This window comes from Brachycentrus maculatus, unplaced genomic scaffold (assembly GCF_059751285.1).
Source record: "Brachycentrus maculatus isolate JH-2025_06_01 unplaced genomic scaffold, ASM5975128v1 h1tg000039l, whole genome shotgun sequence".
NCBI classification, from domain to species: Eukaryota; Metazoa; Arthropoda; class Insecta; order Trichoptera; family Brachycentridae; genus Brachycentrus; species Brachycentrus maculatus.
The window spans coordinates 49,712-188,296 of record NW_028280793.1 but is presented as its reverse complement, the minus strand read 5'-3'; the positions used below and the strand labels follow the sequence as shown (position 1 = coordinate 188,296).

Below are 138,585 nucleotides of genomic sequence, written 5' to 3'. Positions count from 1 at the left end.
AAAAAAGTATAAGAATATTTTTTCAATTTAACATATATTCTAAAAATAAAAATTACAGTCGTAAACACGTCAGGTCCCTAGCGCAGCCGGTTGCTTTCTGATTTCGTACGTTCAACATCTCAGGCAGTTTAGCTTCCGCTGATAGGTTTTTATTTGCTATAACTGATTTCAGTGCACCGTTCACTTTGTTCCCAGCATTCACTCTCCTTTCTATATCTTTATCAATCTTTCCATCCCTAGAAAATATACTACCCAAATACACGAAAAACATGGCACGATCAGGTATGCCAAATACATGAAAGTGATCAGGTTAGGAGTCGTAACAATCGGCGGGTATGTATAAGGAGATGCATGAACGTGGAAGAGGCGAAGAATGTTTGCAAGGACAGAGTGGTGTGGCGCTCTATTCTCTCTGCCTACCCCTGCGGGGAAGCGGCGTGATGGTTAGTTAGTTTTAGTTAACATCTCAGCCTTAAATTGTGATTTAAAATATGTAAATATAATATATGAAATGAAATTTGTTTCCACGTGTCTCGCTGGCCAGGAAGTTCAATAGTTCTGAACCTAGAAATGGTCCCAAAATATGCTGATGCCGGCCGAGTCCGGATTTAGTATGAAAATAATTCCGTCCACCTGCGCCCCCCGCCCCCGCCCCCTGCAGCTGGAGACTCCAGCCCCTCGCGGGGGCGAAGAGTGTTCCGATTGCTGCCAAGATTGCAAAAACAAAGTCTTTTTATGATGTATCAAGCTATAAAGCAAATTTGATATTATTTTGGGCAATTTACCCGGAGAAATGGGAAACGTAAATATGGTAATTTTGCGGAAAATATTTATCGATAAACGAGTTCGTTTGGAAGCGATTATATAATCGAACATTTCCACATAATTAAGTTAAACTACTACTAATAATAATAATAATAAAACCCTTATCCGCACCCCAATGGTGCATAGGGCACTGTGTCATATAAACGCAGTGTTATCTTGATCGTGAAGGAAGGGTGATCAGCCCTCCGCTTCAGGTACCAGACCATGGTAATATTGAATAAATATTACAGTGAAAAAATCACTTATATTTATTTAACCCCCCTTGGGAATCGAACCCGGGACCTCCAGAACGGTAGCCGAGCGTGCTGACCATTACACTACGGAGGCGGACATACTACTACTACTACTCTTACCAATATCACGTCGTTTCCCGTAGGGTAAGCAGAGAGGATGAAACACCACACTCGTCTCGAAAGTCCTGACATACACTCCTAGTTTCCTTCACATCCATACATGCCCTCCAATTACGCAGACTTTTGACATCACCAGATTTTAGGTTCTGATTGATCTGATCGTGCAAAGTGTAAAAACTAAGTAAACTATCATCAAACCATCACGCTGGTTTACCGCAGGGGTAGGCAGAGAAAATAGAGCCAATCTGTCTTTGCAAACAACCTTCGCCTTTTCCACATTCATGCAAAATGAAATCCTCAAACATGCTTACCGATTATTCCACAAGGGTAAATATCAACATTTTATGTTAAGTAATTGCGAAACATATTTTATATATAAATATCAAAAAAATAAAAATGTAATTTATCTGGAATCTCAGAGTAACAACAGTGACGAAACACAAAAAATGATAATTTAAAATTAAGCAGTACGTCTTTAACTTTATAATAAAAGAATTAACCAATGTTTTACATGATAAAAATATTTAAATTTTGCATTGAAAACGCTAGGTTAATAGTAGAAGTTACCGCAGTCCTAAAAATAGAATGTTACAGTACAGATACTGCATTGTTATTTGAACACGAATGATGGAAAATTCAATATTGAATATAATGACACAAAAAAATAAAATAAAACATTTTTTTATTGGTTATACTTAATATTAATAATAATAATGATTATTTAAATATAAATAATAATAATGATAATTAAAATGGATAATTTATAATCCTCCATTTCCGTAATATACTACCTCAAAGGCCCTTTACTAAATTACTTTATTGAATTGGGGAAAACGATTTAGCAATCAAATGTGCGTTTAGTTTTTTTCTACAGTTTATATAACTCTCATTGTTTGTAACTACTGATGGAAGAGCATTGTACGCCATCGGTTTCGCAACACCAAAGGCACGCTCGCCAAATTTAGTGCGCTGCGCTGGTAGCGAGCTGGTATGATCACCTTACCCAAAGCAGTTATTGTATCCGATCGAAGCGTGAGACGTCTATCAACTAATTTATGTGCAATACAAAGCTCTTTTAGATTATGTGGAGTCATATTATGTATTGATTTATACATGAGTAGACAGAGTTTATTCTTAACCTTTTCGGGAAAGCGTAACCAGCGCAGTTGTTGAAGGAGTAGTGATGTGGCTGAATTTAGAAATTCCAAAAATCAGTCTCTCTGCTGCGTTTAACACTGATTACAGTCAAGTCATTTTATTGTTTGGTAGACCCATGTATATACCGTTACAATAATCGACTCTAGATACTACAAACGTATTTATGTATTGATGGGCAGCATCAACTGGCAGATTCTTGCGAATGCTCTTAATTTGCCTTAGCTAATTATAAAATTAGTTGTCACATTTATCCTTGTGAAGGCAGTACACTATTATATGACATATACATATACATAACACACCTGAGTATGTCTTGGTTATTTTACGTTTCCACTTACTTTATTTGTTAATATTTTATTTATTTTTTACTATTATTCTATCTATTTTTTTATTTTATTATTATTCTATCTGTTATACTTTGTTCCAATTTTGCTTCTGTTTTACTATTCGATACTGCTTCTATTTCCAACTACATTCGCCTCATATATTTATTTTACCGTTCTTTCCTTACTCATGTTACTTTCGTTAGACATGTTCAAATCATTTCAACACACCTCTCTTAATTTTATTTATACTTACGATAATACTTATCTCAGTCTACCATTCATTCCTTACTTCTAACATTCGAACGTCTATCATTCATCGTCCCAGAAGAAAATATAATAAAACGTATCCTGCAATACGATGATCTAACAACAAGAATACTAGACAGTAGAATAGAAAGAGGAGATGTAAAAGGAACAAAAGGAAGTTGGGAGACCGGTTAAAAGAGAACACAGAAGTCCCGTCGATTAGAGAAAATCAGTTAAAGAAAGATAAAAGTTTAGCTTTGAGATTAACGACGGAAAAGTGAAAAAAATGGTCCAGTTACAAAATGCTTAAAACATAAAATACTTAAATGAAGCACCTTATAACCTGTTTTACACTAATAAAACACCTCCATAAAAATAATTAAATAAAGTCTGCTAAATAGTAAATACTTAAATAAAGCACCTTATAACCTGTTTCGTACTAATAAAACACCCCCATAAATATAATTAGGTAAAGTCCTCTAAATTGTTAAATACTTAAATAAAGTACCTTATAACCATTTTTCGTACTTTTAAAACCGTCCATTAAATTCTTAAAAAAAGTCCACTTCATCGTAGTAAATACTTAATAAATGCACCTTGTAATCTGTTTCACACTAATTCTTCTTCTTCTCCGTCTTATTCCTCATTGCTGAGGGTTGTGACCCTTGCAGAAGCAATGACTCTTCTCCAGTTATCCCTTGACTGCGCTGCACGTAGCGCTCCAACCACTGAGGTGCCTGCTGCTGCCTTAATTTGATCGGTCCATCGTGTGGGGATCTTCCTCTCCCTCTCTTTCCCTCCAGGCTACCGATCACAACTAGTCGTTCCAGGCTATCCTCATTGCCACGCGCAACGTGTCCAAAGAACTGGAGAATCCGTCGGGTACAGATATTGGCCAGAGTCAAGCCATCCAAGCGTAGTTCACACTAATAAAATGCATTAATAAAAATGATTGAGTATAGTCCGCTAAATAGTAAATAGTTGAATAAAGCACCTTGTAGCCTGTTTCGCACTAATAAAACACGTCCATAAAGATTACCTTGAATAAAACATTGTCATATTGTACTTTAGTTCGTTGAGTAAGTTGTCGAAGTTTATCCCGTATTATCATTGCCGAGCAAAACAAGGACGACTTCCAAAAGAAACCGAAACTTGTAAACTTCGTAATCCTTCTGAATAAACTCACAGTAAATTTTCCATCTTTCTCGCGACGTTTTTTTTCTCCTTTCAAACAAAGAAAAATATCAAGCTGTGTCCCGCGTTTAGAATATTAATAGGGACTCATCCCTCATGCCTCACCCCTTGGCCCGACTTCAGTCAACTTAAGTAAATATATATTTATTCAGTGATCAAAAGGTCCTTAAATGTTTTACTGGAACTGTCAAGAGGCACTCATGATACGGAATTCTATATTTGCTCTTCTGATTAAGGATTCCCCGCGAATTTAATTTTTCCCCTTCTGAAAGTTTCGCCATTTTTAATAACTTTGTACCCGCGATAGATGTCAGCAGATGTCTTATTTTAAAAATATACCTTAATCCGAGCACATAACTAATCATTGTGATTTTTTTGTAAACGAAACTAGCTTTTGCATTCGCAAAAAAAATTAATAGTATTAAATACGAGTATTATATACAAGAATTAGTTTGTACTCAATTCAAGATTTTTGTAACTTTATTATTTGTGTTCCTGTCTTGTTAACCTAAATTCCATGTCCCAAAATGAGAAATAGAAATTACTTATCGGGAATATTATATATGTACATATACATTTTATAAATTTTATTAAATCAATAAATTTATTTAATTGTGATAACGTATGTATTTTATTTTTTACATTTATATAAAATATGTCTGTGATATTACTATGCTCCTGATCCCGATTCTCATTATTTTTGTTGTCACCTTTTCATATTCTAATAAAACAGAAATAAGATAACTTTAGAGAATTTTCCAACATCAGTTTAAAACCTCTATTATTAATAAATAAAAATGTGGAAAACGTCAGTCACAGTTTTCTTTGAAATGCGAGAAGCTTTTCAGATGAAAGAGTTTAAACAATCTCGTTATCCTTTTTAGTAACCAACTAAGGCTTTATCTCTGGGGGTTATTATGGGCGTGAAGAAAACGGTAGAAAATGTGTCATATCACACCAAATATAATTAAAAATTTAATTTGATATTTAGATAATGCATAACTGTAATCATATTTCAATTATTCAGATAATTGGTGGATAATAAAATTCTTATTTTTTCCTAATAATAAATTTGTCTTCAATACTTCGTATAACGAACACCTCGCATAACGAACATACAGTACCATTGAATAAAAGAATTAGAGAGATTTTCAATGAAAAAACGGAGAAATACGACTAAATTTTAAACACGTATATTTTTGTTACGTCTTCTAACCCATATCCGCACCCAATGGTGCATAGGGCACTGCATCGTAATTATGCAGTGTTTTCTTGATCTTTATTTGCATGTAGGCAAGGTTCGCAAGCAACTCCTGCGCTTCAGGGACCAGTTCAGGGTAATATGAAATAAATATTAGAATGTAATCAGCAATATTTATTTTCACCCCCTCCCCCTTACTTTATATTATTTATATGTATATACATATATGTATATAAGTATACAATATTTATATTGAGTATATTTTCAAACATCCTTTATTGCTGAAATTGGCATACATACATACATACATAGTACGTAGAAACTAGGCAATGAAGTGTGTCCTTTGTTCTATATACTATTATTAGTAAACACAGTCATTGTTGAGAACATACTTATTGGGAAGATTGCGTGTTCACTTACCAAATCTTACAATGCTTTGTTTAAATGTAATTAGCATTATTCAAGGTAATCGGGTACAATGCTCCAGACCAGTAAACGGGAGTAAACAGTGTCCCGGAGATAATCGGGAACTGGTGTCTGGTAGAGATACACACCACATACTCGTACTACACCAGTGGTCGGCAGACTCGTTACTCCAAATAGTAAAATATCAGTAAAACAATTATCTTCTGCTTGGTGTAGGCCTTGTTGCCTGTTTTTTACATGGAAACTTGTGTGCGTCCCATCATGACAAATGGGATCGAAAGCGGAGCGGATAGTGACATAAAGGATGCAAGATCCCTTGACCTCATAAAAAAAGCTGAACTAGAGATAATTGAAATTATTAAAAAATGTAGGTGCTATGGACTTATGGAGCGAATAGATAACAAGAGAATGACTAAGAAAATAAAATGACAAATGTGAATAGGAGAACAGAACGAGGATGGCCAAAAAAGACACCCTCAGATGAGATCAATCAGATCCTAATATTTGGTCGCGTCAAAAGTCTACGTATGTATGACTACATGTATGGATGTTGGAAGCTAGGAGTGTCGAGAGAGCACCTTGCGAAGATTGGTGTCTTTGACTCCCCCATTTGCGAGAAGAAGAAGACCTTAACCATATATTCTTTGTTTGCCCAATGAATGACCAAATGCCAACATGTTTTAAAACTCTGGACCTGCTTATTACTGCTTACCCTCCCTACAGATATCCATCTCATCCTGGAGAGCAGGAACCCAATTATCTACAAACTTTCAGTTTTTTTTTCTTTTTAATTGGACGGAATTAATTTATAGGTTAATAATAAGTCTAACATATTTTATAATTAAGTAATATCATTAAATTAAGTTGACATTGCCAAAAGCAATATATTTCATATGCAACGCCATTATATATTTTTTTTAAAGCTAGGAGTTTATAAGGCGTTCCATCCTCTCTACCTACTCTAGAAGTAGTAGTATCCAACAACCTCCGCTTGGCTCGCGAGCCGTAGATCGCGACCCATGCAGCACACACACACACGGGAAGGGGGGGACGAGTGATTTGTGATTGTTCTGCTAGTTATTCTACCTGACAGCTTTATTCCTTTGAGGACGATTCTCAGAAACTATTCAATTCCTAATGGATACATTTGCATATCTAAACACGCCGCCATATATTTCGGCATAATTGGAGTAATCATAATATACAAATTACGATTTACGCAAACGAGGATATTCGCGGAGTGGAACTATTAAGATAATTTTAGAAGTCATATGGCTGAATTCGCAAATCCTGTTTTTTTTGTTGATAAATAACCCGCAAAGCTTGTACTTTTTGAGACTTGTCTAAAAGAAAAATATTAAGAGTAGGGAAGGTAGACATATCGTTCGCTCCTTTCAACGACATATTATATTTCGAAAATCGTCAATTTTCAGTTGTGCAAATTTTCGGAATGCCCAAAAAATGTACTATATCCCAGCAAAAGAGGCATATTTTTAATTTGATATTTACCCGCTACAAGGCAGAAAGAGTTGTTTTTGCAATTTGAAGAAAAGGTATTGTTTCATTATTTTTTTAAGTATACTTAATATTTTTCAAATAGAGAAAAAACCTTCAAGTTTCAGCTAAAAAGATCTGTTGCACAGTAAGTTCAATAATTGGCTTGATATTTATTTTTAATACATTTCATTATATTCTTAAACATTAAAAACGATCTCCAGAAAAATCAAGTTGAATTTTTATATATGACGTTGTTGAAAGAAGTGAGCGATATGTTTATATTATATGTAGATAGAAACATATAACACAAACTTGGGTGTTTAAAATTGGTCTCAGGTCCAATTGGAAATAAATCTATCTTGAATTTACTTTGCAATGGCGGGAAACGAACCCGCGATGAAAATTACAGTAGGTTATTCAACTTTTTGCGAATCATAATTTTTTAGTAATTTACCATCGTTCTATGCCACGTGACTTAAACATTCATATATCGCTTATTTGTGCAACAATGGCGTTATTACACTTTTTTGAAATATTACAGGAGATGCCATTCAGACGTTGTAGCAACAGAAATGGCGCCATTTTACTCAATTCTACAATGACACTCGCGCCATCTCGCAGTATTTCATCACAAAATCAGTTCTGTCGATGTTAAATAGTCTTTCCGCACATTTTGATATATTTTACCCTTATTTTTTTAACGTAATTACATTACGTCATTGTTGCACCAAATTAGCGATATTGTAAACTCAACAACTTTCGTTACAATCAACTAAATTCATAATAACAATATAAAATAAGTACGTACATATAAAATTGGGATAAGTGTTTTTTTTTCCTTTTCTTCAAAAAACGTCAAAAATTTACAATTGTTTTTTGTTGTTGTTATTAGTTCCATTAATTTAACTTTATACGAATCCTGACCCTGATTAGATGAAAAGTATAATTTATTCTTAGAAAATGTGTACACGCGACACCTATGCTAAATTGTAAATAATGTACCATAGAAATAAAACAGCAAGTCACGAGCGAATTGAAGGCACGAGAAATCATTTTGTATTAAATATATTTTTGTAAATTTCTCATATATTATTCACACTTAATTTCTTTTCCCTTCAACTTTTGAAAACCCTCCATAACCACCCAAAGTTCCTCGGGAATGGAAGGGGAAAATTTTATGAAGAAATTTTATTAAGAAAATGCACTCGGTGCATCGATAAACTTTCGATGAACTTGCATACGTACCAAGGGATGGTACCTACCCAGACAGTGGCAAGTGGCGAGTGTGTGTGTATGTGTGTGTGCGTGTGTGTGTGTGTGTGGAAGGTATTTCTGCTACCAAGTCCACAGCTCCTAGTAGATGAAGTGGTCTAAGTTTTTTTTCCAATTTCTTTTATCGCTCCAGCAGGAAAGGTCTTGCTTGTTTTGTAGAGAGAACAGCGCGATATTCTTTTAATAAAACCCTTATCTTTTTACGTCTGCCCATACTTATATATATCTACATAAAGATATTTTTATTTATTTAAAATATGAGTCCAGTAAACTGTACATTGAAAATGGGCAGTACAATGAATTGGAAATAATAATAATAATAAAATAAAATAATATCTAATAAAATCTTTAAACATATACGTAGAATAAATTTCTTCGCCGTAACAAGTCTTTTATATAAAGAAAAAATATTAATATGTCTGATAATTAATATAATTAATATATAATAATTAATATACGAGTGTAAATATATTGCATAAGTATGACAGTTTCCTTCGTAATATTGCAGAACTGTTTTCTTTCTTTCATCGATACAGCACCATGTTCTATGGACCAGTCTTAACTCATTCATAAATACAGTGATGCCTCGTATCACGAACGTCTCGCATAACGAACGCTGCGCACAGCGAACAGAAAGTTCGTTGTGAACTTTTTATTTGTTGCGCGCAAAATAAAAGCTCAATTTAAAATTTTTAACGTATAGCATCTTTTTCATCGTTTTTTTTAAACACGTGAATTTCTTCATCAAAATATCGTTTCACTTTGAATGATTCCCATATCTATTGAGGATAACAATTATCACACGGGAAGGATGTTCGCGTACTAAGAAAAAATTTGAAAAAAAAGGTAACAATTGTAAATATTTATTGTTATGAATCTCAATATGTCTTTTGGTTGCAAAACTGTAGTATAATTTTAATTAGAACAAAAAATACGTTTATATATATATATATATATATATATATATATATATATATATATATATATATATATATATATATATATATATATAAATATATATATATATATATATATATATATATATATATATATATATATATATATATATATATATATATATATATATATATAACGTGGTAATATTTTCCTTCGTAAATTGGGTGTAAATAATATGTAAAGTGGGTGTATAATAATAAAATAAACAATGTGTTGCTTTGTAATTAAAGTTTATAATTAAAGTTTATTCTTAATTTATCTTTATAATATTTTTCTATCTATCTATCTGATTCTAACAGTTCAGAATACTATATTTTTTCTATCTGATGTCTTTTGTTTTATTCAGCGCGACGCATGCGACATCTGGTGGTAGATTTATACTATATGAAGGTACTCAATAAAATGTATGGGTAGGTACCTATTTTTTTTTTATTACACATATATATATATATATATTTATATATACATATATATATATATATATATATATATATATATATATATATATATATATATATATATATATATATATGTATATATGTATATATATATATATATATATATATATATATATATATATATAATATATATACATATATATATATATATATATATATATATATATATATATATATATATATATATATATATATATATATATATATATATATATATATATATATATATATATATATATATATATATATATATATATATATATATATATATATATATATATATATATAATATAATTGCCTAATTTTGCAACAAAAACGCCTTTTGCTCCCATTGCCGCACGTTTGGAATTGAGAATTAAGAAGTTTTCATATACGGGTTGTATAATGGGAGCTATATTTCTTATTTCAGCTCTCTTACAAATAAGATTTACTTTTATGTAGGTAATTATTATAATAAAATGCTAAACATTGCGGAAAATTAAGGTATAATACGTCTTAGCTAAGAATGGAACAGTGAGAATGTTATGCTCGTTTGTAATAGTACAGATGTTTGGATCTTCTGACACAATTAAACCTAAAATAAAACACTTTTTGTGTTTTTGTAAGACCACTTTTTGAGTTTATTAAATCACGACTTATAATATAATATCACGACTTATATCGAGAACTAGGGATATTCTCATGAACAGCTGAAAATACTGATTTCATTAATAAACTCAAAAAGTGGTATTCTTATCATAAATTACATTGACACGATGACGATATCATGAGATATTCCATAAAACTGATGCCAAATCCATAAATAATACCTTTTGAGAACATAAATGAAGAAGAAAATGGAAGTCTGCGTATTTACAGGGCGTCCAACCTGTCATGGACTGGTTTAAGTGATTATTTTATGCACCTGTAACATTCACCATTCTACCCATGATTGACAACCACATTACATTTTTTTAAATTTAACTATTTACAAGTGATTTAATGTGTGAGTTTGCGACCGTATATGAATATGGTTGATTGTAAGCTTTTTATTTAGCAGAAACACTTTAATTTTTTTAAATGCATACAACTTTCTTCCCGAATTATTTTATATACTGGGAGATGCCTGAAAACATGATTTGAATTTTTTGAAGCTTATAATTTGACCAGTAATTTTACTCCCATTGCGGGTGTGCAAATTTTTGTTCACAAATCTGGGAAGAATCCAAAATCTTAAATTGAAAAAAAAAGAAATTGTCCAAATACACCCAAAACGTTGTCAGTAAATACAACAGTAAAATCTTCATAAAAAATGTATGATTTTAAGAAAAAATTTCTGTCGTTTTAAAATCCAGGTATTCCCTTATCTAACGATTCACAATCGCTTCTGCTTTGTTGAACAGTCTATTTTATAAGCAATTATTTTGACTAAATTTCGTGACTCAGATACAATTCTTCCTCCATGCTATGTACTCAATTTGGAGGACAAAAAAGTTACTTCTAGGGATTACAAGCAATTTTATAACATCTTAAGTTTATTAGGAATGTACTAGACGTCCTAGCAGCCTTTGAAGTCGTTTTTTCGATTTCTTCTGAGTAATCTGAAACGATTGAAGTCTCGTATAAAGATATGTGACGTCTTTATACGGGTCATGAGAGTCAAGGTTCCCATTATAGAAAATTACACCATTTTGAATGTAATCAAAACGTTGCTCATTTTTAGAATCGACATTTACTACATAGAAATCTGTAATTTGTTATAATTTTTATTCGAAGTTAGATTCTGATATTAAAAAAAAAACTGTACTAATGAATGAACAATAAAATTATGAGGCAAATGTAGTTGGAAATAAAAGAAGCGGAAAACCGAGGAACATTTGGCATGTTTAAGTATTTTAAATACTTGAAGATGGTAGGAATAATCGGTGGGTGATGAATGAGAAGATGAATGAATATGGGAATATGGGAAGGCGAAGATTGTTTGCAAAAACAGATTGGTTTGGCGTTCTATTCTCTCTGCCTACCCCTATGGAGAAGTGGCGTGATGGTTAGTTAGTTGATTAGTTTTGTGAATTAACAAAGGAAATATTCAACAAATTACAGCTTAAGACAGTCAAACAACTATAGGCTAAAACAACCCTTACTTATGCATTTAAGAATTACTCTCAATAACCCAAGAATGCACCTCTCAACAATCTGAAATAGATCGCATCATTCAACCATGTCGTATTGATTGCACAAAATAAATAATTTTTTTTAATAAATAAATATTGTAAAATTTGCCCTCGGCACGGAAAATCTCAGTGAGAGCTTATTATTTTAATTTGTATTTTGTAGAAACTGTAAGATTAAATAAAAATAAAATAAAATAAACTTGAAGTGAAATACGAACAAACTAAACTGGTTGAAAATATATAATTTAAAAAAAATCATATGTGATGACCGGAGGGCAGGAGTGATTCCCGAGTGACAACCCAACAACCAAGAGAGAGAGAGAGGGTTGCAATTCAAAAAAAGCAGTTAGATGGAAAGACACCCCGGGGCTGTCTGCTACATATGACTTAAACATAAAAATATGTTTTGAGTAAAATTCAATTTTAAAATTTATAATAATCCACATCATAAATATGTGGCGATAAATAATCATAAATCCCGAGAGATTTATAATAAACCTTTTAACATCTCGACATAGATGAAGAAGGTATTTATTGTTTCAGCATTCACTTTGTGGTACATGATTTTTTTAAACCCTTATATGCACCTGATGGTGCATAGGGCACTGTATCATACAAACGCAGTGTTACCTTGATCATTAACACATGAAGGAAAGGTGATCAGCCCTCCTCTTTAAGTACCAGTTCAAGGTAATATTAGAGTGAAAAATCACTTCGGTATATTTATTTCAACCCCCCTTGGAATCAAACCCAGAACCTTCAGTACGTTAGCCGAGCGTGCTGACCATTACACTATGCGGATATTATAAATAAAACACTTGTTTTTTTACCATTTTAATATTATATTGCCACGAGTTTCGGAAGCTACAGATGCTTCCTATCAATTAATTATTGGGATCCATTAATTCCGTCTCGTAAATAGGATAGTAAAAAAAACGTATTTCAACATCTCTCTGAATCCAAATTACTTAAGCAACCGGCTTGGCAGAGCCGATGCGAACTCATATCAGCACATCACTAGATATTCATTCATACATTTTTCATTTAATATTTGGGTGAAAGTGAAATTATGAATATGGAGCTGCACGAATAGAAAGATGGACGAATAGCGAAATTGTGCTGTATTTCTGAGCGCTCTGATTACTTTTTCCCAATGAAATCACGTAACAATTAATAATGAACGTACAAAGAAGATGCAACACATAGTTGGCAGTCAGGTCACGTCCCGGAGACGCGCGGAGGCTGGCCGAGGTCGGTGGCCAGTTGAGCTAATGAAGCTCGCCGAAGTCGCCGCAACAATCGGCTAAGAGCCCGCAAATTTATAGGTTTGTGTTTACCTCATAAAAGTTGCTTCAGCTTCTTTTTATTTTGCTCGTATCGACGCCGACGTGTGCGCTTACTTATTTATCGATCGGGCACCTTTCGACAGGATTATGGCACCAATAAGGGGGAATATTAGATTTTATCGCCGAACGAATGATGAAACTGTAACCGAAATAATCCGAGGATAAGTTTCTTCGGAAAATTCGTAAGGACCGATCAAACAGAGAGCATTGCGCTATAAACTTACGATGTTTTATTAAAAAATGTACGCATCGATACTTTCCTTTTGTTGAGGTGTTTTCTCGACACTTAAAGAAATACACTTCGCCGAGTGTTTGCTTTGGAGGCTACTTGTTTTATTATTAACCCGACTGTATTCAATAAGAAAACATGTAATCGACATACAGTTTCGCTTTTTCTAATGATCTCATAAATTTTACGTGAATATCTTATTAATTTATACTATTAGTAAGTTCTTTCTTTCACCAAACTGGAAGAGTGTAAGTCTGTCGAATTTGATACCTAAGAATATTTCAACATCTTAAAACCTTCATCATATTACCCTTATCTGCACCCAGTGGTGCATAGGGTATTGCGTGAAGACAAAGTACATTAACGCAGTAAAAAAATAAACATTGCAGATAATTTTGTGGCTCAGTGGTCCATAGTATCAAGCCGTGTTTTCTAATATCAAAAAATCTCGAAATAAAAAAATATATAAAAATAAAATATCATATATACATACATATCGTAGTCGTACAGGAAAAAGTGACCAACTAACAAAACGTAAAATGTTCAGAAGGGCCATTTAAGTCACTTTTGCTTGGCAAGAAAATAAACATCAATCCAGTTGGTCATTTTTAACAAGTCAATATATTATACTTCTTCAGGGCATTTTTATGTATTTTTATTTTAAAGGGTATTTTTTTCAGGGCAATATTAATCTAGTAAGATATCAAATAGTCACTTATCAGGTTTTTGTAAAAATAAATGCACTTGGTCACTTTCTCCTGTACGACAACGATATATACATATAACGATATACATTTCCCGAACTGATTCATTGTTTTAGGAAAATTGTTATGTACATATTTGTCATAAGTCGATTAGGTATATAACGAAGGTCAAAGCAATTAATGAAATCAATATTTTCTATTGGTAAAAGGAAACAAGCCCGAAGATAGAATTTTGGGAAAGGCATCCGATAATTACTTAGGAAAATAAACTACAATACTTATATAAGTTAAAACAAGTTATGTATTTATTATTTTCCAGATAGATGTAATTATTGGGTCTTTTTTCTATTTGGCGTACCTTACAGTCATCGACTACGGACATTAAAAAATGCACCATTTTTTGTGGTACCTACCTATTTATTTGAAATGTCAGCAAAAAATACTAATAAACATGTCGACAGTAAATAAATAAATAAATCTCTCCTGACATTTTAACTGCTTGATAAACTTATAATCGTAAATACCCGAGCATGTTAACAGCTCATTAACTCACTAGCCTTATATTTTATAATAGGTACCCCATATTTAAGGCCTACCTAGAATGATTTGTCACAGCCCTCACTTAAATATATGTAATTTGGAGACCTTAAATCACCAGTTTATTAATTGTAATTAATATTTGTAAGGAATATCGAATGGAAACCTTTATTCGCCACTGGATATATGTATGTATATTAAAAACATTCAATAGCAATATCGCTCACTCCTTTCAAGAACGTCATAAATCAAAAAAACAGGAGAATGGTTTTAAAGTTTAAAAATATAATACAATGTATTAAAAATAAATATCAAGCCACTTACTGAAATTTTTACTGTGCAACAGATCTTTTTAGGTAAAACCTGATGGTTTTTTTCTCCATTTGTAAAATATTTAGTTTATTTAAAAACATTATTAAACTGTAGTGGGTAAATATTAAGTTAAAAATATGCCGCTTTTGCTGGGATATAGTACATTTTCTAGGCATTCCAAAAACATGCACAACTGAAAATTGACGATTTTTTATTTATTCTTTATCGATTCTTGAAAGGAGTGAGCGATATGTTTTGCTTCGATTATAAAGTTTAACTGTTACCACTCTGTAGGCCAGACATTCTAGCCCGTATGATTCTAGTAGGCAGCTCCGTGGGCCACAATGTCTGGCCCACAGCAGGTATAACTTTAATCACTGATTTCTTTCGATCATCCAAGTATATTCTGCCATAAAATATTTCAGATAAATAGAGTGAATCTTAATTAACATGGTCATACGAATTGCCAGACAGAATGTCCCAAAATTAAGGAACCAAAATATTTATTTTAATGGTAGAAAAACGTCACATTTTTTTTCTGAGTAGCTGATCAGTTATGAGAAAAAATGGTCAGAGTGGAAAGGGTTAAAAAATATTTTTAATTTATGTTTTACTTGGTAAATACCACAAGGAATACTGTTAAGATCATTTTACCTATTGCAGTTGTAGCCGATCGAAGCATGAGACATCTTTCAACCAATTTGTTTGGAATTTACAACTTATTAGATATTCTGCCAGGTCTTGTAACTTTTAAAAGAACCAATCTCTTACTTTTTTTATTAAGTGCATTCTTACTCTTATTTTGGTCGAGAGTGAGTACCATGTAGGGTTCCGGACGTCAGTATGACCTGTATAGATCTATCGTGAAGTGTACTTTAGTAATTTATGAACTTAATATATTCAACACTCTCCTTATTCATCCTTCACATTGTGTAACACCACTTTAAAAAAAACTAATTCGTGACCGGTTTCGGAATAATCATTCTATCATCAGGTCATTAAAATTTAAAGAAAGAAAAAAGACAAATGAATCACAATGGGAATATTTTTAGAAGTGGACTTGAAATTTTAAAATATCTCCATTGAGATTCATTTGTCTTCTTTCTTTCTTTCTAAATTTTATTTTTACATAAATGTCAGACCGTAACAATTTCATTTTAATGACCTAATGATGAAATGATTATTCCAAAACCAGTAGTCACAAATTAGTTTTTTTAGGTGGTATTACACAAAATGAATGATGAGTGATAAGGAGAGTGTTATATTACCATACCACAAAGTTAAAAACACTTTAATTTGAAAAATACATTAATACATTCACTGATAAATAAACTTCTTAATTTAAATCTTGTGCAACATTTTTCAGTTTTTCATTTTTTTTCCTTTACATTTTTTCTTTTTTTCTATGGTAGAAGACATGGTACTTTTATGGTATGGTTGGTACAAATACACAAACGATCTGTAGATAAATGAATGGTAGACAATCCAATGGCAGAAATGTCCTATTTCTGTAAGTATAGGAAGTTTAATCATTATTTGTATCCATAAGTGATGATGCAATGTCATAGTGTAAATTCTGGCAATCACAATAACTAAACTAAATGTTAGTTTAGTTATTGTGATGCTATTACACCGGCACCAGACATCCTACAAAGTGCCCGGAATCGATACGAAGCTTGCATTAATTTAGAGGTGATCATTTGCTGGATATAATTTTTCATACCTGACCAAGAGGAATTGCAATGATGCCTGAAAGATGTCAATCATAGTTACCGAGATATTCAACGAACAAATCATTCACCGCTTACTGGCTCACCTATAGAAGGTTAATCGCTGAATATTAAAGATAATGCAGATGAAATGCCATAACCTGTTTGAAGAGCAAGAAAGGAAATACAAACAAGATAATTTTTTGAATAAAATATTTATTCGTTACTTTTAATATTACAAAAAGTTAACCATTTTTACATAACTCCACTGAACAAACAAATGCGTCGTTAAATTAACGTTTAAAGTGTATATAACAATAATAAAAAAATAAACAAGAATAATTAATATCAAAATAATTAATAAAATATGTATATTTATTTTAATGATTATATATAAATAATCAACAGAGTACTTAATAAAAAAATAAGGCATCCTATTAAATGCTACCAATTATTGCCAGAATCATCATGAACACGGTGAATCTACGTGCTAAGTGCTCACACTAACTGCCATCCGAGCGTGCGAACTACATTTTAGATAGTCAATCCTGGCACACGGCCATCGCCTCCTCCTTCTCCTCCAGGAGCTCCTTGCCGGTGGCCTCGATCATCTTCTTGGCGAAGTCGTTCAAGGACCAGTCCTTGATGATGCTCCAAGACTTGTTGGAGATGTGCACCGGGAAGGAGAACACCACGTCCTTGGGCGCGCCGTACGAGCCGTCCGAGATGACCCCCATGGACACCACGGTCCCGGCGGGCGTGCCGCTCCACCAGCTGCGCATGTGGTCGCTGGCGGCCTTGGCGGCCGACATGGCGGAGGACATCTTACGCGCCGCGATCACGGCCGCGCCGCGCTTCTGCACCGTGCTCACGAAGGTGGTCTTTAGGAACTCCTCGTCATTGAGCACCTTTGGCAGCGGCTGCTCGCCCTGCGCGGTGGTGACGAAAGCGTTGCTGGCGTCAGGGAACTGGGTGGAGGAGTGGTTCCCCCAGATGGCGACGTTGCGCACGTGCGCCACGGGCACGCCGAGCTTGGCGGCCAGCTGCGCCTGGGCGCGGTTCTGGTCCAGCCGGGTCATGGCCGTGAAGTTCTCCTTGGGAATGGAGGGAGCGTATTTGGAGCACACTAGGGCGTTAGTGTTGGCGGGGTTTCCTACAACCAGAACCTGGAATATAAACAATAAAACTATACTGTAAAATTGAATCATACTAGTATGTTACAGAAAGGCAATACAGTATCTACTCAATGAATTAGGGCCACCCATTATTTTTTTGAATACTCTGAAATCTTTTGGATTATTATATTTATTTTACATAAATACTTTAAGTTTTCTATTGACATCTAATATCATGTATATTACCTTCAATAATATGTAAAATATACCTGGATTATTTAAGCCTTTACAAAACTTCAAACCCTTTTTCTGAGAAAGGTCCCTAATTAGCACAGGTAGACAGATAGTTGAAAGTTCAAAAAAAAAGTCCTATCTCATTTATTAGTGAAGTTTCTTGAGTTCTGGTTGTTGTTTTGTTCAGAGAGGTTATATAGTTATCGTGTCTTGTGAAAAAAACTTAATTTTTAATTTTAGTTCATAAAGTATAAAAAAAAATTGTAAACACAAGTGTTTTTTTTGAAAAGGACAAAATGGGAAAAAGTAAAGACATTTCTGAGAAAAAAAAAGTCTAGTGTTTTGTGCTACTGAAATTAGGAATACTATCTAATAGAGAAATTTCAAAAAAAAAAAAGCGTTTCTCGTCAAACAGTGAACAGAATTTCAAAATCAATAAAAATCAGTCACCCGCCACCAGCAATCGGCGAAAGAACTGTCGTAGGATTAGAAAAACAACACCGTGGACTGATCGAAAAATCGTTCAAAGTGCCTTAGAAAACCGTAGTGCATCAGCAAAAACATTAAAAATAAAATTGGAAGAAGAGGGTATAAATATATCGGTATCAACACTGAGGCGACGTCTTTACGAAGTAAATCTGAAATGCAGGCGCCCTGTAAAAGTACCAAAATTGACACCACGAATGAAAGCGGATCGATTAAAATGGGCCAGGCTACATCGAAATTACTCGGTAGATGATTGGAAAAAGGTATTTATTAAAATTTAATTTTCAACATATCATTTTAGTACATAAACTTATATATTTGAATTAAACTTAAATTTTCATTATTTTTCAGGTCATCTTTAGTGATGAGTGCCGGTTAGAAGCCGTGACAGAGAGCCGTCGATTCGTCAGGAGAACACCAATGGAACGTTACAATGAGGCCTGTGTGGTAATAGTTATCAAACACCCCCCTGCAACAATGATATGGTCATGTATTATTAACAATTTACCTGGGCCGTTGTTTTTCGTGGAAGGAACAATGAACCAAAATTCCTATAAGCAGGTCCTCGAACGAATTTTATTGCCCTTCTACCATACACTCGACCCAACAGAAGGTCCATACACCTTCATGCAGGATGGGGCACATTGCCACCGGGCTAAATCAATAGTAAAATTTTTGTCTAACAAAAATCTGCCTTTGCTCCCCTGGCCTGGAAATTCTCCGGACCTTAATCCTATAGAAAACGTATGGAGCATGTTAAAAAATAAGGTTTACTCATTTCCAAATCCGACAGTAGACTATTAAAAAAAAAATATTCAAAAAATTTGGTCAGAAGACGAAGAAATAAAAAACATGATAAAACAGTGCATTTTAAGTATGCCAAAAAGAATTGAGGCAGTTATTTCTGCCAAAGGTGGAAATACTAAATACTAACTATATTTATATGAAAATATATGCATAATTTAAGCGTAATAAAGTGTTCATGTGTAAATAAAATTCAATGTTGTTTTATTCAAGGTTTTCTCTGAGTTATTCCTGTTTGAATTGAGAAATTGCTTGAAATTCTGCGTGGCCCTAATTCATTGAGTAGATACTGTACATGCAATTTCACATTTTTTTGTAAGTTTGCTTAAGATGAGGTATTTGCGCAGGAGAGGAATATGGGAGTTTATGTAGTCTATGTATAAAATATTTTTTTAAATTTTTTCTAGTGGAAATCCAAAACATCGATATCGAAAAACAACATTGGCTCAGTTGGCAAAATATTTCAAAGTTAATGCGTGATATATTTGCTATGTTGTTTACTTGTGTTCACGCCATATGCATTATCTGATCATATTGACCGATTTTAATGCGGGTCTAACAATAAAAACTAGAAAACTCCCAATAAATTTAAAATCCAAATTAAATTGAGTAGATGAAATCATTTTATGGAAACATATTTTAATCTCAGGCAGTGAGGGGCACGTTTCCAGCGGTCATAAAATCAAATAAAAATAATACTGATAATGTTTATTATTTAATAATATTTACATTATGCAGTAATGACAACCAAAATAATGATAAGATAAAGTTGTTCAATACTGATAAACCTCCGCAAATAGCCGTGATTACACACAGTATATTATTTCAGTACACAACTGTAGTACTATTAGAAACAAAGCGCTTTATTATTTATTTAACCTCTCTGTTAAATACATAATTAAAAACAATTTATTACACTGGTTAATATATTATACGAATGTTACTTTGAAATGGAGTAACTCTTTCTTATGTGGTGCACGGTGGACAGTTAAAATGCGGATGGGAGATAATGAAAAAATTACCAAAAATATTTTACTGCTTTAAAAAAAAAAAAATCATGAATTGAGAACTACTTAAATGTATGTAAATATGGATATCCTCAATTCAGTGTCGTTATCTCCCTTCCGCATCCTCTCTATGCTACTTGGAAACTAGCCCGTAAAATGAAGGCTCAGTGGGTTATTGGAAGTATTCTATGATGTAACGGGAATGTCACCTGTCTTTGATCTGTCATTGTACTATCGATTTTCTATGATTGTGCAATTGATGTTTTCATGGCATAAAATTGTGTTTTTTCATTAATACTGGTCAAGAATGAGTAAAAAGTTAACTTGTTAACCGGGCGGGACGCATAAATACGTCAAACGTAAACAATATCGGGTACGGGTAGGACATATGAATACGTCCTTGAAATATATGTTGCGCCCTGGAATGAGCGAGACATATATTTTTGGAACAACAAAGGTATTAGTCATCCATACATGTCTCGACATGAATTTAAGACACGGAGTGAATCAGTATTCGCGCCCGTTACAAGTTGCGTGATTGGACAGCGGACCGCCCGGTTAACAGGTTAAATAAATAGTATCTATTTGTACAAAGGAGCAAAATCGAATGTCAAAGATACATTTTTTAAACCAACAAAAGTATAGAGAGTAAGTAAAAAATTCCAGTTTCACCAAATTTTTACTTAATGAAGGAATGGCGGTACAAGAAAACTTATTTTAACTGAATGAAGTCAGAATACAGGGGGTGTCCATCAGCCAAAACTCTTATTTTTTATGGACATCTCGTAACAAAGTTCATCTTTGAGATATAAACATGACTTAACTTTATCAAAATGCAATACCAAACAATTCCAACAGAATTTTATAATATAATTTAATATTAGGGAACCAAGTACTTCAACAACCTTCCTACAGACATAAAAAATATTGAAGACTTTAAAATGCTAGAAAAAAAAAAAAAATAAAATTCATATATATTAATCTAAGAAAGAAAAAAAACACAAAAAAACTAAATTAATTTCAATAAAAATAAACTGTATTACCAACAAACATAACTAACAATTGTAAGTCTGTCTCCAAGCACAAGAGCTGTCTCTTTATTGGAGAGAACTGCGTTTTGAATTTTTTAATTGTAACTAGAAATGTTTAGAAGATGAATTAAAATTATAAAAAAACTTTTGTAACCATATTAAAAAGTTAAAAAAGGGTCAAATATTAGCAAATACGCCTATATTTCTTTTAACCAGTTCCCAGTTTAGCTGGAATGTGACTCGGGCGAGGAGTTTGTATCGCATTAATGAGTCCGAGTGCCGCTCGGGCAAATCGTCTTCCAACTTGTCGGTATTGATTCGCCCGAGCCAAATATATTTATATATTTGTTTGACTAACCCGAGCAGTGTTCGGGCAGTCTTGTTTCGACTTGTTGGTGACGATAAGTTACAGACAAGACAGTTAAGTGGTATACGGGTGGTCCGGCACTTGGGGGGGGGGGGTTAAAATACCTTGACATCCTTCTTGGCGAACTTGTCGAGCGCTTCGCCCTGCACCTTGAAGATGCGCACGTTGGCGGAGAGCAGGTCCTTGCGCTCCATGCCCTCGCGGCGCGGCATGGCGCCCAGCAGGAAAGCGGCGGCCACGTCGCGGAAGCCCTCGGCCGGGTCGGCCGTGGCCAGCACGCCGCGCAGCAGCGGCAGGGCGCAGTCCGCCAGCTCCATCACCACGCCCTCCAGCACGCCCATCATGGGCGCGATGTCCAGCAGGTGCAGCACCAGCGGCTGCTCGCGCCCGAACACCTCCCCCGACGCGATCTGGTACAGCAGCGAGTACGCAATCTGACCCGCCGCGCCCGTCACCACTACCTTTATCGGTTCCGCCTGAGGAAAACACATTTACATCAACAATACACTCTGCATGCCTATCTTAGCTAAACATACCCTATCTTCTGACCCTTATCCGCACCCCAATGGTGCATAGGGCACTGCATCGTATAGAAGGAGTGTTATCTTGAAGGAAAGATGATTAGCCTTCCGCTTCAGGTACCAGTCCATGGTCATATTAAATAAATATTAGACTGAAAAATCACTAATATTTATTTTGGACCTACAGCATGGTAGCCTAGCACGCTAACCACTACACTATGGAGGCGGACAAACATATCCCATAGCTATCCAAAATATATTAGGACTGTTGGCCCGAAATTAGACTAGAAGCTTGAAGCAGCCAGATATTGGTAGATGGGCATTCTGGAGTTTTGATTCTGGAATCTTATCTAGTACACTAACTTTTTGAGTACACTCGAGTTGTAACTGGTTGAAATAGTATTTTCCATAAAGTTGTTAGGGTGATGGCTATAATTGTAATTTACTCAATGAGAGACTTTCGTTAACAGTTCAGTGAATTTCACTACTATAGCAGTCAACATGTAAAGTAGAAGATCAAATAAATTGTTAATTATTTACATAAATTTAAGATTAGTTGTTAGTATCGTAAAAATATAGTTTCATAAAGATTTCATCAATTTTCATCTCAATACATTACTTACAAATTTTTTAACTTAAGCTAAAAAAAAAAATTTTTATTTTATATGTTACTTTCAAATTAAAATTATGGATCTAAGAATTATTAAGTGAAAGATTTTCATATTAAATATACTTATTGTAATAAAAATAACAACCAATTTATATAGTGCCATTTTCACCTCAAGAGCGCTTTACAATTTAGATTAAATATTTAACATTTTTACAATTAGATATTTACGAAATCCAATCAATGTCTAAGGGTAAAATTAAAAATTAAAATTTATATTTAATCTAGTTACTATAGACAAGAGATCCGGAAAAGGTGGTCTTGAGTTTAGATCGAAAGTAGCAGAATTCTGGATAGATTTGAGGGTAAGTTGTTCCATGCCACGGGACCTTCTTCATCGAAAGGCACGGTTTTCTGTTGATTGCCACAAAGCTCTGAGATATACACTGGTACCATTTTAAGAATTGCCCTAAACACTGCCCCGCAAAACTTCAATCAACTTGATCATTTCAATTTGATCTTAACACATTATTTGCGGGAAAGTCTTTCATCTCTCTTTTATCTAAAAGGAAATCTCTCTACTACCCCCCCCCCCCACACACACGATGTACCGATCAAATTAAGGCAGCAGCAGGCACCTCAGTGGTTGGAGCGCTACGTGCAGCAAGGGATAACTGGAGAAGAGTCATTGCTTCTGCAAGGGTCACAACCCTCAGCAATGAGGAATAAGACGGAGAAGAGTCTCTACTAATAACGCTTATAAGCGTTCTATTTGCTTACTTTTGGTATAGAGCAAAAGACGCCAAAAAACATTGTAGAGATTGGAATTGGGTTTGAAATTACTTGAAATTAGTACACAACCCTAATTAGTATACTAATTACGGTCGGGGTTGATGAAAAAACTGTCCGATGACATTGTGTTAAGTGTTCTGAGATGTGTGAATTCGGTGTCCAGATTATATATTTTCAACTACAGCATGATAGCATTGAAACCGCCAATATGATTCCAAGACGCACATTATGTTCAATTGACTATTATTTTAATAGAGATGCAATTTGTACACCTCTACATTGTAGTTGAGGGGACACTAAAACAGCATGTTATTTATTTTGGTGGCAGCTGTTTCACCATGCGTGGGCATTACCAAACTGTGCCGGACACAACCAGATATGCGTATTTGAGTATAATTTTTATTAAACACGCAATAAAGCGAACTAACTAACCATCACGCCACTTCGATGCAGGGATAGGCAGAGATAATAGAATGCCAGATACATTTTTCGCCTCATTCACATTTACGTATCTCTTCATACTCACCCATCCATCATTCCAACTTCTGACATGACCACTTTCAAAAATTTTGAATACTTGATCATGCCAAGTATTCCTTGGTCTTTCTCCGCTTCTGTTTCTAATTACATTTGCCTCATACATTTGTTTTACTATTTGCATGATCGAGCATTTTTAATACTTGGGCGTGGTCAGAGCAGGAGTCGAATAATCGGCGGGTATTTATGAGGAGATGCATGAATGTGGAAGAAGCCATGATTGTTTGCAAAGACAGATTGGTGCGGCATTCTGTTTTCTCTGCCTACCCTTGCGGAGAAGAGGGGTGATGCTTAGTTAGTGAGTAAATATTGATTTTTGACTAAAGGAATACATCAGAACAATATAATTTGTTTTAGAATATTTAAAATATGCTAGTTATTAGCCCGCTAATATGCTAGTTATTAGACAGGCGCCGTGGCGTAGTTGGGTAGACGCTCGAATATGAAACTGGCATCGCGAGTTCAATTCCCGCCAATTGCAAAATGAATTCAAGAAAGATTTATTTTCAATTGGTCTGGGTGTTTGTGATGTGTTTTTCACATTAACTTTCCCTATCCTTACTATCCTACCTGGAGACAAGCATCTTAAATAGATGCTTTGGTTATTCCTTTTTTATTTAAAAAAAATATATATTTTGGAATATGAAATACCTACTAGAATATAAACATGATCATTTGGCTACATATGCCAAAAAAAACCTGTTTTTAACATTGATCAGTTTAAAGATTAAAATGGAGAGGTTAAAAGTTCTAATATTTTATATTAATTTAAATTTGAAATCAGTAAGGGCAACAGCATCCCAGTTTACTCATTGGGTTTTATAAAATATTTTCATTCTATTTTTGTATAAAGTAAATAGCTTAAAGCACTTGAATGTAACATTGTACTTTACTTTCTCTTTTTGCCTACTTATTCAACAGAATCTAATGTATCAAATTGCCAATCGCTATAAACAAAAAATATAAATTGAATACGATGTAATAGCTGAAAAACAACTGTTTCCTAATCGCCCATACTAACCAGAAACCAGTAATGAAGGAGTTTTATTCTCTATTTTTATATACATATAAAAACCCTACATATAAAAACTCTTTTTAGCATGGGAAAATTATTATCTGTTTTTACGATATAATATAATTCTTTTATTATTCAACTTCCTGACATCTTTTTTAATAAATTCAAAATTTGGAGGAATGATATTGATACGCATGCGCAAATCCAAGTACGTTTACCGAATAATTGTTCGGTATTTCAATTAAAAGTTGGTAATAATTCTCGTAAAAGCAGCATACGACAACATTATTAAAATATTTGAATACATAACAACATAACTTATCATATTTTGGCTCGACTTTAGAGGTCAAAGCAATGACAAGTTTTACATAACACGTAAACGGTAAGATTACCGATTGATCTTTACCTAAAACACTAATATTATATTTTTGTTAAATATTATTAACTTACCATTTGAAATGAAAATGAAAAATAATTTATCACTTATTAGCCTTAACACTGAGCTAGTGATTTTCCCCGATTGAGGATTTTACAAATGGCAACGGGAAGGCAGATATGAAATAATCCTCAAATCCGCAAATTCTCAAAATTCCACTGACAGTTTAAAAATCAACGTCACTGGAATCGGAAAGCACAAAGTGATGAAGGCTAGAATAAGTTACATTACGTAGCGAAAGCAAAACTAATAAACGTTGCTATGTAAATTAGACAACGTATGGGCGTATTTTGCTTATCATATTTATTCGACGCAAAAAAGTATTATTGCCATTTAAAAAAAATCAATGTCAGATAGACAGTTTCCCTTTTTGGGAATTCCGAGTACCTACACATATAATCTGACATACACCCTAGAATCACATACAAAAATTATAATTTCCACTCTTAAAAAAACGGCCATGTAGTCATTGCGTAAATTTAAAAAATAATTGTGCATCCGGAATTCCAACTACAGGAAAATCCGAGCCAGCCGAAAACACCCGTTTTGGGGAAACTAAGGCAACCAGCACACACAAGGTTTCCGTTGGCATTTCCCACTTTTGGAATTCTGAATCCACGAGTTCTATACAAAAATAACTTACCAAATACAGTGGAACCTCTCATAACGAGTAATTCGTAACAGAGAATTCGTATTCATAGTAACAGAGGAAGGGCAAGTCCCTTTTTCACAACATTCACTTGTGAACCGAGACTTTCGCCACTTGAGAAGGATTTACCAAGAGCACTCTCACTTCTGCTTGGAAAAAAACTTTGGCCAGAGAGTGTTGTCAAATATGATTTTGAAACAGTAACTGAGGAGTCTACAGTCAATGAGATTGTGTCATTAGCTAATATCATGGGACTAGAGGTGGATAGCAAGGATATTGAAAAGCATGTGAAAGAGTACAGCCAAGAGCTGACCACCGAAGAGCTTATGGAGTTGCATCGTGTTTCACAGCAATACATTATAAAGAAGAGTTTGTTAATGGAAGAGAAGGAAGTAGCATAGCAACAATCTTCTGGCACAATAAACGAATAATAATAATAAATTAGATAGCGCCAAATTCCTAAAATACTGCCACAAGCACCATTCACTACGAAATCATCTACCTGTTCCGAAATCTCCCCATTTACCAATATTTCACACTACATACACGGTGATCTTGGATTTGCTAACATTCATCAATAAATCACTTTTCTTGCACACATTATACACTTTTGTCACCAATGTTTGCAGGTCTTCTCTGCTATCGGCAAGAAGAACAGTGTCGTCAGCATATAAAAGGCAACAAACGGTCAAATTGTTCATTCTAGCTCCAACATTTAAACCTTTCAGCTCTTTCATGCAGTTATCCATCTATAGATTAAACAGCCAAGGCGACATTACACATCCCTGTTTGACACCTTTAGAGATGTCAAACCAGGATGAAAGTGAGCCATTTGCCCTAATGCATGCAGTGCTATCCTCGTACAAGGATGCAATGCCTTGGATGAGTTTACTGCTTACTCCATACTCAGATAACACCTTCCATAACTTCATTCTATCAACTCGGTCCTATGCTTTTTGCAAATCCACAAATGCGCAGAAAAGCTTTTGGTTCTTTCCCAAAAACTTTTCTGTTATATCGCACAAGGCAAAAATTTGATCCGTACATCCTCTCCCATTCATAAATCCACTCTGAACATCCCACACTTTATCCTTAGTTAGGTTCTTACCCTTTCTATGAGGATTCGTCCATACATTTTACCAACAGCACTCGATAGACTGATTGCTCTATAGTTCCCACATTCCACCCTGGATCCCTTTACCTTGTAGAGGCATTATAACTGCCGTTCTCCAATCGACGGGAGTATAACTCTTCTCTAGACACCGGTTAAAGAGCCTATGTAACCAAGTGAGAACTATTTTGCCACCATTCTTGATGTATTCTGCTGCAAAATTATCGATTCCTACAGCTTTTCCATTTTTTAAGGACTTTGTGGCACTCATAATTTCTTCCATACCTATCTCTCTTGAATCATCATTCACACATATTCGAGGAAGTCTGTTGATAAGTCTTCCACTAAAACAGGATGTATAAAAGAACATGGGGATATGGGTGAAATAAACAGTGTTCTTGTTATTGAGATTTTTATTACTTCATTTACACTCTATTAGGATATAATTTTTATCTTAATTAGCTAATTAATACACAGGATCCATTTCTTAGTAATTATACATATATTTGGAACTCTAAAACCATCTTTTTGTATCAAATACTCTAATGGTTAGGGAAATGCACATGTTGAGTGACCCAACCTTTACAGTGTGCATATTTTGTTAATTTCAACAACTACTTATAATATATAAATATCTCATAAATTGAGGAAAAATTTATACTATGCAGAAGCCCTCACAAACGATGTGTCATTTCAAGATAAGAATATATATATATTATATTTTCCTTGTACTTATATTATCTTTTCTTTAAAAAAAAACATTATTTTTAATTTCAAAATAAATTGCACACAAATTTCAAACGAAAAATCACAAATAATACAAAATAAATCAGATAATGATATCAGAAATATTTCAGACCTTAAAAAGAAAGAAAATGTAAAATGACAAATTTGTTTTATTGTATGTATAGTGAGTATATAAGCCGTATTCGATTCAGATTGTGCGAGTGAAAGTTTGTATGTTATGGGGAGTTAAAGAATGGAGCGATGAGCACAAAATAAGGTTTCTAAAGTAAGGTAGTACATTATTAACTCGAGTGATGAATTATATTAGGTAGCTGTGTTGAGTGACAAACCTGCTACATTAATCCTGTCTAAAAATAGATTGAACAAAATAAGTCATCTATGTATCAGTTCTCCTATTTTTACTGAATTTGGAATAAAAAAATATATTACTTTCCACGGATCTATTTCATTTTGGACAAAAGGACTAGCGGTCAGTTCTCAGCTTGGACTAACAATACTGAAGGATTATATATTGTAAAGTATCAAACATTCAATTTTACTCTAATAGTTATTTCTGTTAAAATGTTAAAACAAAAACATTACAATAAGTATATAATTGTTCCTTACGAATAAAAAATTTCTATCACAAGTCATTGGTGATTTAATAACCCCACTGGATACGCAACAACTTTTAGCTTAAAACTACAATCGGTAAATCACTTAAGTATATTTTTGTGTGTAATTTTGAGAAATCAAAAAATTACCCAATTTCGAGAATGGGAAAAATTAACAAGTTATCTGGAAAGCGATAATTTGGTCACATATTGACGTAGAAATTAAATCAGAGTTAATATACCATGGATATGGTAAACAAAGAAGAAAAAGAAAGCTTTACTTAAATTACAGGAATCAAAAATTGAAATGAGAATATTGCTTAAGAATCATATAACACAGGTCTCCCCATGCTACTAATGAACTTGCGATCTTGCCAAATGTCGGCAACACTACTAATTAATTCAATTCAAATCCATAGATCACTACGACGGAGCGAGTGCTCCGTGTAATAAATGTTTACTATCAAAATTTATAATTGGCGGTCGCCTTTGTCAAAAGATTGAAAAATAATTACAACAAACTGGAAATAAAAACTTGGCCTTTCAACGCGAAATTCAAAGCCGTAAAGCTTAGATAGAGACTCGGACGAGTGTAATTAGCGGAGGTGATATGTCACCGACTGGCGGCGGCGTTTAGTTGAGGTGAAAGCCTTTCTCGTTAGTGGCATCCAGCAGTCGCTGGCGAAGGATCTCCTTGGACGAGTACTCGGGTAACTTGAGGTAGTGGACGCACGTGTTCACCGACGGGTAGGAGCCCTCTCCCGCATCCACCTGAACAGAAGGGGCGGATTAGTAACCAAGGTGAGGAAGGATGACCTCCGGAGAGGCGGTAGCAGGATGGAGAACATGCGACGCTCACCTTCCTGACGACGGTGAGGCGAGGGTGCAGGTTGGCAAGCCCTCCCGGCGGCAGGCTGGAGCACCCGGTGGCGAACTGAAGGAAGGCCTTTCTCTCGTCCGCGTCCATCTCCACCAACACGTCCACGAGGCGGAGGAACCCGGCACTGAAACACGACAACACTTCTAAGTATGTTTTGCCCCAAACAATATTACATCCGGCGCTTATTCCGTTACTAAGAATATGCCGGGATAGCATTCTGGAATCCTTTATTAATTATTTTTATTTCATATTATAAAAAAAGTTAACTAAACAATTCAATATTAATTTTGATTTGAGGTAATAATGTCAATTAATGTCTCGATTGAGAGGAAGGTGATACCTCTCCTTGGTGTAGCCGAGCTTGGGCTCCGTGTAGTTGAGCAGGTCGTCCCGGGTCCAGGCGGGCGCCTGCTGGCCGCACAGCATGAGGCGCAGCTCCTCGGGGCTGAAGGCCCGCAGGCGGCGCGGCGGGAACACGGCCGCAAAGCCCGCCTGAAAGGCCTCCAGCTGGCGAGCCACCCCGCCGCTCAGCATCCACTCGCGCGTCAGCGTCACGTACTCGCGCAGATTCGACAGGGTCACCTACGCAAACAATAATACCTCATTTACTCTTTAACTTTCTTCTTCTTCTTCATCTTCTTGCTCAATGCTGAGCGTCGTGGTCTTCTGGAATGTCAGGCACTTGGTGCACAAGTCCTCTCCATTCTTCCCGGTCCTGGGCCAACTTGATGGCAGCGTTTAGCGAGGATCCGGTTAATTCCTTTATTTGGTCTGTCCATCTTGTTGGAGACCGTCCTCTTGCCCGCTTGCCTTCAACTGTACCTGTTACTACCAGTTTTTCAAGACTCTTCTCGTTCTTTCTGGCGATATGCCCAAAGTAGGACAGAATCCTTTTCCTGCAAGTCGTGGAGAGTCTTTCTGTCACTGACAGTTCGCGGAGAATGGAGACGTTTGTGCGTCTTGCAGTCCAAGGAATGCGCAGCATCCTCCTCCAGCACCACATTTCAAACACATCCAGCATATGTCTTTCCTTTTTCCTCAGTGTCCATGTTTCCACTCCATACAGCGCAATGGAGAATACAAGAGATTTCACTAGACGGGTTTTCGTTCTCCTCAGTACGGACCGATTTTTCCATATCTTCGCCAGACTAGACATTGCTGATTTTGCCATTCCAATTCTTCTCCGGATTTCTGCTTCACAGCCTCCGTCTTTAGAAATGAGTGCACCTAAATAGATAAAGTCGTCGACTTCTTCATAATCCCTTAAAGAATTGTTCCTTATCAGGGTGCCGAATCGGTCGATGACAAGAACCTTTGTTTTACTTTTGTTTATTTGAAGTCCTAAATGCTGGCTTTCTATTTCGACTCTATGGAGGAGTTCAGCCATTTCGTCCTCATTGTTGGCTATTAGCGTTGTGTCGTCTGCAAACCTTATATTGGAGATCTTTTTGCCCCCTACTGATACGCCACCTTCCCACCCGTCTAGTACTTTCCTCATTATATATTCTCCATATATATTAAAGAGATCAGGAGACAGTATACACCCTTGTCTCACGCCTTTTTGTACTTGAAATGACTCTGAGAGGAAATTATCAACTCTTACCGATGCCAAATTTTGTACGTATAAGTTGTGAATAAGAACTATCAACTGTCTCGGTACACCCATTGCTTCCAAAACCTTCCACAGGCAATTCCAATTCACGCAGTCAAAAGCCTTTGTATAATCAATAAAGCAAAGTACGACCGGAACCTTGAACTCCCGACTTTTCTCGATTATTTGTCTTATGTTCAAGATTTGCTCACGTGTACCCTTGCCTTTGACGAATCCAGCTTGCTCAATTGAAATTTGCCAGTCGAGGTAGTGTTTTAGCCTTGCTTTTAATATGTGTAGCAATATTTTGCTGGCGTGAGAGATGAGTGAGACAGTTCGATAGTTTTCACACTTTAGCGTAGAACCCTTCTTGTGTATTGGAATAAATACAGATTCCACCCAGTCCGTTGGCCATATTCCTGATTCCCATACCGAATTACATATATCGTGCATCCTCTTAATGCCGTCATCGGTCATATTCTTTAGGAACTCAGCTTGGATTCCGTCCTTTCCAGGCGATTTGTAGGATTTGAGTTTTTTAATGGCATTCTCTACTTCCTGGAGGATTATATGGGGTTCATCTGGATTTAAATCATTGAATTCTGCCTGGGGTTGCATACTATCATCTTTGTATAGGTCCGCACAATACTCTCTCCACCTTCTGATGACTTTGTCAATTTCACAGATGGTATTTCCCTGCCTGTCCTCAATGGTCCATGTTCGAGGCTTGAACTTCTTGGCGAGTGTTTTCACTTTTTGGAACAAGTCGCGAGTGTGATTAGTGTTAGCGTGACTTTCAATATCCTCGCAAATCGAATTGATGTAGCGCTCTTTATCCGCTCTGCAACTTCTTTGCACTCTTCGGTTCAGTTCGGAGTATTGGACTCTTACTTCCTGGGTAGATGTGCTCAATTTCTTAAGCCGTTTCCTCTCTTCAATTAATTTCCAGGATTCTTCGGATATCCATTGACCTCGTGTTTCCATATTTGTCCTCGGGGCTTGAGACTCTTTGATGCTTGACGCTATGATATTCTTTAGCTGTGACCATTTGTCTTCAGGATTATTAGAATTATCTTGAGAACTCTGGATCATGGATGCGAAATTTACTTGGAATTTCTTTAACTTTAAGCCACCCTTAAAGGAAACGCGGAAGGAAATGCCCACTAGTCATACAAGATCGGTGATTGTGACGGATTTCACTATTGGATTACACTGATTTATGACAATAGTATTCAAAATGTGAATATTAGCTTATGTAAATAATGTCTTTGAGGTACCGATCCATCATTTTATTTTTGGTTCCGATAAATATTTTAGTCATGATGCGTAATTACCACAAGTATGCTAAAACATTACCTAATGTTTATATGTTGCTGACTGTATCAATATGGGAAAATGCCAAACATCTCTAGAGATAGTTATGACATTTCAATTTTAATTTCTTTTAAGTGCGCCAGGCACTGCCATATTATGTAACACTATGGACACATACAACGATTTCATTTAAAAAATGTATATAATCAAAATGACGTACAAACAGGGATGTTATTTTTGGGTCTTTTCGGAATGACATAAAGGCAAGGTGATCAGTCCGGCAGGTACCAGTCCAGGTAACATTAAATAGATAAAAACTGCAAATATTATTTTGATCCCCTCTAGGATACTGCGACCTCTGTTGCAGCAGTAGTTAGAATGTCCCACCTCAATCTGGTCGCCTTCCGGGCAGAGCGGGTGGGTGGTGTAGCCGTGCACGGCGGAGGCGGGGCTGTAGGTCATGCTGAGTGCCAGGTCCTCCACGGGCACCCCCTGGACCCGGAGCGCCTCCAGCAGTTCCGCCTTCTGCTCCGGCGCCAGCGCCGGGTCTTCCTGCAGCGCCTCGCTCTCCGCGCATACTTCCTCTAGCTCAAGCAGGAACCTGCAGTGTCAAATGTCAAATGGATAATGTAATGAGAAAATTATTACTTATGTAAATTCTTACTGCACATGTTAAAACTATTACCTAAGTACCTAGAATTGTATAGCTATATAAGGACCATCAGTCCATTTAATCTTCACATTCATTTGAAAATGCCATAACTAGGCGAAATAATTGTCACAAAATAAATTTTTATGTGTTTTTTAACAGTAAAATACAACTTAGTAGACTCGAAAAATCAGTGTTTGATTTAACATTTAATACATAAATGTAATATGACGTCATAAAACAATCTGTCGACATCGCAGGATCCCTCTTCAAAATAAACCACAAGGGCTACACCAAGCAGAAGAGGAAGAAACGAGTGGATTGGTAGATTAGGAGAGCGGCATTACTTGTGTCGGATGGGGTCTATGTCTTCCAGGTCGGCGGTGTGGAGCGCGTGGCGGTGCGCAGGGGCACGGGAACCGTGCGGGGGGGGACGAGGCGCACAAGCACACCCGCCCGCCCCCACCGACTCCGTGCCCCCGCCGCACATCACCTTCAGGAAGGGCCGCGACAGGGGCAGGTCCACCAGTCGGCCGTCTTGCAGTACCTGGAATGTAACAATTTATTACTATCAATTACACAAACATATGACGTTTACTACGGGCCCAATCGTTAACATACTAAGAGCGCTAGTACACTACACGGAATTTTACTGTCCGGCAGTCAGGTTAGCATGAAAAAAAGGATGATTGGCTTGTGCTTTTGTCCATCTTTCTTTGGATAGGTGCGCTCGATAGGTGCGCGATCACGGTGCGGGTGAACTCTTCCGTGTAGTGCACAAGCGCCCTAAGGACTAAGGACAGGAAAGGTATTTCTACCCATTCGGACGATTGATGCTTAAGGACGGGAAGGGTATTTTTACATTTTTATATCAACTTAGCCTAATTTTACTATGAAAAGATACTTTTATTCAGAATTTACGCAGATGTTAAAAGCGGGAAGAAATAATTGTGTTTAGTGTCAAAAGTAGTTATAAAAAGTGTCAAAAATCATCGCAATATGAAGTCAATTGAGGTTTGAACCGCGCCATACAAACTGTGTGCCAAACGCACAGTGGGCATTATTAAAGATGTCACAGACTATGTGCCAACTGTGGCTTGAGAGTAAAGGGAGGATAAAGGAAGGAAGAAAAGCCTCAGAATAATAATTACCTTGGCCACGAAGACTCCGAGGAACCAGAAATATTTGCAGACTTCGTCGCAGATGGGTAGATCCTGGGGTATGGGAGCCGGGAACAGACCGTTCGGTCGCACCACATAATAGCCGGGAGGTTTTAGTCCTGACAGAGAAAATGTAATAATAAATAATTTAGACTATTACTAAACGGTAAGTCCTCTACTTACGTCATTAATTCATTCCAAAGGTTTTCGTATAAGTCCAATTTTGCTATTGTTGATATATGGTATGTAATAAAATGCGCTACTTTAAAATGATATAGAACATATCGCTCACTCCTTTCAACAATGTCTTATATCAACAAACTTGATTTTTCAGGAGATCGTTTTTAAAGTTTAAAAATATAATACAATGTACTGAAAATAAATATCAAGCCACTTATTGAACTGTGCAACAGATCTTTTTAGGTAAAACCTGAATGTTTTTTCTCCATTTGAAAAATATTTAGTATTTTTTTAAAAAATAATTAAACAATACCCTTTCTTCAAAATGCAAAAACAACACTTTTTGCCCTGTAGCGGGTTAATGTTGAGTTAAAAATATGCCGCTTTTTTTATTTCGAAAACATGCATATCTGAAAATTGATGATTTTTGATATTTGACGTCGTTGAAAGGAGTGAGCTATATGTGAAAAAAGAATAGTTATAAATAGAATGTATATTTAATAATACATGATTATTTTTAGATATATTTATGTGTAAATACATATACGTAGTTACATTTTAAAACAAACCACTAATTAATTATTTATATTCCTTTATTTTTGGTAATTATCGTAGATTGAATTGGTACTGATTTGTGACATAATCCATAATTCAACATTCTATTTAATAATTGTTCTAATTGTTGAATGAGATGTTTTATGAGCATGTGCGATGTCAGCCATCTTTTAAGTTGGTCATATTTTTTTTATAATTTTGACTTTGGTTTCCATTATTATGGCATGTCTTCTTTTATTATCAATTCAGTAATCAAAGCATTTGTTTGAAATTTTAGGGGTTGAAAAAAAAACATGTAAGTAGAATTCAATTTCTCCGCCTCCATAGTGTAATGGTCAGCACGCTCGGCTACCATTCTGGATGTCCCGGGTTCGATTCCTTGGGGGGGTCAAATAAATATAAGTGATTTTTTCACTCTAAAATTTACTTAATATCACCCTGGACTGGTACCTGAAGCGGAGGGCTGATCACCTTTCCTTCATGTGTTAACGATCAAGATAACACTGCGTTTATATGCAGTGCCCTATGCAACACTGGGGTGCGGATAAGGGTTTGAAGAAGTAGAATTCAAGTAAGTCGAAAGCATGTAAGTAGAAGACCATTTTTTATTATTGTCCGATTGCGGTAAAGCGTTAGTTACCCTCTCCGAGGTCCACGGCTCGGTGCTGCTCGGCGTCGCCGGGCTCGTCCTGGCACAGCCACATGGCGAGGTCGCGGCGCTGCAGCTCGCCGCCCACCAGCGCGTAGAACTCCAGCGTGGGCCCCAGCCCCGTGCCCTCCTCGCCCGCAAACTCCACCTCCAGCACCGACTTGCGCCCGCTGTGCACCTTCATCACCTGACATCAAACGCACACTTTAATCCCCAACATCCTCTACCTAAACCTACCTATCATTCCACTAGGACCACTCAAACCCCCGAATGATAGTGCAAGATGGTGGTTTCGCTAAAACTTTAAATTAAATACATTTTTACACAAATTTAAAAAATATTTATGTATTATGCTTTTCATAATATTTTTTGACATCTCATGAAAGATAAAGAAGAATATGGAAGTCTGGGCATTTACGGGGCTGACGACCATCATAGGCTGGTTTAAGTGATCACTTTACACATTCACTAATTCTACCCATTATTGAAAACCGCACTGCTCAAATTTTTGGAAGTTCTAAATATATATGAACCAATTTCGAAATGTTGTTCTTGAATCACTTGAACTTCACTAGAGACATCTATTGGTAAGACGAAAAGAAGCTTTTTACTAAGCAGAAACTCTTTTATTAGTATGTGAGGTCCAAATCCTGGATTATAATCACATACATGAGAAACGCCAGAAAATGACATTTTCATTTTTATTATTTTAGCTTATAATTTAACCAGTTCATTTATTTACATTTTGAGTGTGTCCAAATACTTTTCCCAAATCTGGATTATCTACAATTACAGGAGTTATTTTTCAAAAATAACTCCTATAATTGGAGATAATCCAGATTTGTAAATGAGTATTTGGACACGCGCCCTTGAGGTATTTTTTTACGAAAATGGCGCTATATAAGTTATCCAATTTTATTATTATTACACTCATAATATTATATTATGCTTTTGATCAACAAACAACAAAAGTAAAAGATGGAAATGTAATTTTATTTTTTCGTTATGTACAAAACAAATAAAAATTACTACTGCTTTTGGAAAATGGCCATAAATTTTAAAACGAAAAATTGAGAGCTTTTTTTTATAACCCAAAGTATTTAAACGATATGTAGTTTTGGAGGTTTCAAACTGTGTTCAGGCCAACATGTCATTTTTTCCTGGTAATGGCATCTGTGGGCAAAAAAGTAATATTGCTCTGACCGATCTAATTTACATTTAAAGTATGACACTCACAAAGACTAGTAAACAAGTCATCCGTAACTAATATTATCATTTAAGGCAACCGCCAACAGGCCAAAAGCCCTGTAAACACCCAAAAAATACTTATCTCTGTGATCTTAAACTATGAAACGAGTAGAAGCTACAAGAGTATAGCAAGATAAAATGAGCTCAAGTTAGTGAGCCATATGAGTGGTCAGTTTGGCCACCATGATTCAGGAGTGGTGAGAAGATAATTACTTGAATGGCCCACTGGAGCAGGTTGGGCCCCCGGGGCACTCGAACTCTCTCGTGCTTCAGTCGTCCCACTCGGAACTCTTGCGCTTCCAAGTCAGCTCGCCTAGGAGATAGGGCAGAAGGACCTCTACAATACCAAAATGCATCAGTTACATCATTGTCACTCCATATTACAATCAAAAGGCAGAGTGGGGATTAGACAGGAGATGCAAACTAACGGTTAAACACAAAACAGGTTTCAGATATTTAACACTCTCCTTATCATTCATCATTCACTTTGTGTAATACAACTTGAAAACATTACTTAATGACTACCGGTTTTGGAATAATCATTTCATCATCAGGTCAAATGTAGATTGAAGTGAAATCGTTACCATTTCCTATTTATATAAAACTATAATTATTATTACATATCGTAGTCGTACAGGAGAAAGTGACCAACTACAAAAAGTAAGATGTTCAGGAGGGCCATTTAAGACACTTTTACTTGGCAAGAAAATAAACATCAATGCAGTTAGTCATTTTTAACAAGTCAATATATTATACTTCCAAGTTTAAAATCATTTGGGAATTTATTCAGGGCAATATTAAGCTAGTAAGATATCAAATTGTCAATGATCACGTTTTGTAAAAAATGCACTTGATCACTTTCTCCTGTATAACTACGATAATACTATTATTTGAAAGGTAGAAAGAAGATGAAGGAATTACAATAAAAATATTTTGAAAAGTGCACTTGAAGTTGAATTGAATTAGTTATTTATTATGGAATTGTTATTATTGTCACAAATATAACATTTGAGTCTTGTTAGATGAGCAAGTTTATACCTTTGCCTATCGACAGCTTGGTCCCTTTGCGCTTGGAGCCACACAATAGTTCTGGATACTCCAAAAGCCGTGCAACCGAAGAACAGCTGTCGAGTTTCAAACGGGAACAGGAATGGACACCAATCCATCAGTTGGGAGCACCTACAAACATTCAATCCATGAATTATACTGTGAATAATAATAATCTATGAATAATACCAGAAATATAAAAAAATATTGTAAATAAGAATATGGCAGATTTGACATATTTAAACTGATTTGTATTTTCTGTTGATAAAAAAAAAAATGCTTGATTGCAAAACTGGTATCTCAGGTTCGATTCCCGTCAAAGTGTAAAATAAATTCAAGAAAGATTTATTTTCAATTGGTCTGGGTGCTTGTGATGTATTTTTTAAATTGACCTTCCCTTTCCTCATTATCCTACCTGCAGACGAGCTTCTAAAAGTAGAGGCTTTGCGGGTTATTCCTTTGAAAAAAAAAGTTTTGTTGACTGCCTCCATAGTGTAGTGGTTAGCGAGCTAAGGCTACCATGCTGGAGGTCCCGGGTTCGATTCACAAGAAGGTCAAAATAAATATAGTGATTTTTCAGTCTAATATTTATTTAATATGACCCTGGACTGGTTGGTACTTGAAGCGGAAGGCTGATCACCTTTCCTTCGTGTATTTAACGATCAAGATAACACTGCTTCTATACCATGCAGTGCCCTATGCACCATTGGGGTGCGGATAAGGGTTAGAAGAAATAAACACAAATTTTCACAGAAATTAGATATCCTTTGGCAGTATTGCTATTAAAAGAAAAATAAATTATTCCCACTTTTATCCGCAACATGGTGAATTATTTTATATTATTGTTAATTTTAACAACGATAATTCAAATTTCATGATTTAAAAATTGTTTTGAAATTTTGGGTCCCTCCAGTGATTTTGACTTACGAAACATTTGATAACTAAAAAAGGTTCTAAATACTAGTTCACATATCTGGGTTTCTCCACTAAAGGACTTATTTTTACATTTTGACATCTCAACATAGATGAAGAAGAATATGGAAGTCTGAGTATTTACAGGGTTAACAACCTGTCACAGGCTGGTTAAGTGATCAAGCTGACAATTTCATTCGCAGCCCTTATTATTTTGCCAACATAAAATACAAATCGGTTTGAATTATGATTCAGAAACATAACTCAAGTTTCACTCTTTACAATTTGGAATTGACAACTGCATTTGTATACTTCATGTCAGATAAACCTTCTTCTTTAGCTTTTTGTCCTCCACTGTTCGATAAAGGCCTCTTTTTGTATCCTTCTATTTTTTTGGTCTGTTGCTGCTTGTAGCCATTTTCAACCACCCAGTGACTATGTCGTCGGACCATCTTTTATAAGGTCTTCTAACTAACTAACTAACTAACCATCACGCCGCTTCCCCGCAGGGGTAGGCAGAGAGAATAGAGCGCCACACCACTCTGTCCTTGCAAACATTCTTCGCCTCTTCCACGTTCATGCATCTCCTCATACATACCCGCCGATTGTATATACATACCACTTTCAAGTATTTGGCATACTTGATCGTGCCAAGTTTTTCTCGGTCTTCCTCTGCTCCTTTTTCCAATTACATTCGCCTCATAAATTTGTTTTACCGTTCTTTCCTCACTCATTCGTTCTACATGTTCAAACCATCTCAACACACCTTTCTTAATTTTATCGATAATGCTTGTCTCAGCTTTGAATTCCTTCCTTATTTCACTATTCAAACATCTATCATACGTCGTTTTGTCGCACATTCTTCTGAGAGATCGTATTAAGGTCAAGGTCTATATCTCAAAATTTTCGGGGTCCATCTTCCAGATGAACCTAATTGTAAGGAATGAACATAATAGAGCTGTATATGGTCTCACCAGGAGGGTTCGGCGTGGGCGGCCAGCGTAAGGGCGTCCTGCAGCTGCTGGTGCAGCTTGCCGGTGAGCTTCTTGCTGAGCAACGCGTCGGCGGGCAGAAGCGGCGCGGGCGCGGCGCAGCGCAGCGCACGCACCACGCTCACCGCCTCCCACACGGCGCACTCCCATCCACCCCCGCACGACACGCCTGCACAATCAACAAACAATCATATATGGCATTATAACTAATGAGACCAAAGAGAGCAAATTGAGCATATATAAACACGGATGTGTGTTATTTTATGCCTGCGGACAGCTGGCAACAGGATTTGAAAATTGCGTACATGTAGTTTAGACCTTAACCAAGAGATTGGTTACATAATATTCTTATAAAAACGTCAAATAATTCCTTCTTTTCTGACTTTGAAATCAGGCCGGCGCTGGAGGTAAAAATACACTTCCCGTCCTTAATCGACTGAATGGGTACTAATACTCTCCCATCCTTAGTCTGTTAACGAAAGGGATGAGAAAAAAAGAAAGGGATTATTGAGTTATTAGGAATCGAAGGATAAATTAATACAGTAAAACCTCGATATAATGGACTAATATGATATACGATACGATAGACTTAAGTGGCAATGGGCGGGACATGTTGCAAAACAAGAGCACATAAGATGGGCACTTGAAATTTTAAGATTTTGGGAGAATAAAAGAGGCATCGGAAGACCTAAAAAAAGATGGTCCGACGACATAGCCACTGTGGGGGGTAAAAAAACTGTCTGCAAGCAGCAATAGACAAGTCAATATTCATACAAATAAGTCAATTATTGAAAAATTTTAATACATGGCAATGACTAACACTAATAACAAAAATCAACTCAATCAACATAAAATCATATTTTACCTGACAGAATTTCTGTCGACTCAGTTAGTGTGTTTGGTTCATCATCATCTTCAGTTGAAGGTTGTGGAACTGTTTCCGTGCATGCCGAAGTTCCTTCTGTACCATCTGCTTCCTTGTATATTAAACTGAAATATCCACAAAATTCAATATAAGTTAACATAATTCTTTCATTAATTGATTTAGCAGTCACTTTGTGATAGTATATATGTATCCATTTTTAATTTAAGTTTTCCTTGGTGAATATGTAGTAGTATTTACCGAGTAAAACTTGAATTAAATATAATAGAATTTTTCATGCACCAGAAAAAATAGACACTGATTGTGCTTGATGTAATTGATACGGATGGGACATAAAAAATGTGACATTAAATTAATATGTAAAATAAATTATTCATTCTGATGACTTGGCACAATCAGATCAATCAGAACAAAAATCTGGTGGTGTCAAAAGTCTGCGTAATCGGAGGGAATGTATGACTAGATGTATGGATGTGAAGGGAGCGAGGAGTGTATGCAAGGACAGAAGAGAGTGATGATAGTAGTAGTAGTAGTATTTTCTTCATGCAGTATTTGAAGCACTATTACAAGTATGTATAAGAGTGTGAATAATATAATAAGGATCCTAACCAGAACCTTGACAGGACATATGCTAAAAAATTGGACTGTATGATTCCCCAGTCTATAGATTTTGTATGGAGAATAGCAAAACACCCATCCACATTCTCTATAATTGTGACGCACTCGCCCACAATCGAAATCACATCCTTAGAGGGCCACTACTGAACTACAATAAGGTGAAGCTCATAGAATATCACCAAGACAGGTTGTGAGTTACATGACTCATGTAGGTCTTGACACAGAGGGAGGTCACAGTAGACCTAATGTGGTCGCAGTGACATAAGGGATGCAAGATCCCTTGACCTCTTGTGGTGAATGTCCCGCGCAATTACGAACATAGCAGTGTGACGTCACCAAGCCCTTATAAGCGAGAGCGAGCCGAGTACATAATCTTTTTCGTCACCGAAACTGCAATTGAACTGTCGCTACATCCTACACCTGTGTCTCATTGTGACAAAAATTTGTAACATTTTAATATTTTTGTGAATATCAGTTAAGAATAAAAACCTGTAAATTTTAAGTTAATTGTAAACCAAAATCTTTTGTGCAAATAAATGCGGATTTTCAAGTAAGTTCGATTATGTATTCTTTTCATGTTTTCATTTAATATAAGTTGCAACCTCTGCGGAGATAGTGGACGTGGGTGCCCATGATCTGTGCCATCGGGCAAACCACGCTCCCATACTCTTATAAAAAATAAGTGTGCGAATAATATTATGTCAGAGGTGTGGATGTCACTTCCACGCTGGTGTGATGGTTGTCCTGATGAGAGTCTTGGCAGACTGATGATGAGAGTGAGAGTGACGGCAGTTGCGGAGCACTCACGTGTAGATGTTGTCAAACAGCCTCTTGTGCCTGTCCTGCTTGGAGAGGGTGGCGCCGGCGGTGGCGGCGGCCTGCAGCTGCTGCGCGGCGCGGAACACGGTCCACTCGGGGCGCGCCCACAGCGGCAGCGGGGCCGCGCCCGGCGCGCTCAGCCACAGCCGCAGCCCGCGCGCCCCCGCCTCTCCGCCCGCGCCCGCACCGCCTCCCGCCGCCTCCGTGCCCGGCGGGGGTACCTCCAGATCTGCAAAGATAGAGATGTTTCGTTAACTATTCCTTTCCTAGGATGTGTAACTAGTACACATTGCTTGTAATAAATTCAATATCTTGATAAATGTAATAAAATAATAACTTTTTTATGTATTCCTCCAAAATACGAGTACATTTACACATTAAATGAAAATGAAAAAAAAATTGTTACAATTACACTTATCAGGCACATTATAGAGATATTTTGGGAGAATTTGGAAAAAAAATGTACAATATGATTAAATATGTGCCAATTAGTGACAAAGGAATGATCAAGAGTTATTTTATGAAAATTGTAAAATAATTGTTATTTTTAAAAAAATCTTATTGTTTTGTGTGTAAATTAGATTAAAATTTATAAAAACAATAAAAAAACGTATTTAAAAAGAACTCCACCATCAAGACACACAAGGTGGCTAGGTGGGTCTCTACAAAACAATATTTTAAATATGATTATAATATTTTTTAAATAAATGTATACAGTTTATGTAATGAAAAGGTATATTTATGCAAAAAAAATAACTCTATATGACGCTATTCACATCTCATTCTTACTTTGTTTGGTTATATAGGAACGTGAGATGTGTGAAATTGAAAATTGAAATTGAAAAAAAAAATCTCAGTTTTTAGTTGTGGTTCTAGTAAAGAAACGAATCGAGACTTGCGTGCGCTACGCGTGTGTGTAGCATGCGCTGCGGTCAGGTTGGTCGCATGAATACGTAGAGTCGAAGAGCCTTCCTGCGGATATTTGTGCCGGAGCCACACTTAAAAGGACACAGAGCCACACTTTGCAAACCTATGGTCTAGATTAGTATAGATATGAATTTGTTAGAAATACAAACCGGTAGTCTGGTTGACGTTGGTCCTTCCGGGGCGCGGGTCGAAGGCGGGGATGAGGGCGGAGAACTGGCGCTTGAGCACGAAGTCGTCGTCCCAGGAGCGCCGCTTGGTCCCCGCGCCTGCGGCCCCGCCCGCCACGCCTGCGCCCACCCGCGCCGCCTCCAGCGCCTCCTCCTCCATCAGCGACAGCAGGTTGCGCGACACCATGGCCTGCACACACACGAACACAGCTCATTATAGCGCACATGGCTCAATCCACCCAGAGCCTACTAGCCTACTATGTACTCAGAGAAGCAGATATAATTGATCGTAATGTTGGTATACAGAACAAACCAGAAAAAACAGAAAAAAGTTAACAATTTGGACCAATAATAATTTAACAAAAACAATTACTTGTAATGAAAAGTACATATAAAAAGATTTAAGTTTTATATGTACTGACATTTCTTGGTGGAACTGCATTTTATATAATAAAATAACAACTATATTGCAGTTTTTTCCATATAAACCACCAGTCTGTTATGATGAAACCCGGTCGCTGGTAAAATAAAATTTATGTGGAAAAAAATATTTACATAGTTCTTGTTTATTCTATATAAAAAGGGTTTAGGCCGATTCTCACTCCCAGTCCTACCCTTATTCATTTTAAAGTATTGTTTATCTAGTAAATGACTATCACTCTGCATCCCACGCGCTTAAAATGAATGTAAAGGGAGCCCAGCGTCATTAAGCTGAATGAAATTTCCAACGACAATAAGTTGATATTTGTAATATTTCTTGTACATTCTTTATGTTTTTATTTATTAAAAAAAATAATTGAGGGCAAACAATTAATATTTATGAACTTTTCGATACCAATATTAGATGAAAATATATCATTTTACTCTTAAAAATATCAAACCGTGATATTTCCGCTAAAAATTACAAAATTGAAGGTATGATGATAGATCGAAGACGAATGTCATAGGATTGCATTTTTCATATTTTTTATTGTGTTAAATAATTAGTCATTCTTTTATTAATTGATTCGGCAGTCACTTTGTGGTAAAATCTATCTATTTTTAATTAAAGTTTTGCTAATACACTAAATATGTACCACTATTGTAAAAATAAAAATAAAATGTTATTCCGCTAAATTAAAAATAAATTGTGCTAGAAACGTGTTCCCTAAAATGGTCATTCATGGTCTGCATGTGTTCCTCATTTTACAACTCTGTTGCATCGAAATAGTTATCTTACCATAACCAAGTACTCACCCTACTGTAACCGAGCACTTCTAATTGGAGTGACGAGATCTCCGGTATTGCTATATAGATACGGCCATACAACTCATCTAGACTAGACAAACATCTGTTACACATCATAACCAACTTACGCTAGACAGCTCAGTACAGTAAAGTAGTAGAGCAGAGTTGGTTCACAAAGTAATAAGGATAAATAGAAATATTCAAACCAATGGATGGACCTCTTGATAATGTGGATCATCTTCATTATTGTCATCCATTCCGTCATCTCCTTCGTCGTCGTCATCCAGCTCGGCGAGCAGCGCCGGCGCGCGACACGACTCCAGGAAGTCTTCCAGTGAAACCTTAACAAAATGCAGCGTTTTAACAAAAAAAAAATTTAAATTAACACAATTTGAATTTACGGGGACAGAAATTTGACAAATTTAAACTGATTTGTATTTTCTGTTGATAAAATAATAAAAAAACGCTTGATTGCAAAACTGGCATTGCAGATTCGATTCCCGCCGAAGTGTAAAATAAATTCAAGAAAGATTTATTTTCAATTGGTCTGGGTGTTTATGATCCATTTTGGTGAAAAATCACTTATATTTATTTGACTCCCCCACTGGGAATCGAACCAGTACGGTAGCCGAGCGTGCAGACCATTACACCACGCAGGCGGACATAATAATAATAATAGGATACAAATCATGTAAGTGGAGGCAGGAGACAAGGAGTGGTACCTGCTCGCTGTCACTGCTGGTGGAGGTGAGGCTCATGGTGAGCGCCTGGCCGAGGCAGCCGGGGGGCCCGGGGGCGCCGCTGGACAGTGAGGGGTAGCTCTGCGCCGCCGACAGTAGCCCGCCCGGGAAGTTGGACGACAGCGCCAGGCGCACCAGGCTAGACACGCAGTTGGGGCCCCTGATTTGTGACACAATCATTCTTAACACATTGTTTGCGGGAAACGTTCAAAAGCGTTTTTTACATACTGTTGGTAACGAGCGGGAGACGCTTATAAGAGTTCTATTTGCTTATTTTTAGTAGAGTGCGAGAGACTCTAAAAAGATTGCACACATAAGAATTGGGTTTGCGGTTACTTGTGATTAGTATACTGGGGGTCAGGCAACAGACAGAGTATAATTAGGGTCAGGGATGATGAAAAAAAACTGCCCGACAACAATGTGTTGATATCATTGCCAAGTTATTATACAGTGTGTAATACATCATTACAATCTTTATAAGCATAAAGTTTAAAGTAACAGTAAGGGCGTTTGTGCACTACACGGAATTTTACCGTCCAGCACTTCAGCACGATAAACGAATGATTGGCTTGGATTGGTTAGTGCTTTTGTATATCTTTCTTCAGATCGGTGCGCTCGATCGGTGCGTGATCACGGTGCATATAAATTCAATCATGCTAACTGTCATAGTCACTTTTATTTTTCAAAACTGGACTGCCGGACGGTAAAACTCCGTGTAGTGCACAAGTACTCTAAGTCTTCTACTTACGTGATTAATTCATTATGAAAGTTTTCGTGTAAGTCGAAAAAAATATTTGTGATTTTTTTTATACATATAAATTATGTATAATATGAACTAGTTTCAATGGATATGGTACATATGTATGTGAAAACAGAATAGATCTACATGCATATGAAAATGAAAACGTGGAAAGAATCTTGATCGCAACACACATGTAACTAACAAGGAAGAAATCGAAATTATGACTTAGTCGTTAACCACATCCTGTGGACAGTAAAGGTGGAGGGAAAGGGTGCAAGGCATGAGCCAGTGCCGTTTCTCTCTTTTTCTCTCTCACTTTCATGCTATTTTTAAAATCGTGTGTGTACGAATCCACATAAGTCGAAATCGCGTATGTAGAGGACTCACTGTATAGTATATGTTTATAAACTAGACTAGATGATCTCAGTGTGGCGACTCACCTGGGGAAGAGATGCGAGGCGGCGTTGTTGGCGTTGTTCTGCTGGGGCGGCTGCTGCGGCGAGCGGAAGCGCGCCATGGCGGCGAAGGTCTCCAGCAGGCCGTGGGGCTCGGTGCCGGGCGCGGCGGCGCCCCCTGTGCCAGCGCCGGCCCCTGCGCCTGCGCCCGCGCTGCCCCCGCCGCCCGTCAGGTTGGGCTCGCTGGCGCTCATGGTGCCGCCGCTGGAGGAGCGCGGGGACTCCTTCTTGTCGCAGCACTCCGAGCCCATTTGGCTGTCGCACTGCAGAGGGGTCACGCAAATAATAAGAATAGGAACACAATTCTTTAAAAAAAAAACCTTATCCGCATCCAATGATGCACAGGGCACTGTATTGTAACGATGCAGTGTTATCTTGATACACCCAACGGTGTATAGGCCACTGCGGTAATGCTTTAACTGCTTAGTTATCTCTTACTGTAAATCCAAGGGTGATATTAACCTATCCCTTACGGTGCTAAAAAAATGTAATTTAAAAACGGGAAAAATGTGAATATTCCTGAATATTCCTAAATTTTATTGATTTTAGTTGAAGTTGAAATGTTATAATTTTGTAATGTTAGCTCTGGTAAGTATCTGAAATGAGAAAAAATACATCGCAAGCAGCCGTAAAAGCTAGCGTAGCAACACGACCACTGCGTGTGACGATCTGCGCACTACTGGCGCAACTAAATATGCTACGACATGCACATATACGCAAAGAACGGCACGCACGCACACATTGAAAAACGTTTTTATGTATTGGTGATTTTATCCCAGATTTTTTCATAAATTATTTATTTTCGTTGCTGTAAATGAATAACTTTTTTTAAAACGTAATACATAATTATATTACTGAAAAATACAAATATTCTGAGCCCGTATCTATTATATTTAATATTAATATTCTCATTTTTAAAGTCGAGTTGTGGTAAATACATATCACCGGAATGGGAAGGTGAAATAAATATTAGAGTGAATAATTACTTGTTACTAAACTAAGGAGGGGTGGGAGGATAGCTACTTTTTCTAGAAATGTAACCTCTGCAAATCCTGGGGGACCACTGTAGAATAAAGTAACTCGGACACATTTAATTTGTCATGTATTGACATCCAGCTGTGAGAGGTTGTGAACGGTGGAGGATGAATGATATAGAGTAAGTCATGCTATTACCGAGATGTGCAACTGCGGACTGGGTCTCAGGTTAACGAGCAACGATCCCGACAATTCGCTGGAGAGCAGACTATTGGTATTGTTGCGGACTGCCTCTCCGGAAGACGCTTTGTCGGCTTTCTATAAATATGGTTCAGCTCAATGAGATTTGTTAGCACACACGGCATGCGGATATTTCATTCATCTCAACACCAAATCTGCATTAAGCAACGCAATTATGGTGAAATCTCTTTTTAAAAAAATTTAGGGACTAAAAACATATGCAATATACTCTAAATACATTTTTCATTTCAAGAGAATGGCAAAAATCTGAGGAAGAATGAATAAATGAAAAATGTATAAATTTATATGTTATGAAGTTTGTATGTTATGAACTGGTATAATAAAAATAAATGCTACAATGTATAAAAGGTTGAATATGGGATATTCAGTGATGTGAGATATTTACACTTTTAAAATTTTATTTTAAGTGACGTCATTACTTTTTGTCACAGAATTTTTACTAAACTTGAGTTATATTAACAAAACTTAACTCTATTCAGCAAAATAATTTAAAATAAAATATAACGTATTAATTAAAAATTTAAAATACCATATACATATTGCAAATTGGATTACACAATCAAAAAAAAAATTGGAGTGAAAATTTATATTGGCGTAAATTGTGAGATAGATATATGCAAATGTACAAAGATGAAATGGAAATTGTATTTATTGGTGCAATAAGTGGGAAAATGTAAAGAGGTTTTACTGTATTTAAATATGTTCTTATTAAATTAAAGGCAGATTGTGTTCTACTGATATGTGGAAGATTGAAAGACAAAAACCTCAATACAAAATTTAAAGTGAAATTACGGAGGTTTGCATGTTTTTTTGAATTTCTACCAAAACACCAAACAAAACGATGCTGTAGTCAAATCACACTTTTATTACAATATTTTGCTGCAGTTCGAGCAACTCATGATTGTTATGATCATGGAATTTGTGATGATGAAAGAAGAATAGAGAATACGTACGGAGAAGGCTCGGCTCACGTCGATGTTGATGGAGGTGTGGGGGTCCTTGGCGGGGTACGGCTTGGTGATGTCCGTGATGGAGGTGGGGGGCAAGGGGCAGGGGGCCAGCGGGGCCGCGGGAGAGCGCGCCCCCTCCAGCGCCTCGCCCAGTGTGAGGGACTCCACGATGGTCGCCAGGTCTGCTTCAATTACAGCGTTGGTTTTATTACTCGACAACCAAATGAGGAATTGCCAGTTAAATTAGGTGACGCTTAATGATAATTGTATCATCTCATTAATTGCCTCGGTAATCACTTTGTGGTAAAATTTATACATTTTAAATAAAGTTTTACTTAGTAAATACCACTATTTTTTAAAAATCTATTATGATACGTGTTTCGATGCATTCCACATAATTTTTGGTGTTTAAAAATGATCATTAAATGAATATGAAAATGAACATTTTACGGTGTTCGAAAATGATGCGGAATTCGTGTATTGTGACACGTATCGAAATACGTGTCACAATACATTTTAAGAAACTTAGTAAAACTTTGATGGAAAAACTGTCCAACAACAATGAATTCATACTTCATTATTTTTAGAATAAAAAAATTGTATGAAAACATTCTTTTTCTTCATATAAAAATACCATCGTCAGAATTGAAAAAAGATGCTTAAATATTCTATACATATAAAACGCTATACCCGGGACCCTTTTGTGGATATATACCTGTATTAATGTGGTGAGTGGAGTTGTTGATGGTGGAGAGGTCTACGGTGTGCGGAGGGGGGTGCGGGAGGGACACGTCCGCGATGGCCTCAGCCGCCTGCTTGGCGGACAGGTTGTCCGCCGAGGCCGCCTGCTCCGTGGACGCCACGGACACCTGCAACTGACCAAATTTCTATTAATTGAAGATTCAAACTGAAATTAATAGAATTTGGGGGGTGGGAAATGCGATGACTGAACATTTTCTGCAAATGTATTGGCTCTGTTCCGTGTCTGTCAGCTGTGTCAGGGTCAAAAATAAAAATTGCTTTATAAGAGAGGGAGTTGTCAGAAAGCCTAGATGCTTCTGTATCAGATCCAGGAATGCGGTGGGACAACTTTCAATGCGCTTTGGAAGGCTCCAGGTAACTAAATAGGTTCTAATGTCGCAGTCTGTTTTAAACAAAGGCTCATCAGCATTCATTATAGGGAATGATAAATGTTAGCCCAGAAGACTAAACCTGGCAGATGATGGCCAGCAGTCTTCCTCTTGGTGTACTGTACCTGAGTATCGGTGGCATCGGGCAGGCTGGGTGTGGAGAGAGATTTGCGCGAGTTGAGCGGGCGCTGGTGCGGGGGGCGCTGCGGGCCAGGGGCCGCCACGGGGGCTGCCGCGCTCGCGGGGCTCCCCGCTCCCTCCCGCTCCGCAGCCAGCTTCAGGTCGTACTTTCCCTCCGCCCCCATACGGTACGAGTTGCGACCGCCATGATCCCATCTGCGCAGACAATGACCAATTCTTAAATTGCTTTTTAAATTAAATTCTTAAATAAAATCCTCTGGCGTTTGTTCCCTCAACCGTTCCATTTACAGTGGAACATCTTAAAACGACCACCTCTTATAACGAGTAATTCAAATATGGAGCAGAGAAAGAGCAAGTCCCTTTTTCACTTATGAGCTGGGACTTCCGCGCCAGTCAAAACAAAAAATGTTTCCCATAACGAGTGTTTCGCTTCATAAATAAGATTCTGAAACGAATTATTCTCGTTTTGAGAGGTTCCACTGTATTATTAGGATATGTATGTACATGTTCATATATATTCAATCAATAAATAAAAACTGACTTAATGTCTATTATTATTACTATCTGGAATAAAAGATAATAAATAGGCATTACAGTTACTGTTAGAGTGCAGCAGTACCTGACGTCGATCCAGCCGTTGTGCACGTCCCCGCACACGGTGCCCTCGGAGGGCGGCGGCCCGTCTTGCTCGCGCCACTTCCAGTCAGGCCCCCGCGCCACGCGCGCACCCGCGCCCATGAGCCGGAACTGCCCGCGCAGCAGGCGCCGCTCCTTGCGCAGCCGCACCTCCGCCTCCTTGCTGCCCGCGCCTCCCGCCGCGCCGCCCGCCGCCTCCTTGCACGTGATGTTGCTCGGCGCCGCCACGCTGCTCTTCAGCTCCTCGCAGATACCCGTCACCTGATAATAATCATAATCGTACCTCGTTTATTCATTTATTTCAACTTCATTAAAATTCATATCGCTCACTCCTTTCAAGAACATCATAAATCAAAAATTGACAAAACATTTTGAAGAAAAGGTATTGTTTTATTATTATTTTAAATAAACTAAATATTTTTCAAATGGAGAAAAAACCTTCAGGTTTTACCTAAAAAGATCTGTTGCACAGTAAAAAGCTCAATAAGTGTCTTTATATTTATTTTTAATACATCGTATTATATTTTGAAACTTTAAAAACGTTCTCATAAAAAATCATGTTTTTTGCTTTATGACGTTCTTGAAAGGAGTGAGCGATATATGTGGGTTTTCGATCCCCGTGTTTGAGCTAGGTCTGATAATATTGTGATCGAATGTGCCAACTCGCCTGTCCGTAGATCTCGAAGCCGCTGAGGGAGAGGTAGTGGGTCTGCGCGCTGGCGTTCTTCCCGTTCTGCTGCAGGCGCACGTGGCGGAAGGGCCCCTCGCCGGCGGGCGGCTCCGGCACCGCCCAGGTGGCCGTGCCCCCCGGCTCCGACAGCCCGCGCTCCTCGCAGTGCTGCACCAGAGTCACCCAGTTCACGCCGTCGCGAGACATCTGCGATCGCAATGGGGCAATGAAATGCTATGCAAAATTTAAGTGTGACAAGATAATATTGGGTTTACTTAGTATAAAAAAAAACATGAAAATAAAATTTCGTGGCAATCATATCAGTAGTTTGATAATGCCCTAACAAAGCGAAACAATCTTCACAATTTTTTATTTTTTATTGTTGTGATTAATATACACAAGTTAGTAGACCCTAAAAATCAGTCCGCCTCAATAATATAGTGGTTAACGCGCTACGCTATCATGCTGGAGGTCCCGGGTTCGATTCCCAAGAGGTTGAAAATAAATATAAGTGATTTTTCAGTCTTATATTTATTCAATATGAACCTGGACTGGTACCTGAAACAGAATGCTGATCACATTTCCTTCGTGTATTTAACAATCAAGATAGCACTGCTTACGATGCAGTGCCCTATGCACCATTGGGTTAAAGAAGAAGAAAAATCAGTGTTTGATTTTAATTTATATATTAAATATATAAACAATTAAAATCCAACACTGATTTTTAAAGTCTACTAAATTGTATTTAATTGTTGAAAACATAAAAATAAAATTTATGACAATCATTTCGCCTTGTTATGGCATTTTCAAACTAATGTGAAGATCAAATGGACTGATGGTATATAATTATATAGCTAAATATATATAATTCTAGGTACTTAAGTAATAGTTTTAACATGTTAACATTTAAAATATAAATTACAGAGTTCTACAAATTCAACAGGCGCTGTGGAGTAGTTGGGTAGACGCTCGACTGCGAAATTGACATCGCGGATTTGATTCCCGCCAATCGCAAAATGAATTCAAGATATACTCATTTTCCATTGTTTTTTATGTATTTTTCACATTTACCCTCCCTATCTTACCTGCAGATAAGCCTCTAAAATAGAAGCTCTGCGGGTTATTCCTTTTTAAAAAAATAATGTTAAATGTATTTTATGTTTTTTCGTAAAACTGGTTGCGATACAAGGTTACAATGTAGATGAAATGTTGTTATTCTTATATTATTTATTGATTCGGCATTAACTTTGTGGAATGACATGTTTATTATTTTTGATGACATGTAGATGAAAACGTCTGTTGGTTTTCAAAACTAGTCGTGTGTAATGAACCCACTAAGTGGTTATACAAGTATTTTCAATATTATTAATATTTAAAGCATATACTCTGTGGTAAGTCATTTTTATTTTATATTTTTTTACAAAAATGTTAGTAATATTAGTATATAACTACTCACTATGAGTGGTTGTATGCTAACATTTTGGGTTAAACAAGTGTTTAATTATTTATATTATCCACTGACACTTCGTGATGGAATTGCATTTTTAATTTATTATTAGATTAAAACCAATATTTTTAGCTTTTCCACTTTTTTATTTGACCAGCGACCGGGTTTCGTCGTTACCGACATCATCAGACTGGTGAGTGTCGTGCTTTCAATACAAAAAAACCTTTATAAAAAATATTTTAAATATCATACAATACTTAAATTCACTCAAATTAAATTAATTTCTCATAAAATTAAATCAAATCATGGTTATCAACTCCTGCCTTCTTTTATATATAACATAACAATTTGTATAGCCTCTCACCAGTCTGATGATGTCGGTAACGACGAAACCCGGTCGCTGGTCAAATAAAAAAGTGGAAAAGCTAAAAATATTGGTTTTAATCTAATAATAAATTAAGTGTTTAATTTGTTATTGTTGTTATATGTTATCGGGAGGGCAGTATGGAGGAGAAGTGTGACCTGGAAGAGCCAGTTGCGCAGGGCGGAGCGGCCGTAGCCACGGGCGTGGCGCAGCGTGTAGGCAGAGGGCAGCAGCCACAGGCCGAGGTCCACGCTGAACCAGGCGCGCTTGTCGTCGCCCGAGTGGCAGTTGAGCGGCTGCGCGTCCCGGGACAGCATGTCCTCGGGCCGCCCGTACGGCAGCCCGCGCCCGTCCGAGCACGACACGCCCACCAGACCGTGCGCACCCGGGTTCACCCACTCGCAGGTGCCCCCGTTTGACCCGATGTAGTAGATTATCCCGTTCTCGTCAAAGTCATGCTGGAATAATTATGCAATATTATAATTCATTCATTAAAATTATATATGTATACATATTTGATAATCCCATTGTTGTTCTTTTTTTTTTAAATCCTGCAAATTTTTTTATTATTTTTATTTATTGGCAAAGCACCCAAAATCGAGTGATACATAAATCCTCCATATTGTTACTCCTCCATTTTGCTATAATTACTACTTTTTTGTGATTGAAAAATCAAATTAAGAAATTTAATTTACATTCATAAATTGAATTAAATTTACATTAAATCAAGAGTCCCTATAATCCAATGCAGTCCTGATTATTGAATTGCCAAATTATTGAGTTCAAATGTTAGTAACGTGAACTGGCTAGAGGAATTTGAGATGAGACTGCACTGAAGAATGCTTCGGATACCCTGGACGGATAGGGTCAGCAACGCAAAAGTTCTCTAAAGAGCCAAAAGAATAGGGAAGAAATATTCAAAATTAAAACTTGGAAAGTGTCCTATTCGGGACATGTACTCAGAGGAGAAAAGTACAATATACGGAACTGATCATCAAGAACAAGATTGAGGGTCAAAGAGGTGTCAGAAGAAGGCGAATTGCCCAGCTCCATAATATACACGAGTGTACAGGAATACAGAACGTCGAGGAGCTGTTTCAGACTGCCCAAGGTAGGGACAAGTGATAATCCACGATGGGGGGACCACGTTGATGATATTGATGAATATTACTGTCATGCGCTACCTTGTGGGTGAAGGCGATGGGCGCGCTCTTCTCGATGGCCTTGAGGAAGTGGAAGGTGGAGCGTTCGAGGTCGTACCACTGGCGCGCGACGGCGCGCAGCAGGAAGCGCTCGAGCTGGCGCACGCTGACCAGCGGCTCGGTGCGCAGCGTGCGGCCCGAGCGGTCCAGCAGGCCGGCCTCACCCGCGCCGCGCTCCAGGCGCAGGCGCAGGCGGCGTGTGAGGATCTGCAGGCCGGGCGCGGCGGGCGGCGCGTCGTACGCCAGCACGGGCAGGCGCTCCACGCTCTCCAGCACGCCTACCAGGTGGCGAGCCAGCAGCGCCGCGCCCCCGCCCTCCGCCCAGCGCCGCACCACCCCCGCGCGCTCCCCGCACATGCGCTCCGCTTCCGCCATCTCCTTCTCCTCTGGAAACATCATCATCACTAGCTTCACCAACCTCAAAACTATCAGGTCGGAAACAATGCAAAGCGAGTTTTATAAAATTCTATTCTATTTATTATATTCAATTAAAATAATTTCCTATGGCATCCATGACTTTCTGCCAACAACTGGGCAAATCACATATCCTTTTCTTGAAGAAAAGTGTTCATCTTTGAGTAAACAATTTAAAGTCCTCTATGACATTGTTTCAGTTATATATTTTCTCTCTTATATTTTCAGTCTTAATCATTTAGTCATTTATTTTCGTCCGCCTCCGTAGTGTAATGGTCAGCACGCTTGGCTACCGTTCCGGAGGTCCCGGGTTCGATTCTCAAGGGGGGTAAAATAAATATAAGTGATTTTTTCACTGCCATATTTATTCAATATTACCCTGGACTGGTATCTGAAGCGGAGGGCTGATCACCTTTCCTTCATGTGTAAACGATCAAGATAACACTGCGTTTATATGACGCAGTGCCCTATAGGGGTGCGGATAAGGGTATTATTATTATTCAGTCTTAAAAATAGCTCATAATTGCAAAATAGGTAATAAACTGTAGGTGAAATATCCAGGAATAATGGAGAATGCAGTAAAATATATCATATTGTAAAGAAGCTAATTTATCAACGGTTTGTATAGCTTTATGGGGTTGTCCATTATCGTATATGGGTTAATTTACCTGCTGAATGCGGGTAGAGGATCATACGAAGAGCGGGGGCGAGACCCGAGGAGTGCAACTCGTACGCCGACAGTAGTCCATCATCTCTCAGGAGTTTCTCTAGCTCTTGCAGGGCGGTGAGCAGAACAGAACGCCAATCGCCTAGGAATCATATTGCTAATTTAATGACACAACATTGGTACAGTAAAAGTTTGCCAATTAAAACAATTCAGAGAAAATTAGTGTTCATATTATGTATACATTATTTAAATTTCATATTATTTTTGTAGGCCTAAGTGAAAAATATATATATATGGCAAAGGGGTCAAATTTTTCATTATCTAAGTTTGTTCTGAAAAATGTCTAAAATAGTGTATTCCATAATCTGGCAAAAGGATATAGCTGTAGTAAAAAGCAATCAGGATATTACCATTGTTCTTGAGTTGCATGGGAACCACGTTCTTGAGGAAGTAGACGAGCGTGCTGAGCACGGAGACGGCGGCGCGGGGCTCGCCCTGCGCACGCGTGAAGTGCGCCTCGTGCAGCGCGCGCGCCCGCCCCGCCACCTGCGCCTTGAGCGCCTCGGGGGAGCTGCGCGCGCGCCCGCTGCGAGCCGCTCCGGCCCCGCCGCGCGTGCCCCGCGCTGTCGCCGCTCCCGACCACCCGCTGCCCATGTCCGATCCTGGAAAGTGCAAGTGTGAGAAATAGTAAGGATTACAACATTTTGAGTGAGTCTCTCCTTAACAAGAAAGGTATTTCTACCCGTTTGATCGATTGATGCTTAATGACGGGAAGGGTATTTTTACCTCCTGCACCGGTCTAATTTCAAAGTCAGTAAAGAAGTAATTTTTTAATATTTTGTTTGAATATTATATATCTTTGTTAAGGTCTAAACTATATGTACACAATTATCGAATCTTGTCGCGAGAGGTCCACAGGCATAAAAAAAACCCGTCCGAAATATGTTAATAAAAGTTTTCCTCATTCCAACATAGATGGCTGTTGTGAACTCGCATGTACTGGGTCACGAGATTGATCAATTTATCAAGGAGTTCTAAATTTTTTAGTGTGGTTGTCAAACATGGGTAGAATTGGTGAATGTTAATAATAAATAATTAAACCCTTATCCGCACCCCAATGGTGCATAGGGCACTGTGTCTTATAAACACAGTGTTATCATGATCGTTTTACACATGAAGGAAAGGTGATCAGCCCTCCGCTTCAGGTACCAGTCCATGGTAATATTGAATAAATATTACAGTGAAAAAATTACTTATATTTATTTTTACCCCCCTTGGGAATCGAACCCGGGACCTCGAGAATGGTAGCCGAGCGTGCTGACCATTACACTACGGAGGCGGACAAAATGAATGAATGTTACACATGTGTAAAGTGATCACTTAACCAGGCCATGATTAGGGTTTAAAAAAAATTATAGTTGCGAGTTTGTTTATTATCTTTAAGCAAAATCTGACCGGAGTATGATTAACCAGTTCCCAGTTTATCTCGAGCGTGACTTGGGCGAGGAGTTTGTATCGCATTAATGAATCTGAGTGCCACTCGGCAAATCGTATTTCAACTTGTCTGTATTGATTTTCTTGAGCCAAATTATATATTATTAATTAAGAAAGGTGTGTTGAGATTGTTTGGACATGTAGAACGAATGAGTGAGGAAAGAACTGTAAAACAAATTTATGAGGCGAATGCAATTGGAAAAATGAGCAGAGGAAGACCGAGAAAAACATGTCATGATCAGGTATGCCAAATACTTGAAAGTGGTCAGGTAAGGAGTTGTAACAATCGGCGGGTTTGTATGAGGAGATGCATGAATGTGGAAGAGGCGAAGAATGTTTGCAAAGACAGAGTGGTGTGGCGTTCTATTCTCTCTGCCTACCCCTGCGTGAAGCGGCGTGATGGTTAGTTAGATGGTTAGTCAGTTTTTATTGACTAACTCGAGCAGTGTTTGGGCAGTCTTGTTTCGACTTGTCGGTGATGATTTCCCGCACCCAAAACTGTTAAGTAGTTAAAAGGGTAATCATTTCTGAGTGAGACAAACTTACCGAGAGTTGTTTCCGCTGTAAACGAATGTTTGGTTCCGCGGTTGGACTCAAATATGAATCCCGGGAGATCCTCACGAAGCAATGTGGCTTGTTGCTGGCCGTCCGAATTGTGAATTTGGAGTTCTTTTTCCCTAGTGAAAAAATAATATTTAAAAAAAGTTGCAGGAAGTTACAAAAATATTGTTCATAAATTGAGATACTTCGCTCACTCCTTTCAAGAACGTCATAAATCAAAAAACTTGATTTAATAGTTTAAAAATATAACACAATGTATTAAAAATAATATCAAGCCACTTATTGAACTTTTTACTGAGCAACACATATTTTTAGGTAAAAGCTGAAGGTTTTTCTCTCCATTTGAAAAATATTTAAAAAAAATAATTAAACAATACCTTTTCTTTAAAATGCAAAAACAACACTTTCTGCCCTGTAGCGGGTAAATATCAAGTTTAAATACGCCTATTTTGCCGGGATATAGTAAATTTTCCGGGCATTCCAAAAACATGCACAACTGAAAATTGACAATTTTTGATTTATGACGTTCTTGAAAGGAGTGAGCGACTTGTGTACATAAACAACAAACTGTAAAGGCATTCCTTTATCGGCATGTTTCTCATTTTTCTGCTCTAAATTTGCTGATTTCAGATTGATTTTTTTCAAAAGTATTGTGGTCCTATCAATTTAACAAGCTTTTACTGTAAAGGTAATTTAAATTGCAATATGTAATTCAGAAATACAAACCTCTTAGATGTAAGCGTCCAATTTCCGACTATGAGTTTGGTAGCACCGGGGTTAGATAATATTGGCTGAGGACATGCAGATTTTGCACCTGTGCGAGCTCTCTGCAACTTCTCTATAAACTCTCCACGATTTTCTGTTAAAAGTCATCAAACGTATTTAAAGCAAAGACAATACAAGCAAATATAATTCTAGTAACAAATGCAACACTGTCTAACAGTTCAATATCATCTGCAGAGAAGAACAGAGTACATATTGCACTAAAAGAGAATAGAATGCAGTCTGTCTGATGTTAGGTGGTGTAGCACGCTGACAGAAAATACGGTACACGTGTGTAAAAAATAAATGGGTATCTACAAATCTGACTTAGTTAAAAAATAAACAAATTACTGGGGCTATCTTTAATATTGAACATTTCACTAAATTATCTTAAACATATGATCGTAATAAAGGTTTACAAATTTATCAACATTATAATAAAAAAAATACATGAGTTTCGGAGCGCAAGATATTTAAATGAAGTATGTATTAGCACCTTAATAAATTCAAATATACACACATTAAAGCGTTATACACCAAAAACTAATAGTTTGTAAATCAATTTACATATTTACACAATGAAATATTAAGAAAAATTTTGTATGTATAAAAAAACTACAAATTTAGAAATTTGCGGGGTATTTGTATAAAGGTAATTATTACTAACGTACGGAAAATGAACCCATTACAAAAAAAAAATTCTAATCAAGTAGTGCTCGTTTAAATATGGAGGATGGATTACCTTCGCTGGTAAGGGGTTCTGAATTTCTTCCTTTTCCTATATTCGGAGAAAAATAAAACAGGGCAGGTTAAACACAATGAAATGAAAAGTCAAGCGAATGAAGCAAAAAAATAGGGGTTTACAAATCATATCATCTTAAGTACCTCTTCGTGTCACTCTCAGACTCCCGGTCTAATGAAGGATTACATAAATTAATTTATTTAAATATTCATTCTTTTATAAACGAAAGAGGAATTAAATCATTCCAATGGGGGGATATGAAAAATTTATTTACTTGACTAAAATTAAGAAGATATTTTATTAATCAAAGACTTTATATATTTAAAAGAAAATTATATATTTCAACCATTAATTAATGAATGCGAAAACTATGAGTCAATGTTTTTGTGACATAGATAAAGCAGTAAGTAAATGTAAAACGATAAAATTAATTACATTTTTTTTCGGAGGGTATAATCCTTATACTGACTTATATAGTGCACCTTCTTAACTTTGTCAAGAAAAGAATTATGTTTATTTAACCATTAAAACCATTACAATGAAGTGAAATATGTTCAAAATTGAAATGAATATTGGGAAATGCAAAAGAATGATAAATTAGCGTGCAAACTATGCATAACTGAAAAAGAAAAGATTTTATCAATATAACTAACTAACTAACTAACCATCACGCCGCTTCCCCGCAGGGGTAGGCAGAGAGAATAGAGCGCCACACCACTCTGTCCTTGCAAACATTCTTCGCCTCTTCCACGTTCATGCATCTCCTCATACATACCCGCCGATTGTTACGACTCCTAACCTGACCACTTTCAAGTATTCGGCATACCTGATTGTGCCATGTTTTTCTCGGTCTTCCTCTGCTTCTTTTCCCGCTAACATTCGCCTCGTAAATTTGTTTTACCGTTCTTTCCTCACTCATTCGTTCTACATGTCCAAACCATCTCAACACACCTTTCTTAATTTTATCGCTTATCTCAGCTTTGCATTCCTTCCTTATTTCACTATTCGTACATCTATCATACATCGTCTTGTCGCACATTCTTCCGAGAGATCGCATTTCGACTGCATTCAGTCTACTTTCATCCTTCTTTTGCCAACTCCATGTTTCACTTCCATACATTAGAGTTGGAACCAGGACTCGGTTGTGCACTGCCAGTTTAGCTTCCGCTGATAGGTTTTTATTTGCTATAACTGATTTCAGTGCACCATTCACTTTGTTCCCAGCATTGTTCATATCAATATTATTTTTATAATGTTTTTACTGTACATATTCCATGCCAATATCTCTCGATGATAAAAGATGTGGTAAAGTTATAGAATAAATTGAAAATCAGAATATCACGAACTCTCTATGAACCAAAGATATTATTAAAAGGACATATCGCTCACTCCTTTCAAGAACGTCATAAATCAAAAATCGTCAATTTTCAGTTGTGCGTGTTTTCGGAATGCCCAGAAAATGAACTATATCCCAGCAAAAGCAGCATATTTTTAACTAAATATTTACCCGCTACATGGCAGAAAATGTTGTTTTTGCATTTTGAAGAAAAGGTATTGTTTAATTATTTTGATAAATATACTAAATATTTTTCAAATTGAGAAAAAACCTTCAGGTTTTACCTAAAAAGATCTGTTGCACAGTAAAAAGTTAAATAAGTGGCTTGATATTTATTTTTGATACATTGTATTATATTTTTAAACTTTAAAAACGTTCTCCTGAAAAATTAAGTTTTTTGATTTATGACGTTCTTGAAAGGAGTGAGCGATATGACAGTGAGCATAAAATATAGAATTTTTGTGCTATCAAAAGCAGTTATAATATAACTATGAATTGGTTGGAATACACATAGATGCGGGAGATATCCTTTACTATGAGATGCATTCACGAGGCAGTAAGAAATAAATACATCAGTCAACATGTTCATTACATGCAGACAGGTACATATGCATACAGAGCGGTGCATCTAGAGGAGAAGGGGTTCAATGTAAACAAAACTCTTATTTTCTTCACTTAATCGTGTTGTAAATCTATCGTTTGTGATGTTGCATCGCAATATTGAATGATTAATTTTGTAGGAGTCCAAAACAAAGTAGATTTATTTTTATTATTAAAATAAATAAAAAGTCAGTGTTTTTATTTGTTTGAATACAGTTCCACCAAGAAATGTAAGTAGACAAAATCAATTACATTTTGTCAGTATGTTTTTAATATTGTCCGCCTACGTAATGTAATGGTCAGCACGCTCGGCTACCGTTCTGGAGGTCCCGGGTTCGATTCCCAGGGGGGGTCAAATAAATATTAGTGATATTTTTCACTCTAATATTTATTCAATATTATCCTGGACTGGTGCTTGAAGCGGAAGGCTGATAACTTTTCCTTCGTGTGTTAATGATGAAGATAACACTGTGCATAATATTATACAATAATGCAGTGCCCTATTCATCATTGGGGTGCGGATAAGGGTTTGAATTGAATTGAATTTCAATATTAAAGAAATAATTGTGCTCATAGAACATAAATGAATGTTTCATTTGGCACTTTCAGGTAAACCTAACCTACTTGTGTTTGAAAATAGGAACAAAATCATTTAAGAGCAGGGGGTCGAAACCAGGAACTTTGGCTCAAAGCCCGCAACACTAAACAATGGAACTTTAACCTGACTCTCATCTCAAATTGGTAAAAAAGATATTTGTATTTTTTTACACTAATTAAGATGGTTATTCTGGAAAAAGCGTGTATTACAATATTACCAATAATATACAAATCAAACTTGATGCAAAATTCGACCAGAAATCTTTACATAATGATTGCAGACACGCAACATCCTTTGTCGACCTTTGAAAAGTGAAAAAATCATCATCAGATTCAATGCGCCGATTCATTATGTTATCTAGATATGTATAAGACTATTCTATCTAGTGTGATAAAAAACAATCAGTTATTTTAAATTTGGATTTGAATCAAAACAACAAAGCAAAGAAAAAGATCCTATGTACTGGATATTAACCTAACCTTAGCTAACTGCGCATTAACAAAGCGTTCGGGCACGCCATGGATGGCTTCATATCGTCCAACTTTGGATCCACAGCAATTTGATGCCCAATTAAGCCAAAGAGATGTCAAAATGAACTAGTATGACTAAATGAAGATTAAATTGACGCACGAGACTTCATGATCATTTATTTACATGTCTATTTATACATATATTGACAAACGGAAGGCAGGAAAATATCGGTGTTGAAAAGCAAACAGAGTTTTTTTTTTTAGTTTAAAATACCCAATTTCTAATAAAATGAATGGTACTTGATACAATATCTGACATAAATACTGTTTAGGCCCCTTCTGCTTGACTACACTAAGAGATTTGTCACATGTGACCCCGCACTAGCATTATAAACATTGATATTGACAAGCATTACCTTGGTAAACTTTACTGTTATTTTAGAGAGAAAAATACCTTTTTTTTAAAATTGATAATGTAAACTTGTCGTAAACACAAGTTGACAACTAGTTTCAAAATTTCATGAATTGATTTGGCAGTCATTTTGCGGTAAAACTTATCCATTTTTAATTTAAGTTTCTCAATCATTTTCAAACACCGTACGGTGTTTGAAAATTATACGTAATGCATTGAAACACATATCACAGAATATTTTAAGAAATATGTAGTGGTATTTACTAATGTAATCCATTTTAATGTAAGTAAAACTTAAATTAAAAATGTATAGTTTCAAAATGTCTAAACTGTAAAATGAAACATTCAGAGGCTAGTAGGGAGGCGGAGTTTTGGGATTGGGGCCTAACCCAGAAGCTCCGACACTTATCACGGGAGCGCGATATGGAGCGGCGATAGAATGGGTGTAGGGCAAGTAACCTGTGTTGTCGGTCTGGTGCTCCGGGCTGCCGCTGGAGTACATGGTGGCGAGCTTGCCGTCCAGGATGAAGCGGAACCAGCCGTTGCTGCCGTTGGACAGCTCCAGCGCGGCCGAGTCGCTCCACAGGTACAGGCAGTCGCGTCCGCGGCACAGCGACCAGTCCCGCCAGCAGTACGCGCCGCCGAGACTCAGCTCCAGAGCGTCCTCCGCATCTACACACGCACACTCTCAATATAGGAGTTATATCAACACGCCAACAAATAAACTGAATTATTCATCTCAAGATAGATGAAGAAGAATATGGAAGTCTGGGCATTTACAGGGCTTACGACTGTCATAGGCTGATTAAAGTGATCGCTTTACACATGTGTAACATTCACCGATTCTGTCCATGATTGACAACACACTACCCAATTTTCGGAACCCCTAGATATCTTGATCAAACTCGTGACAATTCATTTGAGTTCACTACCGACATCTATGTTGGAATAAAGAAAACTTTTACTAAGCAAAGACTCTCATGGGTAAAATTGGTGAATGTTACACGTGTGCAAAGTGATCACTCAAACCAGCCTATGACAGTCGTAAGCCCTGTAAATGCCGAGATTTTCATATAATTCATCATCTTTCTTGAGATATCAAAAAATGTATAAAATAACTCCTAAGCGTAGATAATTCAGATTTGTGAACAAGTATTTGGACACACTCAAAATGTTGTCAATTTATTTTATCATTGAACCTTTTTTAATTATCAAATGTTTCTCAAGTCAAAATTACTGGAGCGGCCCATATTTTTTAAATTATGAAATTTGAATTATCATTGTTATAATTATTAATAATATACCATTGGACTGTGACGCCTGCTCCTCGGGCGACTGGTCGGCAGTGGGCGTGGAGGCGTCGGAGGCGGTGGCTGCCAGCTGCTGCACCTTGGAGATTACTCCGAGTCGGGCAAACTGCTCCAGGTACACCTCGCTGGCCTTCTGCATCAGCTCCTCCGCTATCGCCAGCGCCGCCAGCTGACCGTCCTCGTCCTCCTACAGGCATCGACTCAATTACCGACTGCTGTACGCGATACTATCCCCATTCAGGCAAAAGTCCCTAACCGTGCAATTTAAAGCTCTTTCTCTTATTCACTAACTCGCTTGATACAAGTCTAAACTGAAAAACATGTTGCACTAGTGACCTGACGGAAATGCGGCATTTACACCAGGACAATTACGATGCCACTCTAATGAGCTATCAAACAAAGGCGTTCAAATCACAAATATTCATTACGAGATGCCACATTCACACATAAGTCAGTAGTGTTGGCAGTTTGAATATATGTTAAAACATTTTCATATTGGCAATATACATGACATAAAATATTGTATTCACGGCCATTGAGTTGCTTTTTAAATTGTCAGAAATATAAATAAGGAAAAAAAATAAAGCAAAAAGTTTTTTTTGCCTTTTAAACTTTAAGAAATAAAAGCATTAACTCTTCCCCGTATTGTATAAATTGACATCTGTATTTAGTGAAAAGACTATTTCATTTTGTAATTTCGCCTTTATCTATCATGCTCTGTCACGCAATATTTTCTACTTTCATTACTGACTTGGGCTGAAATAATAGCTTCTTAATTTTAACAATGATAATTGTGTCTTTTGCCTGAACAGGAACTTCCTTTCACTAAATATATATTTTTTTAAATCACTTTCATTGGAGTACAAATAGAAATGTTAAAATTTAAAACAATAAATTGTATTATTACATATGTACTACAGCCTACATTCCAAAAGTTATATCTATTTAGTACTAAAGAAAACATTATTTCCACAAAAGTATTAATCACATGGACACGAGGATATTAGAAACAAATGAATAATTCCCGAGGCATTCATTTTGAGCCATATTGAAAAAACACATATATGTAAAACCGAAACATCAAATATGAGAACTAGGATACAGTAGTAAATCATCGTAATATAGAAAGGAATTGCATGAAAATTTTTGGTATTTACAATATGTAAAATAGCTCGAAAACAATTCGGTTTGAAGATTTGTATTTGCTACTAATACTCTCCCTTTTTTTACGTGTAGGTAAGGTTTATTATGGTTTAAATATGCAATAAAAAGTAGCAAAGTCAGCCATGACTTGGTTAGAGAAAATATAGTGAATCAGAACTATCACCGATCTGACAAAGGTGCGCCTGATTAAAGCATAGGTGTTCCCGATCTGCATTTACGGAGCAGAAACTTGGACCCTAAGAACGTCAAAAACTGGAGGCATTTGACATGTAGTGCTAGAGGAAAATGTTGGCAATCCCATGGACAGCAAAGGGAACAAACGCATTGATCTTGCAGTAGATAAGGATCACGGATCGTCTTTCGACTCTTTGCCGAAGGAGAGTTCTCCAGTTCTTCGGCCAAATTGCTCGTAGACCACCAGACACAACCTGGAGAGGCTCGTCATAACCGGAGGCCTAGAAGTTTAAAAAGCTAGTAGTAGATCTCCAACCCGATGGACCAACTGTTGCGGGAGCTCTAAAGGCTGAACTATGCAGGGACCAATGGCGAAGTGTTGTCCGAGGTTCCAGAGGAAGCCAGCAGGTGGGTCACAATCCTCAGCAATGAGGGAAGTGACCGGAGAAGAAGAATATGCAATTTTGAAGTATGGCGCATATCGGCAGTGAAAGAAATGATTATGCAGTATGCGACTTGGTAAAATGTATCAGTGAATGTCTCTTTCCTATTCATTTGTCATTCCTAGGCATTCGTGATCGGAAAAACCGGGAAGTACAGCGCATCTAAGATGATTATTAACACGAGCCGCCGCACGCCGGATGTTAGTGGAGTGCTGGCGGAGGACGAGATGAGTACCAAGCTAGGAGGCGGTGCACACACGGAGTGGGGGGGCTGCCGTTACCGTGGGGGGAGACCTAATGTAGAGGTGAGCGGGGCGGCGGGGGGTACGCGGAGGAGCACTGCCCACCCACCAGCTACACACCGACTCCTGCAATACGGTACACACACAACTAGACTGCCCGTCACTATCCGCTAGCCGCCTAATGCACAAAGTAAGCTCCCGCTCCCAAACACAAGTAACGCTAACACAAGACAATATTAAGGCAATGCAACGTATGACATGACAATTTCACATTATATTAACATATTATATCAACGCTGAAATGCAAAGAGTTATTAGATTCATTAAGAGTCATTTAAGATTCGGTACAAAAACTTCTTTAATGGGTTTTTTAATTATAAAATAAATAAACAGCACTACTGTAAAATCATCCAGGGCCAGTTGTAGCAATATCTCTTTTCACTTCCCACATTGATATAACTTGTTATTCCCATTTAACATGTCATAATCATACATTTTAATATAAATATTTGGATCTAGAAATATTTATGCCTATATTTGAATCCCAAATGCATTATGTAATTTATCTTTATGTTTTGTGGTGATAGTTTTCAAGATAAATCATATAATTTATCTTGAAAACTATCAAAAATGAAATTTATCACAAAAAATAGACTAAATAAGTACAATATTGATTAGCATCATTGTAAGCCTAACTCTATTTTATTTTTAATAATTTTGGCATTACAAAATTGACTATGGATTATTTTAAGAAGTTTTATTGTATTAATTGTAATTGTATTTATAGAAGTTATATTGTATTAATTGTAAAAAAAACTAACTAACTAACCATCACGCCGCTTCCCCGCAGGGGTAGGCAGAGAGAATAGAGCGCCACACCACTCTGTCCTTGCAAACATTCTTCGCCTCTTCCACGTTCATGCATCTCCTCATACATACCCGCCGATTGTTACGACTCCTAACCTGACCACTTTCAAGTATTTGGCATACCTGATCGTGCCATGTTTTTCTCGGTCTTCCTCTACTAATTGTAATTTAATTGTAATCGTATTAAAAGAAGTTAACAGTGTCACGAGCACCAACTCAGCGTACTGCACCAGCTGTCAGTGAAGGTGGTGATTTGATTTGATAATTTACATATACCAAAACTATTCACTATGATTTTCACATCAAAATAATTTGTTGTAATTTTATATAAAATATTTCTTTAGATTTTTATTTAACACTGATAGAATTACAAGAATTTGGTAATATTTTTCCTTTCGCTGTAGTGTTCCCGATACTATAATTCCAGCCCTCGAACACTCGCATTTTAGAATAATTAATTTGTCATAAGCCATGCGTGTTCTCCGTGGATGGGCGGATGGCGAGTGCGCTCACCTCTATGTCCAGAACGGAGGCGATGAGCTGCGTGAGGGCGGAGGCGGCGGGCGTGTCGGCCAGCGGCGAGGCCAGCAGCAGGGCCGAGGGGCAGTAGTGCACCATCTTCCTCACCAGGCTCAGGCAGGCGCGCTTCACGCCCGACACCACGGAGCCCAGGTAGCGCGCGCAGAACACGGGCAGCATACGCCTGATAACCCACACACAATGTGACACATTGTAGAAAAAAAATTTATGGGACGGAAATATCAAACCTATAACCTTCAATCGAAACTTAAAGTATAAATTATTTTTTCTATGAGTTTTTTTACCAACTTTTTTATCATTCTTAGCAGTCAACCATTGTGGTTAGTATACAAATACTAAGTTTAAAATATATCGGCAAGTTATTTGCATAAAGGGTTGTGGAGGATCTACCCTGAGACCCGAGACCACTATCACCCGCGAAAATCGTAATCGAGTAAGTAGATTGATCTACAGGGTCGAATTTATACATTAAATTTCAAATAAAAAACCAAAATGTTTAAATCAACACTAAAACTAAATAATTTGTCATATAAGAATGACGATTAGATGCTTAGTCGCAAATGTAATTTATACATATATTTGAAGTATAGCATACATAAGTACTTACGAGAGGTATATAGGGGCCATTTCCTTGTCTCCGAGAGTCTGAGCCGTGGGGGCTTCGGTCTCCGGATCCGTGGCCCCCAAGATCAGCCACTCTCCGGGACACTGCAATATGGCAGCTACTTCCCTGTGCCCTGTGGTGATAACAAAATGGTAAAAAAAAAAACAGTTCCAAGCCAGTTATATCGAGCGGTAGTAGGGATGTTATTAAAAATTGAAAGAATCACCTTGGTCGTGTCTCTCTCTCGCTTTGTCTAATGGTGTTTTACCATCTTCATCTCTGAGGTCGGCGTTAGCTCCGTGTCGAAGGAGGACCTTGGCTACAGCCGGGCGGCCGAAGCAAGCGGCATAGTGCAGGGAGGAACTGCGCTGACCTTTATTTACATCAGCACCTGCCCAAACATAATAAACAATATAATCACCATGCACTTTCATTTAGAAAACGACAAATTAGATTTCGACAATGAGATTTGGCTGGCGCACCACATCCCAGGATTAAAGTGTTCTTGGCAACACCCACTACATCTTCCCTTCTTGCCCATATTCTCTCGGTATGTCACCTTTCTCCCTCCCATCCTGATGCATGTGGGTAAAGGGATTCCAGCGCTTCGGTATCCTCCTTCTGCTCTTATTCCCCTCCACTTTTTCAAATACCAATCAAATACAAGCATTTGTAGATTGACATCTTCGATGTGGCGAACGGCATGTTAAAAATACTGAACAACTTGCCAGAGACAAAATAGTGGGAATCTAACTTTTATATCTGAGTCTTCCAGGATGAATACATTTGTCTCTCAGTCCTTGGGATTTGCAACAAGCGTCGCCAGAGCCACATTTCAAACGCAACATCCATATACCGATGGCCCAAATTGATTTTAAAGGAAAAACGTTTTAAGGAATTAACTATCTTATGCGAAACCGACAGTTTAACATTTCCCACAGGATTAGTGTAATACTACAGATAGTAACGAGAAAAACATGAAATAGGAATGAATGATTTACCTCTTTCACAAAGGAACTCGACCATCTCATGCGTGCCGAAGGCCGCGGCCCAGTTGAGCAGGGTCTGGCCGACATCGTCCATGAAGTTGACGTCCACGTTGCCCGACTGAACGGCCTCCATGAGCGCGTCCGTGTCCTTGCTTCGGATGCAGTCGATGAGCTGGCGGTGCGACTTGTCGCTGCTGCACGCTTCGCTGCGCTTCAGGGTGCCCGACGCGCCCAGGGTCCCTCCTCCACTGGCCCTGGAACGCAAATCCACATCATTTCATTTAACAATAAAATGAATCAATTTTACAATTGAAATATTATTTATATAATATTTTAATTGTTAAGTTAATAAAACATGTTTATTCAGAGAAAATGTTTTATTTGATTATCTCAAAGCACCAAGTAACATATCACTAATGGTCGGAAGGCTTTAAGTATCACTCGAACTGTGACCATTCAATACCCAAATTTGGACAGTTTGTACTCCATCCATATTCTTGCCTTACCACTTCCTAGAGGCTTTAAATCTCTTTTTAAAATCATCGATTTGGGGGTAAATAGAAAAAATATAAAAATTGCGACACAATATCCAAGATGGACCCCTAAAATTTTGAGATGGAGACCTTGGAAGAATAAAAGAGGTGTCGGAAGACCTCAAAAAAAGATGGTCCGACGACATAGCCACTGTGGGGGGTAAAAAAACTGTCTGCAAGCAGCAAGCTGTAGGGGTTAAAACTGGCGGCAAACAGTAACAGACCGAAAAAAAATGAAAGGATACGGAGAAGGCCTATATCCATCGGTGGAGAACAGAAAGCGAAAGAAAAAAGAAGAGAAAAATACAAGTGTTTTGCTGCCAGGCATTTAGCAGCCGTCCTGGCCATTATGTGGAGGATGAGACATTGATCTAGTAGAGAGATGAATGTTAATTGTACCTCTGTATGGCGTGCCTTCCTTCACACAGCAGCACGAGCAACAGGTCCACCAGGCGCATGCACTCGAGGCACCAGCGCTCGTCCACTGCCACGGCTCGCTCCAGCGCCGCACACAGATCCAGCCTCACCAGACTCTGCGACACAAACACAACTCATCACTCGCAACATAGTTCTTCTACTTCATTGCACTTGCACCGGTGAAAGTGAAATTAAACCATTCACTTGAAAGTAAATGGGAAAGATCAGTCTGTCCCTATCCACAAAAGTCAAAAAATGCAAAAATATAAACTTAAATGTCAGAAGTTATATCGCCCAGAATTCCATTTCATTGCATTTTTTTTCATATTTAGTAGAGTACTTTAGAAAAAACCGAATGGATGTATTTGAAACTGATGTCTATTATTAACACATTGTTAACTATCTTTGACATACTGTTGCGGAAAACTACTTGGTAGAGAGCAGGACACGTTCTATTTGCTTAATTTAGATAGAGCGCGAGACTCCAAAAAATATTGTACATATTGGAATTAGTTTGCGGTTACATTGATTAGTATACAATCGTAATTAGTATACTTTTAGGGTCGGGGTTGATGAAAAAACTGCCCGACAACAATGTGGTAACATGATCCAGAGTGCGGTTTAATATAATATTGTATTATTTAAAAAAAATTAAAAATTATATCACATAATTTCATTAACATCTAAACAATATCGAAAAATGACAATGACAAATATCAAAAATCACCAAATATTAAGGGTGCCGTAGAACGGGGCTACTTGAACTTTGATGTGTTACTTGAGCCCAGTACAAAAAAAAAATATCTGTATTTGGTCTACAATAATGAACGTATAAGTGTCACCTGTCAGGGAAACAATGATTCATGTCGATACGTTCATTATTGTAGACCGAATACACATCTAAACATTTTCTGGGCTCAAGTAACACATCAAATTTCAAGAGTTTTAAGATTATTGAATTTTATATCTCACGTGTGTGATCTGCGCAGACCCCCGGCAGAGTGTGGACAGGAGGCTCACGGTGGTGGACACGGACGTGTGGCCGCCCGCCGCGGAGCTCTCTTCGCTGCTCTCCGCTGCGCCGCAAGCGCCCAGGCGCCGCACCAGCTCCTCCACCAGACCTGACCAACACACTCGCACTCAGCACCGATATACATACACAAACACACATACGGGGATATCAACACTGGATATTCAGTCTCAACCCTATTAAAAAAGTATTCTTCTTCTTCCAACCCTTATCTGCACTCCAATGGTGCATAGGGCACTTCATCATACAAACGCAGTGTTATTTTTATCGTTAACACATGAAGGAAAGGCGATTAGCCCTAAGCTTCAGGTACCAGTCCAGGGTAATATTAAATGAATAAATCACTTATATTTATTTAACCCTCCCCCCCTGGGAATCCAACCCGGGACCTCCAGAACAATAGCCGAGTAAGCTGACCGTTACACTACGGAGGCGGACAGAGTACTTCCAAAGTACTTTAAAAAAGTACTTACTTAATACAATATGCCGAAAATAAGTTCTATACATATTTGAATTTCAAATGTATTTAAAATAAAGCATCCTCAGTTTGATGTCTCTTATTGGTTGCTAATTTATTAGTATTTGTGTTTTGTGATTAGTTGACACTGGTGATCTCTGATTGGTCAAGACAGTTTAAATTTGGCGAGAAAATTCGTCGGTACAGAAAATAATCAACAAGTCGAAACAAGACAGCGCGAACACTGCTCAGGTAAGTCAATAAAAACAAATACATAAATATATTTAGCTCGGGCTAATCAATACCGACAATTTGGAATAAAATTTACCCGAGCAGCACTCAGACTCATTGATACAATACAAACGTCACAAAAGTCACACTTGGGCTAAATTGGGAATTGATTATTCAGGAATCCTTTTGAAATTAGAAAGTAATATTGAACCATTGCCAGTATTGATGACAAAAAACATCGTTCATTCCTTTCAACAACGTCGTGTATCAAAAGTCGTGAATTTTCAGTTGTGCATGTTTTCGGAATGCCCAGAAAATGTACTAAATTCCAGCAAAAGCGGCATATTTTTAACTTAATATTTACCCGCTACAGGGCAGAAAGTGTTGTTTTTGCATTTTGAAGAAAAGGTATTATTCAATTATTTTTTTTAATATACTAAATATTTTTGAAATAGAGAAAAAACATTCAGGTTTTACCTAAAAAAGATCTGTTGCACAGTTAAATGTTTAATAAGTGGCTTGATATTTATTTTTTAATACATTTCAATATATTTTTAAACATTAAAAACGATATCCTGAAAAATCAAGTTTTTTGATATATGACTTTCTTGAAAGGAGTGAGCGATATATCCTAATTAAAAAAATATATTTATTAAGAAAATGTGTTTTTAAAACAAAATGGAATTTAGATTATACAAAGATAGTAAATAAATAGTGTTCATGAAAAGTTGCGTTCAGTGAAGCTTGCTAATTGCTGTGCACACAGTGTGTAACAATATGAATATGTAGTAAGCCATGTGTAATATGTACCTACTGAGAGAGAGGAAGAGAGATAGAGAGTTACTTTATGTGCTGCAATGCGAGTGTGATGTAATGCGAGTGTAACTTGCATTTATGATTGAAGCCAGTTCTTCGTGAATAATATTTGGAAACATTTGAATACACACTGCTTTATTTTGATAGCATTTACTTGATAAAATATATATTCTGAATCCTTTATAATAAAATAAAAATTGAAAAAATTATGTTTATACACAGACTGGTACCTGAAGCAGAGGGCTGATTGCCTTTCCTTCGTGTGTCAACGATAAAGATAACACTGCGTTTACATGATGCAGTGCCCTATGCACCATTGGGGTGCGGATAAGGGTTTGAAGAAGAACAAGATACATAGGTGACTTACATACGACATGCTTATTATTTTTTGTAAATTACTGAAACAAGATACAAAAATGTGGGGTACATATTAATCAATTATATTATTTTGTGTTGTCGTTGACATATTGTAATCTTTTTGATATTGTCATCAAAAAGAAAAAAGGGGCATGTCAAAGTTCTCCTCAATAGTAGTGTTGCCGTTGCAAGTTTTAAAAAAAACCACACACACACACACACACAATTAATATAACAGGATAATTTGTTATCCTGCTAAGCTGATTGTGTATGTAACCACCCTTCTTTCTGAACCTTATTCTAGAATTGCTGATACATAATGATAAAGCTGAACGCATTCAAACAATGAATTTTTTATTTATCGTTATTCTTTTTTCTTTGAAAATAAAAATAAGACTCGACACTGGCAGAAACATCCTCCCACTGGGTGACTGCCAAATAAAATAATAAAATTTAAAAACACAATTACCATGTTGTGCGAGGGGTGCGGGGTCCTGCTGGCGGCGCGCGAAGCGGTCGGCGAGCGACGCGAAGCAGCGCAGCGCTCCGTCCGCCACGCGGGCGTCGGCGTGACGTAGCAACTTGCTGAGCGCCTCTACACTTCCTCCCAGCGCCGGGTCTCCTGGCTCCATCTTGCCACACACCCTGTAAATTCACAATTACACTCAACTGTTCACATACCTACATTTGAAACTATAAATGCAATTATTCAGTAACAAATCAAAACTTTTTGATGGACAATTCAATCAATATCCAGCTTTCCATGTTAGATATTTAAATAAAATTAAAATGCCTGAGATATATTTTAACCATAGAATACTAAATTATCGTAAAAATCACAACGCAAAATGACAATTTCTGGAAAAAACAATGTTCGCATCGTTCTTGTGCCCCCTTCTTCACGGCACTTTCCTACCGTACCTTTAACTTTTTTTCATTATTAAAGGTACATTCCCATTTTGTTCCGATATCATATTTTTTTACAAATGTTTAGTAACAACATCACTCGTAGCATAGTTTAGTACTCTAAGGTTAAACAAAATATTAAAGAGTGATTTATTTTGATGCAATAAATTACATACCTCGATACAACCGCCATTGCAGAGTGAAGGGTGTCTTTGTGGACCTGGGATCCGTGTTCGGTAATGAAAGCCAGAACACAAGGCAACCCGCCCCCTTCCCACACCGCACCTGCTTCTCTTGTGCAAACTAATTCTAACACCTAAAAGATTACAATTATTTTAATAATGCGTAAACATAAGTAAAGCATTGTGAAATAAATGAATCCATTATTAGATTAGTACCTTGATGCATTGCTCCGCTAAGTCTCTGCTAGTTCTATCTAATTCTACTGTAAGTAACCTACTGCAGATAGCCTTGACGGCTCCGTCGATTGCCACAATACGGCGTGTGCACTCGGCTGAAAAATAATACAATTAATTAATAGACCATAAATCTAGCAAATCACCTTTCAAAATTAGATAAACAGTGTTCAATTGTGATAGTCAAAAACGTAATTTGATCGAAAGAAATTATTTTAGATATAATATTATTATATGGATGCGAGATGTTCACTTACCGGATACGTCAAGATAATAAGTAATAGCTCTAGCAGTGACTTCCAGAACATTGTCCGGAGCACACTCGTCCAGGAAGATCTTACAAAGGGCCGGGAGGAATGTGCGTGGCGGACAACTGGAATAAATATTATTTATGTTAATATGCTGATATAACTTAGATTCTTCAGTTACTTCTTCAAACCCTTATCAGCACCTCAGGGCATAAGGCACTGCGTCATATAAACGCAGTGTTATCTTGATAAATTAACTCATGAAGGAAAACTGATTAGCCCTCTGCTTCAGGTACCAGCCCAGGGTAATATTAAACAAATGTTAGATTGAAAAAATCACTTATAGTTATTTTAAATGCGTCGCGGATCACACAAATGTAAAGCGCAGCCGGCGGCAGTGCTTTGGATAGCCCTGCCTTAGATGATAACTACATATCGCGGAGTAATTCCGGCATCTAGGTAACTTTCAATAACATTTGTTGGGAAATTGAAATATAAGATTGTAAGTAGTTTGTAAGTAGATAAATCAGTTATTATATTTTTTAATATTTAAAAAAAAATAAAAAAATTGATATTGAATCAATTGATAAAACTCATAAGATGTTGAACAGCACAAATAGTTACCTTTCGAAGCAGCGATCGACGTTGTCCGACATGAGCAGAAGCATGCACAGTTGTTCCAGGGCGATGAGCTGCATATCCCGCTCCTCCCCTTGCCCCGTGCACAGCCATTCTAGCAGTGTATCCGGGTCCACCTCAGACATCTTCAAATTTAAATAATTATTACGCACTTATTATTGGGACACGAAACCACGTTATTTTTCAATTAAATGAATATCATAAAAGAATTTCATTCTCACCTTTGTGAAATAACTAAATATTTGCCACAAAAGCAGGTGACCTGAAAAATAAAAAAATTAAAATGTAGGCGAAAAGATATAAATATTTTACGAGTCCACGTCCAGAAATAAACCAATAGTAAATGTATTTAAAAATATATCGACAGCATAGAGTGTAAAACCGCTAAATCATTAAGTGCCGAAAGACAGCGAATTAAATTGCAATTTTTACATTACTGGTGTTCTTTTTAATGCTCAAAATTGATAAATTTCTCATTATGCTACCATTACAAAACAGCTTTTGTGTATTTGAAGCAATTGTTTGCCAAACAGAATACTCACTATCCACCCCAGACTACAATGGTGGTGGTATTTACATCAGTCCAATTAATTACTACTTTATTAGTCTATGCTAGACAAGCGCCGTGATATAGTTGGGTACACGCTTGACTGCGAAACTGGTGTCGGGGGATCGATTCCTGCCAATCACTAAATATATTCAAGAGAGATTTATTTTCAATTAGTCTGGAGGTTTGTGATGTATTTTTCAAAATTACCTTCCCTATCCTTACTATCCTATCTGCAGACAAGCCTCTAAAAGGTAGCTTTGCAGTTTACTCCTATTTTTTTTTAAATTATTTTATTTAAAAAAAAAACAACAACAACAAAAAAACAGTATTGTGTACCTACTACTTATAATCAAAGGCGTTTCACCATAAAAAAGGGAGTTAATTTCTAAATAAATATTTCATTATGTTAAATATACCATATCTTAATCTGGAAATTCAGTTAATTTTATATTGAGTATCAAAATAAAATATAAATGTACCTACATACAATTTCTAACCTAACAATATGTTTCAATAGACATCAGAAAATAAAAGAATAGTAAAAAGTAAATAAGTACCTATGGTTGGTTGCATTACTAAATTATCACAACTGTCTGAGATCAAAATAGTGGCAAAATATGAAAGTACAAGTCTAATATTGTGGAAAGCTTAACTAAAATCTGCATGTTAAAAAAAGTGTAATAATATTCTTAAACACGGAGATACCGCGCTCATGAGTAAGAAATTATAAATAGTATTATTATCGAGAAAAAAAGCACACCATTTTACCATTTATCTGACACACAACATGGTGTGACAGAATGTAAAGGAAACATCTGATTTCCCTTTACATGTACTTTTCAATAAATATCAATAAATTCGACGCATTTTCTCAGAATCTAAAATGACATGCTCGTGCGGTTTAAAACGTTAAAGTCAACAACGCCAAACAATGAATAAAGAAACCGTAGACAGCAGGTACCAGGTACCTTACCTAACGGGTATTGTGGACATTGCTGGTGGGAGAAACGTCAAATGTGGGTTAAACCAAAAATAATAACTATAACACTTATTTACCTGCTAAATTTCGTCAGTTTCCCATGCTTTAGATATTAGGATCTAATTTACAGTCTCGTTAACCTTCACTCGCGCAAAATAAATATTTTCCAACTAAAATCGTCATACAAAATAATATATCGACTGCCTATTTTCTCCTAATTTGCATTGGATGTTGCCAGAATGCCAGATAGTAGTCAAAATTCACAATCGAAAATCACAAACCATAAAATATTATTTTGTTCCTTTACCATTGTCTATACCTAAATATAAATAGTTCAACACACAACAAACAACATCGAAGAAAAGGTATGACACACAATAAAAACAAAATAATAAAATAAAAATCATAATTGTCAATTCAGCTACAATTTTCAATCATACGAAGTTAATCAACTGAATATTATGAGATTTGAATAGGTACGCTAAATAATTTAAATAGGAATATTAAAAAATAATACAAATACACACATGAAAGCGGTCAAGTTAGGAGTGGAAATAATCGCCGGGGATGTATAATAAGATGCATGAAAGTGGAAGAGGCGAAAAATGTTTGCAAATGCAGAGTAGCGTGGCGTTATTTTTTCTTTGCCTGCCCTTGCGAGAAAGCGGCATGATGGTTGGTTAGTTAGTTATAAATCATTATTGCAACATTTTGAACCACACTGCAATGTAATCATCTTGCTTGATGTACAAATACTGATATGTTAGACCCGGAGACTCAGAACGATAGCAGAATTGTGAGAGTGTAAACACCGACCCTAGCAAAAGAAACCCTGTGAAAAAACTATTGCTCGATGTTAGGAAAATGACCCACTAGTCAGAATTTTTAATAGTTTAAAAATAATAATAAAAAATAGACATATTGCTCACTCCTTTCACGAACGTCATAAATCAAAAAACGTCGATTTTCAGATGTGCATGTTTTCGGAATGCCCAGAAAACGTACTTTATCCCAGCAAAAGCGGCATATTTTAAACTTATTATTTATCCGCTACAGGGCAGAAAGTGTTGTTTTTGCATTTTGAAGAAAAGGTATTTTTACTTATTTTTTTTTTCAAAAATGTTAATAAAATTAGTATATAACCACTCACCGAGATTTTTAAGTCTACCGGTTTCGAGACGTACCCGTCTCTTCGTCAGGACAATCACTAACACAGCATGCAAACAATACTACCCTTCACCACCATAGCACCATTTACACACTCAAAACTAGACAAAATGTCTAACACATGCGATTTTTGGTCGACCCGAAGACCAACATGCACTATAGTTTTCAATACAGAAATGCTCTACGAGCCGAGGTTAAACGTACAGTACCGAAAAGGTATTGTTTAATTATTTTTTTAACTAAATTAAATATTTTTCAAATGGAGAAAGAACCTTCAGGTTTTACCCAAAAAGATCTGTTGCACAGTAAAAAGTTCATTAAGTGGCTTGATATTTATTTTTAATACATTGTATTATATTTTTAAACTTTAAAAACGTTCTCCTGAAAAATCAAGTTTTTTGATTTATGACGTTCTTGAAAGGAGTAAGCGATATGGAAGGCATTTAAAAGAATAGTTTGAAAATGCCCTTGAATGACGTAAAGGATAGAAATCACTCCGATAAAAGGCTATTTTTTTTAAATCTGGAATAAACAACCCATATATTTTTATTATTACTTTTGGCGCAATCAATTAAAAAAAATAATTTACAGAAAAAACATTCATTATAATGGCACTCATGTGATATATTTTAATGTTTCAATTTAAGCAGTTAGTCATCTATGACGGTAAAAACTTTGGTTACCTTTGCATGTCGCTACTTTTGACCAAAAATAGCTTGTCTTGAAGTGTTATCCTTCAAAAAGCTATAAGTGAGAGCCACGTTTGATTATATGTTTTTGATTTTACGCATATTAACACAGATTTATGTCATTAGCTAGAATAAACAAAAATCCAATACAACATTTTTAGTGTGTTCAAATACTTGTTCACAAATCTGGATAATCTCTAATTATAGGAGTTATTTTCAAATTATTTTTGACATCAATGTTACACGTGTGTAAGGTGATCACTTAAACCAGCCCATGACGGTCGTCAGCCCGTAAATGCTCAGACTTCCATATTCTTCTTCATCTTTGATGAGGTGTCTAAAATAATATAAAAATCCATTAATTGATCCATAAACCTTATACATAAAAAGCAACGTAAATAATTAATGCAGCTCTCATCTAAAAAAATGTTTTATTTATAATCACCAAAAAACCTGTGTTTGTCCCCCTTATAATCTTTGTTTCTTCGTGATAGGTAAGTACCGAAAAATGTAGGATAAAATATCAACAATACACAAAAAAATCAACTGTCTAATTTTATTGTGACATTGTGAGCTTCTGTTGTATTTTTGTCATAATATTGCCCTAAACGTATTATTTTATAATGCTCCATACTTATTAAATGTCAATGATTCCATCAATTCATATTGTGTAAAAGTATTTTCCCATGTGTCATATATATTTCTTAGTTTCTGTGCGCATTGAGAATATAAAATTGCACATGAAATGACTACCAACCAACTTATTTTGGAAAGCGATGTGAAGAATGAAAATTTAATTATCTTCTGTCAATGCTGTCTTAGTGTTAATAATTTAAAGAGTATGGTACAATCATATGCATTTGATGCACAGATAGAAGTGTATTCCAAAATGCTCACAAGATGTTTTTCGATAAAGGTTTGTTAAACATTTTCTAAGTGTGCATGGGTTTTGATAAGAGCAATATTTTTGTATATATTTTCCATTACTATTAAAAAAGTTAAACTTTTGATTCGATGTGTTTAGTTTTAAATAGAATTTTTAATTATTTTATATTATTTTATATAGATTGTTCGTGATGATGGAGGGTCATATTACATTTGCAATATTTGCATAAATAAGCTCCGCCAATGCTGTTTATTTAAAACCCAAATAGAAAATACTCAAGAAAGATTAAATCAACAAATTGAACAAAATAATTCTACAGAGTTTTCAGGTATAATTAGACTGTTTGTAATTTTCAGTCAAACGAATTGTAATATTCTTTGAATAAACAAATACAAAAAAGTGCTAATTGCTTTTTTTCTTTGCAGATCATTTTAGTTACGATGATGGCATAACGTATGATGAATTAGACAAAAAAAACCTGGGACAGATTTCAAAATCTGATCATCTTTTTGAAGAAGGGATACTGCCAAAAAAATATAGAAATGAACCGAATGTTGAATTAAGTCTCCAATTAGACATCAATGAATCTGACGATAGTATTCCAATTAAAGACATTTTCAAAAATAACTCCATATCTGAAATTTCAAAAAATAGGAAAAAGAAGTCTAAAAAGAAAGATACAAAAAAAGATTCATTAAAAATCAAAATAAGGAAAACCCCCTCTGTTAAACCTTGGAAAACATCTTCTTTAAAATTTAATAAAAAAACTTCTATGTGTTCTATTTGTAATGAAACATTTACTGGGCAGAAGCGACTGACTGCTCACATGGGAATTCATTTCCCAAACTTTGTCTGTGACCTTTGTGGTAAATCTTTTGTTGCCAGGAAAAACTTGACTGCCCATCTTAAAAAGACTCACGATACGGAAATGGTACATTGCAAAATATGTAACAAGATGTTGAAAAAAAACAGCATCACTAGACATGAATTAAGTCACGATTCAGTAAAGGATAAAAATGTTTACGCCTGTCCTTCTTGTGCAGAAAGATTTGACTCCTTTTTTAAGCGTATTAAACACATGTCTGAAATTCATAATGAAAATAACTACAAGTATATCTGTAAGTTCTGCTCAAAGGAGTATCGAATGTCGAGTGGTCTCTCTAGGCATATAAGGAGCTTTCACCTCCAAGAAAAGAAATTTCAATGTGAGATATGTGACCTGGCTTTCTTCAGTAACGGGGATAAAAGAGATCACATGGTGTCACACAGTGGAGATAAAATTCACGAATGCCATATTTGCCTTAAAAGTTACGCCAGAAAAAAAACTTTACGAGAGCATCTACGTATTCACGATCCATATAAAAGATATAAGTGCTCTGTGTGCGGGAGACAATTTACACAGAAATGTTCTTTAATGGGTCACATGAAAGTTCATTTAAAAGAATCTGACACAAAAGTAGTATTTTTCAACTAATCAAGATGACAAGATTTGTATTACCCTTGAATGGAAGAACTTCAGTGCAATCATATTGTTAAGGTGGGGACAGACCGGAGTCATTTCGTCGTAACGTAATACGTTACGATGCTAGCATTCGTATAGACCGTACAGCGAGCTGAGGTTGATCCGAGTACTCCATATATATATATACAGTATCTACTCAATGAATTAGGGCCACGCAGAATTTCGCGCAATTTCTCAATTCAAACAGGAATAACTCAGAGAAAACCTTGAATAAAACAACATTGAATTTTATTTACACATAAACACTTTATTACGCTTAAATTATGCATATATTTTCATATAAATATACTTAGTATTTAGTATTTCCACCTTTGGCAGAAATAACTGCCTCAATTCTTTTTGGCATACTTAAAATGCACTGTTTTATCATGTTTTTTATTTCTTCGTCATCTGACCAAATTTTTTGAATATTTTTTTTTAGACAGTCTACTGTCGGATTTGGAAATGAGTATACCTTATTTTTTAACATGCTCCATACGTTTTCTATAGGATTAAGGTCCGGAGAATTTCCAGGCCAGGGGAGCAAAGGCAGATTTTTGTTAGACAAAAATTTTATTATTGATTTAGCCCGGTGGCAAGGTGCCCCATCCTGCATGAAGGTGTATGGACCTTCTGTTGGGTCGAGTGTATGGTAGAAGGGCAATAAAATTCGTTCGAGGACCTGCTTATAGGAATTTTGGTTCATTGTTCCTTCCACGAAAAACAACGGTCCAGGTAAATTGTTAATAATACATGACCATATCATTGTTGCAGGGGGGTGTTTGATAACTTTTACCACACAGGCCTCATTGTAACGTTCCATTGGTGTTCTCCTGACGAATCGACGGCTCTCTGTCACGGCTTCTAACCGGCACTCATCACTAAAGATGACCTGAAAAATAATGAAAATTTAAGTTTAATTCAAATATATAAGTTTATTTACTAAAATGATATGTTGAAAATTCAATTTAAATAAATACCTTTTTCCAATCATCTACCGAGTAATTTCGATGTAGCCTGGCCCATTTTAATCGATCCGCTTTCATTCGTGGTGTCAATTTTGTTACTTTTACAGGGCGCCTGCATTTCAGATTTACTTCGTAAAAACGTCGCCTCAGTGTTGATACCGATATATTTATACCCTCTTCTTCCAATTTTATTTTTAATGTTTTTGCTGATGCACTACGGTTTTCTAAGGCACTTTGAACGATTTTTCGATCAGTCCTCGGTATTGTTTTTCTAATCCTATGACAGTTCTTTCGCCGATTGCTGGTGGCGGGTGACTGATTTTTTATTGATTTTGAAATTCTGTCCACTGTTTGACGAGAAACATTTTCTTTTTTTGAAATTTCTCTATCAGATAGTATTCCTGATTTTAGTAGCACTATAACACTAGACTTTTTTTCCTCAGAAATGTCTTCACTTTTTCCCATTTTGTCCTTTTAAAAAAAAACACTTGTGTTTACAAAAAAAAATTATACTTTATAAACCAAAATTGAAAATTAAGTTTTTTTCACAAGACACGATAACTATATAACCTCTCTAAACAAAACAAAAACCAGAACTCAAGAAACTTCACTAATAAATGAGATAGGACTATTTTTTGAACTTTCAACTATCTGTCTACCTGTGCTAATTAGGGACCTTTCTCAGAAAAAGGGTTTGAAATTTTGTAAAGGCTTAAATAATCCAGGTATATTTTACATATTATTGAAGGTAATATACATGATATTAGATGTCAATAGAAAACTTAAAGTATTTATGTAAAATAAATATTATAATTTAAAAGATTTCTGAGTATTCAAAAAAATAATGGGTGGCCCTAATTCATTGAGTAGATACTGTACAGTATCTACTCAATGAATTAGGGCCACCCATTATTTTTTTGAATACTCTGAAATCTTTTGGATTATTATATTTATTTTACATAAATACTTTAAGTTTTCTATTGACATCTAATATCATGTATATTACCTTCAATAATATGTAAAATATACCTGGATTATTTAAGCCTTTATAAAATTTCAAACCCTTTTTCTGAGAAAGGTCCCTAATTAGCACAGGTAGACAGATAGTTGAAAGTTCAAAAAATAGTCCTATCTTATTTATTAGTGAAGTTTCTTGAGTTCTGGTTGTTGTTTTGTTCAGAGAAGTTATATAGTTATCGTGTCTTGTGAAAAAAACTTAATTTTTAATTTTAGTTCATAAAGTATAATTTTTTTTTGTAAACACAAGTGTTTTTTTTGAAAAGGACAAAATGGGAAAAAGTAAAGATATTTCCGAGGAAAAAAAGTCTAGTGTTATAGTGCTACTGAAATTAAGAATACTATCTATTAGAGAAATTTCAAAAAAAGAAAACGTTTCTCGTCAAACAGTGGACTAAATTTCAAAATCAATAAAAAATCAGTCACCCGCCACCAGCAATCGGCGAAAGAACTGTCGTAGGATTAGAAAAACAACACCGAGGACTGATCGAAAAATCGTTCAAAGTGCCTTAGAAAACCGTAGTGCATCAGCAAAAACATTAAAAATAAAATTGGAAGAAGAGGGTATAAATATATCGGTATCAACACTGAGGCGACGTCTTTACGAAGTAAATCTGAAATGCAGGCGCCCTGTAAAAGTACCAAAATTGACACCACGAATGAAAGCGGATCGATTAAAATGGGCCAGGCTACATCGAAATAACTCGGTAGATGATTGGAAAAAGGTATTTATTTAAATTGAATTTTCAACATATCATTTTAGTAAATAAACTTATATATTTGAATTAAACTTAAATTTTCATTATTTTTCAGGTCATCTTTAGTGATGAGTACCGGTAAGAAGCCGTGACAGAGAGCCGTCGATTCGTCAGGAGAACACCAATGGAACGTTACGATGAGGCCTGTGTGGTAAAAGTTATCAAACACCCCGCTGCAACAATGATATGGTCATGTATTATTAACAATTTACCTGGGCCGTTGTTTTTCGTGGAAGGAATAATGAACCAAAATTCCTATAAGCAGGTCCTCGAACGAATTTTATTGCCCTTCTACCATACACTCGACCCAACAGAAGGTCCATACACCTTCATGCAGGATGGGGCACCTTGCCACCGGGCTAAATCAATAATAAAATTTTTGTCTAACAAAAATCTGCCTTTGCTCCCCTGGCCTGGAAATTCTCCGGACCTTAATCCTATAGAAAACGTATGGAGCATGTTAAAAAATAAGGTATACTCATTTCCAAATCCGACAGTAGACTGTCAAAAAAAAAATATTAAAAAAATTTGGTCAGAAGACGAAGAAATAAAAAACATGATAAAACAGTGCATTTTAAGTATGCCAAAAAGAATTGAGGCAGTTATTTCTGCCAAAGGTGGAAATACTAAATACTAACTATATTTATATGAAAATATATGCATAATTTAAGCGTAATAAAGTGTTCATGTGTAAATAAAATTCAATGTTGTTTTATTCAAGGTTTTCTCTGAGTTATTCCTGTTTGAATTGAGAAATTGCGCGAAATTCTGCGTGGCCCTAATTCATTGAGTAGATACTGTATATATATATATATATATATATATATATATATATATATATATATATATATATATATATATATATATATATATATATATATATATATATATATATATATATATATATATATATATATATATATATATATATATATATATATATATATATATATATAATAAAAATAAAACTATTAATGTAGTAATACTGAATAAATAGAGAATGATCAAATAAGTTTTTTTATTTATATTCAAATCTCCTGTAAGGTGCATGTGTGATTGGTCTATGACTGATGCGTTTATTATTATTGTGTCGTTGAGAAACTCAAACAACCCTTTGAAAAAGGATAGAACACTGGAAATAAGTCTTCTTCTTTCCATGTTCGCTCCCTAGGTGGGGCATATGGCCAACACGAGACGTCTCCAAGTCACTGTCACGCGCCATCTCCTTGGCTTCCTCCCAGGTCAGCCGGCGTCTCGAAGTTCCGCTGAGTATAGTCGGTGAATGGTCGTCAGCGGCCTTCCGAGGCGCCGGAATCCTCGGGGTTGGAAGAAGAGACATGAGGGGGTTGATGCTCTCAGGTGGCATTCTAAGGACATGTCCCAACCATGTCCATCTTCTCCTCTTCAGGACTTAAGTACATACCTGCTAACATTGTAAAAAAAGTGATTGTTTATGGTTTATGAATCTCGTGATTTCTTTAGTTTTCCACGTTGTCTATGGCCGTATCTGTCAAAAAGTTCTAGTCCTTTCTAGAGTGTTTCTGTTTTGGTCGGTCTTTTCTGTTTTTGAAATCGGCAAATATCTATTCAATCCATTTGTTTTTTGTCAGTATATAACTTAAATAATAATTAAAAATGGTTGCTCCGAAGATGAGTGACATGAAAAAGCCGTCGGGTGTTTATAAGGATAAAAGTAAACCGACCGAAATTAGGTTAAGTAACATAAATGCAGCTAAAGGTATTATTAATTAAAATACGGTTTATTCACTCAAGTTTGCTTATGGAAGATGTATTTTACTTTATTAGTTGGATTTTTAACATTTAATTTTGTATTTTAAATGAGTAGTTTAAGCTTATTTCATACATGAATCTTCATATGTTCACACCCCCAATGTCGGGGAATGATAATTGCTCATTATAAATATATTGAAACAAGCATTCTATCGCGTCGAGCTTTCTAAAAAGTATCTCAGAAGGCTCTAGAATTCACAATATATATGCGAGACTTCAATATTTCCCTTTATAATGAGTAGTTTCAAAAGGGATTCAAGTGTTATTTTTCATTAAACATTGGTAGGTTCTTCCGCCATTGGGTGGAACGAATAGTCATAAAAATATAATTGCGAATTTGTGGCGCAGCTTAGAAACCACGGTAAAAATGCGTTTGTTTTCAATACGTGACAGAGCAGACACTAACCTGGAGCAAATTTGTGGCCCCACAAATTCCCTCGTCATAAACAATTTTCAGTTGTAGGGATATTTGACCCATCCAATGGCAGTAGAACATGTTACTTTGACAAATGTTGCACAAAGCATTCACAAAATTATATAATTGTTGACTTTATGTATATCCAATACAATCGAATCAATTTAAATATGTATTAGCTATTCAAATAAGCTATAAGAAGTAAACAACAAAAAAGTTTCATCCATATTAAAAAAAAAAAAAAAACTATTTAGTTAATGGCTTATTTTTATGTAAATTTGAAGAGAAATCAGTAAAATATTTTAAAGTTATATTTCAGTTTAAATATGAAGTGTTTAGAATCTGACCTTTATTTTAGCCGTATCTGATGCTATTCGGACTAGCTTGGGACCTCGAGGCATGGACAAAATGGTAAGAACTTGTTATCATTATTTTATTATTCAGTTATATAGGTGCAATGTGCTTGCAATAGAACAAACTTACTCCTTTTACTTAAGAGACGGGAGTAATGTTAATACACCTCCCCGTGTCCGGTTTAGTATTTACAATTTAAAAATTGAAACATTTCACATGCAAATCTGAATCAAAACAGACCCTAAGCTCTGTATTTACAGGGCTTTTTGGGTGTTTGCCCAGATATCCCTATTTTCTCTGTGGAAACATCAAAGATATATCTTGATTACATTTAAAGATTCTAGTGTATGATAAAAATATCTTGTAGATATTTATTATTTTAGATATTGTTTATTATTAATATTATTTTAGATCCAAGCTGGAAATGGAGAAGTGACAATAACAAATGATGGCGCTACTATTCTCAAACAGATGAATGTTCTTCATCCAGCAGCAAAAATGGTACTTACCTCCAATTTATAAATATACATAATAGTAACATTGTTAGTTTAACATTGTCCTTATAATAGTACCAAATTATTTAGTAAATTTAAAAATGTGTTTTATTATTCACAATGTTATCATAAAAAAATATTTGTATTTTGTGAGAACTCCATCATTACCTTTTTTTATTTGTTTAAGTGAAATCGGATAAACGTTACTCCGTGTTTTATAAACTTCCCTTTTCAGCTTGTAGAATTATCTCGCGCACAAGATATCGAAGCCGGAGATGGAACTACGTCAGTCGTCGTTATTGCCGGAGCTCTGTTGAATGAAGTTGAAAAGCTGTTAGCCAAAGGCATCCACCCGTCCGTTATTTCTGACGGTTTCCAGAGAGCTGTAGAACAAGCTGTGAAGGTAATATTGAACCATAAATATCTTTTTGTTTCACACTACCGAAATAAAAGTGTTAATAGTAGGATTTTTCCTTCAGATTCTGGAAGAGATCTCGAAGCCTGTGGAAATGAACGACGAAGATTCACTTATCCAAGCTGCTGCCACTTCCCTCTGTTCCAAGGTTGTATCGCAGCATGTCAGTCTGCTCGCTCCCATTGCAGTCAAAGCTGTTCTCGCAGGTTTGTAATTCAGTTACAATATTTCCTTGTTGGCAGTATTCCTCGTGTACAAGTTTCGAGAGGTATATAACGCATTCTTTTCAGTGGTGGACCAGACGGCCGGTTTGAAAGGCGGGCTTTCCTGCGACCTCCGCGATGTCCGAGTAATCGAACGTCTCGGGGGTACCTTGGAAGACTCGGAACTGGTCCGAGGTTTGGTTCTCTCCCAGAGGACCGCCAATGTGTCCGGCCCCCGTAAAGTGGAGCGTCCCCTGATTGGACTGATTCAGTTCTGTATCTCGCCACCAAAAACAGATGTAAGAGCTAAATGATTATTTCTTCAATTGTATTTATATTTTGTGAAATAGCTATTAAAGTATTGTATTTATCTTAGATGGATCACAATGTGGTTGTATCAGACTATGCGGCTATGGATCGCGTACTGAAGGAAGAAAGGGAATACATTTTGAATATTGTCAAAAAAATCAAGGCCAGTAAATGTACCGTTTTGCTTGTACAGAAATCTATTCTCAGGTAAAGTTGAATGTCATTTAGAATGCTAACATCCATAATAAAAAAAAATAAAGTTGCCATTAACCGAAATTAACCATTCTCGTTTTAGGGATGCTCTTTCTGATTTGGCAGTTCACTTTTTGGACAAGATAAAGGTTATGGTTGTGAAAGATGTGGAGCGGGAAGATATTGAGTTCATCTGCAAGACTCTGGGCTGCCGGCCGATCGCTTCTCTGGATCACTTTGTACCGGAGAATCTGGTCAAAGCGGAGTTGGCGGAGGAAATCAGTGAACCGTGTGGAAAGTTCGTTAAGGTGCCAACTATTTACATTATTATAATTGTAACTTTTAAAGTGGTGTTAGTTTAGGTATAATATCTCCAAACAAATAAGCTCCGAAATGATCAGTTTGGTTGTGCTGTTTACTTAAAATAACTTTTTTTAACTGTTTTGGGATTTATTTATATATTGAAATGTGAATTTACATATCTATTATAACAGTGATATATCTATTGTAACAAGTCAGTTTTAATTTGATCAGTAAGCAAGTAGATATTTATTTGTATTTATATATGTACATAGTTTTTCTCCCCACCTCTACTCAATGCTACACAAGGCATCATGTTTGATTGAAACATTTTAGTTTTAATCACTTGTATATAAAGGGCTATTAATTTGATAAAATTATGATATTTGATGACGCATCACCTCGCCATTTAAAAAACCTTTAATTCGAGCTTGATAGAAAAAGCCTTGATAAAAATCAGGGAAACATTAAAAATTCTGAATATCAGAAAAATTTGGTTTTCTTTCTATACTGGTTGATTTCGCAACCCAGTCAAAGACCAATTTCCGTTAGTAGTAATCTTCGATAGTATTATAATTTAATGAGTATATATTGTGAAAATTGCAGATAACCGGTATCGCTAATCCTGGCCGCACCATCTCGGTGATAGTGCGCGGGTCGAACCGGCTGATGCTGGCGGAGGCTGCGCGCAGTCTGCACGACGCCCTGTGCTGCGTGCGCTGCCTTGTGCGCCGGCCCGCGCTGCTGCCGGGCGGCGGGGCGGGCGAGGCGCACGTGGCGCTCGAGCTCATGGCGCGCGCGCAGAGAGCCCTCGGCGCCGACCACTACTGCCTGCGCGCATACGCCGACGCGCTCACCGTTATACCCTCCACCCTCGCTGAGAATGCCGGTAAGAGAAACATGAGATATGTAAGCGTATTTTAAGAGGTTAAAAATGTGGCAGTATTTTGATTTTTTTCTTCATTCTTTAAATGTTTTAACAATTTTAGTTGACACATTTTTGATGAATGTTTTTTACATCTGCGGACCGCTGACAGCAGAATTTGATAATTGTGTACATATAGTTTAAACCTTAATAATGAAATTGCTACGTAATATTCATATAAAAATATTATTTTTTGACATCTCATCAAAGATGAAGAAGAATATGGAAGTCTGGGCATTTACGGGAAATATATGCCCTGTAAATGCCCAGACTATTCCATATTCTTCTTTATCTTTGATGAGATGTCAAAAAATAATATGAAAATAACTCCTGTAATTGGAGATAATCCAGATTTTATGAACAAGTATTTGGACACACTCAAAATGTTCATAAAAAACATTAACTTTAAACTTAAGACTTTGAAATGAGGCCGACGCAGAAGGTAAAATACCCTTCCAGTCCTTAAGCATCAATCGACCGAAGGGTGGAAATACCTTCATCCTAAATGTGTAAAGAATTGTTCTGTATGAAACCTAGACAATTAGTTAAATGTTTGTGTGTGGATTAGTATAAGTGTCGGTGTGATATGTGTCGCAGGTCTGAGCCCGATCAACATAGTGACCGAGTTGCACGCCGCTCACGTGGCGGGGCAGAAGAACGCGGGCATCTCGGTGCGCAGGGGCTGCATCGTGGACATGGTGGAGGAGAAGGTGCTGCAGCCGCTGCTGGTCAGCATCAGCGCCCTCACGCTCGCCACCGAGACCGTCCGCTCCATACTCAAGATTGACGACATTGTCAATACTTTCACATAATCACTCCGAGCACCACTCCCACTTTGCGCATCGCACGCATTATGCTTACATAAAAAGTATTTTATTATTGCATTTAACCCATTGTTAAAGTTGTATTAAAACCAACATTCTTATTATTGAAATGATCTGAAATAATGTCACAAAATAATAAATAATAATTTCATTTTTAATTTTAAACAAATGATGCGCGGCACGTTTATGAATGCTGTATTTTTGTTAAAATTATGACTGTACGAAGTTTCCATTTTGGTACATTTTATAATTTATTTCTGTCGTTTTATTATAACGATGATAGTATTATCATTCTCGAAGCTTTATTATTAACCGAGCATTATATTTTAATAAAAATAACCAAACTACGTTGTGTTTCTTTTCCTTGACCTCCCCCCCATATCTGCACCAAATAGTGCATAAAATGGATTAATGGTTGTAAATTACAAGATGGTAATGTTTGTAATCAATTTCTCTCTGAACTGTTTGGTGAATCACACAATCAAAAGAAACATGAATACGTATTCATAAATTTATTTATTTTATTTTATTATGTACATTTCAATGCATAACATGTATGTAGTGGAAAACAATCTTCAGTTTGCATATGTATTTTTTTTCAAATATACATATACAAATAAATAAAAATAGGAAAGATTACATGTGTACATTTTGTTTATAATATAAATTTGAAGTAAGAAAGTACATCTCGCACGATTCGTAGTGACGAACACGAACAGACCTAATTAAAAATTAGAAAATAAATAAATTGAATAGACACAAAGTCTTTCTGTTCTTTAGGTGAGCCTAGCAGACTTTTTAAAAAGGAATAACCCGCAATGACTATTGAAGGCTGCATGTAGGATAGTATGGATAGGAAAAGTAAATGTGAAAAATACACCACCATCACCAGACCAATTGAAAATAAATCTTACTTAAATTTATTTTGCACTTGGCGGGAATTGAACCCGTCGAGTGTCTACCCAAATAAGTAAATGTTTAGTTCATAGAATAATTTTTATATTAAATTTGTGGACTTTTATTTAATTTATATCAAAATCCAACTTTTGCGGAGCGACAAACTGATATTTCTTCACGAATCAATAAACTATTAATTTTATTGAAATCACTACCATGGTCGTAAATGGTATAAATTCTTTTAAGTGAGTTTTACAAGTCTTATTTAAGTTTGCATAATTGCATTCTGCAGATCTTGGCCTCATACATAATGAGCAATGATACATAGCACATACAAGGCTAAATAGTATTAAGGTGGGTTTTTCCAGGACACTGGATGGTGTATTATCTCTGATAGGGATGTATTTGAGTGGCAGCCTTGATGTTAGTCTTGATAGTAGAGGGTGGTTTGGGCAGCGGCGGGGCGGGCAGCGGTGGTGGCGCGGCACGCGGGGGCCCCCCCCCTCCGCCTCCCTGGTGCGGACTGAGCGGCACGTTACCTCCCATCCCGCGCAGTCCCTTGCCCATCCCCACAGCTGTCACCAGGGCATGAGTGTCGGCCAGGCTATGAGTTTGCTGAATACCTGCAAACCATTTAACAATGAAATATAAAATATTAGAAAAAGGAAGAATTCAATCATAATTTAGCGATGCAGATAGGATTTCTACATGTCAGTCTTCCGAGACAGGATTTTTTTAAATGATTTTTACTTTTAAGACAAATAATGGAACAAAGATTTTAAGAATGTAAGCATAAAAACAAAAACTCATTGTCGGGATATTTTTTGTTTAATTTTAGCTTATTAACTAGAAAAAAAAAACTCATCAAAGGAGTAAGAACATGGGTAAGAAAATTATTTTACAAGACTATTGGCGACATTTTGAGATGTAAGATTATTGGAATAAATAAATAAATAATACTGACCAGATCTAAGGGATTCACCTTCCCAGTCTTCTCTGCCTTTGGACACAATTTCCCAAACATGCCCGACTATTTTGTTGAACTGGCTCACTTGTTTCTAGTGTAAAAGATATAACAATTAATTTTAATGTTTCAAATCTACACACCAAGACCAAGTCTGTATATAAATTAAATGAAAAACATTGACATATCAATATAACATAATTATTTTTATTGATATCTCAACATTAAGAAGTATTTGGAAACTTGAATATTTCAAGGGTTCATGACCAACTATTGGCTGGTGATCACTGTATAATATCTATATTGAGATACAGATAAAAATCTTGATTAAAAATTATGTGAAAGCGAAGAAAATCCAGTATTTGTGAAAAAAAACACCGAAATATTTAAACAATTTTAGCAGTTAAAATAGATGATTAGTGATTTCAATATTAAGAGGCGAAGATTTGTAAATTTGCAAAAGTTAGATCATCGCACCCTGATAGTAAAATTCAACATACCTGAGCTGTGTCGAAGTTGAGCGCGCTGGCCTTGTGGATGAGCTGCACCATGCGCTGCTCGGCCTGCGGCTCGGGCTTGGTGCGCAGGTAGTCGGGCACGAGGTCGTGCGCGAAGGCCGGCACGCGTCCCTCCGTGAGCCCCACCAGCGCCTCGTCGCGCTCGCAGCTGAGCAGCAGCGGCAGCACGGCCAGGCCGCGCATGGACGGAGACAGCTCCGTGCTCAGGATCTTGCTCAACCCGGTGAGCTGAAGATAGAATGGAATCATTATTGTTACCCGACAGATAAAATAAATATAAAGCAAATATTCTTACAATCTAGTCTTATTACATTTGATAGATGTCGAAAATCAGGTATGCCAAATACTTGAAAGTGGTCAGGTTAGGAGTCGTGATAATCGTCGGGTATGTATGAGGAAATGCATAAATGTGGAAGAGGCGAAGAATGTTTGCAAAGACAGAGTGGTGTGGCGTTCTATTCTTTCTGCCTACCCCTGCAGAGAAGCGGCATGGTTAGTTAGTGTTTTAGAATTCGAAAATATCTTTATCGTTGATAGAATTAGAATTTCACAATCTTATTCTTTTTTTCCATATGTTAACATACTCTGGATGGGTGCTGTTTACGCCTGCGGACCACTGGCAACGGGATTTGATATTTGTGTACATATAGTTAAGACCTTATCAAAGAGATTGGTACATAATATTCATATAAAAACATTAAATAATTCCGTTAACTTTGAAATGAGGCCGGAGCAGAAGGTAAAAATACCCTTCCCGTTCTCAAGTATCAAACGAGTACAAATACCTTTCCCTTTCTAAGTGTGTTAAAAATATATTGTTATTTTAAAAGGATCTGAATGGCATTGTAGATTAACGATTAGCGATCAGACAACTGAGTAAAAATATATATTTTTCCTAAGTCATAAAAAATTCAATTTCTGGCAATTTTCGGGATCGAAACAATAAAATATTCTTACATGTCCGGATAGCAGAGCGTAGTTATCCAACAGCGATGGCCAATTAATGGTTTCATATTCCGTCTCCAACTTATGTATCATAGAGGCAATAGAATTCTTCAATTCATTGACCCTTATGATAATAGCAGTTAAAGCGGCATCTAATTGTTTCTCTTCGCGTTGCATTGTTTACCTAAATAAAGTAAATATTGAGTGAAATTTGAAGGAAACATTACATTGACATTTAAAGAATCTATGGAAAAAACATACCAAATGTGGAAAACACTGGAGATAGTGGAATGTGATACAAGAAAGCTTTATTCAAACACCAAGCGATAAATAAAATACTCCGCTACATTTCTCCCTCGAAAACGGCACTTCCGATTTCGAAGTTGAATGACACAACAAAGTTAGAAGACAAAATTTACAACAAAAAATAAATACTCTGAACTGCACTCCAAACGCACACTTCGTGTAATTATCTACTTATTGTCTATGCTCATGATCGATCCATTGAATTTGTCTATGGTTTATACGTCAATTTTGTGCGCCGGCTGCGAGGTTTGATAATTTTGTAAGCGTTCTTGGGCGCTGTATGTTTTACATTTTACCCTCGGAAACAAATGTTCTGACTATAAGAAGCAATATTTTACAGCCATGGTGAGTTGTTTTAAAAAACATTTGGATACCGTAGTAAACGGTTCGGAAACAATTTTTGCTTCCTTATTTTTGTATACTTTACATTGTTCCTAAGATAAGCCTAATTGTTCATACAAACGGACCGTTAGTGCATCGCCTTACATTTGGTAATTTTTCAGTGTTGTTCCTTGTCATGAGTCCCGCATAACGGCTTTTTTTATTTTTTATAGGAGCCGAGCATAAGCCAGAATCCTGCAGCGGCCACCCTGGGTGCACCGATAATTCCTCCCGCCGTGATGGGGGCCATGCCTCCTGGCCTGCCCCCCGGAGTGCCTCCCATACCGCCCCTCCAGAATATACCCTCCACACTATCTCCCAATTTGGCTTCTATCCCGCCTCCCATGGGCTTCCAACCTATGATCCCGCCTTTTTCCATACCTCCTCCGGGGTTTGGTGCTTTTAAACCGGTGAGTACTAGTACTTGAATGATTCCAAAAAAAATATATCAGTTTTCTAAACAAAATATTGATTAGTAACTTACTCAACCATTATTGTATACATTCATTACCATACGTTGAATATAAGAAAAAGGGAGGATACTTTGTTAAATGAAATCATATTATTTTGTGATTATTTAGGAATTGAGCGGTGTTGTTCCGGACCTTAACCCCGTACCGGAGAAGGTATGTCCCTGGACTGAACACAAAGCCCCGGATGGGAGAACTTACTACTATAATTCCATTTCAAAGCAAAGTGCCTGGGAGAAACCTGATGAACTCAAAACACCATCTGAAGTTAGTATTTTTATCTTTAATTATTGTTTGAGATGTTTTGTAGTATTGCATGTCTAATTGTCTGCCTCCATAGTGTAATCAGCTACCGTTCTGGAGGTCCCGGGTTTGATTCCCAGGGGGGGGGGGGAGCCAAATAAATAAAAGTGATATTTTCAATCTTATATTTATTCAATATTACCCTGGACTGGTACCTGAAGCGGAGAGCTGATCACCTTTCTTTCATGTCTTAACGATCAAGATAAAACAGCATTTGTATGATGCAGTGCCCTATGCAACATTGGGGTGCTGATAAGGGTTTGAAGAAGAAGAGAAGAACATGTCTAAATAGCGGTTTGTTTGCAGCGTCTGTTGTCGCAGTGTGTATGGAAGGAGTACACCTCGGAAAGTGGGAAGGTGTATTTTCACAATACGACCACAAAAGAGTCAAGTTGGGTAATTCCTAAAGAATTAGAAGACATAAAGGCTCGGATTGCGGCAGAGGGAGCCAATCTGTGAGTAAACAAATATGATGATATTTAATAACCTTATTTTTTAATTGCTTTTTGTACTAAAAATTTCACACTGAGGATATTGAAAGTAATCAAAATAATTTCAAAATTAATAATTTTTAATCATTTCACTTAGAAATTTTATACCTAAATACAAAATTTAGCTTATTATAGGAAAATCATAATAATATAAAAGAGATTGTGTGGTATTTTTGTAAAGCCTAATTTATTTGTTTCAGTGATACGTCATTACTGACGATGGTTCAATGTTACTTTGTAATTTTGGAGGAACATTCTGATTCGTCAATAATTTTAACCAATTAGAGGTTGCTAATTTATATTCAAACAGTGCCTACCAATCATTTATCATTATTAAATACCAATTGTCTTCACCAATCACAAGGTTCTGATTTTGACCAATTAGATATTATTATTGCCGACCAATCAGAGATGAAGTTTTGCGACCATCCCACTGTGTATCTTTTAAATATTTTTTTGTAATATATCTTTTTTTTGACATCTATATCAACATCATCATCAACATGGATGAAGAAGAATATGGAAGTTTAGGTATTTACGGGGCTTATGATCTATCAAAGGCTGGTTAAGCAATCACTTTACACACATGAACATTCACCATTCTACCTATGATTGACGACCACACTACTCATATCTTTGGAACTCCTAGATATATCATCAATCTCATGACACAGTATGAGTCCACAACAGCCATCTATGGTGGATTGAAAAAGCTTTTATTTAGCATAGACCCTTCTATTTGGATTATGCAAGATGTGAACTCTGGAATGTTTTTACATACCATAAAACGACCGAAAACATGATTTAATTTTTTTTATGCATCTTATAATTTGGTCAGTTATTTTCATTCACAACATTTTGACTGTGTCCAAATACTTGTTTATAAATCTGTGTTTTCCTTTTTTGTTTTATAGATTAAATAATTGGATAATTTCATTGATTGATTCGGCAGTCACTTTGTGTTAAATCTATCCATTTTTAATTAATGTTTTACTTAGTTTTACATACGGTGTTTGAAAACGATGTAGAATGCATCGAAACACGTGTCACAGTAGATTATAAGAAATAGTGGTACTTACTAAGTAAAACATAAATTAAAAATAAATTATTGGATTTTATGCTGTCGGTTCTTGGAAAGTAAACATAAAATGATTGAATGTAATATTATGTTTTTATAGAATTGGCATTTAATTTGTTGGACTCCGTTTTGATTTATATACATATTAAATATTAAAATGAAACACTGATTTGTAGAGTCTACTAAATTATAATTTATCATTAAAAACATATGGAAATAAAATTAGTGACAATTGCACATGTTATACCCGATGAGATTAACTATTACATTAGTACCTAGAATTGTATAGCTAAATAAGGACCCTCAGTCCATTTAATCTTATTAGTAGTTTGAAAATGCCATAATAAGGCGAAAAAATTGTCACAAATTTTATTTTTATGTGTTTTTAACCTTTCCCTTACGGCACTGCACCGGTGATATGCATTTTATAAACCATATGAAAATGTTGTTTAAAAATGGGAAAAATGTGAATATTCCTAAATGTTGCTTTTATTGACCATAGTCAAAGTTGAAATGTTACAATTTTGTAATGTTAGCCCTGGTAAGTATCTGAAAATGAGAAAAAAATACATCGCAAGTAGCCACAACAGCTAGCGTAGTGACACGACCGCTGTGTGAGGATCTGCGCACTACTGGCGCAACTAAACACGCTAAGACATACGCGTATATACAAAGCACGCCACACACGCATGTACATCGAGAAACGTTTGTTTATTGGTGATTTTATCCCCGATTTTTTCGCAAATTATTTATTTCCGTCCCTGTAAATAAATAACTTTATATTATAATACTTTCATGTGATACATAATTATATTACGGAAGAATACAATAATTCTGAGCCCGTATCTATTATATTTTATCTTGGTATTCTCATTTTAAAAGTCGAGTTGTAGTAAATACATATCACCGAGAGGGGAAGGTTAACAATAAAATTCAATTTAGTGGATTTTAATATGTAATATTATGTATATTTTTGTAAATTGTGATTGGTCCTTTTCGCATCATCGGATTTGTTCTTGATGCTTTCAGAGCTCTGTCCAGGAGTATCATGCCAGTCGTGACGCCTCCGGTTGTCGCCGCAGTCACTAATGTGGGCAGCCAGTCCGCCTTGGACCATGCCATGGCCGCCACGCTCGCCGCCATCGACACACCCCCCCCCTTGCAGCTCATTCCACAACCTGGTAAGCCCTAACCATGTTTAACACACTAAAGAAGGGTGTTGGAAGAAGATGATACCTTCATTAAAAAATTATATTTTTCAGTGGAAGATGAGGTGATTGATATTCCTAGTTTGCCGGAAGTTCGTATACCCGAAACTGTCGAGCCTAAATTGATATTTAAAGATAAGAAAGAAGCCATGGAAGCTTTCAAAGAACTTCTCAAGGAAAAGGTAATTTATATTATTATTATATTTTATCACAAGTTTATTTATTAAGTATCATGGTGCAAATTGATTTTGAGTATCAAGATTTGTTATTATTTATGTATTTTTCATCATACATATATTTAAAAATTGCAATAATGTGCCCTCACTGAGTTTTCCCTTACGGAGGGCATATTTTACAGTACATACTTGTTTATAAAACTATATTTAAAAAATTTGTTTATGACATGCAATCATTTACGACATGGCCGAATGATGCAATCTATTTCAAATCTACCCACCTCCATTATCCATTTATAAATAGCTCTTTTAAACTTATTTTCGTTATTTAATGACTATGGATAATGGAAGTACGTTATACAACTTAATTGCATAATAATCAACTTTTGACCAAAAGAGGTATGTATTGATATCTCAAAATAGATGAAGATGTCAATCGAGATGAGATATGAGATATGGAAGTCTGTATATTAACAGGGCTTATAATCTGTCATTGGCAAGTTTAAGTGATCATTTTACAAACTGTACAATATTAATTTTTGCTAAGATCATTCAAATGCTTGATATATACAACCTCTAAGTTAATGTCGAGCTAATTCATAATTTGTGAAAAAAATTTGAACACATCAAAGTATTGCGATTTATAGTTATTATGTCTCTCATAGATCCACGATTACTGACAGGTATTTTGTTTATTCCAGAATGTAGCATCGAATGCATCCTGGGAGCAATGCGTGAAGTTAATCTCTAAAGATCCGAGGTATCCAACATTAAAAAGATTAAATGAAAAGAAGCAAGCCTTCAACGCGTACAAAGTTCAGAAAAGCAAAGAGGAGAGAGAGGAACAAAGGTAAAAACGTACTGACTAGAATACATATGCGATTGTATAATATTTTTTAGTACCAAATTATTTTTGTCCACCTCTGTAGTGTAATGGTCAGCGCGCTTGGCTACCGTATTGGACGTCTCGGGTTCGATTCCCAGGGAGGTCAAAATAAATATGGGTGATTTTCGCTTTCATATTCATTTAATATCACCCTGGACTGGTACAAGAAGTGCAGGGCTTATCACCTTGCCTTCATGCAATTAACGATCCAGATAACACTGCATTGCTACGATGTAGTGCCCTATGCACCATTGGGTGCGGATAAGGGTTATAGAAGAAAAAAAACATTTTTGGTACCTTCATCTGTAAATGGTATGTATGCTTTTTGTTTTAGGTTGAGGACGAAGAAAAATCGAGAGACTTTGGAACAGTTTCTTCTTAGCTCTGAGAAAATGACATCTCTAACCAAGTACTATAAATGTGATGAAATATTTTCGAATCTAGAGGTGACAATCATCATTCCACTTTACACATTTGTTTGCTTTCAGTAGTTTTCGAATTTATATTTCTAAAGGTCTAAATTCACATGCGTATTATGAGTACATAAGCGAGTTATTATTGTTCAATTGCTACGTAGTAACATGTGTGTATGCTATGTGTACTTTGCTAGAAATAAGTATGCTCACATCAAGCATGCTCGAAAATCGACAGTCATCAGATTTTTGAGCATCCCACTTGCAGCGCGGGTGGGAGGGGCATACTCTGAACGTATCTAAGAAGGTTTGCTTATGAGCATGCTAGTATTGATGTTTGTAAACGAGCATGCTTATTTCGAGCAAATGTATACTGCTAGAGAGCGTGCTGATCTTAAAAATGCTCGTATGCCCGCATAATTAGTAGCGTATTTATCTTTACCTTAATGTTACATTATTCGAATAGGTGTGGCGTTGTGTGCCGGACCCAGACCGCAGAGACATATACGAGGATTGCCTATTTACCATTGCGAAAAGGGAAAAAGAAGAAGCCAAAGTTTTAAAGAAAAGGAATATGAAAATGCTCGGCCAAGTTCTGGATAACATGAACGACATAGGTTACGGTTCCACGTGGAGCGAAGCGCAAGTCATGCTGCTGGAAAACGCCTCCTTCAAGAACGACGTGAACCTCCTGGGCATGGATAAGGAGGACGCCCTCATTGTGTTCGAGCAACACATTCGAAGCCTCGAGACCGAGTACTTGGCGGAAAAAGATCAAACCAAGAAAAGAAACAAAAGAGGCCAGCGGAAGAACCGGGATAATTTCTTGTCACTTCTAGACGGTCTACACGAAGAAGGAAAGTTGACTTCCATGTCACTCTGGGTCGAGCTCTACCCTATTATTTCCGCCGACCTGAGGTTCTCCGCAATGTTAGGTAAAATCATCTGCAAAATATATTTTTTCCCTCTTTTATTTAAAACAAAATCAATTCCTGGAATATCAAATAAAGCTTAGCGTGCGTCCAAGAGGTACTAGGCAAAAATATGTATTCGCAGTATTTGCACATACTGCAAACTATGCCATGTTCTCTCCCATTCCGCGGCTTCACATGTTAGCCAATGCTTTAGAAAGTATTGATTTATTTAATATATTGTTATCCACCTTTAAATCTGTACTTTCTCAGCATTTCTTCTCCATGTTATAATGGATAAATTTAAACATTGTGTTTCACTCTCTCTTGCTGCTCGCTGATAGTGTGTGAAGGAGACGTGTAATTACCAGTGCTTACTATTTGTTATTTTATTCTTATTTTATGTTATAAGACTTTTTGTTTCTCTATTAGTGTATTTTTACATTAGATACTGTATATGTATATGTATTATGTTAAAGGCTTTAGCCGTTCAATAAATAAATATGTGCAAAAAAATGAAAGGGATGGAAAGGTGGACTTCCTTCTAACATTTTTTTTATTTTTCTATGTTTATGTTTTGTTTTTGCAATTCATTGAGGTTAATAATTGCGGGAGTTAAAAAAGACACATGCAATCGTCAGCCATGTAAAACAACATACATTGTTGATCTGTTATAAGCCGAATTTGCATTGTGGCTACAAAGACATCCAGTGATATTTCATTGGAATAATATACCGACCATATTCAACTTCTGTTTTAGATTATTCATATTCAAACTCGATATTAATAAATTAGGGTGCATGCTTCAAATATCTTAAATTTTTATAGGTCAAAATGGTTCGACTCCTTTAGATTTGTTCAAGTTCTATGTGGAAGACTTGAAAGCGAGATTCCACGATGAAAAGAAGATTATCAAGGAAATCCTCCGAGAAAAATCTTTTGAAGTAACAATCGCAACATCCTTTGAGGATTTTGCTACTATTGTCTGTGAAGATAGTAAGTCTGCCTCGTTGGACGCTGGAAATGTTAAGTTAACATATAATTCATTATTAGAAAAGGTAATGTACCATTTTTGTAAAAGTTAGTATATATTACAATTTATTGACCATTTTTTTTTATATGCACAAATATTTGAGTTTCATGCTATTTTTTCATTATTGAAAATAGGTATTAAATTGTGATAGAGTGGATTCGAATCGAGAAGCTCTGATAATCCTGAATAGTCCGCGACATTTACCACGGGAAGACCACCTGACTTTAGTTTTGTTGATATCATTAAAATATTTCAGGCTGAATCTCGCGAACGTGACCGGTTGAAAGAAGAAAACAGAGCTAATAAAAAATTAGAAACGGCATTTAAATGGGCATTAAGAGAAACCAATATAGATCCATTACTCACTTGGGATCAGGCCAAAACGGTATTGAACTTTTCTAGCAAAGAATTTGAAGCGATCCCCAATGAAGAAGATCGAGTAAGAATTTATAAAGTAAGAAAAATTATTACAGGTGTGTTTGTTCGGCTTTGCATTCCTGATTTGTTCAAATCTTAACTGCATTTGTGCATTTCCAGGAATATCAACATGAAATGGAGGAGAGCTGTACTCACTACCACTCACGGTCCAAGAAGTCAAAAAAGAACAAAAAAAACAAGAAAAGATCCCGATCTCGTTCACCCCTGGTAAGTACTTTAAATTTGAAGAAGCAAATGGTTCCCAATTTGAATTCTAAACACGTCTAAATTTTACTTCAAGAGTGAGGAGTTTCGCATGATACCACATTTAATAAGTCGATTTAAAATATATATACTTAATAAGTATCTTCTCCGGAACTTCCGGCATTGTCGCCAAACTTTCTAATTACTACACTATGAAGGCGGACAGGTTTGAATTCCGAAGGGATCAAAATAAGTAGATATAAATGATTTCTATGTAATATTTATTTAATATCACACTGCACTGGTACCTAAAGTGCAGAGTTGATTTTCTTCGTATAATTAATGATTAAGATAAAACTGCTACAGTACGATGGGGTGCCTTCTGCACCCTCGGATGTGGATAAGGGTTAGATGAAGAATAATAAATACATATGTGTTGATTCGACAAGCATTTCTGATGTTTAATTAAACTTATTACGACGCTGATGCTGATTGTTCATTAACCGTTTGCAATTTGCTAGAATTCTGAGAGTGGTGGAGAGAAAGACAGAAGACGCACCACGTCGCCGGCGGGTTCGGTGAGCTCGTGGAGCTCCGAGAACGGGGAAATCCGCAAGTCCAAGAAGTCTAAAAAGTCCAAACATCGTAAGAGAACCCCCACACCGGTGAGAAACAAACATCTTTACGGCAATGGCTATTTATATTAACTATTATGTTACTTATTCACCCATAATGTTGTCTTACATATTCTCCTCCGTGGCTGCTCTTGTTAAGTACATTAATGCTTATTAATAAAGTTGTGGTTTTAAAATAAATGTGTTACTTTTATTAATCTTCAAATTTGTGAAAATATGTGCTTTTTACTATTTCATCTTTATTATAAAATTATGTATATAATTTATATTTATTACGAATTGAAACTTTTTTTACTAGAACGGCCAAGTTCTAGTGTTTTATTGCTATTCTTATTGGCTGTTCACATTACTGTGAAAAAACACATTTTGTGATTTGCATGTACGAAGCCAAATTTATTTGACCTGAAAAGTTTAACCTGCCTGTGATATATGTAGCTATCATCCGAGTCGAATACCTTAACCACTATTTTCGGGGATGTTGTTACTAACATGCTTGCTGAACAAATGGTATGAACACAGTATATGGGTCCTATAAAATTCACAAACAAAATTATGTCAAACATGTTCCTATATCCTTCGGCTGATCCAACGCAATTTTTTTATTTTAAAGTATCCCGGGATGGGAACAGCCCTATAGTATAGTTCGGTTATCCATTATTCTGAATTTTGTCAGTTCATAGTTTTGGCTATAGTTTCATTTGTTTTTTTTGTAGATTCCACCGATAGTAGCAATTTGTTTTTTTATTTCGATAGTTATTTCATCATAATTTTGTAATCAGAAAAAAGCTCTAGGCGTTAGCGTAATATATTTTTTTTAAATTATCTGTCGCTGAATCTCAGTGACGAGGTATATAAATCACTAGTATAAAACACTATATCTTATGGTCAGTGTCACCAGAGGCCGACTATGTAATATCGCATGGTCGGACACCCTTCACGCAATATCGTGTTTGTACATATGTTATAATATTTAAAGACATAATACACTTAACCCTTTGGAAGCGTGAATCGACTCAAGTCGCCTGAATTTTTTTCCTTTGGACGTGTAAATCGACTATAGTCTATGGCTTTTACAAGCCATAGACTAAAGTAAATAAATAAAAGGGGATAAAAGAAATTATATAAAATACTTTGTTTTTTATGGAAAATTTGCATTTTTCAAATCAATTTTTAATTTTTGCTTAATGCGTTCAAAGGGTTACTGTATCGACCCTCCTACGTATACTATTGTAAGCCACAAATGCAATTTAACAGAATTGTTGACATATTTCGTCAGGAGCGTTTGCATGCGAGAAACAATATATATTTTTTTAAATTAAGTTTTACTTAGTAAATATGTACCTCTCTCTCTTTTTAAAAAATGTGACACGAGTTTCGATGCATTCCGCATCATTTTCAAACACCTTATGTGAAGCCAAGTTTAAATTTTAGAGTTGTGTGAGGGGGTGGAAGCTGTTTCTTATTTTTATTTATTTATTTAAGAAATAGTGGTATTTTCTATGTAAAACTCAAATTAAAATTGGATTTATTTTACCACAAGGCGACTACCGAATCAATGAATGGAATATATTTTTTGTTGTGAAATATATCTTTTTTCTAGAATTTAATTTTAATACATAATGAAATACATGAAAAATAGTTTTAAATTATTGATTCGTAGTGTATAATAGTATATGCAGGAGGTGTTGATATCAATGTCAAGTACACTTATTTATATAGTAAAATGTGAATCAGTATATGTGTGCGGCCCTTTCGGCTTTACTTCAGTTGGCACTCAACTTGTCACAACTCCATCAATATTTTATATCAGTATTCAACAAACGACAGGACAAACATCACTATGATATGAGTTCATGATATCACAGGAAAAAAGAACTGCTCTGCGCCATGTCTTGAATCGGGGTCTTCGTATCTCTGGTAATAACATTTCTAATACAACGAAGAAGGCCATGTGTTTATATTAATTATATAATCAAACAAAATTGACATTATTCATAATGACGTTTCGTAAAATTATACTTTTTGTACCACAACAGCAATGAAAGCGGAATAGTAACAAATTATGCACATTAATATATTTTATATAAAAGATCATTTATATTTTAACAAATATATTACTGGGCACTGTATGAATATGGACACCATACAGGATTTTTTTATAAGTTAGGACAGTACTTTACCTACCTATATATTATCAACAACTTTGTTTGCAATAGTAGCTTAGAATCAAAGTAGGACTTATGCCATCAAAAATGATTTGGTTTATTACGACTGTACATTACTGATTTTCCTTCTTAATAACAAGAGGAATGTATCATAAATGGTCATTTAATACACAGTTTAAATGTTAAAGCTTCTAATTATTTAAAAAATGGACTCTTGACACTTATATTTGTATCAATAGCGCACATGCTATATAAGTTTGTACAGTATCCTGTCTTTCGATAGTTTAAAACCAGCTGAGACTTTTATATTTTTTTCAAAAATAAACACTCACATATCGCTCACTCCTTTCAAAAACGTCATAAATCAAAAATCGTCAATTTTCAGTTGTGCGTGTTATCGGAATGCCCAGAAAAATTACTATATCCCAGCAAAAAAGGCATATTTTTAACTTAATATTTGCCCGCTACAGGACAGAGAGTGTTGTTTTTGCATTTTGAAGAAAAGGTATTGTTTAATTATTTTTTTAAATAAACAAAATATTTTTCAAATGGAGCAAAAACCTTCAGGTTTTACTTAAAAAGATCTGTTGCACAGTAAAAAGTTCAGTAAGTGGCTTGATATTTATTTTTAATACATTGTATTATATTTTTTAAAATTAAAAACGTTCTCCTGAAAAATCAAGTTTTTTGATTTATGACGTTCTTGAAAGGAGTGAGCGATATGCGATTCGGCTGACCTCAAATCAATAAGTTTTAAAATGCGCAATATATATGACTGTTTGAAAAATGGAATACCAATTTTCACTGATTAAATAATTTAAATATTATTCTTATACAAATAACTCGCTGAAATAACTTATTTATTACCCATAAATATTTTACACTTATAATAATACGCTCGGTATAAGCATACTGCTAAAACTGACAAATCAAAAAATAACTCATATGAGTACTTAATTATTTTTGAATTATGATTTTTAGTACAGAAAAAGACATGCACCTGAAACATGAATGTTAGAGCAATATTGTAATTAAATTTAGGAAACAAATTCACTAACTCGCAAAGCATTCAACCATTTAATTGAACTTATGGATTGATGTGGTCATTTTTTGCAGTATGCTAAGATATATTCGAAATGAAAACAAAAACAAAAACAAAAAAATAATCCATTCTGTGAAGATAGCTTTTGTTCTACTTTGATACTTAACTACTTCTTATATACTTATGACAAGGCGATGTTTATTTTATTACGGTGGAAGTAAACACTTTTTTTATAAATAGAAAGCTGTAGTATACTAGAACACAGAAAAGAATAATATTCACTTCAATCTTACAAAAATGTTGAGAACATTATATTGTTCATCTGTTGTATTGTAGAACGTCACATTTGATAATCATAATAATATTAACCACAATTATGATTATCAAAATCAAAATCATATTTTATTTCTACAGAATTATGAAAACAGATTTTTTTGCTATAATAGGTGCTTTTAGGACGGAACTGATGTACTTTTTCGTTAGCGTTTTCCCTCTCTCTGTCTCGCATTAAATATTTTTCGCACAGGGTTAGCCCAATGGTGCGAAAAAAGATGCGTATCACGTACTAACCTAGTTTTGTATGACTAACTTTTTATCTGTTTGAAAAACACATTACATACATAAATATAATATTTAACAAGTAATTTAAATACTGCACTTTCATTAATAATGGTAAATAATCTTAAGAGAGCACCAATATGATGAAAATATAAGAAATAAATTAAAGTCAATATCCTTCATAAGTATTTGGTAGTGTGTTATTTCATTTTACAGACTTTATAAAAATTAATAAAACACAAACTTTGTTTTTAAGCACTATTATTTTGGTGCTATTTTTTCAACTGGTTTTGACAAATACCATGTCTTGTTCAGGGATAGATCAATATGATTGGAAAAATAGTAAATAAAAGTGGTTAAAAACAATGTTTGTGTTTTATTATTTTTTATAAAGTTGAACCACTTCATGCTTTTGAACGAGCAGTGTTTGTGGACGGCGCATGTGTCATATAGTGCCAACCTGAGCACTGCTCGACTTGTCTGCGTTACATAAGATAACCGAAACAACCTAACTGAGCTAGCCAGTTGGCACTTAGCGCTTTATGTTGGAAATCATTGGATAAATAACCAAATTTTATCCTTAAATTATTTATTAATTATTATTATTATTCATATTTAAGCTTGTTTTATATATTTTCTTATTATATCAGGTAAAGTTTTTTTATATATTGCTTCTTTTTTGTTTTTTTTTTTTAACTGGACAAGTTTTAAATTATGCAAACTCTTTAAATAAAAAATAAAATAACCTGATATTTTTAGTACTATTTTTGTGAAAAAAGTGCCACAAATTATTAGCAAAAAACATTAAAAATATTATTTAACAGAGATTTATTTTGCATAATATAACGTAATATTGTACTTGTTATATTGTTAGAACTTTTTTCTTTGATTTAAAAAATTATCTATCAGAATTATTATGTATGTAATAATATTTTGATTAGATTTATTTTTATTGTTGTCAGGTCTGAGCTTGATGACAAAATGCATTCTTCAAACAGAGTAACTTATTATTTCCCACAAAATGTGTGGTTGTGCCATTTTGTACTTTGTAATGTATAATGGATTTTTATCTTTTTATTATTGTAAAGATTTTCGCTAAATAAAGTCGATGGGAGTAATAAATAAATCGAATCACTCACTATGAAAACCCAAAGTTTGAAGACATTGGCTGTGGAAATGGTGTATACCACTCGAGGTGAAGTCCACATTGTTGCCTCTTGACAAATATTACAAGACTTGCAGGTGGTAACTATATAAAGTGGTGTGCCCTTTCAGCGATCTCCGAATGCTTCGCCCGTGCGTGGAATTACTCCCGAGGAAATGCGCTACAAGTCCAAAAAGTCAAAACGGCCCGCTCCCGAAACTCCGGAGAAAGAAGATATATCGTCTTCCTACAAACCTAAGAAGAAGAAAGATAAAAGAAAGAGTCCCGATAAAACGACAATAAGGTAGTTCTTCATTCTAATTTTATTATTGCTCATAACATTTTGAGTGCGTAAATTTTTTGTTTAAAATTGTTGGATTTGCTTAACTTTGGCGTTTTTACATGAAAATTTTTATTGTTAACATAGATGAAGAAATCTGACGTACCATAGAATGGGGCTACTTGAACTTTGATATGTTACTTGAGCCCAGTACAAAAAAATATTTAGATCTGTATTTGGTCTACAATAATGAATGTATCGACATGATTTGACATTGTTTCCCTGACAAGTGACACTTATAGTCACGATACGTTCATTATTGTAGACCAAATACAGATTTAAATATTTTTTTGTACTGGGGGTAAGTAATACATCAAAGTTCAAGTAGCCCCGTTCTACGGTAGGTATTTAGAAAACTGTTTTCTTTTTTTCCATCTAAATAGACTGTTTATTTAGCCATATACAAGTGTTTAATTTTTATATTTAAATCACAAACTTAATGCCAAATCAATAAATGTTTTTTTTTCATCTATGTTGAGATATCAACAAAAATCTTCATTATTTTTAACCATCTTTAAAATGTTGATTTTCGAATGGCTGCCTGTAAGTCTCTAGATATTTTTAAAAGCCTTTAATTCCCTTTTTACTCCCACCATTCTTTATTGCTACCAAATATTATTTTTTCTGCCATTCAAGAGTGTTCTAATAGCGAAAATTAGAAAAGACTACAGATATTTGTAAGATATTTTTACCCGTGTTGATATCGAGTGAGTGTTAAGATATATAAAATGGCCATAAGGCATCTGTGTCCCGTTTAATGGACAGTAGTTGCATTTTAAATGAAGGGGGTGGGGGTGAAACTGTTTAAAGCTGCTTTCTAACACTCTCCAAATTTGTATATGTTCAGAAGGAAAAGAACCTTGTACTATGTTTATTGTATATTGTATTATAATACCTTTAGTAACCATATTTTAACTCTCATTTACATTTATATAAAGTTATTTTAAGAGTCAAATAACTTTTAACCATAGATTAACAGCTAAATAGAATTTTTTTTGTGCAAATGCATTGTGCATTTTACTGAATAATATTTGTAACTTTTCAGATCTCCAACGGCAGGAGAACCGGGCGCATTAAGTGAAACAGAGCTAGAAACACAAAGAGCGGCTCTCCTCGCTCAGTTACACGAACAAGACGGCGACTGACAAAAATACATTGGACAAATTAATCTTCAATAAAATATACACATAGTTGTGACGAAAATATGAACAATAGATTTTATGAATTTACAGTATTTTTAAATTAATGCACTTTTAAGGCGTTTTATGAAATTTATTTAATTACAGAGTTATTATCTGTAATATAAACTTGTAATTAATTTTTATAAGGAGATAAAAAATGATGTGTTAGCAATTTGGAAAATCAATAAAAAATAATTCAATTTGTAAAATATTTCTTCTTTTTTGACTCCTATTTGCACCCAAAATGTTGCATTACCGCAGCGGATCGACATGTTATCAGTCTTGTGCTTTGAATCTGGGAGAGTATTAAAATATATTTGCAGTCCTGCGCTCCAGATCTGGAAGAGTATTGGAATATATTTGCAGCTCTGCGATCTGGGAGAGGATTAGGATATTTTAAAGGGATACCGATGAGTCAGTGAAGGAGGTCAGGGTGAGGAATATTATTGCTATATTGAAATGGAAATGGAGGAATGACTGTTAGGAAAAGAATTATAGCATTGGTACCTTACTTTTAGCAACCCAATGTAATCCTATTTCAACCAGTATAACCTTCGAAATTTTCAACTTCTAGGTGTCTGAAACTCGGAATGAAACTTGTGACATGTGTCTTGAAATGAGGTAAATTTAAAATTGAATTACGCGGTTGAGTTATTGCTTTTCCTTCCTTAATAAGCAGATCCCACTTTATTTTACAACCATAAAAGTGACAGAAAGAAGATTAAAAAAAATTGTGCTCGAGTCTCATGGCGCATCTAACCTCGTCTGAAAAATCGGCGTATAGTATATACTTAAGTTTACCCGCTACTGGTTTACACTAAGTGCTTTGCTAACACAATCGTTCCATCCCTCTCCCACATATCATGGATCAACACCAGTGCTAGGAAGAGACAGAATACCTGATTCCACATACTAAAAAGCCACACTCTTTTGTCCTGAAATACACTCTTCGCTTCCTTCACATCCATGCATCTAGTCATACATAACCTCCGATTATGCAGACTTTTGACACCACCAAATTTTAGGTTCTGATTGTGCCAAGTCTTTTTCGGCCGTCTTCGTTCTGTTCTCTCGCTCACATTCGCCACATATATTTTCTTGGTCATTCTCATTCGTTATCCATTCGCTCCACATGTCTATACCACCTCAAAGAACTCTAGTTAATCTTTTCAATTATCCCTTGTTCAGCCTTACATTCCTTTCTTATATCTTATACCTTATACTTGATCCCACACACATTTTCTGTATTCTAGATTTGGCTTCAATCTTGAGTTGAATTCATTACAAATATATAATGGGAAAGATATTCTTATTGTTTATTTGGATAAATAAGACTTAGTTATTTTTCTGGGTGTATAGATTCAATACAAATATTTTTTAAGCTTGACTCTCGTAGCTTTCCTTTTTGGTGGTTTTTCAGCAATATTTTGCTGCAAGCCTTGTAGATGAAAATGTATGTGTCATATTTATTGTTATTTTATGTCTGCTGTCTGGTACTATTGTCTTTTTCTTTTGATGAGAATACACAAGTATGCGTAACTACAATATATATATATATTGCTCACTCCTTTCAACAATGTCATATATCAAAAATCGCCGATTTTCAGTTGTGCATGTTTTCGGAATACCCAGAAAATGTATTATATCCCAGCAAAAGTGGCATATTTTTAACTTAATATTTACCCGCTACAGGGCAGAAGTGTTGTTTTTGCATTATGAAGAAAAGGTAGGTTGTTTAATTTTTTTTTAATAAACTAAATATTTTTCAAATGGAAAAAAAAACATTCAGGTTTTACATAAAAAGATTTGTTGCACAGTAAAAAGTTCAATAAGTGGCTTGATATATATTTTTAATACATTTTTAAACTTTAAAAACGGTCTCCTGAAAAATCAAGTTTTTTGATATATGACATTGTTGAAAGGAGTGAGCGACATGTGTGAATTTTCCATTCACGTTTTAACTAAAAAAAACGTACTGTTATATGTGTCATAGTCCGCCACCGTTGTGTAATGGTCAGCATGCTCGGCTACCGTTCTAGAGGTCCCGAGTTCGATTCCCAGGAGGGGGTCAAATAAATATATGTGATTTTTTCACTCTAATATTTATTCAATATTACCTTGGACTGGTACCTAAAGCGGAGGGGTGATCACCTTTCCTTCATGTGTTAACGATCAAGATAACTGCGCTTATATGATGCAGTGCCCTATGCACCATTGGGGTGCGGATAAGGGTTTGAAGAAAAGTATAACTATATTTCTTTATTAAAAAATTAAGAACCATTTAAAGAATTCAATCATACACCGCAAGGCCTATAATAATAATAAGAAGAATCATACACACACATTATTTTTAAGTGTTTTAAAAAAAAAAAAAAAATCTAAAATATTACTGCTTATTTATTGTCTTAATAATGCAATTCTGATAGTGCCTTGTGTGCTCATTGAAGTATTAAAAAAAAAGAGAATGTCTACCCAATAAAATTGTACCCTTTCAACATTGTTTGCTTATGTTTATGGTTAAAACAATTTTGCTAAGTAGGCATATTTCATTTAAATTATCTACATGTTGAAGAAGAAATATGCAATCTATTAGCAGGAATATTAATTTATTTGTGTGAAAAGGATCAACGGATTTCTAAAATAGAGTCGGGTTGTGGTTTATAAATATTTACCGATTAGTGTTAATTACAGATAATTTTTTAAACTGTTATGTCAATCTAATTAAATGTATAATACAAATGTAATAAATATTTGTAAAAGTGTATGCCATAATAATAAAATACAATTATGAATTTATTTAAATAAGTCTTGAGGGTGCCACCATCAGCTATTTACAAAAATATATATGTTTAAATTGATCAAGACTAAACAAAAGTTTATAAAACATAAAATTATTACTCTTTTTTTTCTGTTCTTAAATAAATTTGCCGAAGAGTATTACATACTATGTAGGTGGGTAGGACTCTGAAGATGTGTGACTCATATTTTATCGTATACTTAGTTTTTGTCTATGGTTCTAAGAATCTAGAAATGGCTGCCCGTCAATTTTTATATCATTCGATATTATAATGTTGCAAAAAGGATCTAAGCCGGCTTACAGACGTTACATTGCAAATTCAGCCAAAATTTTATTAGTTGTCGAAGCTGTGGGGTTTATTGCCTCCTATTGCGTTTGGAACCGATTTAACGAAAATAGAGGTTAGTTCTTTTCACAATGAAGTCACAAAACGTAAAAACGAATCTTGTTTTCCTGTAACATCTGATTTTTCATTTTTAGATTTCAGATATCAAGCGTACGTAAACTATCCTTGGGCATTGGATGCGTTTTATACTTGTGGAGAATTGGCTAACAAGAGTTACAGAGCACGTGAAACTGATCTCAAAATTTGGGAACAGGAAGGGAAGTTATAAGAAGTATCGACACGATTTCCGATGGGACGAATATTTACTTCTTTAGTATTAGTGGCCATTGCTGGTGCCGGGAGTTACGCTCTATTCACGATTGTCACCCCAAATGAAAATACTATCAAGGTATATATTTTTAAGTTTGCCACCTTCTTTGTTTTCTTCACACGGTTAGGATTCAATATTATGTTTTTATTTTTGGCTCAACCCTGGATTTATAATTTTTCGCCTGTCAGACTGCGCAATATGCATATCTACAGCTAAACTCCTAAATGTACTCCATTCGGGCTTACTTTCTATAAGAGTTCAATAACATAAATATATAACGTGTTTACGCTCTTCTGGAAAGTAATTCCAGATGGAGTTAGGCACTTTACGGATTAAGCTGATATGCCTAACTTGGAATGGTGTCGGTGCCTGTGTCTATTACTACGTATAAAGGAAACTGAAATAAAGAATTTGTTTTATATTTTTATTATTTAAATTTGTAATTAAACAAAGTTCAACTTGGAATTGTATTTTATTCCATTTTGTTTACTAAGATATTGAAGTTTACATTCTTACATCATCCGAAAGATGATAGGTTATGAATAGTATAGTCTCAAATAATAGTTTTTATTCTAGGACTAAACAGTTTGCATATATATGTACATGTTAATATTATTATTGGTTTATTTTGATTTACTTTCTTCATTAAATTAAAGTAGGTATTAACATTTTTTTTTTTTTTTTAAAATGTGGTTAACATTCTGTTACTATGGTATCTTGTCTCTTTAGTGAACTGTTATTCATTTAAAAATAAATTATTCAGTGATAACACACGCTTCTTAAGAATAGGGGAATAGTTTTATACATCAAACTGATCTTCAGTAACAATAACCTATATTTAAAAAAAAATTGTTTTTGAAAAATCATCTTATTCAATAGAAAAAGTGTGTATTAATGTAATTTTTAGAGTTATCATTTTGAATTAATGCGATTTGAATTTTGTTGTTGTTTTTGTTTACAGGAATTAGCTCACCGTTCACCAATTGCCACTGCAGAAGCTAATAGAAAGAGTGTTGAGTTAAGCAGAATATTGAAAGAAAAGTACTCTGAGAAATAGTTTGCTAGAAACTTACATAACTCACCATGGAAGATAAAGCATTTATTGTAGATAGATTATATAAACGGGATGCTAAAAGACTGGAACTTATACAGCAGCAAAATAAACTCAAAGAAGAAATCAGCGCTTCGAATGAGCAAATAGATTATTTTTGTAGCTTTTTCAAAGAAAAGACGGATATTATCGAATCCGCTTTGAATAAAGTGGATGAAATGCCGAGTGGACAGTTAGTTGCGCACTTCGATATTATAACTCAAGATTTAAGAGACCTGCAGAAATATCTCGCCGCCTCTAGCTTATTTTTGAAGGACTACAACATCAGAAAGTCTCAAGATGTCATTCAAAACCTGCAGACGAGGTCCGCAGAACTAGAGAACCTATATTTTCCTAAAAAGAAATTTGGGTTTCGGAACAAAAAGGGATTGAAAAAGCCCGATGTCAACTCTATCCCCGATTCCAAGGATGAAATTGACAATATGAAGGTTGTGAAAAAGAGTTGGGATATAGTCTCTTGCGGATTTACAAATTTATCCAAACAACATTTGTCTCTGCATAGAGATGATGTTCTCAAGAAAGATGTGTCCTTGAGCTACCTTACGGACTGTGTGGTCGTTATCGAAGGGAATATCGGTACTCTGCATTTGGATAACTTAACTAACTGTGTTGTATTAGGCGGTCCTGTCAGTACCTCTATATTTGCTGACAAATGTGTCGATTGCAAGATGGCTCTAGCTTGCCAGCAGTTACGTTTCCACTCTTCCACGAGTTGCGACGTATATCTGCACGTTACCAGCAAAGCTATTATAGAAGACTGCACGAGTATCAGAGTGGCTCCTTACAATTTCAAATATGAGGGGTTAGAGAAAGATTTCGCCATGGCTGCCTTAGACTTGAACGTGAATAACTGGAATGATTTGGATGATTTCAACTGGTTGGCTAGAGACGTGGCATCACCCAACTGGCAATTGCTGGATGAATCCTTAAGAATACCTAATTGGAATGTTTTTATTAAATTCCTTAACAATAAGCACTAATCTTTAAACACTAAGCTTTCTATTCCATATATCGCTTAAATAAAGACATAAAACGTTTATTAATTTCAAAAATTAACCCAATGTACATAATAAACTTTTTTATATTTGCCATTAATGATTTATTATGGCTTGGATATTGTAACTTATTTACGTGCCTGCTGTGACAAATATAGTATTCTAGTTATAGCGGAACATTGTTTTATTTTTATTCTTAACATTATACAGTTGCATTTTTTTGTTATAATAAAGTTGTAAGAGAAGTACTCTTTACAACATTTTGAGTGTGTCCAAATAGTTGTTCACAAAATCTGGATTATCTCCAATTACAGGAGTTATTTTCATATATTTTTTTTGACATCTCATCAAAGATGAAGAATTTGAGTGGTGTGGGTGTCAATAATGGGTCGAATTGGTGAATGTTACACATTTGTAAAGTGACTTAAACCAGCCTATGACGGTCGTCAGCCCCGTAAATGCCCAGACTTCCATATTCTTCTTCATCTTTGATGAGATGTTAAAAAATAATAGAAGTACTCTCCCCATACTCATTTATCAGTGATATCATTGTATATTTTTCTAATAAAAATAATTAAAATACATGTTTCAATATATGTATATGTATTGAGTCTATGCGACCTGTGTTTAAAAATAGGAATCAAGTGAATCTACAGTGGGGATCGGATCATTGACCTTTTAATTTCTAGTCCAAAGCACTACAATGGGACAACTGATTGATGGATCTGTATTTTTTTGGTTCGGCTTTTAGGCGAATACCAATTTTATGCCAAGCTGGTATTCTGAATGTGGTCTGCTATCATGCTTCAATGACTATTCTTTATTATTATTATTCTATCTCCCCCTCAGATATGACACACACGCCACCATTTAAGAATAGTAAAAATAATATCCTGGCTACCTTATACAGAGCCATTTTTATAAAATATCATCTGCTTTATATTTTCTTATCTACTATATCATGTGCTGTGCTATAAAAAAACTTAGGAGTAATCGAAATGTAAGATCTAAATATTTTAAATAAATTCAAATCTATATATTATAAAAAAAGTAAAGGAATGTTATTTTGAATTATCTAGGAGGCAATGCCAAAGGCATTCCGGTATTTTCTTCGGTTTAGCAGCGTTCTACAAATTATCTCTATAGAAATACCATAGGTGGCGTTAGTTTATTCTGTTGAAATTTTAATATTAAAAACCTTTTTTTTCACTTTTCATTGAAATAACGGTGATTTTAATTGTGAAATTAATTATTGAAACAACTTTAATTGTGAAATTAATTATTTTGGCATTAAATTATTACGATAGAAATCTATATTAGCCTCCCCGCAAACGAGCGTTTTTTGTATTTGGAATTCCGAAACAGGAAAACACCCCTTTGTGGGCAAGTTCAAGGACTATATATTGCATTACGTACTTATCTCACATACAGGTTTTTAGTATCAATTTGGACGAATCAAATCGGTTTTACAAAACAAATTGGACGTGATATTGTATTTTATAAAGAAGTTAGAATTTCAAAAATATAATAATATTAGTACTAAATATACCGTCAGTGTGAATATCTGCCCACATAATTTATTCTTTAGACTAGCTAGTGCAATAGTCATCAAGTTGGCAAGCCTGCGCGGCGCGCTGTCATAGTCAAGTCTTCAAGACAAGATTTTCAATACTAATTTGAATCATGAGTAGGTACTTTACTAGGGGACCTTCATCGACAAAGACCACACTTAAATCGAGAACCTTGCCAATTCGTACCTCAAACATACTCCCAAACCCGGTCCTGAGGCGGAACACCAGACGTCCTATAGACTTCTGTAGTCTGCTGACTAGTTAGGTACCTACCTTATAGAATATACCTGCCTCTATCATTCGTCATTGTACAAAAATGATTTAACAAGGCAGACGTGATACTGTAATGACCTTAAAGGTTCGCTTTGATAAAAAAGGTAAACGCTTTAGAGAGGTCAAACGGGGTAATTATTCAGTGGAACTCTTTTGGCGTTGAATAATGAACGCTCAATCAATCTGAATAAGAAACCGCTGAACTGGATAATTGGTTTTTTAATTAGCTTCATCCATTGCAAGGATTTATATTGACACTGGATTTATGGCAGCTTTTAAATTATTCGCGAATATAATAAATAACATTAACCTATCAAAATATGTAGGCGAATCATACACCACTGAGATGGTACACGACTTAATCTGCTACAATTAATGGGAAAGCTCTATTTTTTTTATTGTTCCAAAATGGTAAAGTTTATGATTTTTTGTATTAACAGTTTTAGGAAATCGTACTTTTACGTAAAATTTAATTATAGTAAATATTAAAGATGGTATAATACTACAATGAGATAGCGGAATCAATTAATGGAAATAAAATGTTTCCTAATATCTTATACAAAATTAATGGTAGCCACAGTTACATATTTTTTTAATGTATATACGAGTACATGCAATCCAAAATAAAATCATTTATGAGTTATTACATTATTGTATTCGAATTCGATAAAACTTTGCCTGCTTACCATTTATTTTATAATAAATCATGAACCGTTTTTTGTTCGATGTCAAGTAAATCAATCAGTCATAGGGTCCGACAAATACATCATTTGATCCGATTATTTATAAAAGGGTAAAATAAAAAAAAATGGACTGAGTTCCAAAAATTGTTCTTATTCCTCATATTCGATTTATTCCATTTCTTGTACAGATTTTTTTGTCTTTATTTTTATAAAAAATGTGAAAAGAATAAGTACCATCGATAAAGTCTGATCTGAGAAGCGAATTTAAAAAAAATGTCAAGAAAATCTCTGAATCACAAAAATGAACGTGCAGTTTATGTGTATTGGGTAATCGAAAGGTTTCCTTGGAAAATCTTTCAAATTCTAATTTCAACAAAGGCGCTAAAATGTTGATATACATATCGCATATACATATCTGATATATGACGTTGTTGAAAGGAGTGAGCGATATATGTATACCTTTAATTTAATGAGTTCCGGGTTAAAACCGGGTTCGGCAGAAAAACCAAGATGGCGACGTTAAGTGAGTTTGGAGAAAGACTTTAATAACCTAGAGTCGTTTCTTTGTATTACAAGGCAGCGCGGTATTTTGAGTCTTATATTATGAAAAAGTATTTTTGATATTATTTTTAACTAATAATTTGTAACTTAAGAATAAAGAAGATTCCCAATTTTCTAACTCTAATACAATTTTTAATTATATTTTATTTTAAAACTAAAAAAATCCATGAATTAGAAAAATGAAAGAAATGAGATAAATGAAAATGATAATAATTTTTTAAAATTATTATCTATATTAAAATTCACCCAATTATCTGTGAGCCCTTGTACTCTCAAACTCCGAATCATTTAGGCAAAAGAGTATTGAAATACAAAATAACATGTGTATATTATTAATCACTGAGAAAATTTGATTTATAGGGAGTCGTTTCCTTTAATTTGAACAATTATACGCGTTTGGTTTTGTAACGTTATAAAACGTGTATGGCGAATTATTAAAAAACGTTACTCGTACAAAATCAGGACGAATTTGAAGGACATTTCAAAGCTTTATTCCTCTCTCGATCCTCATCCAGGAGTTGCAATTTATCAAAACCGTAAAGCTTTAATCCCGACGCATAAATCACCGATATATTAACTTATTTACAGTCCAAGTGCTTCGCCATCGGAATACTTATGAGTTTTCCGATAGCCGCACCGCGTACAGATCTCCGCTGTAGCACTACTCCGGCCTCTGGTGAATTATGTTCTGGCAGAAATCTGTCAGTTCGAGGCAAGGCGAAGGGTTGCGAGCCACCGCGTGCCGCACTATATAATATACTCTACAATTTAAATTTACTATTTCATTTTCAAGTTTCACTTATTTATTATTTATTATTTTTAAATTTTAAATCATAATTTTAAAATAGTTAGCATTTTACTTGGTGATAAGAACATCTGTAGTTCTGGAAATTAGTCGTGTTTCAATTAATTAACAAAAATTATTATTATATTTAAATATATTTTAAAAACAGTTTGTATTTTCATCTATTACGATAACATCTGTGGTTCTAAAAACTAGTACTGTTTACATTAATAAACTCATGATAATGGTCTTACAGAAGTGGTTTATTCTTCATATTTAAAACATAAAAAAATAAGTTCCTCTGAATGAAAAAGTTGATTAAATACTCAAGGGGATATTTGGAAGTATAGAATTCATTCCACCGGAGACCACTGGAGAGGTCATATGTCTGTTCACACCCGATTTTTTAAAGAATATAAATTGCATATTTTATTTTTTAAAGAATATATAAATAGATTTTATTTTATTACTTTTTTTTGGCTCCTTACGCTTTAAAAAGTCTTTTATTTTCAAAACCATATAATTTATTTGAATAAAAACTTATTTTTTAAATGCAAAAACGACGTTTACAAAAAAAAAGTTTATTGTTACCTGAATTTAGAGAACATAAAGTTACGACTTAACGAATACTGGGCCTTAATCGGCTCACGTAATTAGTGAGTAACGTGCTTCATTTCCTTTTGTTGACAAGATACACGCAGCACAGAAACAGGATCACGCTGGTCATGTAACGTATTGTTATAATGGTATGACAATGAACATATTGCTATACATAAACATCATATATCCCAGACGTTAGGTCACTCGTAACTACTAATACCATATGCTCATATGTATCCGTGTTGGGGTTTCCAATTGGATAATTATGCACCGAGAATTGAACACACATGTTAAATTCCCACCTGCCTAAATTAATATCGGGTCATAATTGAAAATGGTATTCATTTTTTTCCTTAAGAGAGCAGAAGCTAAACAAAAGCAAGGAAGTGAAGTATGGAGTTGCCAAAAGAATATGCGGCACTGGAATGATCATGTAAACAGAATGTCAAAAGATAGACTTCCACGTATCGCCGTTCAAGGAAACACTGAAGGACGTAGACCCTCAGGTAGACCTCCAAATATAAATATATATATATATATATATATATATATATATATATATATATATATATATATATATATATATATATATATATATAAATGTGTATATATATATATATATATATATATATATAAATATATATATATATATATATATATATATATATATATACATATATATATATATATATATATATATATATATATATATATATATATATATATATATATATATATATATATATATTTTTATTTTTTAATATTTCTTTCAATTTCTTATTTCCTTCTTATTTCTAATTTCATTGTTTAAATAAAATGTTGTAAAACATATATGGCTGACTAAGTATTGCACCCACCACTTAGTCAAGCTGGAATAAAGAGTTAAAAAAAAAAAAAATATATATATATATATATAAATTTTTTTTAATTTTTTTTTTTATTTTTTATTTTTATTTTTGACATCTCATCAAGGATGAAGAAGATTACGGAAGTCTGGGCATTTACGGGGCTGACGACTGTCATAGGCTGGTTTAAGTGATCACTTTACACACGTGTAACATTCACCAATTCTACCCATTATTGACAACCACACTACTCAAATTCTTGGATGTTCCATAAATATGAAGCAATTTAGAAACATTTTTCTTGAATCCCTAGAACTTCACTACAGACATCTATTGGTGAGATGAACAAGTATTTGGACACACTCAAAATGTTGTATACATATACGAGTATGTTTAAATGTACATATGTGTGTGTGTCAAACTAAATCTTTACTGAAACCCTACTCGCAAAACAACGATAGGCTTATATTTTTTTATAGAGGGAATTGGAAATAAGGTGTATTTTCAAAACAGGTGCGTATAATGATTGTGGGTATTAGGTAGTAGATACCTATATCTATAGAATGAAGGAGTGTAAGATGGTGCCTCGCTGATAGCCATGTATTCTGCACTTTATTGGATCACGCAGGAATGTTCTCGTATTTTGAGTAACGCTGGAGGTTTCATTGATCGACGGAACACGAGCAGCTGCCAGGGAGCCATCAGCCCTTCCGCCAGCGCCAAGGAAAGTGCCGAGTGCGAGGTATAAAATAAATATATATGAGGTACGCACATGTTTTATATGTATATCCAACACGGTATTAATTTCCTTTGACCAAGGACTTTACTATGTATTCTAGGTAGGGCAATCTAAGTAAGGTAAGTTCCGGGAAAGCGGAAATAAAAAGAGAAGAAATTAAGAAAAAAAAAGAATGTTACGGTGTTTTTATGAATAAATGTATTATTGTAGGTAGATAAATATATATTCATATCCGTTTAAACCCTCATCTCACTACACTCACTGATGCATAAGGCAATGCATAGCATCGACGCAGATATTTTGATGGTTAATTACATGAACGCAAGGTGGTCACTCTTGTGCTTTAAGTAGCATTTATTATATTTTTTGACCCCTTGTGAATCGAACCCGGGATCTCCATCATGGTAGCCAAAAGCTCTGACCACACACACACACATATATACATATATATATACATATATATATATATATATATATATATATATATATATATATATATATATATATATATATATATATATATATATATATATATATATATATATATATATATATATATATATATATATATATATATATATATATATATATATATATATATATATATATATATATATATATATATATATATATATATATATATATATATATATATATATATATATATATTTATATATTTATATATATATATTTATATATAATATGATATAATATAAGGTGGTATTCAGTAGACCCCTTTTCCACACATTGAAGTTAGACACATACTTCCACCCTTATTAAAATAATTAATCCATTCATAAAGATTTGTATCATAATGACGTATTATCTCTTTTACATACGTAATGGCCTCGGTAATATTAGATTTTCTACAATTTGATTATATAACATCATCAATGCTAATGCTCCGCTCTAATTTAATCGAATTCACGTTCGCAGACACGTGGCTAATTTTTAATTGACAATACTGTACGTAGGGTCGTACCGTATACCATCACGAGAACTGACGGGAATACCCGATGAAGCCGCAAAAAGTACTCTGGCAAAAATTATAACCATGACTTCTTATTTATGGATGTTATATAATCCTATTTTTCAGGTTTGTTTTGAAACTTCTACGTACACACACAAAAAAATCTCACTTATCTCTCTTTACAATAATTAGGTTTATTTTTCTTAACGTTAAATACCTTCACATGTTTGTTTCATAAGAATACTTTGTATTCTTGGATTATTTTCGATTTTTTTCATTCGCAAAAAAACACAGTTTTGTTTGCAAATTTTAAACAAATCGCGTTCACCAAACCTTTGTTAATGTAAAGTACAAACTATACATTGCTGTTTGGTGATGTTTTCGGTTGGATTAAGGAATTAGTTTTTCGAAGAAGATTTTCTTTACTTGAGAGTGGATTTTCTGCACCATATGTTTGAGATATTTGGGAAAAGGAAGTAACTTATTTGTTTTCCTGGAGCGATACATGATCTTGACCAAAATGGAAACATTGACCAATTGATTGAAAATATATCGATATTTCTCTTTCGTTTTGGTTGCGTCTATCTCATCCTATTTACCATAATATATAAACCCTTTTCGTATTTTATTGAACTGCGCTCTTATTTCTCAAAGTAAAGGAGCTTTGTAGTATTCACTTACGATTGAAAAGGGTTAAATTTCTAAAACGAAGTTGAACCATACATACGAGTATATATTTGATTTTATAGAGTGACGAGATTTGATTTGAAAATAAAATAAAAGATTTCGTTATTGAAATTTTTCAATTTGAGACATGCAATGTTTAAAAAAAAAACAATATTTAATATAAAGGAATAACCCGACAAGCCTTTACTTTTTAAAGGCTTGTCTGCATGTAGGATAGTAAGGATAGGGGTGGTAAATGTGAAAATTACATCGCAAACACCCAGACCAAATGAAAATAAATCTTTCATTAATTTATCTTTCAACTGGTGGGAATCGAACCCGCGACGCAAGTTTTGCAGTCGATCGTTTTCCCAATGACGTCACGGCGCCTGTTTCTTATGAATTAATCCATATCAAAATCATATAACAAGGTCTTAAATACTATTACAATTTTTATAGCATTCAATAATGTAACTACTTTATAATATTTTGAGTGTGCCCAAATCTTCATCCACAAATCTGAGTTTCGTTCACTTTGATATTGATATTAATACAAAGATTCAATTTGGGTATTTCCAGGCTTTACAACCAGGTTTTTTGTAGTTGTCAATATGGTGAAGTGCATCGTGTAAAAAGTTATCACTGAAATCAGCCTGACAGGTTGTAAGCCCTGTAAATACCCGGAGATCCATATTCTTCTTTATCTTTGTTGAAATATCAATACAAATTAGGATTTTGTCAACTCTAAAGTGGACAAAATCCTGATTTGCAAACAAAGATTCTGACGCAAGGTAGATTTGTTGTTTGGTCTGAAAATGTTTCGCCATGGATGAGAAAAAAATAACGCATATGTTATTCTGCTTGGAATCGAGAAAAGAAAAACGGTAAATTAATGAAAAAATTGTAATTATATAATCTATTTATGCAAGTGTGCTTTTATGAAGTAAATGATTTCATTGATTCGACAGTCAATTTGTGGTAATATTTATCCATATTAAATTTAAGTTTTACCTGTATTTGTGTGTATTGATGGTAGTTGGGTAATATATCCAAAATTAAACAAGGTTAGTGGATTGAATTCTACATTTATTTATTGAGTGTTTGATAATGTTTCAATAAGACGAAACGCGTCACGTATTAACATATACAAAAATAAGTGTAGAATTCAATTCAATAAACCTTGTTTAATTTAGGATACATTACTTAACTATTCAATATGGAATAAATTACTTAACAATTCAAGTTACAATAAATCGTGGTCATGCAGGAGAAAGTGACCAAGTAATTTTTTTTACAAAAATGTGATCATTGACCATTTAATATCTTACTAGCTTAATATTCCCCTGAAAAAAATCTCAAAGGATTTTAAACTTGGAAGTGTAATATATTGACTTGTTAAAAATGACTAACTGCATTGATGTTTATTTTCTTGACAAGCAAAAGTGACTTAAATGGCCCTTCTGAACATTTAACGTTTTGTTAGTTGGTCACTTTCTCCTGTACAACTACGAAATATGTATTGATGGTATTTACCAAGTAAAACTTAAATTGAAAATAAATTAATGAGATTCGAAAAAAGCAATAATTGAAGGAATGGCTTCCGCTATGTCCTGGGATGAAGACCTGCTATGATGAAGGGTCCCAATTAGAGGGCTTCTATTTGATTGGGTTCAACTGTCCGGTTCATTTATTCTACAAACAATAACGCGAAAAGGAAAGGCAGCATTTACTCGGACAGAATAATCCGTCGGGAGCGACCCTTACCATCACCTTTCATGGTTTATTGCGGTACCTACCGTCTCTTCGGAAGCCCTTCTTTGATTTTGTAATATCGCCCAATCTTTTATTCGGCCGACGCAAGATATAAGTTGTAAATTTTATGTCCGCCTTCTTTTTATTGTTTATTCGTTTTATTATACCGACATGTCTTTCCTCAAACAGACCTTTCTCTGCGATTGTACAGCGTGGCGCAAAATAAATCACACTACCGGAAGATGTTATAATTTTTGCAAATGGCGTCGTACGTCAATCATATTTGACATTTGTGAAGTAGACAGCTGCAGTTTACAATCCGATTGATAAAATGGGCACAAATGTGTATCAACGCTGGCAGCAGCCAATTAACGGATATCATATTTTCCACTTAACAGAAAAAAATGTAAAGGTCCAAATAAAGATTTCCAAAACCCATTTTTTTTATTTGGTAAAAAAGTTATTAAAAAACAAAATTGGATGATTAATTTGTCGCCCTAAACCTGTTTGTATACTGCAGCTGTCTAGTTCACAAACGTCAATGTTATTAACATACGACGCCATTTGCTAAAATTAAAGCATTTTCTGATAGAGAGATTAATTGTGTGCCACCCTGTATATAGGTAATGGGCAACTTTTTCGTTTAACTTTTGTGGCAAGAGCTAACAATAATTTTCGAGCTATTTATTTGCCGGAATTTTCAGATTTAACGTAATAATCGGTTTATTATCGGTTAGATTTAACGTATGATCCAAACTCTGGGATGTTTTAGTGATGGGATATATATTAGTAAATTTGCATAAATAAATAATTTTCAATCAATACAATGATTCCCTCTTACGTAAGTACACAACAACCAAACTGTATGTATGCAAATGCAATAATAAAAATAAATAATGAAATAATGAAAAAGATATGCCCATCGTTGTTTTGGGGGTAGGTTTCCAGTAAAGTGTCAGTTGAGACATACTATATCATAGTACCTACTAACTATGTATTCCATTTCGTAATTTAATATCATGCGTGTGTCTAATACGAATCTTGAGCACCGTTAGGTGAGGATGGGCAGCTAAAAATGAACAAAAAACCCTTTTCTTATCATGAAAAACAGGGGTGTTTTTTGTGGCATTCTATGCACTAAAGCATACGTCACAGTTTCATCATTATGTACATGATTTGCGAAATTTGACGGCATGCGAGTTTTGAGTTGGAACTGAAGCAGTTCTCAAGTATATGGAGAGTCGGTTGCAGGCTGCCGGGTGCCGGGTGCCTTCGGGGCCTGCCATGCTTTTGTGAAACACGCGATTCCCTAACTTCGTATTAGGGAGGAAGGAGATGGGGGTGAAATTTTGTAAGGAGAAACGAGAATATTCCTTCATAAAATGTGTATGAGTACATTTTAACGAAAACATGTGAAGAATAAATACGATAACCTCACAATCTTTCTTGTTATCGTGGTAAACTTTTAATTTTTCCCTTTGGAAATTAACAAACCAATAAATATTACATTTGATCTCTAAGCTTCATATATTTCAATGCGATTCAATAGAGTCAAAGGCATTGAAAAGTATGAGGCGTGGCTAGACTAGGTGATGGAAGTGGCACAGTGTTTTTTTAGGAAAATGGAAAATCTCACTTTTATAAACACAGTAAATCTTATTTGTAAAAATATTTATACGCCAAGTAAAACAACACAGAACGTAGTATTCCAAACTTATACAAAGAAAATTCGTGTAAATAAAAAAAAAGTATTTTGTACAAAAATTGTACAAAAGACCAATGTAAAATATTCACGTACCATATATGTCATTGTCTATTTGAAATATGACCAAAGTTTAAGTTGTGTACATATTTTAGTTTATATCAATAAATTTATATTATCCACTGACACTTCGTGATGGAATTGCATTTTTAATTTATTATTAGATTAAAACCAATATTTTTAGCTTTTCCACTTTTTTATTTGACCAGCGACCGGGTTTCGTCGTTACCGACATCATCAGACTGGTGATGTTGAGTCACCATTTATCACCAGTCTGATGATGTCGGTAACGACGAAACCCGGTCGCTGGTCAAATAAAAAAGTGGAAAAGCTAAAAATATTGGTTTTAATCTAATAATAAATTATATCAATAAGACCAAATTTTAGTTAACGAATCATTAAAAAATCGTCTTAGTATGTCTTTAAAGTTTTTGCTGAACTGGAAAGTGGATACTTAATTATGAAATTATAATATAAAAAGTGAATTGTTTATGACATCAAATATCAAATAAGACATGGTCGAATGTTGCGATCTATTTCAGGTTTACCCATCTTAATCATTATGAAAATATTCCAATTTATGAAAAGGTCTTTTAAACTCAATTTCGTTATTTAATGACTTCATGGATAATGGAAGCAGGTGGTAAAAATGTATTGCAAACTAATTAAAAGTCTTTTGACCGCAAAAAGGTATGTATCGACATCTTACCATGAAGTTAAATATTGTTTGATGTATTTCTCTATGTTGGATCTTCTGGTTCTATGTGCGTTTCTATAAATTGTGATTTGTGTTGTTTATTGGTAGGTGCTTTTTTTGTGATATGAGAGAGTAATTCTTGAATGCATATGTAATTTTTAAATATTATCGTCTTTACTGATTTTTTTATCAAGAATAACACTATCAACTAATTACCCGTATATATACTTTATTATTTATTTTCTTCACTTAAGTACTGCAGTCACAAAGGTTCTCTTTCTTTGACTTTTTAAGCGGCACCACTGAAATTATGTCCTTAATTCGCACTCCCCGTTTAAAAAAACTGGGCACGTTAGGACCGGAATTAGGGCAGAGAAGTTTTTTGCAATAGGCGATTCCTGGACTATCTAGGATCATTCGGGACTAAGATCATTTAGAGGGAACGTACGGGTGTGGAAATACATACATTTCTATCTTTTGGCGCTCGCTTAAACTAAATGGAGGTCGTCTCTTGATTAAAATTTATTTTCACGGATTTAGCTAGTACACATAGATATTTCGATGTTTGGGTACTTTTTCAGGATTACCGCCCCCTCCATATCTCATATAATACGTAAGAAAGGATTGATGATAACATTTATGAAAATATTCCGTTGCGATCCTGTAAACTCAGAAGTTAAAATATTTTTAGGATATTGAACATCGAAGTGCCCCAACCTCATTTTCGGATCTGATACAGAAGCATCTAGGCTTCCTGGCAGACCTCTCTTGCAAAGCAGTTTTATTTTATTAACTAAGTTGCAATTTTTATTAGAAAATGTGAAACTAAATTTTATCCCGATTTAATAATGAATTTACAACTCCTTTCATCATTCTTGTCACTGCCAATCTAAGTAATTATAAATTTATAAAACCACCATCAAGTTTCTCTAAATATCTATGGGAAGTAAAAGACCTGAGTACTTTGTGAGTTCAGTTAGTCCAACCCAAGTTGGCTGATACATAGACGCCTCCACAATCCTGACCAGCACAGCAAACAGAGACGGAACAGTGCCAAGAATCTATTTTTTTGACACTCTGAATAAACTAAAGTATCCTATAAAATATTTTACCTTTAAGTCCCCATCTTGTTTTTTCTCTATCGCACACTGTTGTTACTTACATGGAGGCAAGGTGATCACTCCTGCGCTTCAGGGACCAGTCCAGGGTAATATTAGATAGTAAAATTACAAATATTTATTTTCTCTCCCCCTGGTTATTGAACCCGGCACCTCCAGCACGGTAGATAAGCGCACTAACCATTACACAACGGAGGCGGACTAAAAATATATACTTTTTTGTTTGTTAAGAAATAGCAAAGCCTCTACTTTAAGAAGCTTCTCGGCAGGTAGGATAGTAAGGAAAGGCAAGGATAATGTGGAGAATACATCACAAATACCCAGACCAATTGAAAATAAATCTCTCTCGAATTCATACACAAGTGAAAATCTAAAGGATGCAGTAGTGTACATGTTAGCTGAGGAATACGGGAGGCTGGAGGAAGAGAGACACTTATTCATCCCTAAATAGACCGCTTTCCACTTATCAGTGTGGGAATTCCAACATTCAATATGAAGGTAAAATTTGAAATTTGAAATATTGATATCATCTCCGTCGGACCGCACTATGGCCCGACGATTTATGATCGGGAAAAGCTATTGACGTTGGGTCAATAAGCGTTTTAATCAAATTCTACCGCGGGTTGCGGTAAAAAGGCATCCATGTTATACATGTAGTCACCTCTACACTGTTACACATATACGCACAGCTAGCTGAAGTACAATAGAATAAACTTTATAAAATAAAACAAATTTATCTTAATCACTTTTTATTGGTACACTTTGTCTTCGATTTCGACAAGAACCTTGTCATCATCAGGGTTTACTTACTAATTCTAAAACATTAAAAATATACTCATAGTTAGGTTATAGTTAATTACCCTTCCCTTACGATGCCAAAAACTTCCACGCACTCCATACACCATATGAAAATGTGATTTAAAAATATATATATATAAAAAACGGGAAAAAAACTCCTAAATGTTGCTTTTATTAAGCATTGCGCAGCGAATACGTCCACTCCGGACGACAACTTGTGAGCTACAAATGGAATCGTGTAAAAATAGAATGAAGCCTGATGATGACAAGGTTCTTGTCGAAACCGGTTAGAAAAAGTATACCAAAAGTGGTTAAAACAAAGTTGTTTTATTTTATTAAGTTTATAAAATGTGCCACTAAGTATCTGCGAATAACATTCAAGATACAATAAAATCTGTTTCCAATTCTTTAACTTAAGTTTTTAATATGTAAAAGGTGATATCTTCTTTTTTTAACACCTACCTCGTATTAAAATGGAAACCTTTAAATATTGGTTTGTATTATAAGAATAGAAATAGGTACATAAATAAACCTTTACATAAATATTTATGTCAGGGTTTATATATGTTTACGGAAGTTACATAACGTCCAAAATTTTAACAGTATTGTTGTCGAACATATATAGAATGGTGAATGTTACATGTGTACAAAGTTATCACTTAAATCAGCCTATCACAGGTCGCAATTCCTGTAAATTTTTCCATGTTCTTCTTAATCAATGTTGAGATATCAATACAGTTAAATGAGATTATACATATTATGATGAAAAGAAAAATAAATGAATTAAAAAACTTAAGTGTTTTACAGATCAATTCCCTTGCAATATTTCCAACATCAAGTGAACGAACAGCAAAGGCATGCTTCTCAAATGTAATGTGCTGATTGCTAAGTGGTAAGATAACTTTACTAAAGGCAATTGTAGTAGCTGTTCGTAGTGTGAGACGTCTATTAGCTGATTCGTCTGGAATTAACAGCTTTTATATGAAGGCAAGGTGACCAGTTCTGAGTTCCAGATCCTTGAATCTCAGAGAAAATTATATTTGGAGAAATATGACATAAGTGAAGAAGCTCTTACATTATTGTTGTGTGGTCAAGAAATAAGAGTCCGCCTCCGTAGTCCACCATTAGTCAGCACGCTCGGCTACCGTTCTGGAGGTCCCGGGTTCGATTCGCAAGGGGGGTAAAATAAATATAAGCGATTTTTTCACTGTCATATTTATTCAATATTACCCTGGACTGGTACCTGAAGCGGAGGGCTGATCACCTTTCCTTCATGTGTAAACGATCAAGATAACAGTGCGTTTATATGACGCAGTGCCCTATGCACCATTCGGGTGCGGATAAGGGTTTTGTTATTATTATTAATAATAGGGCACTCGGGGTTGCATACTAGTATTAATTTTAGTTTGTGTAAGTTTTATGAAATTGTATTGTAATTTCTTAAACTTATGTTTAACATAGTAAATACCACTTTTTAAAAATTTATTGTGCCGTGTGTTTCGATGCATTCCGCATCATTTTCAAACACCGTATGTGCAGAATGTAATGATGCGGAATGTATGGAAACACGTGTCGCAATAGATGTTAAGAAATAATGGTATTTACCAAGTATAACTTTATTTAATAATGGATAGATATGAGTATTACCACAAAGTGACTGCCGAATCAATTAATGGAATCATTGAAATAGTATGGAACGAATGTTAGTATGTTCGCTGTGAATACTGATGTGTTTCAACTAATACAAAGTGTTCAGTATTGATATGGTATCCACTGGTAGCATTGTATGGTTTCCGTTCATGCATTCTATGTACGTACTCGCTAAGTTACTATGAAATATCAAAATACAAACTTAGAATCGTGCTTCTGTTCTAGTTCAACATATGGTAAACTTTATGTGGTGGTATGTATACAGCAGCAAAATACTGAATACTTATGCAAGTAAAATATTTAAAATACAGTGAAATAAATTTCTATTTACTCTTGTATGGTTTGTCAAGCTACTCTCGATGAAATATTCTTCAGAAGAGTTTATTAAAAAGAGAAATATTTGTGTTTATATTATAAACACAAATATTTAAATTTCATACTTTTCTGTGAGCCTAAGCGACTCATAAGAAATATGTATCAAATTGCGGTAGAGGGATTCGAACCGAGAAACTCTAACTTAAGAGTCCACGACACTAACCACGTTTTAAACCTAGTTTTATTATTTGGAAAATTATGAAAAGAATCAAATAAAAAAATAACTGTTATGGAATTTAGTGATTGTTTATCAATGAGACTGAATTATTTACATGTATAATATTATAATATTACAATGCTTGACTAACATTTTAAAAAACAATATTTTAGGTGTGTCCAAATCATTGTTCACAACCCAGTAATAATAATGTAAAAATTACCCCACTTATTTTTACATTTTGACATCCCAGCAAAGATCAAGAAGATCGTGGAAGTCTGGGCATTTACAGAACTTACGACCTATCATAAACTGGTTTTAGTGATCACTTTATACACGTTAACATTTACCATTCTTCCTATGATCGGCAGTCACACTAATCGATTTCGGATGCTATATTTTGTTTTGATTGAACCTTCTTCAACACGCTAGTTCCTCGACGCCATCTAAGGTTTAGAATCAGTAAGTAATTTTTTTTATTTAGCAGAGATCTTCATTAAATATTATTTATGTTAGATTCTTCAGACTTGTTATTATACAGGTCATAATCCCTTTAACTGCCAAGAATTCCTTATTGTTATCCATCTATGTTTAGATATTTATAAAAAATATTGATATAAATGAACCACCTCCCTTGATTCCCAAGGAGGGGGGGTTGAAAATAAATATTTGTGATTTCACACTTTCATATATATTGAATATATATTACCTTGGACTGGTCCTTGAAGTGTAGCAGTGATCACCATGCCTTCATGCAAGTAACGATGAAATAACACTGTGCCAACACGACACAGTGTCCTTTGCACCATTGGGTGCAGATAAGGGTTAGTAAAAGTAAAGATAAACCCAGAAATTATACATAATGATTTGATTACATTCAAAAGTCTTTTTTCATTCTGATATGATTGCAACATTTTGAGTGTGTCCAAATACTTGTTCACAAAATCTGGATTATCTCCAATTACAGGAGTTATTTTCATATTATTTTTTGACATCTCATCAAAGATGAAGAAGAATATGGAAGTCTGGGCATTTACGGGGCTTACGACCGTCATAGGCTGGTTTGAGTGATCACTTTACACACATGTAACATTCACCAATTCTACCCATTATTGACAACCACACTACTCAAATTCTTGGAAGTTCTATATATTTGAACCAATTTAGAAACCTTGTTCATGAATCACTAAAACTTCACTAGAGACATCTATTGGTGAGATGTAAAGAAGCTTTTTATTAATCAGAAACTCTTATATTAGTATGTGAGATCCGAATCCCGAATTATAATCACACACATGAGAAACGCCAGAAAATACCATTTTCATTTTTATTATTAAGCTTATAATTTGACCAGATAATTTATTTACAACATTTTGAGTGTGTCCAAATACTTGTTCACAAAATTTGGATTATCTCCAATTACAAGAGTTATTTTCATATTATTTTTTGACATCTCATCAAAGATGAAGAAGAATATGGAAGTCCGGGCATTTACGGGGCTTACGACCGTCATAGGCTGGTTTGAGTGATCACTTAACACACGTGTAACATTCACCAATTCTACCCATTATTGACAACCACACTACTCAAATTCTTGGAAGTTCTATATATATGAACCAAATTAGAAACCTTGTTCATGAATCACTAAAACTTCACTAGAGACATCTATTGGTAAGATGTAAAGAAGCTTTTTATTAAGCAGAAACTCTTATATTAGTATGTGAGATCCGAATCCCGAATTATAATCTCAAACACATGAGAAACGCCAGAAAATACCATTTTCATTTTTATTATTAAGCTTATAATTTGACCAGATAATTTATTTACAACATTTTGAGTGTGTCCAAATACTTGTTCACAAAATCTGGATTATCTCCAATTACAGGAGTTATTTTCATATTATTATTTTTATTTTTTTATTTTTTTTATTTTATTTTTTATTTTTTTTTATTGTGATTCATAAACAAGGTTTCTAAATTGGTTCATATATATAGAACTTCCAAGAATTTGAGTAGTGTGGTTGTCAATAATGGGTAGAATTGGTGAATGTTACACGTGTGTAAAGTGATCACTCAAACCAGCCTATGACGGTCGTAAGCCCCGTAAATGCCCAGACTTCCATATTCTTCTTCATCTTTGATGAGATGTCAAAAAATAATCTGATATGATTGAATATTACCCTGGACTGAGACTTGAGCGTACGACTGATCACCTTCCGTTCATATAATTAACGATCAACTTAACATTGCAATTTGATGCAGTGCCCTATGCATCATTGGTTGCAAATGTGAGTTTGGCACTATGTCACGGGAGATAAAAGGTGTCAGATATGAGCATTTATGAAAGGCGCGTTGAATTTTTAAAACAACAGTCGGTTATTAGTGGCGGAGTTGTTTTCTATGACAAATTTGCTGGCTGCACGTTCTCATGTCTTCACTTAAGGCTGGAGTGGCAGTTAGTAGCGTTTGGGTTCCGGTGAGAGGTGACGTCAAAGTTCTAACCTTTGGTTCGGCAAGTTTGCAGAACTCGGTTCCTCCCCGACAGCGACAATTTTCCTAGTTTTCTTGGGGCACGTTCCTCCGCTTATTGAGTTTCCTCGACGTGGAATACCCTGCGCCACGCGCAAGCGCGAGCTCCTCTCGAACGTATCATGGATACGAGACGCTTTATTAAATATTCCATATTCACTTATTGACACACGTAAATAACGAATCTTGTAATATGTATGAAAGTAATACCAACTTCTGATGTATAGCTAAAATGAGATATCTTTAATAAACTACTCGTTTACTTTGATTTTATACTGTACCTACTTAAATATTTTATACATTCATATCGTAGTCGTACAGGAGAAAGTGACCAACTACCAAAATGTAAAATGTTCAGGAGGGCCATTTAGATCACTTTTGCTTGCCAAGAAAATAAACATCAATGCAGTTAGTCATTTTAAACAAGTCAATGTATTATGCTTCCAAGTTTAAAATCCTTTGAGATTTTTTCAGGGCAATATTGAGCTAGTAAGATATCAAATAGTCAATGATCACGTTTTTGTAAAACAATGCACTTGGTCACTTTCTCCTGTATGACTACGATATAACCATGTATATGAATACCAATAATCCCAAACGATGCTCCAATTCTGTTTAAACTTCTATCATTTTCAATTGGTTTGGCGAATATCATGTCGATAAATAAATCCCAAGGACAAAAATGAGTGTATGGACTTGGAAAATCCATGTTTTTTTCATGGACAATCATATGTCACATTTTCTCCATTAGAAAACCACAAAATGTATTTAAATACACAGAAGCTGTCAAATAAAAAAACGACTGTCACCTGAGAGAAACTGTCCTTGTCTTGGACAGCTCTAAATACCGCCTCGACGGTTCTGATCCCCGTCCAATCTCATATATTGCGGAGCCAGTATAGTAATATATATGTATGTATGTATGTATGTATGTATGTATGTATGTATATATATATATATATATATATATATATATATATATATATATATATATATATATATATATATATATATATATTAATATATGTATAAATATTTATATAAATATAATACCATATATGGTATAATATATAGAGCAAGTTCTTAAGTGCCATGGGGAAAGGTTAATATCAAATACGTGTTTCATTCCAGAATCATACATATTAGCTAGCTGTCCCCGATAAATCTACTAGCCATAAATACTCAAAATTGAGTGGTCCGTTGATATTGAAAACACTCGCTACGATTCTATATAAGTTTGTGTGTGTAACAGTGATGGGCGATCGATCACTCAACACTAATTACTGCACAAATTTGGTTGCGTATTGCGTATTTTTAGCTCCTAATGTACTAATGAAAATTTGCTAACTAACCATCACGCCACATCTAAGCAGGGGTAGACAGAGATAATAGAACGCCACACTAATCTGTCTTTGCAAACAATCTTCGTCTCTTCCACATTTATTCATCTCCTTACAGTTATTACTAAATGACCTGACCGCTTTCAAGTATTTATCCTACTTGATCAAACCATATTTTAGGTCATTCCCTGTTTTTATTATAATCCCTACATTTGAATTTAACGTATTTTTTTTATTGCTTTTTCTTCACTCATTCGATTCACATGCCCAAATCATCTCAACATACTTTTTAATTTTTTTTTATCGAAAATAATGCTTTCTCGATCTCAGCACATATCACATACATCCTGATAAAAAACTTTTTTGATTTCATATCGCAATTAGCAATTATGTTGATTCGTCGAGGTGCATAGTTTCCTTTTCAACTTTCAGTTAACTTTTTCGCTCCGTACACCATTTATCATATGCTCTTTATATTATATTTTCCGTATACCCCTTGCCTGTCTAATATTGAATTTTCCTGCACTTATCAACTTCAAATGTATTTTTAACAGCTGACACAGAGCTGTTCATTTTGATGAATTTAACATGTTTGTGCAAAGTTTTTGGTACAAGTCTGAACAACTGTTAATCATCGACGCCTTTCAAATCAAATAGAACGTTTTACAAAACAAATTGGACGTTATACTGTGTTTTATAAAAAGTTAAATAAAAAGCATTATTATTACTACTACATATAGCATCAGTGTAAACACCTGCCCACGTCTCATATTCTTAAGACTAGTAAGTGCGTTAGTCGTTAATTTGGCAAGCCTGCGAGGCGCGCTGTCAAAGTCCATACGCACGATGTGTACTCAAGTTTTCAGACAAGATTTTGAACCCACTATGAACTACTGTTTTGTTGAACTACTTTGAACTATTGTATTTTATAAAATACAACATAACGTCGAATTTGTTTTGGAAAACGTCCAATTTAAAATACAAAACCTGTATGAACAAGATTGCATACGTTAGTTACTTTTGTATGTGATGTGTTTTTCAAATCTTCCTTACCCATTCTCACTATCCTACTTTCTGAAGAAATTTCCGAAAATTATATGCTTTTTGGGAAAATTTTATCATGAAAAAGGAAGTATTTTTTATTCAAAACTTCTTATAAGCTAAATAAACATCCATACTTACTAACCACCACGCCACTTCTCCGTAGGGTTAGGCTATCCTATCTGCAGACAAGCATCTAAAATAGACGCTTTGCGGGTTATTCCTTTAAAAAAAGTATTTGAAATACTTGACTATCCCAAGTTTTCCTCGGCCTCTCTCTGATTCTATTTCTCATTCATTTTTAATATACATAGGTTTCTTCAATACCTATTTTTCATTGTTTTTTATCTTTGATCGCTAAAAATACTGCATGATTATTTTTTGACATCTCGTCAAAGATGAAAAAGAATATGGAAGTCCGGGCATTTACGGGGCTGACGACCGTCATAGGCTGGTTTAAGTGATCACTTTACACACGTGTAACATTCACCAATTCTACCTATTATTGACAACCACACTACTCAAATTCTTGGAAGTTCTGTATATATGAACCAATTTAGAAACCTTGTTCTTGAATCCCTAGAACTTCATTAGAGACATCTATTGGTGAGATGTCAAAAATAATATGAAAATAACTCCTGTAATTGGAGATAATCCAGATTTTGTGGACAAGTATTTGGACACACTCAAAATGTTGTAAATTGCATGATTAACTGAATACCGAAAATGGATTAAACATTTAATGGATTGGTCCGAATGGAAACCAAAGGTTTCTATACCAGACCTGGGAATATAGCCGGAGCTTTCAGAGAATACCTACTTTGTAATATATGTAAATAAACATATGCATGCTCTATACGAGTACATATTCACTATGTACGATGATTCGACAAGCTGTCTGTGAAACCGAAATCCAATTAGGCACGTTGGTTTCTTAAAATCTAGCATGCGATGTTTATTTTTAGTCAAAAGCTCTGTTTTGATTTCGCAAAAACGTCGATCAACATATTACTTTACACACTAACGAGCCAAGATATCGGATGACGCCAAATTCTTACATACAACTCGATATCTTTCATCTTACATTTTGTATCCAATACTTATTTTTAACGAATGTAAATAATTGCCATGCGCATTGGCAATCAGAATGAAATGGAAAATAAATAAAGATTTATATGAAGTTTATTTACTTACACATCTTACCACTATCCTATCGAAAAATAGGAGATGATGATAAAGATGTTTTAAGGAAAGAAAGTACGATGTTGAAACGAAATAATAATTTGAAGAAAATCAAATGAGAAAAATCTTAGAAATAATGTTTAAATTAAAAAGTACTAAATAAAATTGAGTGTTAATAAAATCGTTATTATCATAAACTTTTTATTGGATAAATATAATGTTATTTACAACAGGAAGGGACAAGGTAGAAATTGAATTAATTAAAGTCCAGGTGTAATTATTTTATTGTAAAACCTTTATACAGTAAATTGTTATTGTATCTATTGTATGTATTGTATGTAATGTATATAATCTAATAATAAAAAAATATATAATAAAAAAATTGTATTAACATGTAAGTATTTCGGGTCACCACAGGCCATGACTAAAGAGTCGTAACACATATAGTAAAAAAATAAAAATGTATATATCTTTGAAATAAATAAAATAAACTTTATTGGTGTATCCAGATCTGAGTTTCTACACTTAGGACATTTTGATATCTCAACATAGATAAAGAAGAATATTGAAGTCTGGGTATTTACAGGGCTTACGACCTATTATATGCTTGTTTAAGTCATCACTTTATACACATTCAACATTATTCCCACTATTAACAACTACACTACTCAGTTTTTTGTAACTCATATACATATATCAACATATGAGATAAGTCATAAGTCACCATATCCAGTTCGAGTCAGTATGTATGGTTGATTTGAGTAAGGTTTTTATTTATCACAGACCCTTTTATTTTTATTTTTAAACGAATACAAGATCCTAATCGAATTATTTTACATACTGGATAGTGCCTAAAATATGATTTGAAAAAAATATGAAGCCTTTAATTTAAAAAAAGCTTAAATAAAAAAGATAAATGCTATGAGATTATTTAATAAACATTTCATTTTCATTCAACAAAAAGTATTATGGATGTCAGTTATGAGTATTACAGGTGATCATTTAGCCAGCCTGTGACAGGTCCTAAACCCTGTAAATTTCCAGATTACCATATTTTTTTTCATCTATGCTAAGATTTAAAAATTATGTATTTAATTTAAAAATAATTTAAATAGAGAAAATAATAAAAAAAGCCTAGTTTTCCCAATCGCAATATTTAACACGAGCCCAAATCCTACCCTTCCCTTTAATATGGGGCTATTTGTACAGGGCCGGTTTTGTGTTGAGGCTCCTCAAGGGCGATTTACACCCCTACAACCGCCGCTATTATACAATACTTCGAGTACACAATACACACTCACTCTAGTGCTTCATTGTATGCTACACAACAGCAAAAAATACAAAGAAAATACGCCGGGCTCTTGTACGATGGAAATACACGTTCGAATATATGGGTATGTAGTTATTACATTTGATGCCGCTTTTTTCAACGACAAATTCAATATATTAAAGCTCTTGTCGATAATAATACTAGTAAAAGTGCTAGAAACGCTGCCATATAGTTATATTCTCTTTTTTCTTCTTCTCCGGTTGGTTGCTGCTTGCATCCAGTTACTACCCCCCACTTTGTCAGTTTCTACCCCCTCTTAAAATGGTCCAGCTACTCGGACCATCTCTTTTGGGATTTTCCGACGCCTCTTTTGTTCTCCCAAGGTCTCCATAGTAAAATTTATGGGGTCAATCCTGTGGGGTCCTGCCTGCAATTGTCTTGTTTAATTATTAAAGTAGGATTTTTATCATAACAAAAGTCTTTTGAAAGCATCATCGTTCTATCATTCGATAGTCAGCTGATGTCATACTTTAAGTGTCGTTCATCAAAATGTGTTTGCGATGAATATGGGGATTTTGATATGTTCAACTCGACATTGTCTGCGCTGAGATCAATAACATTGTTACTCGACGTCGATTTCGTGGTGTCCCTCGTTTCGTACAATTCGTAGTCATACATTAGAAAGTGACCAAGTGCATTTTTTACACAAACTTGATTATTGACTGTTTGATATCTAACTATTGCACTGAAAAAATCACAAAGGATTTTAAACTTGGAAGTATAATATATCGACTTGTTAAAAATGACTAACTGGATTGATGTTTAGTTTTTTGCCAAGTAAAAGTGACTGAAATTGCCCTCCTGAACATTTTACATTTTGTTAGTTGGTCATTTTCTCCTGCACGACTACGAATTAGTCTTTGACTTGAGTTTTGATCTTTCCCCTTTTCTTTTCCTCCCTCCCGTCCCTCTTCCAACTATTTTTACAAATTTATAAATGTGGAAAGCTGTAATTGGAATTTGTTCACTTATTCAGTAAAACTCGTATATGTTAACGACTCGGTATAACTGTTTTGTTAAATTCTCAAATAAAATAAAACGTATCAAGTGATCCCTAATGGCTTTCTATGTTCGGTGTACTGAAACTCCAAATATGTATTGCATTTCGTTCATTCATTTATCCATTTCCACTACTTATGTGGATCAAATTGACTCCAAAAACTACCTTCTGGCTCTCAGTCGAGTGCCAGCACCTTTGCATCCTCAAAGTCAGTTGCGCGTCCCGAAGTTCAGGCAAGAACTGTCTACGAATGTGCAACAGTGGTTGTCCTGGGTG

At 35.2% G+C, this 138,585-nt stretch overlaps 7 protein-coding genes across 14 annotated transcripts; 4 read left to right on the top strand and 3 right to left on the bottom strand.

The window, feature by feature from the left end:
* Nucleotides 1-17,102: 17,102 nt before the first annotated feature.
* On the bottom strand, nucleotides 17,103-26,036 carry Mdh1 (malate dehydrogenase 1). The gene is made up of 3 exons (XM_088276802.1): nucleotides 25,870-26,036; nucleotides 22,052-22,423; nucleotides 17,103-18,069 (listed from the first exon to the last, which is right to left on the bottom strand). Exons 1-3 carry the CDS (start codon nucleotides 25,870-25,872, stop codon nucleotides 17,446-17,448), a joined length of 999 nt encoding a protein of 332 aa, XP_088132928.1. The 5' UTR covers nucleotides 25,873-26,036; the 3' UTR covers nucleotides 17,103-17,445.
* Nucleotides 26,037-28,013: 1,977 nt separating this feature from the next.
* On the bottom strand, nucleotides 28,014-76,828 carry Ufd4 (ubiquitin fusion-degradation 4-like). Of its 8 annotated transcripts, none has more exons than XM_088276751.1 (44): nucleotides 76,532-76,828; nucleotides 75,147-75,187; nucleotides 74,911-75,050; nucleotides 74,296-74,411; nucleotides 74,021-74,136; nucleotides 73,799-73,938; nucleotides 73,186-73,361; nucleotides 70,798-70,946; nucleotides 69,808-69,941; nucleotides 68,888-69,129; nucleotides 68,113-68,277; nucleotides 67,890-68,019; nucleotides 67,256-67,445; nucleotides 63,847-64,039; nucleotides 63,002-63,214; nucleotides 59,127-59,162; nucleotides 58,349-58,481; nucleotides 57,608-57,738; nucleotides 55,978-56,229; nucleotides 55,569-55,709; nucleotides 54,469-54,872; nucleotides 53,443-53,742; nucleotides 51,471-51,680; nucleotides 50,787-51,064; nucleotides 50,152-50,362; nucleotides 49,612-49,771; nucleotides 48,900-49,081; nucleotides 47,884-48,003; nucleotides 46,696-46,973; nucleotides 45,496-45,673; nucleotides 44,980-45,114; nucleotides 43,529-43,736; nucleotides 42,441-42,681; nucleotides 40,998-41,122; nucleotides 40,115-40,301; nucleotides 38,220-38,360; nucleotides 37,395-37,518; nucleotides 35,925-36,120; nucleotides 34,541-34,668; nucleotides 33,737-33,936; nucleotides 33,128-33,341; nucleotides 30,176-30,417; nucleotides 29,815-29,959; nucleotides 28,014-29,726 (listed from the first exon to the last, which is right to left on the bottom strand). In XM_088276751.1, exons 3-44 carry the CDS (start codon nucleotides 75,048-75,050, stop codon nucleotides 29,589-29,591), a joined length of 7,542 nt encoding a protein of 2,513 aa, XP_088132877.1. In that variant the 5' UTR covers nucleotides 75,147-75,187; nucleotides 76,532-76,828; the 3' UTR covers nucleotides 28,014-29,588. The 8 variants fall into 8 exon arrangements, with proteins under 8 accessions (XP_088132877.1, XP_088132908.1, XP_088132902.1 ...); XM_088276782.1 differs by having other exon boundaries at nucleotides 37,395-37,494; XM_088276776.1 differs by having other exon boundaries at nucleotides 44,992-45,114.
* A 2,026-nt stretch (nucleotides 76,829-78,854) lies between these two features.
* Nucleotides 78,855-80,804, top strand: LOC148312449 (uncharacterized). The gene is made up of 3 exons (XM_088276792.1): nucleotides 78,855-79,226; nucleotides 79,377-79,524; nucleotides 79,622-80,804. Exons 1-3 carry the CDS (start codon nucleotides 79,056-79,058, stop codon nucleotides 80,668-80,670), a joined length of 1,368 nt encoding a protein of 455 aa, XP_088132918.1. The 5' UTR covers nucleotides 78,855-79,055; the 3' UTR covers nucleotides 80,671-80,804.
* Nucleotides 80,805-84,945: 4,141 nt separating this feature from the next.
* On the top strand, nucleotides 84,946-90,009 carry CCT4 (chaperonin containing TCP1 subunit 4). Its single transcript, XM_088276739.1, has 10 exons — nucleotides 84,946-85,178; nucleotides 86,005-86,057; nucleotides 86,412-86,501; nucleotides 86,730-86,897; nucleotides 86,974-87,115; nucleotides 87,200-87,411; nucleotides 87,489-87,628; nucleotides 87,717-87,921; nucleotides 88,520-88,802; nucleotides 89,436-90,009. The coding sequence occupies exons 1-10, from the start codon at nucleotides 85,076-85,078 to the stop codon at nucleotides 89,648-89,650; spliced, it is 1,611 nt and encodes a 536-aa protein (XP_088132865.1). The 5' UTR covers nucleotides 84,946-85,075; the 3' UTR covers nucleotides 89,651-90,009.
* A 152-nt stretch (nucleotides 90,010-90,161) lies between these two features.
* Nucleotides 90,162-93,396, bottom strand: MED8 (mediator complex subunit 8). The gene is made up of 5 exons (XM_088276745.1): nucleotides 93,248-93,396; nucleotides 92,999-93,170; nucleotides 92,024-92,269; nucleotides 91,524-91,617; nucleotides 90,162-91,182 (listed from the first exon to the last, which is right to left on the bottom strand). The coding sequence occupies exons 2-5, from the start codon at nucleotides 93,161-93,163 to the stop codon at nucleotides 90,944-90,946; spliced, it is 744 nt and encodes a 247-aa protein (XP_088132871.1). The 5' UTR covers nucleotides 93,164-93,170; nucleotides 93,248-93,396; the 3' UTR covers nucleotides 90,162-90,943.
* Nucleotides 93,397-93,508: 112 nt separating this feature from the next.
* On the top strand, nucleotides 93,509-108,539 carry Prp40 (pre-mRNA processing factor 40). Its single transcript, XM_088276735.1, has 15 exons — nucleotides 93,509-93,637; nucleotides 93,847-94,083; nucleotides 94,255-94,410; nucleotides 94,753-94,901; nucleotides 97,045-97,196; nucleotides 97,278-97,405; nucleotides 98,101-98,249; nucleotides 98,620-98,731; nucleotides 99,165-99,633; nucleotides 100,438-100,667; nucleotides 100,899-101,096; nucleotides 101,180-101,287; nucleotides 101,785-101,928; nucleotides 106,939-107,111; nucleotides 108,193-108,539. The coding sequence occupies exons 1-15, from the start codon at nucleotides 93,635-93,637 to the stop codon at nucleotides 108,290-108,292; spliced, it is 2,508 nt and encodes an 835-aa protein (XP_088132861.1). The 5' UTR covers nucleotides 93,509-93,634; the 3' UTR covers nucleotides 108,293-108,539.
* Nucleotides 108,540-111,605: 3,066 nt separating this feature from the next.
* On the top strand, nucleotides 111,606-114,064 carry Tbcc (Tubulin-binding cofactor C). The gene is made up of 2 exons (XM_088276727.1): nucleotides 111,606-111,859; nucleotides 112,743-114,064. Exon 2 carries the CDS (start codon nucleotides 112,865-112,867, stop codon nucleotides 113,870-113,872), a length of 1,008 nt encoding a protein of 335 aa, XP_088132853.1. The 5' UTR covers nucleotides 111,606-111,859; nucleotides 112,743-112,864; the 3' UTR covers nucleotides 113,873-114,064.
* Nucleotides 114,065-138,585: the final 24,521 nt, after the last annotated feature.

What these genes read in the sequence shown, in the direction of transcription:
- Tbcc (XM_088276727.1), top strand. Translation starts at nt 112,865, where the DNA reads ATGGAAGATAAAGCATTTATTGTAGATAGATTATATAAACGGGATGCT.
- MED8 (XM_088276745.1), bottom strand. Translation starts at nt 93,163, where the DNA reads ATGCAACGCGAAGAGAAACAATTAGATGCCGCTTTAACTGCTATTATC. An exon ending in ACGCTCTGCTATCCGGACAT is followed by an intron (nt 92,270 to 92,998) that starts GTAAGAATATTT and finishes TTCTATCTTCAG; the next exon opens with CTCACCGGGTTGAGCAAGAT. An exon ending in TCAACTTCGACACAGCTCAG is followed by an intron (nt 91,618 to 92,023) that starts GTATGTTGAATT and finishes CTTTTACACTAG; the next exon opens with AAACAAGTGAGCCAGTTCAA.
- CCT4 (XM_088276739.1), top strand. Translation starts at nt 85,076, where the DNA reads ATGGTTGCTCCGAAGATGAGTGACATGAAAAAGCCGTCGGGTGTTTAT. An exon ending in TAACATAAATGCAGCTAAAG is followed by an intron (nt 85,179 to 86,004) that starts GTATTATTAATT and finishes CCTTTATTTTAG; the next exon opens with CCGTATCTGATGCTATTCGG. An exon ending in CGTGTGGAAAGTTCGTTAAG is followed by an intron (nt 87,922 to 88,519) that starts GTGCCAACTATT and finishes TGAAAATTGCAG; the next exon opens with ATAACCGGTATCGCTAATCC.
- Ufd4 (XM_088276751.1), bottom strand. Translation starts at nt 75,050, where the DNA reads ATGTCTGAGGTGGACCCGGATACACTGCTAGAATGGCTGTGCACGGGG. An exon ending in AGAACCCCTTACCAGCGAAG is followed by an intron (nt 58,482 to 59,126) that starts GTAATCCATCCT and finishes GACTTTTAACAG; the next exon opens with AAAATCGTGGAGAGTTTATA. An exon ending in CTCGGCTACACCAAGGAGAG is followed by an intron (nt 29,960 to 30,175) that starts GTATCACCTTCC and finishes GTCGTGTTTCAG; the next exon opens with TGCCGGGTTCCTCCGCCTCG.
- Mdh1 (XM_088276802.1), bottom strand. An exon ending in TCGCCAAGAAGGATGTCAAG is followed by an intron (nt 18,070 to 22,051) that starts GTATTTTAACCC and finishes TTTATATTCCAG; the next exon opens with GTTCTGGTTGTAGGAAACCC.
- Prp40 (XM_088276735.1), top strand. An exon ending in ATCGAGTAAGAATTTATAAA is followed by an intron (nt 101,097 to 101,179) that starts GTAAGAAAAATT and finishes GTGCATTTCCAG; the next exon opens with GAATATCAACATGAAATGGA. An exon ending in CCCGATAAAACGACAATAAG is followed by an intron (nt 107,112 to 108,192) that starts GTAGTTCTTCAT and finishes GTAACTTTTCAG; the next exon opens with ATCTCCAACGGCAGGAGAAC.
- LOC148312449 (XM_088276792.1), top strand. Translation starts at nt 79,056, where the DNA reads ATGACTACCAACCAACTTATTTTGGAAAGCGATGTGAAGAATGAAAAT. An exon ending in CAAGATGTTTTTCGATAAAG is followed by an intron (nt 79,227 to 79,376) that starts GTTTGTTAAACA and finishes TATTTTATATAG; the next exon opens with ATTGTTCGTGATGATGGAGG. An exon ending in TAATTCTACAGAGTTTTCAG is followed by an intron (nt 79,525 to 79,621) that starts GTATAATTAGAC and finishes TTTTCTTTGCAG; the next exon opens with ATCATTTTAGTTACGATGAT.